Raw genomic sequence first — 144179 nt, forward strand, 5'->3', positions numbered from 1 at the left:
ACATCGACGCCTATACACACTGGATGGTCTATAAAAAGCTTGCAGGGAGGAGTAAAACAGAATTACCATGCCTGTTCTGCGTCGGGGCTTGCTTCAGTGGAAACTGTGATGTCGTGTGATAGTCTACAATGCTAGGTGTCCAACAGAACATGATCGGTGGTGGCGGCGCGGTACCTCTTAAAGAGAGTACTCGTGAAAAATGATCGGTTATAAGGCGAAATTCCATATTTCAAATACATTTCAAATGTGTAATACAGTTCGATAGGCAATGAGAACTTTCTGACTACACTTGCTTGTGTTTCATTGCTATATAATCTAGGAGTAGATTACATTTAGTATATTAGTGTTTGAAACCATCACAGCAATATAAAAGGCGCTTATAAACTTTATTACTAGTATACCATTGTTTGATGTCATTATTCAAAGTGACGTCAGAAGGAACATATAGAGCTTCTTTTCCTACAGGAAATCCTTTCTGATCGAACTATCACTGGCGAACGCGGTGGCTCCGTTGAGAGCGTCCACCTCTGGCGAGCAAGGTCCCTGGTTCGATCCCAGCTCGCGCCAAATGAACTTTATGGAGGAGAAACACCGTGTGCGTGGATTTTCTCGAGGTTCTCACTTTCTTCATTCCACCATTTCATTCATTTCTAATCACCACCGTCTCCTTTAGCCTAGCCGGCATAACCGTGAGACTGGTGGATTTTTGAACCGCCAGTGATCGTTGTCTAAATTACTGGTTTCCAAAGTGGGCGCTTCGAACCCTCATGCGATGTGAAAAGTTAAGCGAAACAAACTCAGAATACTTCGACATAAATAAACTGTTTGATGTGATTCGACGCAAAGTGTTAGCCTTGAGTTTACACAGGGTGTCATCAGGTAAAACTGGCTGGTAACCTAAAGCTTAAAAAGCAAAATTGGTCAACGGCAAAAAAAAATCCTAAAACAATTTTACTTGCAATGAGAGTTGTATAACAATTTTTTCTTATCGAAAATAAATCGTAATTAAAGTCAATCCAAACGTAACTTTTAATTAACAAAAAATAATTTCTGTATATACACAATTCACAAGAAATTAGTACAAATTTTGTTCACTACATACAAAATAACGTTGTTTGAACAGGTTTTACTATCTGTGCATATTGTCCAGTCTTTACACATACTTTGGTGTTTCTGAAGGATCAATGTGCCCACTCTGTTTTAAAAAATATATTTTCATTTAACTCCATGTATCAGTTTCATATAATACAGCGCAACCACAAACCAGCTGGTACAATGTAAAGCTGAAAAACAAGGTAAATTGACGATTGTTAAACTTCATGCTAATGTGCACCTTGAGGTTTTATGCTTATAGATATCTGTAAAAGGAGGTATATATATCTTAATCAGCAAATACAGATCATTTCAGGTTCATGGTAACGAATTCGATCGCTATGTTAAGCCTCTCTATTTCAAGTATGCTCCTGTCATTGCTGCTGTCGATGTGTGTGTGTTTTTTTTTTTTTTTTCGTACGTTCCTCGAAAGAGGAGGGACAAGTTGGTATGGCCGAGATATTTCAATTGTTGGATCCAGACAAGTTGCCACAATGAATTATTTCACGGACTTCGCAGTGTTCTGTCTTGTTAGCAATTCTAAGTAGCCCACGATCTTCACTCATCAAGACCAAACGACTGAACGACAAATTGACAACGCAGCTGAGATCAGTCACTTCTTTCTCCTAAGCAAAGTGACGGTTTCCTCCGTAAGATAGCGGCGCGGGTGGGGCCGAAGTATGTTTCACATATTTTCGGAGGACACACTTGAAATACTAAGGCTCTAGCAACACAGCTGAAGACATTCGAGAAGTTATTGCGGATTGTTCGAAAGTGCTATGTTGACTTACAGAAAGGATGGATGTTGTTAATAGTCATATGACTCCGATTATTACAGAAGGGAGGGACGTTGACTTAGTGGTATAGCGCTTACCTCTGGTACTTGGGGTCCCTGGTTCGATCCCAAGCCAAGTAAGTTTGTGGTGGACAACGACGTATCCGTGGGTTTTCTCTGAGTACTCTCGTTTCCTCCCACTTTTTCATTTCACCAATTCTCCCATCACCATTCACTTGCTTCAATCCTTGTCTCCCTTAGCCTAAAGGAGATGAACGTGGGACGCTAAACTCAACGTTTTCAGTTTTCAAAGACTCCAGTAATTACGTCCTTTTGGAAGAGGTACATTTGTGCCCTTTCCGACTTCGGTTTATAGGGGCTTAGTTATAGCCAAATAAACAATGTATGATAAAAGGTTTCCGCATGTCAAAGAAAGAGATCAACGCTGTGTTGAATCGCAACAAACTGGGTATTCCTACTGTTGCAGGCCCTCCAATATTACATATGTAAATATCGAAGGACGAGCGTACCTCGATGTGGTGCAAAAAGTAACGTGAGAACCTACTGACTCAAAAATCAAGGGCAGTACAACGTTCCGTAAATCGAATAATAGCTCAATATATACAGGGAATAAAGAAGCATAAGTGTATGCCTCTACGAGGATGCGTTTCCGATGCGTTACCCCCCGCAGCGAACGCGGTCTAGGTGGTAACTCGGTAATTTTACTTTCGCCAGTGTTATAAATCATACTGTGAGCCAGTCAGGGTTTTCAGACCTTACTGCTATACCCTTATTCTTATTCATGCTAATCACGAGAAATAAGCCTATTGTGCTTCATAGTTTTTTTTTCTGTGATTAGCTAATTTTTCGGAATTTCCTTGTATTTTTGAGATTTTTTTTAAACACACACATATTTTATAATATCAGAAATGAAATGAAATCTTTAAGTTTTACGTCCCACGGTTATGCCGCTTAGACTAAAGGAGACGGTGATTATGAGAGATGAGTGAAATGGTGGAATGAAGAAAGTGGGAGGAAACGGGAGAACCCCGAGAAAACCCACGAGCACGGTGTTTGTCCACCACAAAGTTCACTTGGCGGGGGCTGGGATCGAACCCGGGACCCCAAGCACCAGAGGTGAACGCTCTACCACTGAGCCACCGCGCCCCCTTTATAATATCAGAGTTCCAATACTCTGTACAAAGCATCTTCTAAGCAGGTGTTTCTTGCTAAAATCCCCTTGCCTGGCAACACGTCTTTCCTCTTTTTCTCCCCTTCTTTTAGACATCTTTTACTGATTCCGAAACAGCAGGCGGTCTATTGTTCCCAAACGCACCAAATACGCTCGAGCCGACGTTTTCTGTGCGTTTTATTGCCTTCACGTTTGCAGTGCATTGTGATTAACCATTCACATTTAAATATATGGTCAGCGTATTCCAAGCGTACGCATGAGCCATAAAAACGCGTTGCGAACGCATCGAATAGCTGTGCACTTAGGCTCGGGTTCATAGATGCTCCGTTCCTGACATATCAGAAGAAGAAGACGAACAGCCGAAAGTTGTATAAATTCCATTTTGCAGGAGAGAATGGAAGTTTGTAGTGTCCTTGGAAGAGAATGGATGTATCTGTCTCAACGTGTTGGATCTGTCGGATATCTGTCTATGCTTTCGGTGGTTCCACAGGTCATTTTGACGAGGTACGTGAATGTGCGAAAAGTTTTCCACGCAGCTTTGTGGTTGTTGATGGTTACCACTATAATGTGAAACTCATGCTACGCTAAATTAACAGAGATTAATGCAGTTTATTACCAGACGATCATTTTCGAGCCAGTATACCACAATGATATTCCATCACTGTATGATAGTGACACGACTCGCATTGCCATTCACCAACTGCCCAGCCATACGGTGAAGTAAACGGTGATGTACACGTAGCGAGTGGCATACACCGTTAAGCGAAAATTAATGCAATCCGTTTTTACAGAAATTCCGGTGAAATCCACTGATGCATCCCGAATGGATTTTGTTTGGTTTCTGTTGTTTAATCGAGCGTTGGAGTGTCACGGACATTGCATAGTTTTTCAAGAGGATTGGAATAGACTGGATCGAACTGTGCTTCAATGCAGTTTCCTTCAGTGGAAACTGAGATGAGGGATGATAATCAACAAACATGGTTTGCACATCGAACACAACCGCAGGCGTTGTCACGTATTTCTTAATCTCGTAAGAGTATCGAATTCGTCACCACATTCCTGAAACGACCGTCTGGTTGAATTGGCTTTCAATTTAGTATTAATACCATCACTTAATTTAATCATTAAGTTAAGTTTAAGAGTGTTAGCAATATCTCTTTCAATGGGATGGCATTTCTAGTAGTGCACAAACATTAGGCCTAGTGCTTATTACAGGAGGTAAATAATAATAAGCGATTATATTTATTTATTTTTGAGTTTTATGTGGCTCTATTCTTCCCACTAGGCTAAGGGAAGATAATGAGAAATGATTGATGAAAATGAAATGAACAGATCGTACACAAAACCAGGGGCGGATCCAGGGGGCGATGCCCCCCAGAAGGGGAAACTCTCTTATTTTATATATAAATAAAACCCATCCCAGAGTTTGGAGCCCTTAAAAGTAACTCTAAGTAGCAGTACTACAACCTACCGGCCTCCCCAGAAGCCCGTCCTGGATCCACCCCTGCACAAAGCTCATGCCTTGAGTGGGACTTGAACCAGCAACACAAATCTTACAGCTGGCAACATGATAACTTGATAGCGATGCTACTTGTTCTGAGTTCAGCCAGGATATCTTGAAGTTTATGAAAATTTTTAGCGTTCCGAATTAAGCCTACGAAGCATGCCTTATATAATGGGATGCCAAATTACCAAAAATAAATGCGAGTGACACTTTTAAATTCGAACCACGATTATGTTTATGACTATAAAGGTATCTATATGGTTCTATTCTTATGACTATCGAGGTATCTATATGGTTCTTAAGTGTTCGACAGTTATGATACCATGCAGTGCGCACTCAGATTTTTTGTCTATAACAAAATAACTTAAAACTTTTATTAGATTATTTAATAATACTTTATATAGACTATCTGGGTTACTCTGATTTTTATCTAAATATATTCCTCATTATCTTAAAATTATTCACTAAAATTCAAGTAGTGGGAACTGTAGAGTTGGGATTGTTCAGATTAAGAATATGCGGACCACTTTGTAAAACTATTTCACATCAATTTTCTTATTTTAAATAACACCCTAATACGTTCTAGAGTGGTTTTTCTTCCTTGGCGCATGCACAAATAATCGTGTATAAATCTTTAATATACGTGCAAACTGATGTGCCATGAAAAGTTTTATTTATAATCAAAACGCAGGAATACGTGTGTTAGAGTGAGGTAGAGTAGAGCAGACTAGAATAGGATTGGTTAGTAGAGCATAGTAGGCTGAATTAGGTCAGTAGGATAAATCAGATTAGTAGTGTAGGATAGGTTGGGTTAGGTTGGATAGGTTAGGTCAGTGGAGTAGGTTATATTAGATTATTGCTTCTATGTTCTACACTGTGTATTTGCAAGTACGTTAATATGGTTTTCGCAGTGATACGAGTGCCTTTGTAATGGTGTCAAGTTACAGTGTTTCCACATTCTGAAAAATCAGGGAATGTCAGGGAAATGAAAACATGTCAGGGAAAGTCAAGGAAATAATGCATTTTGCGTAGAATGCCATGGAAAGTCAGGGAACGTAAATGTGCAAGTGTAACATTCTTTTTTTCAATGTAACATTGTTTCCTCTCTATCAGTTGTACAGATTGACATATGAAGAGGAGCACAATGATACAGCATTCCCATGATGATAGTGATGTAGTGTCAGGGCCGGCGCTAGCAGTTTTGCCGCCCTGGGCAGTACTTTCATATGCCGCCTCTTTAATCCGCAAACCTTATTTTGACAGATGTTCAGGTGTCACGAAAAAGTAGTTCAGATGCCCCATTTAAAAACACGTATGAAACGGAAAAGTAAACAAAAAATTGAACTACCTCTCTCGAATGCTTACGTAATATTTAAATGACTCCATACATGACAATATTCAGTATGCTCGATTTCGCTGTATATCTGTAGTGATGGATAGAGTTATATCTGTGATATACAGCACCGCATACAGAATTTTTTTTTTTTTTAATGTGCTTTAGTCACGACTAAGAATTTTAATTTTTAAGCTTATTTTATATTAAAAGATGTTTCCAATAGAGTATGGAGCATGAGAATAATATAGTGAATCATATATTACGGCAAAACTAAGTGATTAGCCTAAGCCTTATGATGTACTAAAAAACAATAGAGATACATAAAGTAACATACCTTAATTGAAAGATTTTTTTCTTGCTTTGGTATGAGCAAATTCCTTTATAACATTCGCGTAGTCCAATGCTTCATCCAATTTGTGTTCTATTGATATTATCGCTATACCACTCAAGGGTGTTTCAGACGTGGAAGAAGTAGATAATTTTTAATAAACTTAAAGTTTCGAAAAACTTCTTCATCCACTTGTCACTGTTACCGGTAAGGTTAACAAAATCCTAAATGCAACACTGACATTGGGAGCAAAGTCATGTTCCTTAATTAAAGTTTCTTTGGTGAACTTTTAGGCTTAATTATAGCGGATAACATTTTCAGTTTATCTTTCAAATCACTGGGGTTAATATCTTTCGATTCTTCGTGTGTTAAAATGCCGCCAAGTTTACTGTCTCTTCAGACAAAAGTTCAGGTAGCATATCTTTATGATTACTTATATCGTAAAGAAAATCGAAATACTCGCTGTGATGTTTAAGTTACTCAAACCTTTCTCTTAAAGCTAACACAATCATGTCTAGAACTTTGTAATAACAATCGATCTTCTATCTCGCTTATGGATCTTCAATAGCTTCATCCTCTGCCTTGTACTGAAACTATATCTTTCGACTTCGAGCTTTTACTGTATTACCGATCTGTGGGTCATCCATATCTGATGCTGATGCCAACTTCATCATATCAACTAAGTAAGACTGAAACTTTGCATCATTTCTGCTCCTTTCGAAGTATTAAGATATATCAAGAATCCTGACTACATCCAACACACGAGAATCAATACTTTGGAGACTCGAGTGAGCAAAGTAAAGTAAAGTTAAGCAGCTGGTTTGCTATGCACAGAGTATCGTGGGCGACCATTCTATCTGTTCTATTGTCATTACTTATTTGAAGCAAGGCATCATAACCCCCCTTCCCCTATTTATATCTAAATGGAGTCAAAGCATCAATTCCGCTTTCCCACTTTGTGGTGCTTAAAGGTCTTCAAGTAAGACTGCTAATATGTTTCTCTAGTATGGCCCAATGTTGAAGCCGATGCAGAAAGAAGTCAAACGTTTTTAACTATACAAAAAAATAAGAAGAAGAAGAAGAAGAAGAAAAGAAAGAAAGAAATGGAACGGCGTACTGAAATGCTGTGGTTGCATCTTTATCGACAAGGTTTAGTGAATGACTACTGCAAGGAACATAGAGGGCTTGGGAATTTATTTCTAAGATTCTCTTCTGAATACCTGACTGTTTGCCTTTCATATTGGAACCATAGTCATATCCTTGACCCCTTATGACTTCGATAGGAATATTCATTTCCTTTACCTGTTTATTTATTATTTCTGTCAGTCCTAGACTAGGGTTGTCTGTTTCTGCTACGAAACCAAGAAAGTGTTCGCAAATTTTTACAAGGCATTCTCCATTACTGTATGCAATTTGTACAAAACGAACGATTATTGTCATTTGCTCTGTACCAGAAACATCTGGCGTGCAGTCTAGTATTATACTATAATATTTTGCAGCTCTAAAAAAAGACAGTATTTACTTTTTATTTGTTCACTAAGAATCTGAATAATTTCATTTTGGACATGTTTTTCTAAGTAATGGTGGTATTTATTTTGTCCTCCCATGGCTCTCAATTAGAAATGTACCTTTTGCATACTTGGAATGGAGCGTTAGAACGGCGTCCACTGCTGAATAGAAAAGACACCTTGATAATCTTACCCATCCTAGCTGAAAATCTTATCTATGCCGCTGCAAGGGAAATGAACGAGGTGCTTGTGGCAAGTAGTTTAATTGAAAATGAGGGAAAATACTCTGAATTGTCTGAGTGGTGTGTATTTTCCTGAATGTGAGTGAAGTATTTTCTTTTTCAATTTTTGCCGCCCATTAGACTTGCCGCCCTGGGCGGTGGCACGGCTCGACTCCCCCTCGCGCCGGCCCTGTGCAGTGTTGCTTTTTCGTGCTGAGGGAGTGAGGTACCTTGTGTATTTGTGTGAGAGACAGAGACGGGGGATAATTAATCATGTAAAATCAGAAATCGAAGTATGACTTGTCATCTTTATGGACATCGGTTTTAAGACAGGAAAACAACTGAAAGCATCAGGTAAAGATAAACTAGCTTTCAGGCTTGACTGTCGAAACTTTTTGCTAGGCACAATCAAGAAGATTGTGGAAAGAAGCCCTCTGAAGTACAAACTGGTACGTGTTCTTTCAGCTTTGTACTCCAGGCTAGAAAAGAACAATCCAAAACTTGTTCAGATTAGGATGAAACGCACCCTACAAACTGCACAAGCATAACAGAATATCTGATTCTGTAGCTGAGAAAGCAAAGTGTCAATGTATGTCTTTCTGTACTGAAACTCGAGGGTTTCATGACTTCAAAGAATACGAAGAGAAAATGGGCAGCATCAGGTTAGATGACTTCTTTGCAAAGGAAATGTCTAAGAAACCAGAATATTCTGATTTGTTGAGTGTTCTGAAAATGTTTAATTTTATCCCGCTGCAATGTCTCAGTGTAAGGCTGGTTCTTAGGCTAGTTTTAGACGGAAGCATTTTTCGTAGCATTTCTCGTAGCAAAAATCGTATCATCGATATCCTACCGTGTAAAGTAGCAAATGCTATAGCATTTCCCATGCCATGGCATATCCTATGGCATTTCTTGTCGATAGAACCTGCTCTATTTCGTAGCATTTTCCACAGCATTTCTGCTCCGATTGCAGCGCCGTGGTGTGTTAAAAGGAAGCGAAAGATTTTGTGTCAATATCCATGCTCTTTGTTTTGTGTGGAAAATTGAATTGTAGTAAAAAAAATTAGGGAGTAGGGATACTCTTATTATTTTGATTAAAAAAAATATGAGGAACATCCTTATTTGTACAAAGTTAAAAGCGTACAGTTTCACTATACGGATCCACACAGAAATTCATTAAAAGAAAAACTTTCTCGTTTCATTTATTGTACCTTCAGCAATCATTTCTGAGGTGTGCTCTTGCATTCTCCGGTGCAGGTTCACTTTAACAGCTGGCAACGTATAGTTTTACTATACGGATCCATAGTATAAGTAGTAGTAGTAGGAGGAGGAGTAAGTAGTAGTAGTAATAGTAGTAGTAATAGTAAGAGTAATAGTAGTAGAAGTATTAGTAGGAGGAGGAGGAGGAGGAGGAATAAGTAGTAGTAAGAGTAGAAGTAGGAATACTTAGTAATAGTAACAGTAGCAGTAGGTGCAGTAATAGTAAGAGTAGTAGTAGTAGTAGGAATAGAAGTAGACGTAGGAAGGGTAGTAGTAGTAGTTGGAATAGCAGCAGCAGCAGCAGTAGTAGTAGTAGTGGGAACGGGTTGGAAGCCCCGAAGGGGTTGGTTGGGTTCTGATCTCGATACAAAATGGGGAAATTACAGACTTGCCAAAATTTTATGGCAGCTTATTGAGGATTACGTGCATTTCAGATGTAAGTGCACACCATATTTCCATTACTTATACGCTACTCTATTAAAATATTAGAAATTTCTGTAAATTTTAAAATCTATGGATCTGTATAGTAAAACTGCACCGTTAAAAGTCCTTTGTATCATAATAAGCATATGCGAAAAAGGGCTTTAGAAGAAATAGTGACTGAAATATCTGTTTTTAGTTTTGGAGCCATAATTGCGCTCTTCTCCAGTGATTTGTTTGCTACGTCACGACAAAATGCTACCGTGTAAAAGCACAATATACTTTTGATGCCATAGAATATTATACGAGATTTTTGGCAGCACATCTGCTACGAGAAATGCTGCGATAAATGCTTTCGTCTAAAACTAGCCTTAGTCAATAAGACACTTTTCGTAGAAAACCAAATCGAAGATTCTCTGGTAGCAGAGAGGCGGGTACATGATGCAGTTATGCACTATGTAAGTGTAGAATCTGTTCCTGTAGATCGAAGAATGCTTTTCTCAGTTCGTTCAGTTCGGAGATGCTATAATGAATCCCTTAAACAGAAACGAATCAAAAGTGCAGAGGAAAGCAAAATCAAAGGTGAGAAAAGAAAACTAAGTGCTAAAGTTAAGAAATTGTAAACAAACAAGAAACAAATTGAATTATGTCACAACAAGACAGTGGCGTAGCACACTTTTGCGGGCCCCCCGCAAAGTATAGAGAAGGGGCCCTAGTTGTAAAGCCGACAGAAGTAAGGTTGAAGCTCTACTTCTTTAAATCTTTCTTCATCGCAAGACTTCGGGGCCCCGTATACCTCGGTCCCCCCCGCACTGCGGGGGTTCCGGGGGCAGCTGCTACGCCACTGCAACAAGAACAAGACGCTCTCGTAGAACAAATTCAAGAACTGACAGCAAAACAAAATTCTGTTTAAAAATGTAAATGTGAGGATTAATATGTCTCAGGGTTGGCAATATTAGAACTGATACTGGGCAACGGTAGCTCAGTCGTAGAGCATTCATTCCTGGTTCATGGAGTTCTTGGTTCGATCCCAGCTCGCGTCAGGTGAACTTTGTCCTGGACAAATACCGTGTGCGTGGATTTTCTTGGAATTCTCCCATTTTTTTCATTTTACCATTTCATTCATTTCTCATTACCATTTCCTTTACCCTACACGACATAACCCTGGAACGTAAAACTTGAAAGATTTCATTTCAGCACTTATAGCAATAAGCCTCAGGGAGAGTTGGCAATATATTCTTGACTGCATGTTATATTGTTTTTTATTATTTTTTCAAGCAATAAAGTCAAACTTGCAGTGTCAATGTATGTGGTGCTGTATGATACATATATTATGCAATGTGCGAATTAGATAATTTATATTGGGAGGGGATAAACTTAGGCCAACAGGATGTAGAGTCTGAAGGTTCAATATTTCAAAATGAGACAATAAGCCTTACCCCCCACAAATATGATATGACAGGCCCGCAACCAGAGGGGGGTCTGGCCCCCCTAAACTTTTAGTGTCCCCTTCAGAACTCAATACAAAATGCCATTATTAATACAAAAACAATTTGTAGGAGAATTTTTTTTATGACGGCCCCCCCAAACCTCTGTGGCTGGTTTCGGGCCTGATATGACATCTGTAATAAATAAGACATTTATTAACTCAATACATCTACAGACAATAACAACTGTATGTATATATATCGTCTGACATGCACACACCCCACCTAACCTTTCTGAACGTGTTTAAATGTTGTACTCACTCTTGTGGCCGTAGCTCTCTAAGATGTATTTACTTAATAATTCGGCCCATTTACTTCCCTAACAGTTTACGCCGACGAAACGCAATATTTGCGCTAGTTCGCGGTAATCGACATACCAATTATACTGGCTTTTTGATTTTTTGTCTTGCTTTAATGTACGCAAAGTTTGTGGAGATGTGCCTCTAGAAATAGCTATTTACTAATTCTTTTTTAAACAAAGTAAAAAATCATCACAGATAACACTTCGAATTGCCTGAGCAAAATGATTGTGATGTACGGGCTCATTCCATATCGGTGTCCGTAAAATTTATGTATCGCAAGCAACGCAAAAATCGCGGATAATCACTATAATTACTGTGCCAATTACCACAAATTAAATACTACTTTTGAGTTGCGTAGCCGCAAATCACTAGAGAATGAGAACTATGTGCTAACAAAGAATACACTGCAAAATGAAATATAACAAATATTAAAACAAGATAATACTCAATACAAATGTAGAAGATGAATATGGCATGCCCGAACGTCGCCCAGTATGGTGGAAAAGATATTTGTTTACTTCTTCTTGGCCAAATGCTAAAATCATTTATAAATCCATATGTGACTTGGTTACGGTCAATTAGTACATTCAAATTCACGAACAACTGAAGGGTACGAGGATACGGTTGTAACTAACTGTAGTCATAATAATATAATTCAACTAAACAACGGTAAAAATTAGTGGGGAAATTAGAAATGACCAAAACTGAATAGTTTACATCGCTAATTTCGAAATACAGCTAGCAGATTAAACTCACAAGAAATGACAAAAATTACTGAAATTTGGCGTTATGCTAGCATAGTTTGGAGGGAAAAGTGGGCATCCCCGCTGGGGATACTTCAATTGATTTCTTTGGGAAGGGGACAAAATGTGATTGAGTGGGAAAATCCCCCTCAACCACCCGGTAATTCGCACCCTGCTTATATGATACATTTTGTGATGATAATAATTACTCATGTTGAACATAACAAATATGTAAATGGTAAATAAAGGAGTGTAATGCACGGGTATGGGAATGGAGGAGACCGTTAAAAAAGTGTACGTTAGAACCTACCCCATATCTTCCCATTTATATTCAAGAATTTATTAAAATGGGAAAACAAGTATTTGTGTCAGGGTAAACAAGAATTTGTGTCAGGGAAAACAAGAATTTGTCAGGGAAAACACGAATTTGTGTCAGGGAAAACAAGAATTTGTCAGGGAAATCGATCTTTACTTTTATGAGGGAACCCTGCACTAGTAACGTTGCACTTGTAATAGTAACGTACAGCTTTCCTACACTTTGCAGAAATACTCCACCAGCGGAAATTAGTATCTAGTACAGTTATGTCTCATATAAAGTCAGTCTTTTTTTTTTTTTTTTTTTTTTTTACAAATTTTCCAAAAGGTGGTCCTCATATTCTTAATCTCCACTAAGGGAATTTCTAAACATAAATAAATACTATTTGTAAATGAGAAGTTGATGCATGTTATTGGAGATCCTTACGCTATTCAAGAAATATTTTATTGTTTACCTAAAATTATATATTCTTACCCCAGAGCAAGAAAAACCAACTAATCACACAGAAAGATCGAAGTTCGAGACATGTCCACATGATGGCCAACGGTCTCATAAGAGCGAATGCTTGCGAAACCACTTGATAACCTATTGTCACCAACCATGGAAGTATAAGTAATGGCCATTTCTGCAAACAGATATGCATAATCAGCACTTTAATCATTTTTGAAATACAGTGTGTTCCGGGAATACACCGATAAAACTCACATACATGTTCAGGACCTTAATAGAAAAAAGAAGTTTGTCTGCAACTTTGGTCTGAAACACCTAATTGCGGAATTGAACGTAGGATGACTACACTGAATAAAATAACCGACAAACTTCACATACGTATTCAGGACATCAATACGAGATAACAGTGTATCTACGACGCTGTTCAGGAACACCTAATTACATTGATGATGCAAATTTAAGATAACCACCCTACGACCATTTCCATTAATTGCCTTAAGTTGGTCGCATCTCAGTAATTAGATATTTTCGACCAAAATCACAGAGACACTTTTTTTTCTTGTATTGAGATCCTGAACACATATGTGAAGCAATTATGTCAATTTATACACCCGGTGTTCAGGAAATTATATTTCACATGTGTGTTCTTAATTTTTTCCTTCAAAAACTTTTTTCATATTACTTAGGAACCCCTTTTTTCGTACATCAGGGGCCGACTAAATATTGACTTACGTGATCGCAACGCATCTTTGCTACCATTTTGCGACGAAGCCGATTGAATATCGTTCTTCCGAATCTTTCCGATCACAGTGCCTCCCAAAATTTTTCTCTTTGTTTACGAGGTGTTTGCGATTTTTTGCATATCAATTTGTCTGCATGTTATCAAACTGTAGACAGTTATTTGGACATGCACCAAAAAAAACTAAATCTAGAATTTATTATTATTTAATAATAAAGTATTAAATGAAGTATAATATTTAAATTAATATTATTTAAATCGAGAAAATTAACGTAAAATACTTTTATGATGTGCCCTCATATTCATAATCTCCACGATCTATGGAACATAATGTACACTTTTGAAGTTCTTCATTGCATAATGCATCAGTTTTAGTTGTTTACTTGCTCTCTGGAAACAAATACTACAAAACAGATAGCATGTTCATTCAGAAATTTGGTTTTAAAATTCGGATTCAAGACTTTCAATATGATAAATTTAGTTTCAAAATCGCAACATCTTACGACTGACCTCATTACACAAATTCCGAAAAAAAAAGTACATTTAACGTTGTTTGTTGGAAATTGATCGCACAGATGCGTTGCGATTACGCAAGTCAATATTTAATTAGCCCCCAGGTCACTCTATTGTTTATATACTTAGGTACTGTATATGCAAAAAGAAAATACGCTGTTAGCTTTAAGAAAAAAAGATGTCCAGCTTTTAACTGTTGAAATTATGGTCACCCAAGGCATACTTGATAGTTTTTGATATTTTGTTCTCATTTAAGAAATTTACTAAAATTCAGAATACTGGTGGGAAGCTTAATCCCTATAGCAGCACAGACAGTAGGCCCAAGAAGGAGACGGTAGAATACCCAATTGACAGCGTTGCTTCTATTAATTGGTCGTTTTGCTGAACATTTACAAAAAAAAAAAAAAAAAAAAAAAATGCCAACGTTGGCCCTACTTTGTAATTGGTTGCTTTGACAAGCATTTGCCAACAAATTCAATTACAAACATTGGCTCTATGTTATAATTGGCTGCTTTGCCGAGCATTTACTAAGAAACCTAATTGTCAACGTTGCCTCTACATTTTATTTGACTGTTTTGCCGAGCATTTGCCAACAAACTCAACTGACAATGTTGGCATTACGTTATAATTCATTGCACTGTCGAACGTTTGTCAACAAACTCAAATGCCAAGTTTGTTGGTTCCGTGATATAATTAATTGCTTTGCCGAGCATATGCTAACAAACTCAAATGCCAACGTTGGCTCTGTGTTGTAATTTGCTGCTTTGCCGAGCATTTGTCAACAAATTTAATTGCGAACGTTGGCTCTTTTTGTAATTGGCTGCTTTGCTGAGCATTTGTCAACAAACTCAATTACCAACAATGGCCCTACGTTATAATTGGTTACTTTGCCGAGCATTTGCCAACAAATTCAATTGCCAATGTTGTCCCTACGTATTAATTTGGAGCTTTGCCGAGTATCTGCCAACGTTGGCCCTACACTGTAATTTGCTGCTTTGCCAAACATTTGCCAACGAATTCAAACGTTGGGTCACCGTATTCTTCAACTTTTTATTTTTGCAATTACCAATTACTAACCATTACTCTTTATAGGGATTACTCAACTGTGCTGCTAGGAAGGAAGATCCTTAAAATTTTAATTATAACAAAATATTTTTTTAAAAAAAGTTTAAAAGCATAAATACCGAATAGACAGCAAACAAAAGCATCACTGAGAAATAACACAGACGTGCAGCATCCAACAGCCCAGTTTGCTCAGGGCTTATAGCTGTAAATAAATCAGAACAAAAGCCAGTTACTATTAAGGAAAAAACGTAATATGAGCTCTACTTGAAATATTATATTTTTTAAAAAATAAGTTCAATAATGTGTCTAATAGTGATATTTTCAGAAAAAAAATATTATTATCTATTTGGTCTAGGAATTAATTCGTGCGGTTGGTACGCACACATTGAAGCTGTAGTACAAACACTAAATACATAAATACCTTAAGAAAAATATTGTCCATCGCTAGCCACCACTTTCGCCCATCTGTCAGGCAATGTATGGATTCCGTGGCGAAAGAAGTCCTCATCCTTGGAAGCGATCCAGTCAGAGACCCATGTTTCGATATCTTCTGAAGAAGTAAACCGCTGTCCAATCAAATCGTTGTTCATGCAATCGAACAAGTAGTAGTCCGAAGGAGCAACGTCTGGTGAATACGGCGGGTGGGGTAAAACTTCCCATCCGACATTTTCTAAATAGGTTTTGACCGGTTTTGCGACATGTGGGCGAGCGTTATCATGTTGAACAATAAGTTTATCATGTCTGTTCTCCCATTCTGGTCGTGTTCTGGCCAGAGCTTGCTTCAAACGCATTAATTGTCGTCGATAACGTTCTCCATTCATAGTTTCACCCGGTTGCAGCAGCTCATAGTACACCACACCTTTCATATCCCACCATATGCACAGCATAACCTTTGCACAGTGAATATCTCGTTTTGGTTGTGATGGACCTGGTTCACCTGGTTTCACCCAGGCCTTTTTTCGTTTAGGGTTCTCGTAATGGATCCACTTCTCATCACCCGTAATAATTCGATGCAGAAACCCCTTTCTGCTCTGTCGTTGAAGCAGCAATTCGCAAATGGTTTTTCGTCTTTCAACGTCTCTCTCTTTCAATTCATATGGAACCCAATGTGACATCTTTTGAATCATTCCCATGGCTTTCAAGCGTTTGGAGACTGTTGTTTGATCAACGCCTAATGCTGCTGCAAGTTGTTCCTGCGTTTGACACGAATCCTGCTCGAGTAATGCTGTCAATTCTTCGTCTTGAAATTTGTTTGGCTGTCCAGCTCGCTCTTGGTCTGCCAAGCCGAAATCACCACTTCTAAACCGTGCAAACCACTTCTGACACGTTCGCTCAGCTAGAGCATGGTCACCATACACTTCCACCAAAATACGATGACTTTCAGTCGCAGTTTTCTGCATGTTAAAGTAATGCAGCAGGACACCCCGCAAAAACACTTTATCAGGCACAAATTGCGCCATGTTCACTTAACTACAAACTGGTTTTGTTGACGCTTTAATCCACTGCCCTATACTACGAACGATACGCGATGACAGGGGTTTGCAACACATGTGTGGATACACGGAACTGTGGGACGCTCCGTTCGTTGCGCCATCTCTTGTCCACCCGCACGAATTAATTCCTAGACCAAATATATTAAGTTAAACGTACTCGTATTTTCGTGTGTGTTTCACCTCTATACTAATCCACACCGTTGGCTTGATACATTGAAGGTAACAGTAGTAAGAAAGCAACCCTACTACTATTTAGAATTAAAATCCATTACGTTGTCTAGACATACTTTTAGATAACTTTTAGAAAGAGAGCCAGGCCCGTATCCACGGGGGGCAAGAGGGGGCCGGCCCCCTCCTAAATTTTGGCTGCCCACCATAACATTTCACGGTAGGCTTGCAAATGAATTATAATATGGTGATGAAGTATAACATGATTGGGTCGGCCCCCCCCTAACTTCTACCGGCCCCCCCTAAATTTTTGGACTGGCTACGGGCCTGAAGAGAGCGTAGGGTATTTAAAATTAGATACAGAAATATATATATATATATATATATATAAAGTTGAAGTCACAGCGTTTCTAGACATACTTTAAGGTAATATTAGAAAAGAGACAAAAGATTATTTAGAATTAGAATTAGAATCAACAGCGTTCTAACTAACAACTAGACATACTTTTAGGTAACTTCAGGAAAGGACTTGTAGGTTTTTAGAATTAGATGTAGAAATATATAGGTAAGTGTAGGGAAGAGACCGCAGGCTATATGGAATTGGATAATATATAAAGTTGAAATCACACCATTATGAAATAAAATGAGGGCAACCAATACAGGAGATAGAGAAAAAATAAAAAGTTGCATGCTTTTATCATTTCGTTATTTGATTTAATAATGATGATAATAATTTGATCACCTTTCTGAAATGAAACATCGTACATTTTGAAAAGCGATAAACCAAAAAATAAAAAAAATAAATAAAAATAAAAAATAAGAACGTCAGAAAGGGACAGGAATATGTCAACATTTCCATCTTCTTGTAATAATGCAATGTTCGATATAGTCCTGATTATGGACTGGAAACATCATGAGTGCATCATATTACACAAAATATTACATTTGTTCTTGGTAAGACAAGAGACATATTTGAAACCTACATAAATGCTAATCTTCACCTCTAGCACTGTATATACTCTAAATAAATTTGTATCTCTAGTTCTTACTTTTTCTTAGGTAACTCCTGGTGTTCTCAGGGAGACGCTCTATATATTCATGGAATCTCCCACGCTGATTTTTGTCCATCATTGAAAAGAATTCTAACAAACCTTCAAACTGGAAATATAAGAGAAAATCAAGAACCATGTTTTTAAAACAAATCCACATTTAAGGCCAACTCCTTGATTATTGAACAAAGATAAGTATAGTTAGTTTGCTACACTGATTTGAACTGTACAGCACATTTTGCAGATCGGAGGGAAAGCAATGAAACAAAGTTGAACTAAGTGCACTCTATCATACACAAAAAGAAATCTTGAAACGTAAACCACTGCTAAGGAAGTACATTGCTTGTCCACAATCAACATCAGATACGGAATAAGTGTCAATACAAGTTTCTGTCATTGCTTTGTTTCAGTATCCCACTAATATTCTGTGAGCCATCCACAAGGAACAAATACAACACATCTTTGATTGGACGTTATTACTTCTGATTAGCGCCTCTGTACGTCAATCGCTACATACATGAATAGCACTCCCGCAGGGGCTGATCCAGGGGGACGATCGGGGCAATTGGCCCCTCCAGAAGAGGAAACCCCATATATCCCATATATCCCTTCCCCTCCCCATGTTGCGGGGTACGGCATCGGAAGTATCATCGTTCATCTCAGCAACCCCGAAAACTGAATTTGATACTGATATATGATCATTTCGATCATATATATATCCCCTCCACCTCCCCCAAGCTGTAGGGTTGAATTTGGATTTAAATAGCATCGGAAGTGTCACTGTTCATATCAGCGACCACAAAAACTATAGATTTGACACTAATATTGGTGATTTACGATCATTTTTTAAATGTCTCTCCCTTAAGTTACACCGTCGAAGTGATATGGCAAAAACATCTCAGATTCGAATTTCATCTGGGTTGAAAATTTAATCGAGATCGGTCGAGTGGTTCAAGAGTTATTACGTTTTATTCATATATATATATATATATATATATATATATATATATATATAGGGTGCGGCACGTAAAACTGGCCCGTCGTAATATTCTGATATATTGTGTGTTTGGCAACACTTAAATAATTTACCTTCCCACCAAGAGATGGCGTGTCAAGGTCGGGTCGACTTACGTGACCTGCAGCAGTCACGTGCAGCCGCAGCCAGTGAAACTTGTCGAAACCAGTTGTGAAAAAGGCCTCGTTGTATTTTGCCGTATTCGATACCCGAGCGTGTTGCCATTGTTGAAGGCTTCATTCTCACTGGATCTTTTGTGAAAACAAAGAATTTGTTTCGGGAGAAATTGGTCGACAGAAAATCCACCAGGTACCCTTGCATGATGAGAAGATTGGTGTTTGGTGTGCCATTTCCGCCACACGTGTTATTGGGCCCATATTCTTTGAGACGACAGTGAACAGTGACGTGTATATGGGAATCCTGGAGAACTTTTATACACACTTGACCGAAGAGGAGCGTCAGTTATGTTACTTTCAGCAGGACGGTGCAACATGCCACACATCAGCTGCATCATTGTCCCTTGTGCATGAGATGTTTACACCAGAGAGGACAATCAGCAAAGGCTTGTGGCCTCCTCGGTCACCAGACTTGTCCGCGTGTGACTTTTACTTATGGGGACTGTTAAAGGGAAGAGTATACGAAACAAATCCACACACAATTGAAGAACCGGGTTCGATTCCCGGCGGGAGCTCATGTGGTTCGGATTCCACGTTAATCAGTAGGTCCACGTCTCATATAGCCTCGCTGCTGAACGGGACGTTAAACTCAAAATCAACTCAACAATTGAAGAACTCAAGACCAGGATCCAGGATGTCACCAATAGCATTAAAACACAAGAACTAACAAGGGTATATATGAATCTCCTCAATCGTGCTCACATGTGTGTTGAAGTGGGCGGAGGACACTTTCAGCACCTGCTGTGAAGGCTGCTGTGAAGGTGAGTAGTCATATTCAATACATTACATTTCATTTTATGTGTTCACTTTACGGGCCGGTTTTACGTGCCGCACCCTGTATATATATATATATATATATATATATATATATATATATATATATATATATATATATATATATATATATATATATATATATATAAAGAGTTATTAAGTTTTATTCATTTCATATATTTGCATTTCATAAAATCGCATGGGGCGGCAAATCGCCTAAGGCCGGCCCGGTGTATTCCTCAGACAGAAGAAGTAGAAGGAAAATTAAGAGAGAATGGAAGAAATCACGAAGAGAATTAAAAAAAAAAAAACGTGGATGATTTTGAATAGTAGAGAAATGAGATGAAAGTTAGTAGTAAGCAAATGTGGATAAGAAAGAAATGAGAGATAGACCAATTGATGCTGACAACACTGGTAGATGATAAGAAATATGTGGTTGAACTACCATAAGAGAATGCAAACGTAAGTCTGCATTTCATAAAAATTATTTAACACCTAACCCTTAATTCTAATCTAGCAGTGCAACGTTATACAATAGAGGATCCAGAGGATAATTTTAAGGATGGAAATATAGATATGTAGCATTTCAAGGATTGAATTATTCCATACCTGCAGAATATTTGAAAAGTGAAAATCCTTAATTTCTTCTCCATTGAATTCCGTTAATGAGGTAGGAGCGTAATTATTCTAGTTGTGTGGGTTTTGGCGGATAGTTTATTTGTGAAATTAAATTTGGATTTTTTTTTCATATTCATATGAGTGTCAGGGTTTTCAGACAGGGAAGTTTTATTTGTTCAAGTTTAGTATCCCCTTTTAACACAGATACTGTACAAAACACAGGTCTGCAGTAGCCAGTGTATAGCGTTCACTGTTTATCAGAAATTGAACCCCGCGACTACGTGCACTAAAGCCTCTCTCGTTAGCTACTAGATTTAAGGGGAAAAACAAGGGCTGATAAGGTTCATTTTAACCATGATACAGGCAATATTTTCTAAGAGAGAAAAATAACGATCTGATTCTTACTGTCTGCTGGGGTAAATATCAAACCTCAAATCCCTTTTGTGGAAAATACAGGTAACCAGCGGCGCAAATCTGTCTTCAACATTGCGGGGGAACGGGTAACACTATTCCCATAATCTTTTCTTTTTTCTTTCTTTTTCTTAAGAGATTCTCAAAATATTTATGAAGTAGAAAACCAATGTTGTGGAGGATGAGGAGAGCAGAGTTGTCTTCAACATTGAGAGGCGGGAAGATTTGAGGTTTATTCTGGGGGGAGATGAGACTCATATTACGATAGATGAATCTGATTTTTGAGGTGAACCTGTTGTCAGGCGATGTAGATGAAGTAGAGGTACATATCAGAATTACAAATCAGTGTCGTGAACACATTCTGAAATCTGAAATTCATGTATATTTATAATTGGTATGTTTCTACTTAGGTGTCCACAATGATCCACAATAAAATTTTTGCACATTTGTTTTATAATAATAAAAATAATGACTTCCTCAAAACTATGAAGAAAGTAAGTAAATTATGTATGACGCAACAATACCCTTATTTGAGCAAAATGATGATAATCTCAATAGCATTATAGGAATCATTACAGGAATTAAACATAGTTGAAAATAGACTAACAATAATAAATGGCAATGAAATATACCCTATTAAAGAATACGATTCCTTTTTTAAGAATGAAACAAACTAAGAGACATCAATTTCATCTCACGTTCCTTTGTGGCTGTCGGACACAAATCATTACAAATTTCAAATCGGATTATTGGGGTAAAAGTCCCTCCAGTTCCAAGATTGAGGGAGACATGTCCCTATTATCCCGCTGGGATTTTCGCCAATGCAGGTAACTAAATCGTCCTCATTGTCAAGCCAAAAAGAATTCTTGACATTCATTTCTACATGAACAGACGCTCAGGTATGTGTAATGATGCTCAAAATTTGTGAAATAAAATTCGAATAAACCAAAATTCATAAATAATTGTCCATAGTAGATTAATATATCTCTTCCTTCGAAAATAGGTTCGAAGGATAGAAATTTCTGAAATTTCATTTTATTTGATTATTGCATATCAATTCGTTTCTAAGCTGCGATTTTTAGAAACGCTTTTCGGGTCTAAATTAAGCACTTCTGAACACATGTTACTTACGGCTTCCTTAATATTATTATCATTTTGAACCAAGAAACTAATCATTAAATAAGTTACCGTAATATCTGAATTTGTGCAACGCACCTCTGTCAAGGCTTTACTGAAGAATGTACCAGAATCAGTATTTCACTTACATTATATAGCTCATGAACTTCGTTTACTCTTATGAAAACAATAATTCATGATTTTTTTTTCTTCCCATTGTTGAGTATTTGATCAGACATTTTCAGGACCGAGACCAGATGAGATTAGATCCATTTCAAGTCTTTCAAGGATACAGGTGAGTGTAATCGACCAAAAATACTTAAGCAAACTGAATATAAACATATAGTAAGCTATTTTACATGACTTTGTCCGTAGTAGGAATCAATCCCGAACCATGCGTAAAGAAAGCATGAACGTTAGCTTCGTGGAAATAAACAGAATAACCTTTTACATGTTGAGTTCTAAGCTACAAACTATGATTGGTCCAAATTTGCTTATAATTTCCATAACATGTTCAGATTGTCCTTTCTAAATGCTTTCTAATTATTTTCGCTGAAATCTACAATAGACCTATAATGTAGAAGTGAAGACTTACTATGCCTGCAAATCCTATTGTCTTTACCAAGACTTCTGCATTCTTGTTGAGAAAGCTAACGATTTTAATGGTAAACAAAACTGTCATCTTTCAGAATCTGCAAAAAAGAAGTAAGTTGCATTAGCAAATTTATATGCTTTTGCTTTCCAAGTAACTATCTTATTAAGGAAAATCATCCAGCTGAATCCCAACTTGGGCACTAACTCGACATTAAATCTAAAATGAAATGAAATCTTTTAGTTTTACGTCCCATGATTATACCGGCTAGGCCAAAGGTGATGGTGATGACAAGAAATGAATGAAATGGTGGAATGAAGAAAGTGGGAGGAAACGGGAGAACCCCCGAGGAAACCTATGCACACGGGGTTTGTTCACCACAAAGTTCACTTGGCGCGAGTTGGGATCGAACGAGGGACCGCATGCACCAGAGGTGAACGCTCTACCGCTGCAGCCCCTACTTGACATTAAAAAATGCAAAAAGAGAAAGAGGCAGCAACCGCAAGTGTGGAAAATGGACAGCTTAAAATACAAGTCGACGGTACTTTGCAGCTACCTCGTATCTGAGAAACAAAACACAAATTTACAGAAGAAAAAAGTTTGAAAAAGTTGGAGATTAGTTAAAAGTCGCTGGCTTCCAACGTTTTCGAAGGTGCTTTCTCTTCTCCTGTAAAGTTGTTTTTTCGAGATACGAGGAAGCTGCAAAGTACCGTTGAAGTGTGAAATGCGTATACTTATCGCTCTGTAGAATATGTGACAGCGCTCCAAGAGCCTTACAGAAAATCTAGATATCAGTAGAGCATGCTCCCACCATAGATGTCTAAATATTCTGCAACACAACGAAGGATATAGAGAGAAAACAGCAAAGGCGGATCCAGTGGGGAGCGATTGCAAGAAGAGGAAATTTTCTTATTTTATATACTGTATAAATAAAACCCCTCCCAGAGTTTGGAGCTCTTAAAAGTAGCTCTAAATAGTAGTATTACAACCCACCGTCCCCCAGAAGTGAGTCCTGGATTCGCCCCTGGACAGCTTGTATGTTTATAATGTTTTAGGCTATATAATAACTCTGAGTTAGTTATATTATAATTATAGAAATATTTCAAAAATAATTCATATATACCCTACCAAGTGTTCAAATAATAACACAAGAAGTCGAATTTCTTTGAACTACTGTAGTTTTCGTAGATTTTCTGCATTTAACATTATTTTTTTAATCTTCTTTACAAACGAAATTACATACATCTACTATAGATACGTAGCTTCCTCTCATACTATACAGTATACATAGAACTATCCAAAAAGAACAAGTTTCTACAAGATTGTCCACACACACACACACACACACACACACACATACATACATACACACACACACACAAAGGATATCGTAAGATACAGACCATAGGAAATGATATCATAAGATACGAACCATTATCCTTAATAACATATATTTCTACAAGTTATCTTTACATGTTCTTCTGCGGTTGGCAATTCATGTCAGCGATACGTTGCAAAAACTCATTAATTGTAGTTGGAGGAGAAGGTAATGTGCAAGACATCGTGCAATAATGCACTAGATATGCTCAATCCGCGAGAGATTAGTTGAATGCGCCTTGTCAAGGAAGCAGTGGAGCATTGTCTCTATCGAGAAAGTGTAGGAGACCAATGCAGTCGCAAGTTAACATTGGAAAGTGTCTTCTTATAAAAGGATCATAACTGAGCCCATCTTATCGACTGGCCAAAGATCTATCAACGCGTATCAGGATCTAGTGGTCATTGAATCAAATCCAATGGCACTCCATACTACAAGGCAGTGCCAAACCAGTATGGCGATGAAGAATTCAGTGTAGTCCAGCCAATTGCTACGATACTATCACAGCCATAAGCAATCATCATAATGCTGCAGAGGGGATGCATATTCATCCAAGAAATATACACAGTATGTAGTGTTATTCGGCTATTTGTGCACGATGGTCTCGGTACCATTGCAGCCGCACACGCGTATGCTATGTAGTCAAAGGGAACCTTAGCAATAGGTTACCACAGTTCGAAAAAGATCACTAATTGCAGTGCAACAACTCGAGTAAGTGCACCAGTATTTCAGAGGTAGCTCTCCGATCCGCCATAGCTATGAATACAAAAACTATGTCCTCTATGTCCGTGGTATGACACTACCTATGTCCTTCTCTATTGTCTTGCTGGAGTCATCTACTCCATATCTATATAATTGCATTCCGTGCAAACCGATGTCACGGAAGGATATTTCGGAATCGTGATATGCCATATTTCCTCCACAAACAAAGGCGGACACATGCTGGATCTGTTACCGCATTTGACGAAGCATTGTTCAACCTTCAAAACATGACATCAGTTGTCCACTAATGAACGGTGCCTCTTTCTCCTACCAGAGATGTGCGTCTACGCGTAAAAATCGATAGTTTACTTTTATGTGTCAACTATGCGTAGACAATGTAAACAACGTAGACTATGTAGAATATGTCAACAACACGTAATTTAATATGGCATCGTGGACAATAAAGGAGCTTTATTTTGTCGTTACCTTGCGAAATTGCGTACAAAATAAAATGCCTAGACCAGCGAATAGTAACTTTCGAATACTTAGATTCGTCTTGATGAAGGAAAATGAAAAATATTATGCATTTTGTAAAATATGCAAGAAAAAATTGGCAAATACAGCATATTCAAGATTGAAAGCTCACAGGTGAGAATTAGTTTTGTAAATCTCATTATAAAAGCAGTGCTCGAAGTGGAAAATCTAAGGAAGTGGTATGTGCAGAGCAGAGTAAACATACAGATTAGATAATTCCCTCTACATTTTTATATGTTACTCGTTTCCCTAATCTTTCGATGCACGCATATTTGCGGATCCCAAACGTTTCAGATATCCTCTGATCTGATTGGTCGACACAGATACGATATCACAAGACATGATCTACATATAGCACAAAGTAAACGGCAAATGGTGTCGGTTCTGGTAGCTGAGTGGGGTAGCGCGATATGCTAGTGAGGGAAATATTTTTGGCGTGGGTTCAAATCCTGCCTACGGACAGTTTTTTTACTACTTTTTTAAAATTTTTATAACACTTCTTTCGTTAAAATAAAATTAAAAATAATATTCCAAAAGTGATTCAACGATCATTTTTTAAACATTTTCATTAAACTTCTTTCATTAAAATAAGTTTGCCCTTGTACTATATAGATCCACAGCAAATGTAGTAGTAGTACGTTGCCCTTGTACTATATAGATCCACAGCTAATGTAGTAGTAGTAGTAGTAGTAGGAACGGGTTAGAAGCCCCGCAGGGGTTGTTTGGGTTCTGTTCTCGACATCAAATTGGTAAGAATGCTGAAACGTTTGGGATCGGCAAAAATGCTCGCTGCACCGAAGCGAAACAACTGAATGAGGAAATATGAACAAACGAGCACCGAAATTGTTCCTTACATTTGATAGTGGTTGTCTACATAGTCTACACGGGAAAAGGTGTCATGTAGATTACGTATAAATTACAGTAGACAATCGCGTAGACGTAAAATTATAGTTTACGGCACATCACTGTCTCCTACTGAGGTTTCTGCTTCCAGAGGGATTGATGTGTCGTGAAACTTCACTGCTAATCATTTTACTGTCCATCTATTCTCTACACATTATATAAATGTCGGGTCAATCCGATGACTCCTTTTTTCTTATTGCATGTTTAATATCCAACATTGTATAATCATCCCGGTCTTTCTAATAGATGAACTTGATATAGTAAACGATAAGAATTCGTCACAACTATTTTAGCATTTTAAGAAGTGTAAAATAACGTTACGATATATATTTTTTGTTTCTCCATATTATGTTCCACTAAGAGTCTAACATTGCATATTACCAGGTCCTTCATACACAGAAAAAATAGTTATTAAAAGGTTCGGGCAACCTTAGCAAACTTTCTGTCTCCAGTTCTTAAAGTAAATAATGTTATGCTTTAGTTATTACTAAAATAATATTACTCGTATTAGTGAAGTATGAACAAAATAATAAGGTATTTTCAGAAAATTTCTTCCGAATGAAACTTACACATGAAAAGTACACTTCCCGTTTGTGGATTTTTTCAAGAGAAATTATTCATACCAGATATGGAAGTCATTTATGAAATATGAACAGCATCGCTTCAGAATCCTTCGGTACTTCCGCAACATTTTTTATAGAGTTGGTGAGTACTTCAAATTATATACCCCTGGTCAAACTCCCTCTATAAAAACTATTGCGAAAGTACCTCAGGATTGTGAAACTTAGATATTTGGATAGGGGACATACTAGTTCCTAAGTGAAGTCTTGACCCGACAACGGTAAGTTCCATAGTTTTGGAACTATGGGCCTTTAAATTTCAATTTTTTATGATTTCGGCAGCCTATAACTCCGAAAGGAAGCATTTGTGCACCCAGGTTGATCTATACTTTTTGCCTTATCTTTGTGTCAGGAATCACCTCCCAAACTTGTCGGTGTTGTTTTGAAACACCCTCTATAATAATTCATATAAGTTATGACGTGATTCAATAATGCATTTTCCCTGTAATAAACTCCTCTAAAAACGTCTAGGTGTGTCTCGAAAGCCAAGTAGTAAAGCTTATTGATATTATTACAATTACAAATATCTATATGTAAGTGGGCCGCGGTGGCTCAGTGGTACAGCGTTCACCTCTGGTGCTTGGGGTCCCGGGTTCGATCCCAGCCCCCGCCAAGTGAACATTGTGGTAGACAAACACCGTGTGAGTGTGTTTTCTCGGGCTACTCCCGTTTCCTCCAACTTTCTTCATTCCACCATTTCATTCATTACTCATCACCGTCTCCTTTAGCCTAACCGGCATACGCGTGGGACGTAAAACTCAAAGATTTTATCTATATCCAAAACTGTGGGAGTTATTTTTCTATTTAGATATGCTCATCTCGGGTATGTAAGTAGAAACAAAAGAAGAAAAATGGAGGCCTTGAAAGTAAAACGTAAACAAATTCACCAGTGTTCAGAAGATGTCTATAATGCACTGATCTGAGTAGGTTGGTGGGTCGTATTGGGTTATGATGCATGATGGGTTACAGTGGGTCACGTCATGCTGACCCACGGCCCACCCGATTTCTGAAAATTACCAGTTCTGGATTTTTTTTCAGGGAAATGGCATTTGTCGCACTATAGAGCTCCTATTGAAATATTGATGTATGAAATATAAACAAAATCGTAAGAATCATTTTTGAGAAAATCGCAATTATGTATTTTCACCAGTCATTAAACTACATTTACTAGTGGGGAAGAGGTTGGAAGAAAATTCAAAGAAAAAAAGGAGCAGAGATTCTTGTAAAATCTTAAGCTTAAAATTTGGTACGGACATGTTGAATGGTATGCCCTCTAAGTAAGTAAATACATTTACATCGAGACAAAGAAAAACTAATGTTTTGTCATTTAGAGAGCCATGAATTCAATTTATTTTACGATTACTATACTTTCTTTTCTTCTATCGTCCCTCGAAAGTAAAAACGATTAAACGCATTTGTACAAAATATTGTAAGTTCGATTCTAGGTCCCACCAAATGTGCTTTGTGGTGGACAGATATCATGTGCTAAGGTTTTCTTAGGGCTCTACACTTTCTTCCCAATTTTCTGTAGCTTGAGCGAATAATCGTGAGACATTCAAGATCTCAGGAAAGAAAAATGTTTATAACATTGTGTTGTACCGCTCGGCGGTGTCCTTACGTTCATTCTGAAAACTAAAAAAAAGGAAACTATGACAGGCATGACTCACTGGCCCCCATACAGTAACTTAAGCTACGTTGCCAATATGCAAGAATCTTGTAGCTGTTATTAAAAAAAATCTTGCAACCCTTTAATATTTCTCCATATAAACATAGTTTTAAAGAAATATGCAACAATTTTTCATCTTCCAAGGATTCAAACCATGTGCAACTTTCTGGGTGGTCTTGCTTGCTACTTGCTATCGCTCTCCCATTGACATAAAGAAAAACAGTTTCGCCGCTTTCGAAACGACGGATTGTTTTGGACGGGGAAGCGCGCCAAAAATACATGTTTTTAATGAGGAGATCCACTATTTATCCAATAGTACATGGATGGAGGTAGGCTATCCTTCTTGCCTTGAGAAAGTTGTGACTGTGTAAGCAGTAAATAGAAAGATGGGGTTGCAAGATTTTTTAAATGACACCTACAAGATTTTTGCAGTATGACAACCTAGCTTTAGGCACTGTGCAATGGTGTTGCGGATTTTGTCTAGCCCAGAATCGACAGTTTTGTTTATTGACATAACCTCGGAGGTAGAAGTGAGCTTCGTCGGACGTGGTAAGGTGTTGCACAAAGTCATCATCTATGCTGATTAGTATTATCAGCACCTTGGTCGAACAATTTATGCACCACTTATTGCTTGTATACGGTAGATACAGTTGTAAGTCCGTTTTAAGTGTTCGCTAACAGTGACAGTGAAATATGCACTTTACGACACAATTCCCGAGTTGATTTCTTTGGACTTTGGTCCATGTCATTGAACACAGGTTGAACGTTTATTACACTACACGACGATCGAGGTCTCCCAGGCCACTGTTCTTTGTTCATATTTGCTGTCTTACGAAAGTTGTGAACAGCAGGCAGTATGACCTTTGGAGATGGTGCTACCCGTTTCTTAAAATGTTGTTTGAAACCCAGTTATGCTGTGATGATGGAGCTTCCAACACTGAAGAACGTCTCCATGACGTATGAAATTTTAACGGAGCGGCTGTCCACATCCAGGAATGTCGTTTCAGCTTTTGCTTGGGAGGGGGGGGGGGAGGAAAGACCCCTTGATATAAGTAAAATTTCGCATTTTTCACTGATTTCCTACTATTTTATTGACAAAAACTATACAAATCTCAAACTCAGGGGGGGGAATTGCCCCTCCCTGCCCCCCTAAATAACGCCTCTGTCCACATCACGATGATTCTGTAGAACAATGAAAGAAACATGTATCAGTAACTCCCATGCTTATATTTCCTGTTAACTTATACACGCATGACTGTTATTTCTCGTAGTATTCAAAATATAAATATGGCCCACATTGTACACACTGCAATATTAGTGCGAACACAGCAATATAATTTCTTGCTTGTAAACCTCATCTAAGAAAACGTTTAAAACTTTTTTCTGACATATATATATATTGACTACACGAAATAAAAAAAAATGTTCCTTGTTTCTCATGACTATTCGAAAAACAAGTCTAGAGAGGGGAAAATGTTATTCGTTGCAGAGATGAAAATTTTCTTCTCTAGGGAAGATAGATTTTTGTCAACGGGAAATCCCTGGCATCCTCGTCAATTCACAAGTACTGGTTGAGACTGGTTCTTGTTTTGACCACACTGAAAAATTCCTTGCTTTGTTTCCTTTTTTCTGTTCACGTTAAACTTATGACTAGAAATAAAACAGATTTGCTTACCTTTCCGCCCCCTTACTGAAAATATGACCCCCTCAGGCGCTGAGCCTCCTCAAAATTAATATCAATAACCACTTAAATTTTTTAAATATCCATAGTGCTCTTGGGATATAACTAATTATTTATTCAACAATGAGTGAATATAACAAAGATTAATACTGTTGTGTCGAAATTATTATTATATGTAGTGTGGAACATTCAAAAACACTGCAAAGTTCTGCTTATGCATGTATAGGTAGAGCAATTAAAGTCCGGAATCGTTTTCTTCTACTACCAACTTTTATTACAAAATCCTCTTTTCTATAAATTGTATTTTTCTAAAATCACTATGATGTAAAATCCTCTAATACTTGGGTAAAATATGGTATCCGAAGGCCCGAGCAACCTAGGAAAGGGCCTCCATAAAGCTCTGAGCAATCTAGGTGTAGTGGGTTTAGGATCCCCAATTGCTCCACGCAAGCAGAGGGAGGGTTGAAAGTCACAAAGCTCCATGCAAGCTAGATGACTGAGGTTAGATGTCCCCACGGAGCTCCGAGCAAGCTAAGTGGATAGGAAAGAAGGCCTAGAGCTCCGAGGAAGCTAAAGGTTGTGGGTTAGGTTTCTCTCAAAGCTCCAGGCAAGCTGATAGAGTGGAGGTGACTAGCCGAAGACTAGTGGTGGGCACAAAAACCGGTTTTTCGGTTTTCTTCAAAACCGGTTATCGGTTTTCTCCAAAACCGGTTATCGGTTTTCTTCAAAACCGATTCCGGTTTTTCTCAAAATTTGTTCTATTTCTGACCAGAATAGTGTTTCCGGAAACCGAATCCATTTCCACAGAAATAGTCTTATGTGTTTCCGAAAAGTTTTCACCGAACCGGTTTTGGAGAAAACCGAAACCGGTTTCGGTTAAAAACCGAACCAGTTTTGGAGAAAACCGAAATGTCGGTTTTTCGGATTTCGGTTTATATAAACCGGTTTTCTGTTTTTATAAAAACCGGTTTTGCCCATCCCTACCGAAGACTGAATTATTGCTGTGATCCTTCTGGTTTTATAAATGCTCCAATGTGGCGGTGGCGCTGGTACATAAGCACGTGTAGTTCTGTGTTAACAGAGCCATGTGCGGGATTGGCGTTTAACGAGAAAATGTATCCAAAATTGAATATATACTATTCGATAAGTGACAACGAGTCAACTAAAATGCGAATTCTCTTGGGTGATTTTTGAGAAAATCCAGAAAAAAAATGTTTATGGCTTTAAAAAGTGTCATTTGTTGCTTCGAATCTCATGAAGTTGATGGTTTCTATTCTCCTGAAGTAGGTAATTGAAGTAATAGATTTATTTATAGTTATTTTCCCTAACAATGGCCCACGCAGTCCAAACATTGACACATAATACCTTAATAGTAAGACGCGCACAGTGTTTGTAAACTTTTATAAAATACTATTAACTTAGAGCGTAAAAAAAATTAAAAGATTAAATATACGTTGATTGGTGGATCTCATTCAGCCGAACAAAAGAATATGAGTGCACGAGGAAAAATGTCATTTACAGGGTTATTATAAATTATTGAAGCGATTTCACAAATTCACTGTAGCTCTAGTAATTGAGATATTGTTACAAAACTCAGCAGTAACGTAGAAAAACTCTAAAAAGTTTGTTTGTTGCAGGTGTACTTCAGATTTCTCTCATGAGAGCGCAGCAGTGAGCAGTGAGGCAAGATCGCGACAAGCGCCGAGAAAGCATTTCATATCATGGTCTCCACGCTCTCCTGACCTAAGCCCATGCGAGTTTTTGGGGTGAGGTTATGTGAAAGATTCAGTGTTCACACCTCCTCTATCAGCAAACCTGCCAGAACTGCGAACTTGCATGAACAATGCTTTTAAACTCATTGATAGTGACATGCTGCGCCGATTGTGGGAAGAACTTGATTTTCGGCTTGATGTCTGTCGAATCACTAAGGGGGCACATATCGAACATTTGTAATTCTTAACAAAAACTTTTTGAGTTTTTTTGTGTGTATGAAAAAAATTATCGCAACATATATAGAATACAATTATTATAGAGCGGTGAAATCGCTCCAGTCATTTATAATAACCCTGTATTGGCTGGATAAATCAGGTATATACGGACTCCGTGAGAATTGTGCGTAATTCCCTGTTTATACGTTGCAAGTGTACCACACCATTTTGGAAAGGGAGCGGACATCCTGCTGATGCCGTATTCATATACACATACTCTTCTTCCATAGTCCTGTTGGTACAAAGGGCGTATGGAACACCCTCATTCCGTCGTTTTCCTCATTTTCTCCAACATCTGTTCTGTAACCCATGGTTTCTTAGCTGTTTTTTGTTCGCGATAACCCACTACTTCTGCAGTCTGCTGTATCAGAGTTTAATATGGTCCCATTGACTGTTACTACCTGCACCTATCTTTCCTCGTTTGAGAATTTTTCTTCGAATTGCTCAACGAAAAGATTTCTTACTTTCTCGTTTTTCAACTTTTCAGTACTCAACCACTTCGACCAGCACATAGTTATAATAAGAGATAATGTCGGTCCCGGGGAGGGTCGTATCATTCTTCAAGCTATTCCGATACCTATCCTGAATCATAACAGAGTCAACCATCCTATCTGATATCTGCGGCCCCTATTGAGGATATCCAGGTATATCTTCTTTTCTTGTAGTGATTGAACCAAGTGAATTCTGTCTACAGAAATTGACATGTCCCTCTCCCCCTTCATTTCTTTCGCCTAAACCAAATTTGCTTACGACACTTATTTTTCTATTTTTTTCTACAACTGAATTGAAATCTCCCATTAGAATTACGCATTCACCTCTCTTCTCCCTGTCTATAATTTCTTATATTTTCTCTTAATTTTCTTCTACTTCTTCAGTTGTATGCAAAGTCATCGGTGCTTATGTCTGTATCACCAATGGAGCATTCGTATTTCCTTTATGTCTTAATAGCATAACTCTATCAACAAATCCTACTTTCAGTACCTTCTCTTTTAAGTGCATACCAAGTCATAATCTTACACCATTGTGACCGCTCTTTTCATTACTTGAGCTAAATATTCTATCTACATCCCTCGCTCTTCAACATCTTCCCATATAACTTTACAAACTCCTACCAAATCTAGATAGCTTTGCTTCATTTCTTCTTTAAGATTTTCTGATTTCTCTCCCTTGTAACATAATACGTACGTTCAATGTACCTATCCTAAGGCTTTCGTTCTTGCTTGTCTTTCTTTCCCTGCCTTCCGGAGATACGAATTGAAAGATATTTTACTTCCGGAATTATGATGTGCAATAGACCACTATATATATATATATATATATATAGGGAAATATAATGGTGGTATATATCCCAAACATTAAAATCACTCCCACTGTATCCCAAACATTAAAATCACTCTTATCACGCCTGGGAGACTATTCCATGCAAGAAACAAATTCCATGTTTCTTCATTTGGGCACAGGAAATTTCCAAATTATGTTCTTAATTTTTTTTTCAAGTTCCACATTTTCTTAACACTTCATGTTTCTTCTGCCATTTTGTGTTTGGTATGGTTTGAAAGCATTGAATGCATAGTATACAATAAAAGATTAAAAAAAATCCATCAGTTTTTGTTCTGTATTTATAATACCTTGAAATTGACACTTCATTACTTCGCTGCAAAGGAAACTCTGTGAGGAAAATCTTGCTCACACAAATTCAAAGTTTTTCTTTTGTTTAAAATGTTTTTATATTTTATATCTATTTCTATTAAGAGTGAGCGCAATCCTCTTATTTTCCAACAGAACATAGTTATTGTAGTTTCTTTTATTTACACTCCATTTCTAGGCAGAGACAACACATCTTTCCTCCATTTTATTGTTTGTTTAAACAAGTCACGTAACGACCCGTACCTTTAGTTCGGTCTTACTTGTTAGCTCTAGACTTCATTTGTCTCGATTCATTCTTTTTTTTTTTTTTTTGGCCTTTTCTAATTGCGCGCAAGATTGTTCGGCGTGTGAGGGAATCGATCCGTGGACACAAGACATTAAGACTACCTTACTATCGAAAACTCTACGAGAGACGATGACCAGAGCAGAGAAACTGATTTATTTGTTCAGAGAGATAAGCACATTACTCTGGCTTCGTTGGTCTTCAAATTTACTCTTAATTTCGCCAATAAGTTATTATTAAAGTCTGTTCCATGCAACCTGACAGGAAACTCCCCTATCTCCAACCACTTACCAGTGCAGAAGGGAAAACTAGTAGTTGACCTTCACAGGGAGGGAAGCTTTTCTAATAAACAGAATTGTGGAAACTCTAAATTCGTAAGTCAATTCGCTCGCACCTGATGTTGAGAAAGCACTCCTGTTCCTTTTGGCTATCAATCCGGAGTAACAATTACTGTTTTTACTTTTTGTCTTGTAGAAAATTACTGCATATTATTTGTATACTAAAGTTCACCCTACTGTAAAACATTTTATTGTCTTAACAAATATCAAAAGCATTAAAATCAATAAGAGCTCAATCTGCCCAATTTTGTATGAATGTGGAAGTTCCCTAAAACGAATATAAGAACGGAAACTGTGGGGTTTCGAAAATAAAATGTTGATAAAAACATTTGGAGCAAAAAAGGCATACATTCAGGTAAATTAAAACGGTATACAAGCTTCTATTACGCAATAACTACAGCTCATTGACAATTATAGAAATAGTAAAGTTAATACGTATATTTTTCTAAGATAAGCATAACAAGCTACTTGTATGGGAAATACGCACCGAATTCTATTCAAAAAGCCTATGAGGAGCTGGGTGAAAGAGAAGGCTTCCGGACAATGTAAAGCAGGATCTTTGAAGAATGGTTGATAACAAACATGATACATTGACTTGTCTCAGGTTAAAATCTAATGGAAGTGTTTGTTTCTGCTACGATGAGCCTTTGAGCTCTATAAGCTAAAGATTTCGTTATTTTTGTATAATTGAACGAAATCGTATTTATCGTTGTCCTCTCTTTATTATACAATAATCCACTCTTGTTACAACATTTAACTACCCTGCACGTCTGGGGCCGCGGTGACTCAATGGTAACGCTTTCACCTATGATGCATGGGGTCCCTGGTTCCATCCCAGCTCGCGCCAAATGAACTTTGTAGTAGACAAACGCCATGTGCCTGGGTTTCTTCGGAGATGTTCCGTTTCCTCCCACTTTCTTCATTCCACAATTTCTTTCATTTCTCATCATCACCGTCTTCTTTAGCGTAGCGGCATAACCATGGAACGTAAAACTCAGAGATTTCATTTTATATTCTGCACGCCATAACTGTGTCTCTCTACAACTTAATTTCTGCAAATAATCAGGCCTATTCCTATTAATGGAGACCGATAATATTTTTAAGACAATAAAAAGTAATTTTCCCCTCTTCTGCTTGAGAGGCTCAGCATATATATCAGGTTTAGCATTTCAGGTTCTATTCTTATTATCTAAATGCTCTGATAATTTACTCACATATATTGTACTTGGTTTTTAATTTTACACCGTGTACGTGGATTTTCTCGGAGTTCTCCCGTTTCCTCCCACTTTCTTCATTGCACCATTTCATTCATTTCTCACCATCACCGTCTCCTTTGGCCTAGCCACCATAACCGCGGGACGAAAAACTTATAAAGATTTCATTTTCGGTTTTCGATTCCATACTATCATGAATTTATTGTATCAATAAAAAGTACAAATTCAATTACCAACCCTGCCATTCCGACATTATGTCACAAGCCCGACTGCCAAAAAGAAGGAAAATAAACAATAGAACTGTTCAATACGTGTTACTCACTTATGCAGGCAAATGTAATTGTTTTAAAATAAGTAGTGTTATTATTGTCATTTATTATTTAGACATTATTTAGATACACTCTATACCTTTGTGTGCGGGGGCTGATGGTGAAAGACGGAACACCAACATTCACCTGTACTTGAGCGAAAACTTCTTTTTCCTATCAGCTTACGTGAAACAGATTAATGCTTTAACGCTACATGCAAAATTCATAAAGCATTGAAAGAGTGGCACAAATGATCAAACTTAAAACTCTAGTCAAAAGAATGATTTTATTCAAGGTGTCACTTCACCTTCCTATCTAGAAGAAGACCGGGATTCGATTCCCGGCGGGAGCTAGTGTGGTTCGGATTCCACATTAATCAGTAGATCCCATTTCATATAGCCTTGCTGTTGAAAGGGATGTTAAACTCAAAATCAACTCATCTAGAAGAAGGGTGAAACAAAATTCATTACTGCTACCAGCTAACAAATATTTATACACCATTTCTTGTTGTAAAAATAGTAGTTCTATATGTCAACCCATAAACGTAATAGTATTATTACGTTCATGTGTATACGTAACAAGCATCTGACATAAAGTATATCTCTTCCGTTCCTCTCAATAGCTTCGACTATGTGGCTCTTTGTTTCCTTCTTTTGTAATAATAATAATAATAATAATAATAATAATAATAATAATAATAATAATAATAATAATAATAATAATAATAATAATAATAATAATAATACTGTTTTCGTCACAAACTTGCGACTTTAAGATCTACAGTGTAGTACATTGTTTATGACAACACACTAGACATTGTTTATAAAAAGACCGAAAAACTTTATTCACTAACTTAACGTCCACGGTTTGAACTGCAAGAAACGATAATATTTCTTCGTGATAATATGAACATCACGGTGAAATTTTTTTTTTTTACACAATTTTCTTTTTTCATACGACTGGATAATTTAAAAATCTATTGTAAAGAAAATAAAACATGCCTTCAGCGGAAATCGATCTGAGGACCCCATGAACTTGAGCCCACATTGTCACAGATTATGACATTTTTATATATAAAAAAGTTAACTGACTCACCGAACGTGTCTCAGTAACTTAATTGAACTACTTATTACTAATTTTACTTGCTTTACTCGGTTATCGTGCTTTTTCCAATTACCTAGAACGACAGGGACACGAACACAGAAACTACGAGGACAGTTAAAATCACAAAGGCTCTCCCATCGGGAATCGAACCCGGGACGCCGTACACCAAAAGCGGACGTGCTAGCCACTAGACCAACGGAGATGGCTGCCATCAAGCCCTGCTTACAAGGAAAGCGATACATTGTGTGATTTGTCGAAACAATCAAAGCAATTTACATCGTATTGTATTTTTTCCTTGTTTCATTTTTATTAGTTCACTCTTCGTGTTTTTCGTACATTGCATGAAAAAAAGAAATACATTTTTCGCTACGATGTCAAGGTATACTCTTTTAACTGATTAGCAAATACAAAGCTATGGCGAAATTCTATGGGGTAATGTGTAGTATTTGATTTTCATAGTAGCAAGGGACAAGATACTATCCCGCAGAAAACATGCATATAATTGTTTGCATATAGTACTGTACTGTATGTTCAATAAAATAAATAATGTAATAAGAAGAAAAATAAACAACTATAATAAATAGTGTACAGAATTATCTTTGTACCCATCCGTGTTAATCGAGTTTTTGCTTATCCGAGATATCCGGTGCACATTAGTTCGAATAAGCGGGATTCTACTGTAAATATATTTTTCCATCCGCCTTTGCTAGGTGGAGCCTGTTCAACTGGATGATGCATGACCAACAACTTAATGGAGTACTATTTCTGGGGTTTTTGACCCTCTGTCCGCAATTTCTTCATTTAAGTGTTCTCCCAATTTTTATGTAGAGATTTGAAAAATTAAAAAAAAGAAAACCTTGGTATCTAGAACGCTTCTCTCTGGTGCGAAGGTTCCTTGGTTCGATCCGTGGTCACACAAATTTGTGATGGACAACATGGTGTCCTTGGGTTTTTCCATTTTCGTGCATTCTCATTTCATAAATTCTTTTATAGTAATTTATTTTTATTAATCTTCCATCTTTAGCCACAAATTATTGTATAATTGGGATATAAGATTACAAATTTCAATTCATTACAAGAAAAAGTCTGTCCTCCTTCCCCCTTGAGACCAATTCGATCTTAACGCAAACCACCCTAATCGTTTTTCTACAGAGAGGCATAAAGAACTCCGAAACATATTTTAGGATACCTTATAATGGGTTCACTCGAGAGACGATTCTATCAAATAGAAAATTTATAGATAAAATACGAACTGAAACATTTTTGGTGGCGGAACGAAAGTGTGAATATATGTAATTATTGTCAGTGCACAACATATTGAAATGAATTTTGAGTTATAGTGAATGTATTGTATGTAAGTTGGTTCGTGTTTTATGCACTGTAGTTTTTGTTATATCTACACTGTGTTTTTACTGAGCCCTCCTGAAATCAATCTGCAAGTATTATAGGGAGCTAGCTTTAATGCGAGGCTGAGGAATTCAGAGTTGATTGGCAGGTTCCCCACCCCGTCGCCAAGAAACGGTCACTCGACGGTCCTGGGCAGGGTTGCCAGTGCGTTGTCAAAAAATTCAGCTAATACTCACTTAATTCAAAGAGTTTATGCAATTATGCAATCCCTATCGACTATCTCTGTATACGTGGACACACGCAAATTAGGCTGTGATAACAAATGCTTCAGTTTTTTCACTTCGCTTCTTCGTCGCACTGCACTATGGCCTTCTTGATTACTCCTCTAGCTTTGCTGTGTATAGTTTGCCCTCTCTTTCGCTGTGAAGCCATTGTCAAATGAATATTAAGCAACAAAACCGCAACTACAACAGCACACAACAAATAACCAACTCACACTCTCTTCAGAATGACATTCAAGTGACTAATTTTTAACCCTGGCAACGCTGACATATAGAAGGAGGAAAGAGAGTATTGCAAGAGTCAGGCAGAAAAATTGTTGAAATTCTTCCCCCTTTACCTCAGCCCCGCTGGTAAACAAGCTAGCTCCCTATAATAGTAATGGAGGTCCTCATTTAGTTCGTGCTCTGGTTAAATAAAGATAAAGCCCTAACGTAACTGAAAATGTAAGAAATGTGTCAAATTCGGTAGAACCGTCTGCTCGAGTAATACCCTTGTAATTACCAGATTTAATATAACTTTTGAAAATGTAATCAATTGTTAAAACAGTATATCTCTAATAGCATGCTTGGAATTTCCATAGTGACTCGAAACTGTGTACATGTAATGCTTTATGTCAACTGTTGAGAAAACATGGGTCTAGGTGAGTTCACGATTCATAAAAATTTAAATAATGTTTTAGCATATGCATTGCTGTACGAAGACCTCTACGTTAAGAATAATTATTTCAAAAGAAAAGGTATTGAATACTTTTAAAATGTCACGCTGTTCAGTAGAATTTTCGTTGTCCTACCATGCGCACTTTAAGTGTTGATACAGCACTGCCACGCCGAAAAGCCATAATATATGTAGCTTTACTATGAACTATTTGTGAAAAATCCGTAAATTTATTAAAATACCGGAGCAGATTTACTGTACGGATCCACATATTTGTAAAAATTATGGAACATATTTGTAATAATATTTTAATAGATCAGTGTGTATGATTTAAATATTCACATGTTCTTACCTGTAAGACACATATTTACGTAAAAGTACACTAATAAAAGTTTTAACTTATTAACCACGGATTCGCCCATAATGTAACTAGCTACCGCAGTATACAAAGTGAAGTGAAGTGAAGTACCTGAACTCAGTGTGCTAACTCATGAAGCACAACTAGAAGTGTCCGAGAGTTAAGGAATCCTTATAATTGTGTAATTTAGGTAAGTAATGTGTTATGTTACTTCGGAACACAAATACGCGAAATTTTGGGCGTCGAGGTTTTGGCCACGCAAGGTTGTTGCCCGCAAGATTTTGGGTGACGATGTTTCGACCGCAAGATTTCGTCTTTATCCTTACCTAAATAGGAAATTTACCTAAAATTAGAAGGTAGGAGATACCAGCAGTAATAATTTCCTTCTAAGGGATTACTTTAGATCGGTGAAACGTAACCCCGATTAGAGGCTGAAACCGCCTTCTCTCAGTTTTATTTTTTATGACTTTAAAACATTTCACACTTCAATTTCAACTATTGCTTCAAAGTCCCATTATACACAGTAGTACTCTACGAAACTGACTTTAAGTTTGACATCTTTCAAATTTTGTCGGCCTTTACAATGATTACTTTCCATACCTCTACAAAAACAAACCCTCCGGGTAATTAGAGCTGATATCAACCGCCAACATTATAGGCAAAATATTGTTAGATGTTCTATCTTACGGTAGTAATTGAAACTTTACCTTTACAGCTTATAGTTTTACCGACAGAGGACTGTGCAACTCTTTTCATATTTTGTGCAAAGTTACCCCTGAAATGCAAAGTAACCCCGTCTTACGGTAGTCGTTTCCTGAGAATATCCCTAAGAATAGTAAACTGTGCATCACAGAACATTCAGCTGGAAGCATTTTTGCCGATCCCAAACGTTTCAGTATTCGCGCGCTACCCTAGCCAGCTGTTTTAAGTTGGTCATGTAAAATGTACAGAAAAATTTGGGCATCTTTAATTTGCGCATTTGACGTCGAGAAAAGAACCCAACGAACACCTGCGTGGCTTCTAACCCGTTCCTACTACTACTACTATTATTACTACTTTTACTACTACTACTATTACTTTTACTACTATTTTCACTACTACTACTATTTATACTATAAATCCGTATAGTAAAATTGCACGCTTATTTTAATGAAAAAAATGTTATGAAAATTTAAAAAAAAAACTTTCCTTGATTCGGGTTTGAACTTACACTAAAAGGACTTTCATTACTAGCCCACTCGATAAATCACTTTTGAGTATTATTTTCAACCTTATTTTAATGAAAAAAAGTGTTATGAAAAATAAAAAATAAAATTTGAAATTAAAAAAAATAAAAACTCTCCTTGGACCGGGTTTGAACCCACGCCAAAACTGATTTCCATTATTAGCACGATTACTAGCATCTTTTTTTTTTTAAAGAAAAAATCAATAAATGTATTTTTCCCTAACCAAAGGTTCGGTACTTTTGAACACACCTCATATATATGAGAGTAAGATGAACTCAACTTATCTCCCCATAATGATCTCTTCTCCCTCAAACTGTCTTAGTACTCTGGCTATGAGCATGTGGTGAGTACATGTTTTTATTATTTTCATATGCGTTAGATCCGTACTGTAAAAATTAATAAAGTAGTTTGCTTGGTATTTTATGCGCTACAAGATAAGTTGCTACGGCTTCAGTTGCGTAATCTTATTTCATGTTTATGGTTAGTTTATTTTAATTTGCAGTTTTCTCTCTTCAAATAGACGCCATCTACACTTTACTAGAAGAAGCAGGGAAGTTGTGTTGGGAGTATTGTGATACCCATGTAACTGAAATAGTGAAACTCATAATCATCTTAGGATACGTACGTACTCTATTTAATCTTGTTTGTTTACCTCAGTCATAACCAATTCATAATTTAGTTACAGTCCAGGATAAAATAAGGAACATACTTGCGGCTATTTTCTGTATTCCTTGCTCCAAACTGAGGATAGTTTTAACAAAACTCAACAAACGCAGTTTTTTTTTTCAAAATGTATTCTTTTTAACGGATTATGTTACTATAATATGAGCCTCACACAATGTCTAACAGAAAATACCACGAAACTGAATATTCGCAGTCGTAAACGGCGCCTAAATATAGCCAATGTTCACAAAATTCGGCACCTCCATTTTTCAAAATTCAACAGTTATCTCCATTTTTCAAGATTCCCCCCCCCCCCCCCGAATACGTTGGCATAACTTATTGCCTCTGACACGGTTTTTGACCTTATTGGAAAAGAACTAAGAAAACACGAAACAATCACTCTGCCCTCAGAATATTATGACATTTTGGGAAAGTTTGGGGAGATTAAAGTTTGGGGTAAAGACTGGTGTATTTACGATATTAAATCAATCTCTAAATGTTTAATAAAACTTTAATTAGCTTTTAAGATATCTAAGGCAAGAGTACTGTATTATGTAAGAAGATCTGAGTCCAGAGCAGAATGCTTTTTCCAAAATATTTGCTTTGGTTCACTGATATATGTTGAGTTGCTTAGACCTGGAAACAAAAGTGTTTTAATAATGCTTGAAGCACCTCAACTTCCATCACTTAATCATGTAAGTAAAAATAAAGATAATGACGTGAAAAAATTGATGTCTTATTTTGACAGTGATTCAGAGGAAAGTAAAGAGTTTTATTCAAAAATTGTACAAGGGAATGCTAGTGGTACTGAAGACAAAATTTTGTATTATGAAGAACCTTTACATTAAAGAAGACAATGTTCCTGTATTGTTTTCACACAGCATTAAAAATTCTAACATTGTATTGTGTATTATTGCTTTAGTTGTCATTTGAATGTATGACTATAAGCTTCTTAATAGGTTTAAGATGCGAGAAACAGGTTTTGTTACTGTGGAAACTTCTGTTCATGCGTTAGCTTAAAAGAAAACTGTAAATTCACTAATACATTTTTAATTTCTTATTCTGATATTATAAAGGTTACCAAGAAAAATCTGTCTTTTTTTGTAGAGGTCTGTATTCAATTGGCCGTCACACCGTGAGTTGAATGCGAATGGAGATAAGACGTAGGTCAGTTGTTGGTGTGGGTATATCCAACATATTGTCTGGTTGTGGCAGTACATCGTGAACTTGCGTAAGGACAGAGTAAACATGGGACCTCTAGAGAGCGTCATAAGGGCGTGTATGCTGTACGAGTTCAAATTGGTTTCAAACGCTGCTGTACCGGAGCGGAAGATATGCCAGGCCTTTGATGAGGGTGTCGTTACTACGCCGACAGTGCAGGATGGTGCCAAAACACTCGAAGACGCACCACATGCCGGAAGACCAACACATGTACAAAATGAAGATCTTCAGGCAGCAATTGAGGGGAACAGCTGCCAGGCATGTGAGGAATGTGAGTTGAGAAACCATTCGGCAGCACCTCCATCAACTTGGGAAGCACTACAAGTTGAGAAGATGGGTCTCGCATGATTTTAATCTGGACCAGAAGGCAACGCGAAAAGACACCTGTGTTTCTTTGCGTCTCGTCTGAGGAAGGAGCCATTTCTGGACAGGGTGTTGAGATGTGATGAGAAATGGGTCCTGTACGAAACTCCACGGCGCCGTCATCATTGGTTAGCATCCCATGAATCATTTCCAGAACAGCCGAAACCAGCACTGCACCAGAAGAATGTCCTCCTGTGTGTTTGATGGACTGCTCGTGGCATCGTGCATCGGCAACTGCTACTAGCTGGTCAGAGCATCAAATACAACTTTGCACTGTCAACAGTTGAGCCATGTTTAAGAAAAACACAAAAATCTGGAGCCAGCACTTGTGAATCGCAAAGGGGTCTTCCTGTTACAGGACAACGCTAAGCCCCACGTGGTTAGGATGACCATTCTACTCCTTGGATGGGGAAAACTATTGCATTCGTCATACTTCCCGGACATTGCTCCCTCCGATTATCACCCATTCCATTTCTTGGACAATCACCTTAGAGGACACCAGTTCAAATCCCTAGAAGAGGTGCAAAATGCACTTGATACCTTCTTCGCTTCACGGCCCACCAAGTTCTACCGAGATGGAATCCATTACCTTCAGAACATTGGCATAATGTCGTCGATGCTGATGGGGACTATTTTTGATCTTTCAGGTACTTCTTAGGTGACATATCGATGTTCGAAGATGGCGGGTGAAAAAGCTTTGGTGACAGAACTTTCTTGGTTACCTTTATATATACAATGTGTAATATACTTAAGAACCCACTGAATTTAAATGCTTAAAATGTATGTATATTTATAACACCTAGTTTAATAAAATAAAGAAGAAACGTGCATGAAAAAGTGGATATGTTAAGTTTTGTAAAAAATTGTAACTTTTTCCCCTCAATAACGGCCGTTAGTAATTAACTTCAATTATTCCTTCATCAATCCCTACCTATATGGGTGACCAGTCTTCAATTTTTGAAACATTTTGAATCAACGATATTGAACACAACTTAATAAAACCTCTTCTGTAAATTTTGTAAGTGACGTTTGTTGAGTTTTGTTCAAACCGTCCTCAATTCCTCACGGAGGCGACGGTTCGGTGGATGTACGTTATGCATACATTTTTAAATCTTCGTTCTATTCTTCATGTGCTGGTTCTTGTTTCATACATCTAGGTTAATTTGAGCCTGTCCTACGAACATTTGAGAAGTAATTGTATGAAATATGCATTTTAAAAATTGACCTGATATCAATGACCTTACCTTGTAGAAGTGACTTGGTAACCGAAATTTAAAAATATAATAATTTATAAGTCAGATTAAGCTTCAGATACAGGCCTATTATGATGTCCACCTATTCTCTTCCTGTTACGGATGAAGTTGGGAAAGAATAGTACATTTTCATGGACCTGAAGAAACACACTCGTGAGTCACCATTTCGCAATCACTGATTTAACTTATTTCATAGTGTATTTTTATTCGAGGGTTTTGCGGTATCGGAGGGGAGTTTTATTAGGGATGGCCAACATTTTCCAGAATCGGAAATTTCACTTTCTGGATTTCGAACTTCGGAATTTTCTAATTTCCGGTATTTTTCCGAAATCCGGATTTTTCCTAATTCTGGAATTTTTCCGATTTTCTTTTCGGATTTCGGAATTAAAAATTCCGGTCCGGAATTTGCCATCTCTAGTTTTCATTTTAGTTATATCTTCTCCCAACTTCTATTAATTTTTCGTTTCCCATTTTAAAAAAATACATAATTCCTACAGTACAAATAGTGATATTGTTCATTAAAGAAATGAAGTAAAGGAAAGGGAAGAATAAAACAGGCTCATAGTTAAAAATAATTGTTATTGCCTGGTGTAATATGTTTGTCCCGGGTTCGATTCCCGGCCAGTGTTTCCCCAATTTCCGGCGTCCACTCAGTGTAGTGAGGCAAATTGGGGAGTCACGTAAATACAAGACGTGACGGCCCCTTGGTCTAGAAAGCTTCTGGTATTCCTGTTAGAGACAGGGCAACGCAGCGTGGTGACGACATGCTCGTCGCTAGGTTGGACATAGTTCAGCTAATCGCTAACAGATGGCGTTAGTGTGGCTCAGGCCCACAAAAAAGGCTGTTGCACCAAGTGCTTTTGGTTTTTGTTAATATGTTTGTACATGCAGCGCTGACATTCTTTTCTTTGTAGACGAGGTGGTAGTACCTTTTCATACAGGCGAAATATCTTGTTACAATCTCGAAAATTTAAGTAAATTCAAGTATGTAACAAGGAACAGAGTAGAGACTTGCACGGGCTGAATTTTTCGGCCCGAGCCCAATCCAGCCCGAACGTACCTAGGCCCGGCCCAGCCCGGGCCCGAAAAGTTTTGGAGATTTTCGGCCCGAGCCCGGCCCGGCCCGATAAATTTTTCGAAATTCTTGGCCCAAGCCCGGCCGGGGCCCGATAAATATTTTTAAAAATTAGATCGAGCCCGAATCTTTCTCAAAATTTAGTACTAAATTTGACCTAACCCTCAGAAACATTTCCTAAACTTTGGTTCACAACCTGATGCTTGCCTTCCGAATGGTACCATTGCCTCCTAGAACTTTGCCTGTCATCGAGAGAACAAAAACTGCATTCCCTGTAACAAAAATCTAACTTAATTGATTTTTAGCATAAAGTGAAGATGGTAATATTGTTTAGCGACAGACAAAACATTCCCACCCCTTCTTGTTATATTTTGAGTTCAGTGAAGGTCAGGGTCAGAGCTCAATTTACCGCATAATGCCTGCAATCCTCTATAGTGAAAGTGGAGCCGCTAAGCAACACAAACTGTAAATAGCTATTGCATTCTTTGTAACATTTTTCACGGACACACTTCTTCAACGTTTCGCTTTATTCCAATTATCGTTTAACGAAAGTCAATAATTATTAAAGAATTGCAATTGATCGGCCCCAGCCCGGGCCGACCTGAAGAGAAATCAGTGTCGGCCAGCCCAAGCCCGGCCCGGCTCAAAGAAATAACAGTGTCGGCCCGCCCAAGCCCGGCCCGGCCCAAAGAAATAACATAGTCGGCCCGCCCAAGCCCAGCCCGCGGGCCGGGCCGGGCTTCGGGCCTCGTGTCAGGCCCGGCCCGTGCAGGTCTCTAGAACAGAGTAACGTGTACACACCGTGAAAGAGTTTCGTTTGTATAGTGTGATAATTTATTATTAAAAGTGGAAGTGCTGGTAGATTTTTTACCGTTTCCTGTTTTAGTTGAGAGAATAGAATGAACCTAACATATATATGACATAAATTCTCGCTATCTGTTACTGTTTTTCACTCTATAACAACGAAACCTATTCTTAGAAAACTAAATCGACTCCATAAAATCATTTCTTTCTATCTACTACTGTATTTAGTCCTCAGTAATCAACGTTAAAACAGGAAGTTGTTGATTTTCTGCCATTTCCGGTTTTAATAGAGAGGTTAGAGTTTGAAGAAATCTTATATATTCTTGGCACGCTGAATCGAGTACAGAAAACAGCTTTTCGCTGTTACCGTTTTCACTCTATAATGATCAACGTTAAAACCGGAAGTCGTTTATTTATACCACTTCCGGTTTCAGTAAAGATATTAGAGAAGATATTTAATATATTTTGGGGACGTTTATTTGATTGCAGAAAGTCATTTCTTGTTGGTTTTTATTCTAAGACGATCAACGTTACAACCGGGTGGTTGGTGAGTACTTCTTTGCCCGTAGTCAAACGCCCTCTATAAAAATTGTTACCTGATTACCTTAGGATTCTGAAACATGTATTTTTGGATAGTGCTCATATTAGTTCCCAAGTAAAATCTTGACCCGACTACGGTAAGTCCCACAGTTTTAGAGCTAGGGACCTTTAAAATTCTTTTTTTTTTTTTTTCATGTTTTCGGAAGCCTATAACTCCGAAAAGAAGCATTTGTGCACCCAGGTTGGTCTATATTTTGTCTTATCTTGGTATCAGGAATCACCTCCCAAACGTTGTCAGTGTTGTTTTGAAACACTCTGTATAATTATCATGAAAGCCATGCGCAAAAAATGGTAGAAGATTCTTATACCTTTCTGATATTACAGTATGTTGCTAACTTTTTTTATCTTCAATGTTTATTTTTAGAGGCTTTATTATTAAATTTATAACTCTTGTTTTCAGATTGGAGGATGCTGTGAAATTGTGACTATGTTACCAAGCCACAAAAGAGAGTTCTACCGTTTGGTATACACTTTCCCAAGAAACACGAGAAGTTATATCCTAAAAGGTGTGTAACTGAACAGTTTCATGTAAACAGTAAATACAGTAACGGAGAATCTCATTAAATTTATCACTGTATATCCTTTCAAGTGCACCATAAACCGACTGAGTGACTGCGATTGATATTGGTCACTTATCAGTGAAAAATTAAGGAATGAGTTGTATGGAGAAATATATAAATCTCTGCCGTGACGCACAAACCACTGTGTCCCTCGGGATTCGTGTAAAATTGATTCAGATACAAAGTTCTCCGCGGCCCAATGTGTATTGTACTAATTTTGTCCGCCCATGCCGGTAATTTGCATATTTATGGGCCTTAATATAACCAGAATTCAATCGTATACTGCTCTAACCAAGGATGTTCTGCCCATATGTATCGTAATCCTATTAAATCGATGAAGCCAAGAAACAGCCGAGCATCGCCACGTCTGATTGGCTACTCTCGTTTCCGCCATCGTCTGATTGGCTACTTTCGTTTCCGCCATGATTGTTGGCTCAAAACATTGCTATCTATTGGGCGGAGTGGGCAGAGTAGGGGTGGCAAAAGTGTGACGTAAGGGCAGATCCTCTATTTTATAAGATCCTTGGCTCTAACGCTCGGACACAAAATTGCTTTTTGTTTCCTTCGATGTAACTGGATATGAATGTAGGCATATGCAAAACAAATTGGATGAAGTACTGCTTCTCTGACACATATTTCCCACCCCGCCTCAATCTTGAATCGGCCTATTGGATTCAATTTTCGGTTTTTCAAACGGGAATAAGTGCAAGTGACACATCAAATTCGTGTACAATTTTCTCGGAAATTCACTGTTGTAGTGAATTTTACCGTAACTTGTACCGTTTCGAAGGTATTGCATGTTAAATCCCTACAGGCACTTCGCAAATAGACATTGCAGAATAATATCAGTTATGCTTACGTTTTTGATGTTGACAAATCAAAACAACTTTTAACTGGAAAAACTGTAAACAATTTTTTTTACAACATTGGTGTCATAATGTTATTACATTTCTGTGAGTGATTGTTATTACTTGCGTGTTATACTAGGCCCTATAAGAAGGAAGTACTGTATTAAGGTCCAAATTCCTAATGTAAATCCAGATACGACCAGATTTGGGTGAAGACATATCATTTCCGTATTGACGTTTGTGTCTCTATATATGTACGTTCAGATATTTCGTCAACGAAAAATCACGTATAAGATTACATATACACGCGGGACGCTGTACAACTTTCTATTTAGTTCAATATTCGTGAAGAGCCTGACATTTAACATGCAATACTTTGTAAACGGTACAAACCATGGGATTCATTAGCGGGAGTGTTGGGGGACGCGTCCCCCCAGATTATAGTGAAGTGTATTTAAAGAAAATATACTACTTTGTATATATAACTCTTATCGGAAAGAGGATTTTGATTTTGATTCATCCGAACCTCCCAGATTTAAAAAGCTAACGACGCCAGTGTACAAACTACGGTAAAACTCACTACACCAATGAATTTTCGAAAATAAAATAACATGAATTTGAATTTTCATTTGCATCTATTCTTATTTGAAAAATCGAAAGTTGAATCCAATATAGCGGATCCAAGATGGCGACCGGGATAGGTAATATGTGTTAGAGAAGCAGTACTTGATCCTATTTGTTTTGCATATGTCCACATTCATGTCTAGTTACATCTAAAGAAACTAAAAGCAATTTTTCGTCCGAGCGTAATAATAGTGTATGATTGAATTCCGGATATATGAAGGCTCATTAATATGCGAATTACCTGTATGGGATTGAATTCCGGATATATGAAGGCTCATTAATATGCAAATTACCTATATGGGCCGCTAAAAATTAGTACAATACGCATTGGACCGCGGAGAACTTTGCATTTGAATCAATTTTACACAGAATCTAGAGGGAATGTACTTGCCAAATGTACCTTGTTACTGCAGTCCTCTACAAACAACTGTTATATTTCTACGTCCCCCCTTCTCACTGTCAGATGTTGCAATAATAGCCATTTAATACTTTGTCACCCTTGAGGAAATATCTCTTTTTCTCATACAGGGTACGCGCGTTTCAACTAGGGATGGGCAAAACCGGTTTTTATAAAAAACAGAAACCGGAAAACCGACATTTCGGTTTTAACCGAAACCGGTGTCGGTTTTCTGCAAACCAGTTTGGTTTTTCACCTAAACCGGTTCGGTTTTTCACCGAAACTGGTTTTGGTGAAAACCTCTGGAAAACACATAAAAGTATTTCTGTGGAAACGAATTCGGTTTCCGGAGAACAACGAAACACTATTCTGTTCAGAAATAGAACAAATTTTGAAAGAAAAAACGAACCGGTTTTGAAGAAAAACGAAACCGGATCCGGTGAAGAACCGAACCGATTTTGGAGAAAACCGATAACCGGTTTCGGTGAAAGCCGAACCGGTTTTGAAGAAAGACGAAACCAGTTTTTTTTAATTTTCAAAAACCGGTTTCGGTTTTTCTAAAAAGAAACCGTAAAACCAGTTTTTGTGCCGACCACTAGTTTCAACCATGGGCTGGTTCAACATTTTTAAAATATTGTTATTCAGTGGTTACAACTTAGTGCGTTACTACCAGCAGCGTATGTAGGTGAAAGAAGGATAAAGGAAAGTGAAAGAAGGATAAACTTTGTGACCATCCCTACGCTAAACCCGAGCTGCTGGCAGGCTGTGAACAGTGTGCTAGATGAAATGGTGGAAGCCGTCTCATTTGGCTAAATAAACTGGGTAACTGGCAAACTCATTAGCTAAACAGTCAAACTGGCCAGCTCATTTGGCTAAACATCCACTGGTGGACCATTTTTTTTTTCTGGGAGCACAAGCATGTCTGGTCGGGGAGGGCACAAGCGCATGGTCCTCTTTGCAGTGTTTTGAAGGTGGACTTTGTGCCTCCTTTACGGGTCTTTGGGGGCTTTCAGATCCAGGTCTGGAACCGGTTCCTAAGGTCCGGTTCTGGAAAAGGGTTTACGGATCCAGGTCTGGAACCGGGTTTTCGGATCCATGGCCGGAACCGGTTCCGCTGGAACCGGAACTTTGTGGCCATCCCTAGTATACTATCGACGATTCTAATCCGATATTGACCAAATTTGGCATGATAGTATATCTGGTGTAGCTTAGTACTTACATAAAATATTATAGGGAACAGATAATTAGTTCTTAAGTTATTGACCACTAAATTTGGGTTTGGGTTTAGTGAAATGAAGAAATTAACTAAATCACGTTTGGTAAAATCCATGGTATGGTGGTAAAGATTGATGAGCTTTGTACACATTTGAGCATTGTATAAAATACTATGGTGTACAGAAATTTAGTTCTGGCCGTCGAAGTTCAATTTGAACTCAGTGGGCCTTAAGCAGAGTCGTTTTGATGTATGATTAGCGTCACACTAAAGACCTGACTACTGCAGGTAACTTATGTTAGTCGAACTCTTTAGTATGGCACTAATCAGGGCTCTGCATAAGGACCAGTGAAACATAAATTTTACTAAAAACGATTGATGGAACTCATGTGATCCTGACCAAATTTGACTTCGAGGTAGATCTTCATGAGTGCATATGAAATAAGTTGTGCAGGTCTTTGGTCCCGGAACTATTTGCCATCGAAATTAAGATTTGGTGGCCAATATCTCAAGAACTAAATGCCTCCACGGCATTTCACGTGCATATTAAGCTTTGTAAGTTCTATCAACATTTTATATTTGATCAACGGAAACCTTTAGTTTCCGAGTAATTGGTTTACAAATTTTGGGCTTGGACTTAACAAGCCCATTACGGGAAATAAGTACAATATATATTTATGTTCAAGACATCTAAAAAAATCAATGATGAAGGACGATTTTTTCCCGCTATAGGGAAATTTAGTAGGTTTAATTTAAGAAATATCTATCTTGTTTCCAGGTATGCTCCCGCACAAAAGTAAATTCTTATGGGTGTTGTTTTCTTCGTCCATGGACTCTTTCATTTCCACAACTTGCCTCTACTTGGGCTATCTAACTGTAAGTATGCTATTTTCATATGACAACACTTATACTTGGTTAAGATTTCCCTTGAAATGAAATCTTTGAGTTTTATGTCCCACGGTTATGCCAGTTAGGCTAAAGGAGACGGTGATGATGAGGAATGAATGAAATGGTGGAATGAAGAAAGTGGGAGGAAACGGGAGAACACCGAGAAAACCCACGCACACGGTGTTTGCCCACCACAAAGTTCACTTGGCCGGGGCTGGGATCGAACCCGGGACCACAAACACCAGAGGTGAACGCTCTACCACTGAGCTCTACCGCGGCCCAAGATTTCCCTTGAGAGTCATAGAAAGATAAAAACGTTTTGCAGTAGTAAGCTGGCAGATATAATAATGATTGGCACTATAGCTTGACATTAAGTTCAGGCCTTGTCAGAGTCACTTTAAGAGTCTTCATCCCGGCGAAATTAAAATACCGCTACTTTTACAGTAATTATGTGATATCTTCAAATAGATAAAAGATAATCGAAATGTGGAACAAGAGCACCCTAGACAATATTATTTTACATGAGAAACCGTTATCACGACTCACTTATCTGCTTTCGATTTCGAGCCATTTTGAAAATCGGCATTCTTTTTTGCGTTTCTAAACAGCTGAAAACGGAAAGCCACTAGGTGACTTGTGATAACGGTATCTCACGCAAAATAATATTGTCTAGGGCGCTCTTGTTCCATATTTCAATTATATTTTATCTATTTGAAGATATCACATAATTACTGTAAAATTAGCGGTATTTTAATTTCGCCGGGATGAAGACTCTTAAGCCTTTGAATACTACGGTGTGGAAAGGAACAGGAACTGCTGCGGCATTTTACCCTAGTTTGTTGGGAATAGGACAACTTTACTTCAGACTGGCGGTTGTATGTATGACCACAGAAGAAAAATAAAGATTCCGCTATGGTAGAACTGACAATCTTCTCCTGTGAAAATATCAAGAAACAAATTATGCCATCTTGTGCATCTCCCTGTGTTAAAATTTTACGAAGATAGAACCTTCCTAATCGCATCTTAAAGGACGGACCAATTACAAATCTAACGAACAATCTAAGGAAGAGTGATGTCTACGATACTAAAGTCTGTTTCAGGCAACCTGATAGTAAACTCCCCTACCTCCCACTACTTACCACTGCAGAAGGGGAAAGCGAGTTGTTAACCTTCACAGGGAGGGAAGCTTTTCTAATAAACAGAATCGTGTAAACTCTAAATTCATACGTCAATTCGCTCGCACCTGATGTTGAGAAAGCACTGCTGTTCCTTTTGGCTATCAACCCCGAGTGGAAGGCGGAAATCCAACATTCACCTGCATTTGAGCGTGGTGGGAGGAAAACCTTTTTCCTATCAGATTGTGTGAAACAGATTATAGTAGAAAAATTTCTCGAGTCCTGTGAGTCGACACGTTTAAAGATAAGCAAGTCATTATACAATAAACCCCAATAATAAATCTGGTTTTAATGTTATATAACACACTCTTTGTGGACCTTTTGTGACGCGGAAGGATTCTGATATCTTCTAGATGAAATTGAGAGGAAAATCAGGACATATAAATTTTGTACATACATAAATTTAAAGATGAAATGAGAAAAGCTTTCCGAGAATCGAGGCGAGACGAGAAAGAATTCTTCCAGAACCGAGATGAGCTGAGAATTCGTCAAAAAGTTACGAAACAAGACGAGGAAACTTTATTACTCGCCTCGTGGGTAACATTACCAAAAGAGAAATGGTTTAGGCTAGGGACAAGGAATGTAAAATGTCTGTATAAAGCGGGCAACATGAGAAACTAAGTGAAGAATACGGAAACAGCGTAGATATTTCACTGAAGAATTTAAATGAACTTTAAGTCATAAATATAGTAGGACAGTTCTCGATTCTCTGCGGAGAAACCAACGTTAATAACTTAGGAATGGGAACTCTTTGTTAAGAACACTAACTTACTTGCACTTCTTAAGATCGGATTGATAACAATTCTGAAAAGCTGAAATGCACTGAAATGCAAAACAAGTTATAGCTACCCACTAAACAAATGAGATGGTGGTAGGAAAGCACTTGTAAAAGAAATTATCTGTGTACTGCTGTTGCGTTTCATGCACAATAAGTAATATCGTTTGCTTTTAGAGAAGGAAAACGATTGATGTTTGATGCAGAATAAGTTATATGCCAAATGTCATTCATACCGAGACAGAAATCTGGCAACCATGCATCGCGTCGAATTATTATGGCAGTTTCATGTGATAACAGAGGCAGCATTTTGTGCAAGAGTGAGGCAAATTCTGTAAGTACGATGGAAGGGTATGCTCATGGAATTTCAGTTGCAGAAGGAAACAAGGATTCCAGAAAACGACAGTGGAGGGAAACATATCGTGAAAGAAGAAAGAAAAGCCAGGTATAGTGACCCATTTGCATTAGTTAGTTTCTTTGAATGTTCAGGATCCGCTTGTAGGTATTTGGTCAACAATACGTCAACGTTTTTTAAGTGCTCTCAGCTAGCTAAAATTTACGTTATAAAATTTAAACAGATGCTATTCGAAAATGACAGTAAGAGCGACCAAGACAATTTTATTTTGGGAGACACACAGGCCGGTAGCCAGCCCAAATATTTAAGGGGGAGGTGGCTGATGTTAGGGGGTCCCGACGGATACGGGCCTGGAGACACAAACACTCAGGCTGCAGCGAGAAGAGAACGAGTTTATCTATTGAATTCCGAATGCAGACTTCTTCCGTCAACGCGCTTCGAGTCTATCGTCAGGTATTCGAAGCATTTGTGAAACCAATTGGCAAGACAATAATAACTGGTGTAATGAAACGTAGTTTTTGGACAGGGCAGGGCAAGGGAAACAAGAGGAGGTAGGGACCGGATAAAGGACAGGAAACTTTGTAAGACAAATAACGTACGAGAATTTATAGGCAGACTAAACGTCAGGGTGAGCCATTACTGTCCTGGCAAAAGTGTTTACCTGTAGGCCTACTTGCCTTTCAAATTAAAGAGCATCCGAAATCTTCACAGTACGTATAATGATGATTTGAATAAAGATGGCATATTTGCCAAAGATTATAATGTTAGTTTTAATAATCCTAGAGTTGATGTGTGCACTATCTGTGAAAGTCTGCGTCAACGTATACCAACTGCTCTAAACGAACAAGGAGTTATGAAAGCAACTTTCTCTTCACAAACACGGAATTACAGCATTTTATGCCATAATCAGAAGCAAAAATGAAGACTCACAAACACTTGTCATTGTTTTCGATATGCAGCGAGTACAGATTCTATTATGATCGTCAGCGAGTACAGGGTATTATGATCGTCAGCTAGGCGTGTATAATCTCGGTATTAGTGATAACACAAAGAGGTACAACTACCCATACTCATAGACGGAAAACCAGTCAGCGCAAGGTGTGAATCAGGTTGCAAGTGGAACTTATCATTATCTCAGCAAACATTGTGTCCATGCAAGAAACACTTCCAATAGGCAGGTATGTTCTCCTGGAAAGCGATCAAGCAGCGGATAGAACAAAAATAATGTCATGACATCTATAGTTCAGAATTAGTTTTGCAATGCTAGTGAACATATTGACTCAGTCACTATGTATGCTCTTCCCTGTGCATGGACACAGCTTCCATCCTTGCGACAAGTTATTTGGGCGAATTGTGAAGGACATACATTCTCGGGAAACGATTCTTCACCCAGAACAATACCATGCTATTTTCAGAAAAAAAAAAAAGCATGTCGACTGTCTGTTCATTTATCCGAAAGTCAGGACAATTCATGACTAGAAGTCCAGGTAATTGCAACATTGCAAACTCTTGCATGGAATGCAAACAGCAAAACTTATTAACTTCAGCAAAGAGCAAGTATATAATAGAAGTGCAATACGGGTATCAATGAACCATATTAATTCACTGATTATGGCACTCATGTCTCGCTACTGAGGAGCAGATGTCATCATCAGCGTAACCTTCCACCAGCAATGAAATCAGTCGAGCCTATAGCAGAGCTGAAGCTATGAGATATTCATAATCTGTTTGCAAAGAGTGATCTCGCTCTAGATGATGACCCAACTCTTCTGTTCTACGTAGAAGGAACTACACGCTGCTACGGATGAGACTGGACTCATGAAAATTGCGAATGCTATGATCTTGAGAAGTGCAATTACATCCATTCGAAATACAAAACAAAAATAGTTTTCAAAACATGAAAGTCTGCTATCCTTGTATCGGATATCTGTTCTGCTGGCTTTCTCAAAAACCCATAGGTTACTTTTTTTCTTTTCACATTACTGTAAAACTGGAGCTAATCACTTCATTTTATATATATTACTTTTTGCTCAAAATGTGTAATACTCAAATATTTTTATTTGGCATATAGTTTGCTTAGTGCTGTGTTCAAAACAAGTCATATCCAACATTTCGTGCAGAATACGTTATATCAACTTTTTCACTTTGATTTTCCTCCAGCAGGATTGTGCCTGTAGTCACATATTTTATCAACATTTGTTATGCACTAACCTTTATCAATAATAACTTTGCATTATTGAAATATTAATTTAATGTCCCACGATTATGTTTATTAGACTAAAGAAGACGGATGGTTGCTGGCAGTGTTATTGTAAATTTAACACGTGTTATGCATTAGATCAGCGGAAAGGGCTAACTTTGCATATTTGTGTAGGGTTAGTAAAATATATTACATGCCTGCTGTGGTACTTCCCGAGTAGGTAGAAGTGCACTTTCTGGTTTATTTTTATGTAGATATGTTGACGATTTAATATCGCTGGTAGTGAGGATTGGAAAGTACCTATAAGTAACTTTAAATTTAATTTTAAAATTACTAAAGGAGGGGGTAACTTAGTACATTGTTGGTTGCCAACATGTTACCACCACAATGATAAGGGATCTCTGCATATGCTACAAACTTAATATTTCTTACCTTTTTCTCCTTTATTTCACAGCAATTTTCCATATTTATTTATATTTGGCTATTACTGGTTGGTCTCCAAGTTATAATGTTACCACTGGCAACACTTGAATTTTTCTACATATTAGCAAAGAGTCGTGATTGGGGTTCTATGGACCTTGTTGGGTTTCAAGTGGTTATTTGGTGTAAGTAATCAGTTTATAAAAATATACGTAATACATATAATAATACTGTTCAGTTAGCGTTCCTACGTATTCGAACAGTTATACATGTGGTGAGCGTGTATCAGAAACGATTTGGAGTTGTGCAGCACATAAATGTTAATGCTGATCTAACAATGCGAAGCAATTAGGGAGTTGCTTGGATTAAGAAGAGGAGAACTCCACTCTAAAAAGGCAATAGTTTGTTGATGATATATCATAAAAAATTTAGGACTCACATGTCCTTGATTTCATTTTCGTTCTTTCCAAGTTTAACAAGAACTTTATTTAATGATTATCTGTTGGTCTTAAGTTCTGATTACGATACACAAGAACATGCAGTAATAATAATAAACATCACTGATGAAGAACCACACGCGTTGATATGATACACTATTATTGCTACGTGATACACTATGATTGATGTGTTAAGGCTGATTGCATAACTTCCGGTGAGAACGAAAATCCTAAGTTCTTGAAGTTGAACTTTAGGTCTAAGCAGTGTGGTTGATATGACGTACTCATACCGAAAGGTAGTGAAACATTACCGAGTTGTATTATCAAAGGTGTTTTACGATAAGGATTAGAGAGGTACAATGGTTCAGTGCTGGAGCGCCTACCTCTGGTTCCTGAGGTTCCTGGTTCGGTCCCCGGTCAAATAAGTTTGTGATGGACATCGTGTGTGATTTTTCTCGGGGTACTCCCTGGCTCAGTGGTAGAGCGCTTAGCTCTGGTTCGTCGGGTTCCTGATTCGATCCACTGCCAAGTAAGTTTGTGATGGACAACATTGTGTCTGTTGGTTCTCTCAGTTTTTTTCGTTTCTTCCCACATTCTCATTCCACCAATTCTAGTATCATCATCATTCACTTTCCTAAATCATCTGTCTCCCTTAGACTAACGGGAATACAGTAATCATAGGACTATAAACTGAAAGAAAGACAGAAAAGACGACAAGTATTCACCCACGATACAGGAAAAGTCTGTAAGTTCCTGAAGATATTTTTCACAATGTATGTAGAGTCAACTTATTTAGTGGATCAACTCTATTTGTTCAAGCCTTCTGCCATGACTCTTACCAATCTGCTAAACTGCTCCAAATGGGAATTGTTATAAGTTGAAGAAATAAAAACATATACGTAGAAGAATCAAGGAGTGTGCCTCACCCGCTCTCCTGCTGGAAGTGCTGCAGATATAACTCACCAAACCACACTGTAACATCATCTGATTTCGCTGCGTCGAACAAGATCGTTCCCCTTGCAGCAAATATAAACCTAAACAAGAAGTTCTGTCCATAATGCAAAGTAGTTGGACATTGCACGCCGCGAGCAACTGTACCCTCTGCATATTCCAAACTAAGCACAGTTCCCTTCCAAGGATGATAACTAAAGAAAATTTAGCATCATTATTTCAAAGTTACAATGGCCCTTTAAAGGACCAAAAGTACGCAAGCTACCGTCAAAGGAACAGAAATCAAATACTCACAATGGCCCTTCAGTGGAACACAGCCCCTTAGACTCGAATTCACCACAGAACATAGAAAGAACGACTTTCGAATAAGGGACAGGAACTATGCTAGAGGAGCAGAAAATCAAGTCAACCACACAAGTGTACGGTCATCAACTCTGCACAAACCATAGTCTTCATGACAATAAGCCAAAAAGATTAAGATCAAGGCATCCAACAACTGAAGTTAATCGTCCAACAATCCATCGAAGAAATGAAAGGAATTTTTACTAAGGCGTTCAAATAAGTTTTGCACAGATGGGTATAATATTTTTATTACTTGCAATTTGATGATGAAATTTTAGGTGAACATACTTTGTTCCTTTATTTCAAAATGGTAATAATTGTTGTTTCCTATTGTTCATAGGTAAACGACATTGAATACTGAAGTAGACATCAGGATTCGACAACCTGTTCAAAACCGGTTATGAATCAGCCAGATTAATTCATAGGCACTTGCTTCCAGTTTATGGGGATCATACATTAGATCAAGCCAGTATCCAACATTGGATACAGCGGTTTAAAAAACTAAACTTTCCTTATGAAGCCAGATAATTTTGGCCTCCTTTTTCTGGGGTCAGTGCGGTGTCGTTTTCATAGACTTCTTGGAACATGGCTCCACGATTAACAAGAAACGTTATTGTTTTCACTGGATAGGATACGACATGTTCTCTAGGTCATGAGAACGGAGCTGCAGGGCAAGGTCATCAAACTTTGTCGTGACAATGCCAAGCCTCACACAGCCATGATAACACAGCAAAAAATCATGAAAATGGGATGGAAAGTATCATTCTTCAGCCTCCCTAAGGTTCGGACTTGGCTTCTTCGGATTTATTTCTGTATTGGTTGCCTAAAGTTACACCTCCGAGGAAAAACATTCGAATGGTATAAGTCAGGACCTGAATTTTACTAAAGTGCATTCAAAGCATGGAAAGAACCTTGGGCGAGATGCGTCCAAGCAGATGGAGGCTACATTGAGTAACATGGTCTCGTTGCCAAAGGATTAAAGTATAATCACGTAAAATTTCACTATCATATTGCTTGGGAGACCCGGGTTCGATTCCCGGCGGGAACTCCTGTGGTTCGGATTCCACGTTAATCAGTAGGTCCACGTCTCATATAGCCTCGCTGCTGAAAGGGACGCTAAACTAAAATCAACTCAACTCAACTATCATATTGCAATTACTAACAATATTATAACCATCTATGTAGAACTTATTGAACGACCGTTGTACTTGGGTCTCATCTATACTTAACATTATCTCGCCTAAACAAGACAGAAGTATCCTCCGCAAAGTTATTTCTACTGTTTCTTGAAGATTCTTTGGTTGAAGCTAATTATCATTAACAGCAGAAATGGTAATTTTTTCATGTCTGACAAGTATCAGCATAAAACAAGCTTGTTCCTCGTCTCTGGAGGTATGCGGCGACATCCAAACAAAACAAACAGCAACTTAAGAGGAAAGCAGGCCGGTAGCCAACCCAAAAATGTAGCGGGGCCCGGCTGAAGTTAGGGGGGGGGGGCGATCGAACCATATTATAGTTCATCACCATGTTATAGTTCATTTGCAACACTATCGTGGAAATTTTAGGGGGAACTAGCAAAAATTTAGGGGGCCGGCCCCCTAGACTCCCCTTGGATACGGGCCTGGAAGAAAGACGAAGATATAGATAGCAGTAGAAGATAAAATGTATAATATATGAAGTACACCAACATCTAATGTCACTTTCATAGTTTTACCTGTTTAACACTCCTTCTTACCATTAAACTTTCTACTATTTTTCAATGGGAAAAGTAGCAAATTCCTGCTATACTGCCGTTTTACCCTGAATTGGGTACTTAATTAATATTATGTTAATGGTATAGTGTGGTACGTGCTGTTTTCAATTGGATACTCGATCCGTGTAAAATAAGAATTACTTTCACAATGAATTCTGTTATAAACTATAATTCACATCTAATTTTCGTAAAGTAAAATATACAAAGAATGTAACAATGTAACATACAAGGTTCAGTCAAAACGTTAGTTACAGTGCTTGAAAAAAAAAAGGCAGGACAACTTTTACAATACTTTTATTTGTACAAAAGTTCTCATACAAAAGCTACTTTTCGACGTAATCATATCCTTTATTTAAAAATTTGTCAAGGCATCGCACAAGCTTTTCCATGTCTTCTGCAAAGAATTCCCGACCAACGTTCGTTAACCATTGTTGGGTTGCAACTTTTACCGCGCCATCCGACTGATATCGCTTAGGAAGCTCTTCTTTCATGGAGTCAAAACGTGGAAATAATGTGCAGGTTCAGTTCATTCACGCAAACAACAATATCAGCATTTGTCGAAGTTGATTGTCTTGCCTTACCATAAGCGTTGACAATGTTTATACACCCGTTCGCAAACATGTTACACCATTTTGCGATAACTTCACACGAAATTGCATTTTCACCATACACTTCGTGCACCTACCAATAAATTTTTGTGCAGTTACCCCTTGTTGTCCACAAAAAACGAATCACTACACACACACTTTTAATTTGAACTCCATCTGCAGCTGCTGAAACATGTTCTCAACTGATTGGAAAGCAAACTGCAACGGCTGCGTCACAGCCACTGCGTCACGAGCTGTACATAAACGTCTGCAATGTTACTACCAAGTTTCAATAAAATATCCTTGTACCAAGCTGTTTTACTTAGAAGTGCAACTAAATTTTTTGCCTGACCCACATAGAATATGATCTACTGCACTAAAGCCTGTGACAAACATCTTGGCATTTCAGCTAAACGAATAAAAGGCAAGCTCTGATGCGACGTTGCCGAGTAGTGAAGAAGGGTGTGGCTATGGCTAAGCAAACGAACTACAGCGCGATCAGGTGGCAGGGGATAGACGTGGACGTGTACAAAGTAAACGTGGCAATATCGCTGGCCTCTCATTTGCTAGCAGCATTTAAAGGGAACTTGGAGCGCCGCCTTCAAATGCCAAGATGTTTGCCACGCTGTTTAATTTCATAGATCATAAGCATAATCCCTTGGAACTCTTCCGTTAGAGGATAACACAAGCTAAACAATTTTCTATTTAATAAATATGTGTAGAGTAATATGGAAGGAGACGATTAGTTGAGTTTACTTAAACTTCTGTTATAAGAAAATGTAATATTATTGTAATTCGGAGCCTGAATTAACCTAATTTAACTTATTATCTAATATAGACTATTCTACAACTAAACATAACCTACCCTACTACATATATGTTCAGTTTCTTCAGTAGTTATACGTGCAGAAAATTGTAATTAGTTGGTCTTAGTTATATCTAATTATAGTGCAAAAGATGGTAATTACTTAGGTTTACTTATTTTTAACATAAATACGACCAATATTTGACAAATATGCGTGCAGAAAATTGTAATTATTTGGGTTTGATTATTTACAACATGAATACAACCAATAGGTAGATAAATATGCGTGCAAAAGATTTTAATTACTATGTTTTTATTATGTACTTTTAACGTAAATATAACCAACATTTTGATAAATAAGCGTGCACAAGATTGTAATTACAGTGGAATCCCGATTATCCGAGTTTCGATTTACCGAGGTTCCGTATTACCTGAGCTTAATCCAAACAACCAAACAAACATAAACATCTTTTAAAAACAAATCTATAACTAATCTGGTAACAACGATAAAAATCTGCAGGGTTTTGTTTCAGTAACAAAACACTTAATGAAGCTGGCGTAAAGATAACCTCGTACGACGTTATCACATTTAAGCGAGCGAACTTGAATTGTTGCACGTCTTGAATTTCAGTTTTCGTGTCAGTGTTGCCACAGTCCTAGCTCTGGAGTGGGCTGAAAAATAGTACCAAATTGAAACAAAAAGGGCTAAACTCATGATTTTATACCAGTGTAATGCATGGTTCTATAACACGAAACTAAAAGAGATAAATTTCTAGAACACTAATTCCCTCCCCCTCCTTTCCAAGAGTCCAAATCAAGAAAGTGTTCTTTTTAAATTATTTTTTAAAATCCAAATAGGAAGATTCCGAACAATGTGGAAGTAGATGAAACTTTTCTCGCACGTAGGAAGTTTAACAGAGGCCGCAAATTAAAAGGGAAAACAGTTATCATCTTCGGTATGTATTGTAAGGAAACCAAACACGCCTCTATTTCAAAGTGAACAATGAATCAAAATGGTGTTATGGCCATATACGAAAATATATAAAACGAGGAACAAATCAATCATCTCCGAGTTCGTGTGTAAACAGTAAGTTGTAATAAAATATTAAAATATAAATTATTGCACCTTAGTCCCGATTATTTCACGACCGAAGGAGGATAATAGACTGTAAGAAGAATATTATGCTTCTTTTTCTTTTTAAGATTTTTCCACCACACTGCTTCTTCCTCGTCTCCTTCATGTGCCCATCTAGCGTCATTTGTTTCCGGGCAAATTTCGAATAACGAGTTTTCCACACAAACTTCGTAGCCTTATGCTGCGGTGTAATGTCATAGAATGAATATTCAACAGCATTTTTTAGAGTCCAACACAAAGTATGAGTAACGTGAGATGTACGAAAAGTCTTACTGATACTTTTAAAAGTGTGACAAGTATTTGTTAAATGGTGCTGAATTGGATAGAATTGTACCAACTTTTTCATGAAAGGGGCTGAAAATGCCAGTGTGGTACCAACGGGCCGATGAATGACAAAAAGGGCTGAATTTGGTACAATTGTACCAAGTGGCAACACTGTTTCGTGTCACAGTCACAAGAGGTGTATTTTGTCTAACAACAAAGCAGATTAAGCAGCAGTGGGTGCTTTTTCGAGTTCTCGTAACTGTTTGTAGGAATCATTTGAAAAAGAAAACTTGTTGTTTTATCACTAGAAGATAAACTTACAGCTATTAAACGATTAGATCGTGTAAAAGTATTGAAACGATGGCAAGTCATTTAGGCCTTGGTACTGTGTAAAATTGTCTATGTATCCATCCGTATCAACCGATTTTGTGCTTATCCGAGTTAGGCCCGGTCCACATTAGCTCGGATAATCGAAACTCTACTGTAACTGCATGTAATTACTTTCAACTAAATATAACCAATAGGTAAGAGAAATATACGTGCACAATATTGTAAATACATAGTTGGTTTTGAGTATTTTCAACATAACCAACATGTTGATAAATGTGCATGCAGAAGATTGTAATTAGTTGGGATTGAATATTTTTCGATATAAATACAATCAGCATACGTTGCTTTCCCTGTTTTATATAATAAAATATATACATCCAGTTTTTCCCGTTTCCTCCAGTACTGGGGCTATATAAAGCAGAACCTGCTGCTTGAAATGAGATACGAACCACGATTCAAGTTTGCATCTGAGTCAAGCATTCACACTGGGAGTCAAATCCGAATGCAGAAAATCTTCGTGTTAACCATTCGAATACGAAAGGGTGCAATAGTATTTTTTATAAATAATTTTCTTTTATATTAAAGTGACAGATAACTCGTAAATATAACTTGATTTAAACAAAAATGAAATAAAATTATTACTTTATTCCAGTACTATACTGTTTTTCTTGGATAATGGTGTTTCGCTTCCTGTACACGAACACTTGATGAAGAGGAGAAAATTATAAGTTTTTGGTTACACGCCGTGTTTCTGGCATCCTAATAAAACTTACTTGTTTTTTTTGTTATTTATAAAGTGTGCTTTAGCATTTGTACTTCTAAAAAAATAGTAAATAAATGCTATTGTGTCTAAAATGTAAAGACATTTTATTTTAACTTCAAATGAATGGAAAAATAAATCCTTAAAGATTTATTATAATGGTGGAATTATTTTGAAATTTCACAAGCTATGATTCGTGTTATCATTTTAATGCACCACTCGCGCGGTGTTAGGTATCAACAACCCTCGCGTGGGGTCACAGTGACGCCACTTTATATTAGGCGTATTTTTTGTGTACGAAAAATGTTGCAGTAAACAACTAATTGTTGGCCTTGAAGAAGACAATACAACAGACAGCTAGTAGGGTGGCCGGGTCAGAATTGCCAAAAGAGACTGTGGTCGGTGGAAGAGATGTCAAAAGAATGCGGCGGATGAGGAAGAATTTGGCACTGCAACTCATGAAAACTACAACATGTGGGGATGCATTATTGTGCAACATGAGGACACAATTATTGCTGGATGCTGGCAGAAAGTTTGCGGTGCATTTCATAAAGTTCGACGTTGTAATGATCCGCAGTGATCAAGAGAGATATACCCCACCGTTGACCACTACACCCGCAACAACACATTCTACGGGTGGAATTTTAGACTTGGTTTGTTGGATTAGAATTTAAAGTCTGTTTCAGCACCGAGGCTATATGAGATGTGGAATCCACAGTTTAAGGTAAATTCGAACCACCGTCAATGCGTTCAAATTGTTTACGGCTTTCCCACCAGGAATCACGCCGGGACTCTGTGCGCCTTAGCCACTAGACCAGTGGAGAGGGTGGGTGGTTTTGGAAATCATTCTAAACGTTGATCAAGATCCAATCACTCTCCTGAACGATTACTATTTCATAGCAGATCTGAGTATATTAGAAGCACCAATCGGAAACAGGGAACCTTGTTAATTATTCCATATACTCAGAGAGAAATTCACAACTCCAGAAGCGATCATTGTTGATCGGTGTCAACTCATTTGCAGACTCACGTTTGCACTCACTCACTCACGAATAGCTGCACTCTACCACTAAGACCTTTCACTCCTTAATATAACAAGCCCAAAGAACAATAATTACGTCCTAAGTTTAGTTTTGGAGGAATTTCTCCCTTAGCCCACATTCAGAGTGCCTTTTCCTTACTTCCCACATATGGATCAACCATACCCTAGATTGACAAACGGCAATCGTCATAATAATACTAAAATAAACTTGTATTGTCGCTGCTGATCGTCAGAATATTATAATAGTTTTAATTATTTACAGTATCACGGATGAAAGTAGACGATCTGGGTTAGTAGAGAGCTTGGGGAAAAGAAGGGGAGGACTACCGCTCGTGTATTCTTCTATGATGAATAATACGCACATTACTCACAATCCGGACTATGACTACGCACAAAGCTAGGGCCCACCATCCCTCGCCCTCATTTCTGAGAAGAGAATATTGTTATAATACTGAGACAAGGTTTACAAGGTATACTCGGAGATGTGATGCAAGGTATACTCGGAGTTATGAATTTAAAAAATACAATAACTATTTTTTACGGTTTAGTACAATTTATATTACAGAAAATAAATCATGGAATCGATTAACTATGATTTATTTATAAGACAAAAAGAAATTAAAAAATCACAAGATTTTCGTCATTTTTGGTAAACTTTAACTGCGATGCGTGAACGGAAGATGTTAACCGATTTCATTTTTTTTCTTAATTTTTCTAATCAGTACCAAAGGCAACTTTTCCGCTCTATAGCGACTTAAAAAAATAAAAAGTTCTTTTCGGCCCACCCTAATATATAAGCTAATTGAGTTATTGAAGCAGGAGCCTAGCTTCAATGGCCATGCTTTTAGCAGGTCATGCTGCAAGACACCAGAAATATAAGTGGAAACAAACATTCGATTACGTACTTTGAAATGTAGACTGAGTAGTAAACAGATTTAACTAACCCAATACTTAGATAATGTTGCTCATTGTGTAAATATGGAAGACAAATAGCATCTTGTATAGATGTTATGTACTTCTTGTAGTTACTGTGCTTTTTTTGTTGTATGAATAAAAACAAATCAAATTGTATCTATGATTGTATTTGCAAGCCTACCAACATAAAATTCGTAAGGCGAAACGGAAATATGCACATCAAGATTTCCCGTTCCGCCTTACATTAAGATGAAAAGTGATAACAGGTTCTACATGCAAATTTCATTGCTAGAGGTCATAAGGCAAAACGGGAAAAGGCGAACAGTGCAGGAATCGTGAGTCTAGAATCTCCGTATTTATCTACTCTACCTGTAGTTATTTTAAAACGGCACTTCTTCACTTTAGGGACGTTTTCTCATCTCCCTCATTTTTGTTTCTTTGCACAAGCATTGTATTTCATTGCATAACATTGCATATTCCACCTTAATGTGTCCGTTTGTAAAAGGTTATGTTACACTCATAAATACAACTTTTACACGTTATCAATTGCACGAGGCACTAAACAACAGAACAAAGGTGTACGCTAGGGTAACCAGCATACGCAATATATTCGCATCCCTTTTTAACGGAATTTTTCTATCTTTTGGGAATGTCGTTCTATGTCCAGAGAGAGCTACAAACCAGAACGCTAAATGCTCTTAAAGAACAAATCAAGATAAGTATAGTGCAATTTTTACATCTAACAGGGTATAATTTCCAGTGTAAAACTATTGATTTTTACAGTGTTTGAAGCAAGGACCAATTCTTCTACAAGAAGTTCAATCATTAAAAAAATTGATACTCAAGAAACAATCCTGGGTCCTGTTAAATGTTACAAGTTAATATAAACATTAACATTGGAATATTGTTAAACAAATATTTGGTTATCTTGGAAAGCTAGAAACTTCTCTACTGGCATAAATAACGAAATAGAAACGACTAGACTTACACCTAGGTGAATTGTAAAATTATGTCATTTTTCTGAATGTCCTGTTTTTCTTTTCTTTTTTTCTATTTCTATCTGGTCACTTTACTGCAGGCTTTCTGAACCTATTTCATACGACGACACCCCTTTCAACACATCCTCTTGCTAGCGACCACCATAATTAATAGAATATATCAGGCTTTTGTTTCGGCACTTGAGTTTTAACGAAACTCAAGGTGAATGCATCTCAGGCACTACGCTCACATAGCCCGTCTTAACTTATTATATTATCATTATTACGAGGGCCCGTCAACAAAGAATGAGAGTTTTTTTCAATGCACACAGCGAAGAAACATTGCTCAACCAAGGTTGAATGATAAAATGTATCAGCCTTGATTGTTGGACAAAAATAGAAGTTCAGTCGCGCATAAGTCTGTGCTAAAGTACGAGCAAACTATACCTGTGCGCCAGTCATCTACAAACGAACTGGAATAGGTGCCTTCATCTCAACAACGCATGCCCTGACATGTGTAACGTTATTGTTTGACCCGCAGAAACATTGAAAGTTTCCACTATCCTCCATACTACCCAGACTTAGTTCCTTGTGACTTTTTTCTTTTCCTCTATCTGAAAAAGGAGCTAACAAGATAAGCTATCCAACTTCTCGGCGAGTATTGCATTGAAACTTGTACAAGTGAAAGAACATATTGAAAGATGGAAATATGCTTTCTCTTATGATTCGCAACGTCGTCGAACCGTAAGTAGAATGATCGTTCCCCCATAACCCCTGGAAGTTATGTACTCAGGTCATACATGCCACAATGTGATACACTGGAACCTGTTTTCTCACGAAGACAAATATTGCTAACTCAAGATGATATCTGTCGGTGGTGGTTGGGATGTCTAGTACATTATTGATGCGAACCGATGTCAAATGGAACACGATATGATACACCGATAGTAAGTTCCAAACGAACACCTTTATCCGGTGGAGAAAAGAGACACGCTGAAACCACAACGCAAAAATGGCTTTCTATGGTTATTATTATTATTATTATTATTATTAGTAGTAGTAGTAGTAGTAGTAGTATGATTAGTATTATTAATATGAGTAGTATGATGAGTAAAAATAATAATAATAAGACAACAAATAGGTTATATTGTTAGGGTTATTAAGTAACGAAGGACTTCGGCCCGTCTTGAGTGTCCTCTAGCACTGATACAAAGGTTGTAAAATCCACAAACAACCATACGCCAACCGGATTCGAAGTCGGGACCCTTGAGTCACTGGCTTGACGCCTCAACCAACACGAACATGATGTCGGCAATAATGACGAAGAAGACGACAAAGAAATAATAATAATAATAATAATAATAATAATAATAATAATAATAATAATAATAATAATAATAATAATAATAATAATAATAATAATAATAATAATCCTATCCCAGTGGTTCTTAACCTAATTCCGATCACGACAACCATATTATCACATCCTCTTGCCAGCGACCCCCTTATAATTTCTGGCTTGTAGTAATTTGCCGGATATTTAATATACCTATTGCGGAGATATCACTATACATTCATCTATTTCTACAGTATAATAGTAGAATCCATTTCTTGTATATAGTGGATACAGTAACTTCCGTAAAAGCGAATGGATTAAAACCAAATTTGGTCTGTTCATTCGTATTACATATATCGAATCCGATCCGCCATACTGTTTCAAAATGGAGACCGTTTGTAAATTTTAAAGCTTCATAACTCCCTCAATTTTGGGTCATATGATAAAATAAATAAATAAATAAAATAAAGTGCATTTGCATTCTTCTGGTATTTCAATAGGCAGTTCTCATTAGTTTCATATCGTACCTCTTTCATTTAAATTGATTTTTAGCCAACTCTACACCTGTTGAAAATGTTTAGTAGACCAATTTTTTGTTGTTCTTGACAGCATGTATACAGATAAAAATTGTCTATCAGAACAAAATTCAAAATAATAATTTAAAAAATATTTTCCGGTATTAGATTCTAATTATATTTATCTCTTTCGCTTATCTTCGCGACCCCCAGGTTGAGAAACCTTATCCTATACTATTTCTTCTTCTTGCAGACCTCGTGTTCGTGTGGATTGGGGCGTCAAACTAGCGAATCAAGGGTCTCGACTTCAAATCCCGGCTGGGGTATTGTTGTCTGTGGATTCTAAAACCTTTATAGCCGTGCTACAGGACACCCAAGACGGGCAGAAGTCTTTCGTTACTGAACGGGCCCAACAATACATTTGTCTTATTATTATTATTATTATTATTATTATTATTATTATTATTATTATTATTATTACTCATCATACTGCTCATATTAATAATATTAATCATACTACTACTACTACTACTACTACTACTACTACTACTAATAATAATAATAATAATAATAATAATAATAATAATAATAATAATAATAATAATAATAATAATAATAATAATAATAATAACCATAGAAAGCAATTTTTGCGTTGTGGTTTCAACGTGTCCCTTTTCTCCACCGGGTAAACGTGTTCATTTGGAACCAGTGTTGCCAAAAAGATGACACAAAAAGTCGCTAAATAGGAGATGTAATGATTCCAATTTCTGGTAAAAAGTCGCTAAAAACTATTCAAATTATAGTCTTATCGACGCTACAGAAACGTAACTGAATGAATTATATGTAACTAACAGTGATAAGTCATTTGCATTAAAGTACTTTAACAACAATTTTGTTTTCAGCAATATATATAACTTTATCATCAATTTCACTTCAATGAAATCAAAACTGAATTTACAAACACGCACAAAAGTATAAGTCTACAAGATTTAAAAACCTTATATCCACTTCCCTTTTACTTGCACTTCTACACACATTTAGCTTACTATCGGTAATGTATTGTTTGTTCTAAACGGAAGCTTTCAAATTAAGGAGCATGCATTGAATATTGGAACTGGTCTCTATTATAGGGCAAAGGGTGATAGGAATCAAAGTGGGATTCTGGAGATTTGGCTACATGCTAGTACTTGTCCAGCTTTTGACGCTTGTGCTGATTCAAGTAATCGAAAGAAAAACAAACAAACATAGGCCATATATATCTAAACTTCTTCGAGCTAAGAAGAATAAGTTATTCGCAACATAAAAGTCACTAGATTTTTTCAGTATGTCGCCAAATCACTACTTAAAATTCACCGAAAAAGTCGCTAATCGGAAAAGTTATTTTTTGTCGCTATTTCTGGAAGTGAAATCCCCTAGATTTAGCTACTTTTCCTCTAAATTGACAACACTGTTTGGAACTTACTATCGGTGTATCGTATCGTGTTCCACTTGACATCGGTTCGCATCAATGACGTACTAGAGATCCCAATCACCTCTTGAGTTAGCAATATTTGTCTTCGTGAAAAAACAGGTTCCAGTGTATCACATTGTGTCATGTATGACCTGAGTACATAACTTTCAGGGGCTATGGTGGAACGATCATTCTACTTCCGGTTCGACGGCGTTGCGAATCTTAAGAATAAGCATATTTCCATCTTTCAATATGTCCTTCCACTTGTGTAAGTTTCAATGCGATACTCGTCGAGGAGTTGAATAGCTTTCCTTGTAAGAGGGAGCTGTTTGGTTTTTCGAAGGCCGTTGTAAAGAATGCTGAGACTGTTTCGCAGAATGTGTCAAATGATAGTTTTCAGCACTTGTTCCAGGACTAGCAAGCGCGTTGGGCAAAGTACATTCAGCTCAACGAAGACTGCTTTGAAAAAGGCCAAACCAATGTGGACCCAGCTCAGTATATTCCATGAGTAATAATAATAATAATAATAATAATAATAATAATAATAATAATAATAATAATAATAATAATAATAATAATAATAATAATAATAATAATAATAATAATAATAACCTCAGTCTTTTTTGATTAGCTCTCGCATATGAAAATGAAAGTAACTTGCAAAATGCATCAGGTGAGTATATAACATTTATTATTTCTAACAACATGGTAATAGCAGCATATTTATACATCCTAGTAGCTAATATACTTCACTTCTTCTTCAGTAACTTCAAGTAATACATCAAGACAACCATCCAGAGTACAGATACAATAACTAAATGAAAAAAAGAAATGTATGTATTACATTATCTCAGCTTTTAAAAATATTTTAGGACTATCATAAACAAACAATGAGGTAAGCAGATTTCTTTTGAGATAGAGTGATCTCGGAGCAACGATAAGTTTTACAGGGAGTCAGTAGTGTACTAATTCACTTGTATATGATATCGCAGAAAGTGATCAGAATTTTAGAAATTCTACTTGGGTTAAGAGCCTAACTTACTAAAGATAATACAAAATTTACCATTTTTCTTTTGCTTGTTTATCCATAAGTGAAAGGAGATAATGAAATGCAACTTACCACAATCATAGATAATGTTATTCTACAACAGAAAATATGAACCTGAAGAATTTTCAGTGTTGACAGAATAATGTTTCCACCAAAATCTAAGTTAAGGCAGCGACTAGAGGAACGAACTCAACTGCATTTCATTACGTATCATATTGTTTTGGTATCCTGTGAACTACTTTTTAAATAACATTGTTATTTAATTTTAATAATTGTATGTTAAAACTATTTTGTTTATTACAAACTAAATACAACTATTATGTAAAAAGTAGTTCACAGGATACCAAAACAACATGATAAGTAATCGAATGCAGTTGAGCTCGTTCCTCTAGTCGCTGCCTTAACTTAGATTTTGGGGGAATGGTTATTCTGGCAACACTGGTATTTCAGGTTCATATTTTCTTTATAGAATAACATTATCTATGATTGTGGTAAGTTGCATTTCATTATCTCCTTTCACTTATGGATAAACAAGCAAAAGAAAAACGGTAAATTTTGTATTATTTTTAGAAGTCAGGCTCTTAATGCGGGGTGCAAATATTGATTGATGCACTACACAATTCAAACGATTTTTTTTCAGCTCATTAGTTGTTTTATCAAAAGTTAGCAAGAACACTTACCAGTGTACATTTGAAATTGAGTGACGTAGAGTATTATTTTCATTCAGTACTAATTAATTTAAATTTTGAATTAATCATATTACAGATGTCTCTGTTATCACGTAATTAACCAGAATTTCAACAGCTTTTTTCTACATTTTCACATACTTTGTTCGTTTGGACTCAGCATAACTTTTTTGACATACTAAAATGTTTACCAGAAATCTTATTTTGGAAAGTGATTCATTCAAATAGTTCACGAAAGTTAGGCTTTTGCTAAATCTAGACTTATAGGATGTAAGTATTCATTTTAATCAGAAATTTCTCATGGATGAGATTATTTGGACACAAAATGGCGGACCCACCATCAATCATTGCTCTATAATAGGATTATCAGATGTTTCAGAGAGAAAGAGAAAAAATGAAGACTTTAGTGATATCCAAAATTTACATACATAAATAGTAGAATGATTTTAATAGACTTGGGCATTTTTTATTTTTTAAAAAGCATAATACAAGAAAGTGGAAATCTCTTTAATTGTATTTTAATGAAGACTATATATCTTAGACCTACATTCTTTTCTTGTAAGTTCAAAAACCTCCTTGTAGGACATATCGAAATTCACAATCACTTGAAGTTCTGTTTTTCTTTTAACAGCAGCTTATTTTCCTGATATCAGTTCATTTCAGTGGCGTATTTACGATTTTGTTTCGGGGAGGGGTATTTGCTAACTTTAATCCTGGAAATGTGAAAATTCTGCAAGATATTTAATTTGCTTCACTATTGGAAATATCCTCTCGTCTATGGGTTACTCGCAGCGGGGGGAGGGGTTGAAGGGTAAATTGTCCCCCGTGAATTTTCGAAGAGGTGTCAATAATTCAAAATACGTGTCAAAATATATTAGGTTTGCTGACTGATACACTATAGTGTTTAATATACACTATAGTATTTATAATAATTACTATAATTTAATTATTGCACTTAATGAAATTATGTAATGTTCGACCTTTCGTTTTTGTTTTGTTTTATATGACGTATTAGCTGGAATTAGGAAAAATTCAGGAAAGCGAAGAAAATTTCACAACCTAATAAGGTAAGTATTTTATTTAATGCGCCATTACAGAGTGGCTTTAAGAATCTATCTACTTAAATATATGTTATATTGTATTGTTACAGATTAATTAAGTTTTATTAATATTATCTATAACAACATTTGAAATCTGTGCAAAATAAAACAAATTTACGCATTATCAAACTACCATTGAAATTCATAGCAAACATTAGACACAAATAACAGAGGAATGCAATGACATCCCATATTATGTCACTAGGTGCTGAACTGTTGTAGTGATGAAGAATGAATATCTCGCCCAATTAGTCGCCGCCAGTGAGGACGGTAGATTGCAGAAAGGGGTTCCCCCTGATGACATAGTCTGCTCCTCAACTAACCTCCAGACCCTCCATTGTAATGTAGGTCAAATAATATAAAACTTATTTTTTTCATACAAAAAACTCCTCTGAACAAATTGTTATATATATATATATATATATATATAAAAGCTTGTGTGTGCACTGGTCGCCGCGACACCGGCAGACGCAGATGCCACATTCTTCGTGCTGTATACAGGACCAGTCTTTCGTCAAAGAAGATTACACCCCCCCCCCCCCTTCTTCGTTCGATGCGTCGTGGACACTCTCAGCACTATTACAACCCTAGACATATAGCGTGCAGTCAAAGATTGTTGCAGTATAGAGACACTGAAAGTATGTGGTGACAGCGAGATTATAAGGCGACTATCTCCCGCATTAAAACCTGTGACTAACAAATCGGGAGATACTCGCCTCAACCCTCATATAAAGTTGAATTTTAGAGAAATTGTTATAATACAGAAGTAATTCTGACTATTTTGGAAGTTACAGGGTAGGATCTGATGCTGGGCTTTTTCTCCTGTGCCGATAAACTTTTGACACAATGATTTAGTTAGCTTTCGCATGAAAAATCCACTTCCGAAACTGAATGGCACCACTTTTCAACATTGTATGTATAGTGTTTGACATTTTTACATTCAGCTCTATACGGGCATGATTGTTTCAATTTAACTCCACAGACAGAAAAACTTACTCCAGATGCCGGTTATGATGAATATTAACTCGATGGCGTTCCATTCTTCTGAGGACGCTATGATGTAAATCATATAGACGCAAGCCACCAACAGGGTTACCACTGCAAAGCCTACCTCAATCAACCATAGAAGTACCAAATAAGGATTTTGCTATTCGAACAAAAGAAAAGCTAAGTGAGAAACAGTGATTATGTTAAACAATATATGATAATTTATTTATTAGATTGTGTACATATATTTAACTGAACTGTTACATCTTATCTTAAAAGAGTTGATATACGTTAGTGCTCGGAAGTATCTTACCCGATACATTCGATTTTACCGGCTTGAATACGAACTCAGGATCGTTTGATCGTTTGGTTCGTATTCCCGTTTGGATCGTTCTGCCTGTATGAACCGTTTGGCTTGTATTTCCATTTGGACCGTTCTGCCTGCCTGACTCGTAGGGCTCGTTTGGACCGTTTGACTCGTTTAGCCCATTAAAATCGATATACCCTTTGAATCCATTAGAACCGAGATCTGTCAAAACTTACTGTTAGACGTAACATTGAAAATCAAAAGAACTTTTCTTTCTCCTCCGGAAGTACGTTATTTTTTAACGAATACTGTTCCAGAGTACAAAAGCACCTTAATGAGTAGCAGACCTGCGGCATTATATGCGTATCATTCTGAATTGGTTTCAGGTAGAGCCTAAAACCTCGAATAAATATCCTGATTAGGCTTGCATACAAATCCAAATTTTAGGCTTTTCTCGAAAGGTGTCCTAAAAGTGATGTTTCTTCCTGGAAAATGCACTTGTTTCTGTCTGCAGACCTCTATCCAGGCCCGTATCCAGAGGGGTCTAGGAGGGAGGGCCCCCTAAAATTTTCACAGTAGATTTACAAATGAACAATAACATGATGATGAACTATAATATGGTTAGATCGGCTCTCCTCTAACTTCGGCCGAGCACCCCTACATTTTTGGACTGGCTACCGACCTGCCTCTATCCCGTCACGAAATTGTGGCTTATCTCGCCTCGTGGGTAACTTTATTTTTGTTTTGTTTTGAATCCTTTAACGAGAAGGTTCTGCCTCACCTAGCCTAGATGGTGGAAAGAAGCGTTAAACCTAAAGTAATAATTTTAAGTTTCGGGACCAGGGATGAACTGGCTCGCCGGACAATCGGACAGTGTGACTTTCCTTTATATGGCTACCCCACAAAATCTATACTTAATAATTAGAATGAAATGAATACATTTTTCTGAAATATTTACATTATTTTTCTGCTATGTAATTCGTGTATATCGTGAACCTTTGATGGTAATAACATTTCAAGGCGGGTTAAGGTTTCAGAATAGGAATGGGCACGAGTCGAGTTTCGAATCTAATCAAGGGTAATTTTCTCGAGGCTAGTCATTGTTTTGAGGTCGAGTTTCGAGTCGAGTCGAGTTTTATAAATGGCTCGCTCGTTCAGCTCGTTTTAACTCGTTTTGAAATCATGACCTGATTAGACTAGAAAGCGAAAGCCATGAGAAATGTAAACAGTAATATAGAATACTTTATGTGTCGTGTTCTTCACGACAGGAGATACTACTCCCATCTCGTCTCGTCTCGATAACGAGATAATGTGTTTTTACAAAGAGAGAGCCTCAAACGTCGCGACCTACAGTAAATACCTAAGTACTTATGTTGGTGCTCACGACGGGTCATGAGCACCAACATAAGTACTTAGGTATTTACTGCAGGTTCTTAACATCAAGGTCGAGACCTGCAAGGTAAGCTGTTAAGCTCAAGGAGAAGCCCAACCCGGGTAGTGATGTCAACCGATTCAACTGAGCGAACAGCTCGAGCCGGCTCGGTTGGGATGAACCACAGACTCGAGCCAGCTCAGTTGAAAGGAGTTAATCGGTTCGGTTCGACTCGGCTCAACTGAGCCCATGGCTCGAACCGACTCGGTTGGGGTGAGCCATCAACTCGATTCGGTTCGGATCAGGTGAGCCATCGGCTCGAGCCGATTTGGTTGGGTCAGCTGTTATCTCGGCTCACTTCTCGGTTCGGCTCGATAGTGAATGAGCTGTGAGCCGAGTCGCTTGAGCTCACCCCAACAACCCTAAACCCGGGAAGAGCAGTTTTGAACCTGTTTGGCCGGGTCCATATAAGTTTTAACAACTTATGGCTCGAGTTACTCCTCCTCTGGAACTCAAACCAAGAACCTCTTGAACGATATCCTTGCCTCCTGGAAACTTGTCCATGGCCGAGATCGGTAGTCAACTAGTTTTTAGCATTCAGATACAAACTGCCTATCTTTCATGTTTATACACAAATAATAATAATAATAATAATTGTAGTAGTATCATTGATAATAATTATATTGTTTATGTAGGATACTTGAAGCTACACACATGATTTGGCAGGTTTTGGCTCGACTCAACTCGAAACTAGACCCGAATTCGAGTCGAGCTGGGGGAAATTTTTCGAACCGAGTTGTCGAGTCGAGCTGAAAGATGCCTGTTTCGAGTCAAGTCGAGTTTCAACGAAAAGTCGCTCGAACTCGCTCGTGCCCATTCCTATTTAAGAAATATTTTAACATACAAGAGATTACTATACAGAGGTACTATATATTATTTATTTGTTTTCGGAAGGCTATATTTTCAAACTATTAAACGTACAAACATTAGAGAAATATGAAAATAACCGCAAACTTACTAACAAGGAGAAGGCAGACTTTGGTAAGTGAACTTCGGGGCCATTTTTTGCGAGGAAGTATTGCACATATATTACAAACTGGGAGAGTGCAATGCCCAAAAATAACCGAGAAAAACCTGAAAGTTTTATGCTCGCTGCATATATCGTAAGACGCATAAACTTACCAAGTGACGGTGTGGCAGAGTGAGAAGAACCTGAGACTCAAGTGCAAAGGGCCCAGGGTTCGATTCCCGTTCGAGTCAAACTTCTATTTCCGTTTTTTGCTTAAACCAATAAAGTAGCCATTTGTAACTATAAGGAAAATATTAATACACCGTATGTTTATAATGTATTAAAACAAGAGTAATTTTCAAATCACTTGTAAAATCTTTCAATGTTCCATTTTAACTACCAAGAAAATATAATCTATTCCGTATATATACTGATATCACGAGTTATATTATGGTTACGACAGTCATTGTGTAATAAATGTTCTTGACGCTTCGTGTCTACATCTGTTGACAGTGTGCGAATTACAAAGGAGTTGAGGGGGAAATCCCCTTTACTAATACTGGATGTTGCTATAACCAAAGGAGATTTTCCCCTCATTCCACTTGTAATTCGCACACTGTCAACGGATGTAGACACGAAGCTTCAAAAAACATTTTTACACAACGACTGCGGTAACAATAATATTTACGGAAGAGATTAAATTTTGTTCCTAGTTAACATGGAACATTGAAAGATCTTACAAGTGATTGAAAATTTCTATTGTTTTAATACATTATGAATATATGGTGAATTAATATTTTACTTATAGTTACAAATGACTACTTTATTTTTTGAAGCAAAAAACGAAACTAAAAGTTTTGACTCGAACAGGAATCGAACCCGGGACCCTTTGCAGTTGAGTTTCAGGTTCTTCTCACTCTGCCACGCCGTCACTTAGCAAGCTTGCACGTCTTACGATAAATGCGGCGAGCAGAAAACTTTAAGACGATTTTTCTCGGCAATTTTTGGCCATTGCACCCTCCCAGTTTGTAATATTAACTCTTTAAATGTGCACTACCACCTCGCAAAAAATGGCCCCGAAGTTCACTTACCAAAGTCTGCCTTCTCCTTGTAAGTTTTCTGCACCCTCTACAGGTACAGGAAATGTTCTATAGGTGCCTCTTTGGTCACACGACATACATACGTCCACACGATACTTGACCTCGCTCCACAGCATCGTCCTGTCAAAGGTCAGCACTGCAGGATTGACGCGTTCCCTGAGCTCGACTAATGATTATAGTAGTGGGGGTATATGGGGATGCACAAATATCTCGCTTATTTGTACGTGTACTACTTGTGAAAATATAGCTTTTTGAAAACGAATGAATCATTTATAGTAACCCTGTATTATCAATACTTAATACGTACCACAACAGAGCCCCATAAAAGTAACAATGAAAGCGAAATATTATAGACAGAATCCACTATTCCAGATTCTACTTCCGGATTCATTACTGAAAATATAAAAATGAGACCTGTATTAGAGTTATGGTATTCTAACCTGGATAGTTACGTGGAAACAAGTCAAAGAATACGAATTGTTTAATGGTTATGAAATGCTTTGAGAAGAAGGAGGTGAATGACATTATTTTCGTCAAGCATGGATTTGGATGAATTGATGAGAAATTATAGAATATATCTTATACAAGAGGGCTCTCAATTCAGCCTTTCTGCTCTCATTTTTCCCAGGATACTTTGCGGTCGGTGATGTCACGTGGAGGTATCGCCAAGGATGTTATAAAATAAAGTATCTGTCCATATCACAAAATCGTGAAGCCATACGTATCCTATGATTGGTGATTTTCTTACCTGTGAAAGGTTATTTCGGGTAAGTTCTTCCTACTCCTATTTGTACACCCATGCGTGCAGCACGTAACCATTGTACAATATAAATCTGAAGCAAAGATTTGAATAAAAATAAACGACAGACACACTACATATCTATATATGGAGATCGCAATGTTTTGAGCCAACATATTTGGCTGTCATTCAGTGACCTAATTGGATAAAGATACATATGAGCAGATCCTCTATTTTTATAACATATCCTTGGGTATCGCGAGGTATCGTTCAAGAGAACAAGTGAAATACTATATACACAATTACACTAGTTGGTATACTGTTTCAAGATGGCCAAAATTTCCTCCACATGACGTCACGGACAGGGAGTCAGTCAGAACGCTAAACACAAACTGAGGCTACCTATTTGATTTCTCGGATTCGTGCAACGATTAAAAAGAATGTGCAATGATACTGCTATGCAATGATAGGAACAAGTAACGCTGAACTTTGTAGAGTTCTATTTATTTATACAACATACGCATTCACTAATAGTAAATGTAGTAATTAATAATATAAGTGAAGTAAGTGACCACTTTTAGATGCTTACAATGTTAGAACGGCAGGCAGCCATGATAATTCTCCAGTGTAGGTAAATCTATAAAGCATACATAAAGACGAGGGTACGGATGTCCAGTGCTTAGGATACATGATTGTCCCATAGAAGCAGACAAGTTCGCATCCGTTATGGTGCCGATAATATACTATGGACGTCACTGTACGGTATGTCATGGGCATCGCTTCCGTTATGGTGCCGATAATATACTATGGACGTCACTGTACGGTATGTCATGGGCATCGCATCCGTTATGGTGTCGATAATATACTATGGACGTCACTGTACTGTATGTCATGGGCATCGCATCCGTTATGGTGCCGATAATATACTATGCACGTCACTGTACAGTATGTTATGGGCATCGCATCCGTTATGGTGCCGATCATATACTATGGACGTTACTGTGCGGTGTCACGGGCATGTTCATCATTCTTTGGTCCGGTCACATCGAGAAAAGTGTTAGAGTTAAGGCTTATATTGGATTCCCTAGCTGTATGTCTCTCGACTCGGAAGGGAAAGAGTTTACTATATTCGACAATTTTCTTTCTTTTAGACCGTTATCTAATAAACAGATCCGTAGTATAACATTTTCGTTTCGAAAAGAAGTCCAGAGTGGATAGTTCACTAGGGGATGTCTTTTTCTCTGGAACTGATCTAATGATTTTGTTCATATTTCACAAGTAAATATTTCTTTAATAGCCCTACAATATGGTCATTCAGCTCTGTTGGAAAAGTATAAAAAAGAAGTTTATTGGTGACGTAAGTTATTTTCTTCGAGAAAGATGATGATCGCCATTGGAATGAAAAGAATCTGACGTCATGCCTATGAGATGGTCGTGCGCATTGTGCGAAACCATTTAAACAATCTTAGTCTATGCAGTGAAGATTTCTTAAAACACACTTAAGTAATGATCTTACAATGAAATTTGGTTGTTAACAACGTTGCTCTTATATATAAACGTTGCTTATTTTCTTTATTTTTTTTAAACTAGGAAACAATTAACTAGTCCATACCTTCTCTCATGTAGCTCTGAGTGACGGGTGGAAGCTGGTCCAAATATGTCTGAAAATCTTGACGTTGTGATTCGTTCGACAGAGAGAGTGATTGGAAAATACCATACAACTGAAAGATTTTGCAAGAAGAATATTTTTAAAAAACTAGTAGTAGTAATTTTTCATGTACTAGCCTGGTAGGAAAATTACATATTTGAAAAGAAACTATTTGATGTAAACATGAACACTGCGGCCATGCAAATCTCTTCACTGTCTCAATCGAATACGTAGGTATTCCATCGTATTTCTTCTAATAAGTGACAAAAGGACGCAGTGGCGGCTCTGAAGGGGTACTTACTTTGTTAAAATTTACCATTTTATCTCTAGAAAGGAAGAGAATTCGTATACGCTTTATTACAAGCTATAGTACATATTTTAAGTTTTCTTCCCTTGGTTGAAACAATAAAATACTATCGTTTTACTTACTTGACTTCCTTCAATATCCACCTCTGTTAACAACATAAATGTAAACTACGCTTTGCAAATTGGTGTTCAAAAACTCGCTTAAATCCATAAGAGTAATATTATTGTTTGCAGTCATGCGATGTGCAGTGCTCTTGGGTTAAATAATGTTTCTGTTTAGATTTTTCTGTTTCCTTCCGCTTTTTGTCAGATTTTTCATCATATCAATTACTTCATTATTACTTTTTGAACTTGTGAAAATGTTGTTCGCCCCACAAGACATAAAAATTACACATTTTATTGAATTTATTTCATGCAACATTTAGTAAGAACTTAGAATAACAAGAATTTTAGAAATGATCAAAAAAAATGTACCAAAAGATTGCGATATTTACCAGTAATTAGTTTGTGGATCAGGGGCCACGCGATTTTTGAACTGCCCCTAAATCGAGTTTTCGTTTTTTTTTTTTTTTTAACGGAATAAACATATCGTACTAAATAAAGTGATAGTCTGGGTTTGGTTACACTATTCTCCAGATATAGTTCTCCAGATCCAGTAGTTCTCCAGATATAAGGCCTAAAAGAAAAATTTTGATTGAAATATATTGGACCTTTAGATGCATTTTTGGATCAGGGGCCACAAAATTTTTGAATGGCCCCTAAATCGAGTTTTCGATTTATTTTATTTTATTTTATTTTATTTTATTTTATTTTATTTTTTTTTTTTTGACGGAATAAGTATATCGTTCAATGTTAACTGATAGTTTGGGTTTGCTATACTATATGTAGTTCTCCAGATATAAATCGTACAAGAACATTTTTGATTGAAACATATTGGATCTTTTGATCCAAAAATGTATCTACAGATAAAAAAAAATATATTTGTGTAATTTATGTTTGAACATAAATTTTATTTTTGTAAATTAGTTATTATATTATCATATGTACTTTTGGTTTGATTTCTTGTGGGAAATCACATCTATTGGATTGTTGTACGCAGTGTTGAATTCAGGCATGTTCGAGCGGGGCTGAGCCCCCTCTAGAATATATATGCGCCCTCTCCTAGAAAATCCCGTGGCTCAGCGGTTAGCGTACGCGCCTTTGGCGTGGGAGAGCCGGGTTCGATTCCCGGTGGGAGCTCATGTGGTTCGGATTCCACGTTAATCAGTAGGTCCACGTCTCATATAGCCTCGCTGCTGAAAGGGACGCTAAACTAAAAAAATCAATCAATCAATCTCCTAGAAAATCTATATAGATGCATTGAAATATTTTCTTTTGTCTGTTTATTTTTTCGAAAATAAAAAAAAAGAGTTTTAAAAGAAAAGATTTTTGTTTTTTTAAAAAAAAGAAAATTAGTTTCATCTTTTGCCTAACGTAATTGTTCTAATTAACAAACCGCGTTCTCGTATAAAGTCAAAGTTAAATAACAACTTGAAAATTAGATAGAGACGCACGAAAACGTTTTGCAATGTTGATTAGGGGAAAATGGCAATATGTTGTGTGGAGTGCAGGGGAAGAAAAGAGAAATCTTCGTATTGACCTCATATGTAAATCTCTCTCTTACTACCCCTTTACTTACAGGAATGTTGTATCATCCAAATTTAAAGAAAATCAAAAGATATACTAAATAAAATAATAGAAATTACTAAAATTTAGATAAAAGTAGGTAGAGCTAAGATAAGAAAAATCTTTTATATAATTTCTATAATGTCATTCCTGTGAGTTCCTTATTCTTTTAGGACGGTTTCCGTAGCTTCCTAACTTGGTTTTAGTTGCACTTCTATCTCTCTCTCTCTCTCTCTCTCTCTCTCTCTATATATATATATATATATATATATATATATATATATATATATATATATATATATATATATATATATATATATACATATATTAGTGGTTTGTTGCTGCATATATAAGATGTGTGTATTCGTTTCCAGTATTGTCAGATTGGATCTCAAAATGCATATAGTCTAGAAAACTGAAACAGTTCATTTAACTTATTTTGAACACCAATGGTGCAACTTATCGCACTTAATTAAGTTCACTTTGAATATAAATATATGCACCTATCTTCCATTGCAACTAACTTTGTTGAATCTAATGTGTTCATAATGAAAATAACTATTTTCACACGAGCAGCAACTTCACAGACCAGATCTAACCGCCAACTGCCTTGTTCTTCCCCAGATTTTCGGTTTTGTAAAAGGGGTTTGATGCACAAGAGTCGTGCTTCGCCTCAAAGCTACTGGCTATTCAATAGAGATAACCTTTTCTACTGTCTATCTACCTGATCACCTACTTCTGTAAATGACATACTTTGTGCTTGTTTTAAATCTCTAAGTTCTTCGTTCATCTTTCTGCTTTTCAGCCTAGTCAAGACCATCAATCCTTATTAATCTAATGAATTCACTAATAAAAAAAGGAAAGAATCTCTATTTTATCTAACTTGTTATCTCTATAAAATTATCTCCCCCCTTCAACTTTACAACTTCTCAAGTATTATAACTAAACACATTTCTACATACATTTTACTTTTATATCAATTATGTTTTGGAAAGCATTTGGGACAAAATAAATTCATTACACGAAAATTTGACTAATCTTTAAGTAATCACACACTCGGTTATACGCTAGGATGTGAATAACAGTGCGTAACCTGCACACTTCTTGCCAAGCACGTAGGATGTTAAAACATTTATGTAAAGATATGATCAACGTGGTTAAGCACTCACACAAGGACGGCAAAATTATGTGATTGTACTGCGCCTTTGCCTGTAATCCTAGCATATAATATGGCTACTACGCTGGTTGCCAAATTTATGTGGAGTGCAGGGGAAGGAAAGAGAAATCTCCGTATTGACCTTATATGTAAATCTCTCTCTTACTACCCCTTTACTTACAGGAATGTTGTATCATCCAAATTTAAAGAAAATCAAAAGATATGCCAAATAAAATAATAGAAATTACTAAAATTTAGATAAAAGTCGGTAGAGCTAACAAGGGAACCTTCCGAAAATGATAGTTGCAGTGAAAGATGTGACCTATACCAATTGAAAGACCTGTAACGGAGATGCTCATTCCCAAAGAATTAGCTGCCCATAGCAATAGGTTCAAGAAATATAAGGGGTGGAAGTTCGGGAAACAGCAAGGTTGGACAAGGGGGGGAAATACAAATTCCGCAAAAAAAGGGGGCACGGCAAAATACAATGCTGACAAGTGATGTATAGAAAGAGACTTGCCACAATAGGGAACAAATGAAGGCCACCAGTGGGGTTAACAGTGTTGCCAGCTGCAATGAAAAGTACATGCTTTGCAAAGAGCACTATATGAAGTGAGTGCAATATTCAGTGTCAACCTGTCTTGTAGAACATAAGATATGTAGTGGTAACAAAAGAAAATAGAAAAACAGAAGTACGAAAAATACGGAAAAGACGAAGTTGGCCATAATGCGCCACATTTGATCACGAGCTGTGCATATTAGGATGAACAAAACAAGAAGCACCAACTATGCAATAATCCGACGTACCTAGAGTCGAAAAGAAAAACCAGTTCCAAAGTTGGCAGCACTGGCCATGAAAATCCAGACAATTCTAATATAGTTAGGCCACTCGCTTCACAAAAAGAAAATTCCGGCAACAGGCATTAGCTTTCGCATCATTTGTACATGCTCGTCAACATTGTACGTGCAATTGTTCGATGAGACAATGGTCCAAACAGAAGATACATTTGCAGTGAGCACAGCGGAATCCTGCCAATCCACCACATATGGTACAATGATCGCCTGTGAATGTCTCGAAACAGTACTCTAGAGGCGTTGGAACCTTTGGTGGTCTTTCTACCACATATCCACACCTGTAGAAAGCAAACATAATCAAAGGCTTGATCTGCTGTGTGCTGCTGTCTGCGGTACTATTACCGCCTATATGATATATCCAGAGTCCCACCTAACTCTGCGACTGAAATAGTTTCAAAGTGAAAAAAATGTGACACATCCAGTTGTGCAGGATCCCAGGGGCCAACTTCAAAATTTCAAATAGCACCATCTGTCGAATTATATTTCTTTCGATAAATCTTGGAATATGCAACAACGCATATCAGAAATATTTACTATATGGGATTTCAAAATGGCCGCCAAAAATATGTGCTCAGTGACAAGAACAACGTGCATTTTTGGCGGCCATTTTGAAACCAATGCTTCATATAGTAAATGCTTCTTATAGGCGGTGTTGCATCTATCCAGAGAAATGTCATCCGCCCCCTGTTCCCATTTGAAATGTTGCGGTTGACCCCTCGAGCATTATGATGGGGGCCCTGGGGGACTTGCTTCTTACAAAGTTTTCTTGACCCTCGACATGATTACATTCCTGTGCAATTGGGTTTGCAACATCTCTTTTCGCATCGCACCAATTTGAGATCACAATGTTCGATGCCATGTTAAGACACAACATATATGTGTGGCGGCCATTTTGAAAACCATGCTTCATAGAGCAAATGTTTCCTATAGGTGTTGTTGCACATTCCATGATCTATCGAAAGAGGTACCACTCGGTCCCTGTTGCCATTTGAAAGTTTGAAAATGGCTCCTGGGGCCCTATGGTGGGTATCCTGGGGGCACTTGCTTCTCACAGAGTTATCACCCCCTGACATTGGTACACTCCTGCACAACTGGATCCATCATATTTTTGTTCGTTTCGCAAATCTTTCAGGTCACAAAGTTTGGTGGGACACCCTGTATATTCCCACATACGACCCAACCATAACATAATGTTCACTACTTCTATTATCGGTTGTTGGCTCCACCCAACCATTTCATGTTCCCCGACTTGACATTGCCTCAATTACTCTAGCATTGATGCATTCCGAGTGATGCCTGTTGCCGGAATTTTCTTTTTGTGAAGCGAGTGGCCTAACTATATTAGAATTGTCTGGGTGTTCATGGTCAGTGTTGCCAACTTTGGAACTCGTTTTTCTTGTAGACTCTAGGTACGTCGGCTTCCTGCATAGGTGCTTCTTGTTTTGTTCATTCTAATATGCACAGCTCGTGATCAAATGTGGCGCATTATGGCCAACACCGTCTTTTCCGTATTTTTCGTGCTTCTGTTTCTTTCTATTTTGTTTTCTTAGATGGTACCATTGATTATACACGTCATATCTTATGTTCTACATGACAGGTTGACACTGAATATTACACTCACTTCATATAGTGCTCTTTGAAAAACATGTACTTTTCATTGCAGTTGGCAACACCGTTAACCCACTGGTGGCCTTCATTTGTTCCCTATTGTGGCAAGTCTCTTTCTATAAATCACTTGTCAGCATTGTATTTTGCCGTGCCCCCCCTTTTTTTTTTGCGGAATTTGCACTTTTCTCCCTTGTCCAACCTTGTTGTTTCCCGAACTTCCACTCCTTATATTTCTTGAACCTATTGCTATGGGCAGCTAACTTTTTGGGAATGCTCATCTCTTTTACAGCTCTTTCAATTGGCATAGGTCACATCTTTCACTGCAACTATCATTTTCGGAAGGTTCCCTTGTAAGATAAAAAAAAAATCTTTTATATAATTTCTATAATGTCATTCCTGTAAGTGTGAGCTCCTTATTTAAAGTCCTGTAGCCCCTTTCGGACTTTCTTTGATATGTGGACTTACGCAGTTGGTTATTGCAAACGACCTGACAACAACAAGTAGTGAGTTTTGTTGAGACAGATTCCTGTGCTATATTACAATTTAGAAGACAGCACCCCTTAAATTTTTGTTGCCCCCCTTGTACAAAAGTCTGAATTCAACACTGGTTGTACGTAGTATAGCATTCCTATGTTTCGTGACTGGAAGTCACCATCATTGCCAAAAGGAAAAGAAAATACAGTAGCTTTTCAAACACAAAACTCAAAAACCTGATTGGTGTGTTTGTAAAACAGCAAGGGAATTATTGACCACTAATTTGTTTTTGAGGAACAAGCTGTCACTGCAACTTTGTACTTGAGTATCTTGGGACGCCTATAAGAGAAGGATTCTTAAGAATCCGATCCTTGCAGTTGGTAGGGGAAAGGAGGGTAAGTTGACGAGGTGTTTAAGATAACGATTTGTCAATTTTAGAGTCCTGAAGTGATATGGCAACACAGCCTTCATGCAGTTCAGCCTTCATGATTTCTGTTTTTTCGAAACAATGTAGTATATTAATTACATCAATAGTTCAATGTAACTTAGAAGTAACTTGATGACAGATTTGTCTCTTTTGCAATAAAAAATGGCTTTTTCGCGTAAGATGACGAATTAAATATGCGGACAAGATGGCGAATTCGTCATCTCGCCCGAACTGCGTGAGCCTAACAAGGGAGCAATTTGGAAGAATAGTTTATGACTATGTTGAGACTATGAAGATTCCTCACCGATTCAACCAAGAAAAGAAGAAGGCCGGCAAGGACTTCATCAAGACCTTTATGGATAAATTTCATTACTCTCTGCGAAAAGCGGAACCTTCATCTGCAGGAAGGCTAGCTGCTTTCAACAAAACAAATGTTGAATCGTTCCTTAATGTCTATAAAGATGTTTTAAATTAGAATCACATTGAATCTCATCAGATTTTTAACATGGATGAAACGAGCTATTCAACTGTACCCACGAAAACCCCAAACCTATTAAGTTCAAAAGGAAATCGAAGAGTAATTAAAGTTTCTTCTGCTGAAAGAGGTGTGAATGTAAGTGTGGCTTGTTGTTTTAGTGCTGTTGGCAACTACGTCCCACCATTCTTTATTTTCCCCAAGGTCCGTATGCAGGAACACTTTTTGAACAATGCTCCTCCTGGCTCTGCTGGTATCTGCAATGAGTCCCATCCCATCCCATATTACCTTACAGGCAGTTAACGTGTGCAGAGAAAATCATATTAGCCTCTTAGGATTTCCTCCGCACATAAGCCACCGGATGAAGCCTTTGGATGTTGCCTTGTATGGTCTATTGAAAACTGCATATAGCCGTGCTTTGATGACTACTTGATGACTCATCCAGGTGAGAGAATCAGCATAAAGAATGTTGCTGCCATTCAATGTGGCATATAGTAGGGTGGCCACGATCAGTCACGCAGTAAAGGGTTTCATTGCTACAGGATTAGTGCCATTAAATTTTCAGATTTTCAGTAATTCTGATTCGAGCCATCATTGACAACCGAAAACCAATATGTTCCTGAAGTTACAGCGACCGCAGCAACTGAAATAAATGCCACGGAACATTCAACAACTATAATGTCTAAAGTAGTAAGGGGGTGACCTGATCTAACTTTGGACTTTGACCCCGACCTTTGTGACGTCATAGGTCAAAGGTCAATGACCTTGGCCCGGGGCCTATGACCTAGGGGTACCTATGACCACCCCTTCTAAATTTTGGCAGGGGTACCCTTGCCCACCCCCTAAATTTTGGCAGGGGTACATAGGACCACCCCCCTTAAATTTTGGAAATTGCCAAATCTAAAAATTGGGTGTGGTAGCCTAGGACCATAGTATGTACCTCTATCAGTATTGGGGGTCTATGTCGTTCCCTTTCATGGATAAAAAATTGCAAAAATTGAAATTTCGGAGGTTTTTGACCTAATTTATCGCCTTTGATGAGGTACTATTATCCTATATGGTTATATGGGCGTATACAGGAGTTTATTACCTTTCATAAGACATGGGTATATTAATGCACCCCTTGAAAAATTTGGGAGGGATACTTTGACCCACCCCTTTAATTTTGGAAATTGCCCAATTTAAACATTTGGTATAATAGTACAGAACCCTAGTATGTATCACTATAATTTTGGGTGGTCCACCTCGTTCCGTTTCATGGGTACAAAATTGCCAAATTTTAGTACAACCACGTGTTTGGTTTTTGGCCCATCTTATCCCCGTTGACGAGGTTCTATTACCTTATATGGTTATATCGGCGTATACAGGTGTCCATTCCCTATCATAAGACATGGGTATGAAATGAAATGAAATATTTGAGTTTTACGTCCCACGGTTATGCCGGTTAGGCTAAAGGAGACGGTGATAATGAGAGATGAGTGAAATGGTGGAATGAAGAAAGTGGGAGGAAACGGGAGAACCCCGAGAAAACCCACGAGCACGGTGTTTGTCCACCACAAAGTTCACTTGGCGGGGGCTGGGATCGAACCCGGGACCCCAAGCACCAGAGGTGAACGCTCTACCACTGAGCCACCGCGCCCCCCTAAGACATGGGTATATTCGTGCACACCTTTAAAAATTTGGGAGGGGTTCCTTGGCCCACCCCTTAAATTTTAGAAATTGCCAAATTTAAACATTTGGTATTATAGTATATGGCCCTAATATGATTATGATAAATTTGGATGGTTCACATCGTTACCTTCTCGGGATAACAAATTGCCCAAATATAAACGTAAGCAATACGTAGTACCACGTGGTTGGTTTTGACCTAAGTTATCCCCTTTGATGAGGTCCTATTACCTTATATGTTTATATGGGCGTATACAGGAGTCTATTACCTTTCATAAGACATGAGTATATTAATGCACCCTGGAGGGGCACTTTAGCCCACCATTTAAATTTTGGAAATTGTCAAATTTATACATTTGGTGTAATAGTATAGGACCCTAATATAGATCACTATAAGTTTCGATGGTCCAGCTCGTTCCCTTTTAGGCGTACGAAATTGCCAAAATATAAACGTAAGCAATACGTTGTACCACGTGTTTTGTTTTTGACCTAAGTTATCCCCTTTGATGAGGTCTTATGATTACAGGGGTCCATTTCCTATCATATTGATGCACCCTTTTTAAAATTTGGCAGAGGGGTCCCCCCTTCAATTTAAGCATAGTACAGGACCTCAATATGTATCATGAAAAATTTCGGTGGTCCTTTCATGCGTACAAAATAGTAGAACCACGTGTTCGGTTATTGACTCAATTTATCCTCTTTGATAAGGTTATAAGGTATGGACGGGTATCCCCTTTCAATTTGGTAGGACCCTTAGGGTGTCAAATGCTAGTACGGTCACGTGATCGATGATTTGTTTTGATGCGCGACGGGTCCCTGGTCAATGTTCTCTAGGAATTAGGTGGAAACTTTGAAAGGAAAGATTCATGGCATTTAAAACTTTTTTCAACTTTCAAACTAAAAAAAATCAAACCAAAGTTTTCAAAACAAAAATTGAAACGAAAACTTTTAAACAAAAATCTTAAAAATTAAAAAAATTTCAAAACAAAAATTTGAAACGAAAAGTTTTGAAAAATTTTCAAACAAAAAATTTTGAAACAAAAAAAATGAAACAAAAAATTTACAAACAAAAATTTCAAACGAAAAATTTTCAAACAAAAATTTTGAAACGAATATGGTAAAAGTGAAACGTGGTTCGCTTGTAATGTGTGTCAGAATTGGGCCAATGCTGCTTGTACTGAATTGTCTGTAACAGAAGCAAAATTCAAAGCATACATCTGTGACTTTTGTGCTTGAAATCACATTGCGCTTGTGTTCATATTCTTCTATTCATGTTATTATTTGTTTATTCTGCAAAATACTGCGTTTGAAATACAATAACCAGTCCAGTTCTGTTCTCGCTTTTTGTCTCGTCATCTTACCCACCTATGAAAGTTGTAGAAGGCCAAAGTCCTTCTCCTTCATCTGCATATCAAAATGCAGATGAGGGGCACATTTACATATCATTATGTAAATAGATTAATTTGTGATAAAATTAATTGCTTGAAAATTAGTATGCATATTGAATATTATCCTATTATTATGATTAAAATGTTTAAACACCGAGCGTAGTATTAATACAATATTGTATTATGTTGTATTTATTCATGTATGTTATTTCCTTTATAGGCTAATGATATTTAAGTTTATTGCGTGCATCTCATTGCTGGGACATTGTATTATATATAGTATACATGGGGATGAAGGAAGAGAGTTATCATGTTACTCTACATTGGATTAATTAACGAAGAAATAAGCATATTCTATGGATTCATGCATTTAAGTTAGAACTTTGGAAGATGGAGCTACGCTGACAGAGAATTTTTTTTCTCGCGACTCTTCGTCGCCTGGAATACTGTATGTGAGGTCCTTCACAACTCACAGTTGCAGGAAAGCACCAAATGAGTGACAGAATAAGACTCATTATACACAGGAAGGATCCTACTCACTTCCTTTAGTGAAGCAACGCTGAATTGGAAACAGTGATTACAGACGCTCAACTTCTATTGTTGAAAATGTTGTAAAAATTTTAGCGTCAACATGTGAGTTTTTGAATTTGTATAGGTGTGATTTTGTGAGCAGCGAGCTCGAAGCGTCTCTTCCGCCCCCCTTTCACCCATGGCCAGTATCGTCAGCGGACGGGCCTAGAATTTTTACCCAGGATGCACAGCAGTTTTGAAATGTTTACTTTATTTTGATTCATTTTTCTATGGTAAATATTAATATTAACGTATTACGCTCACTCGTTCTTGGAAATACCGTTCTAAATTCATGACTATTTTTGTCAACGTGTATCCCTTTTCGTGCAAGACATTTGGCTCTTGTAACTGTCAAAATTAATAATAACTAAAGATGTTTTCCTCTCTCTCTCTCCTACAAACATGGATGCCGATTAGTAGCAGACAGTTTGAAAGGCAGCCGCAGGAAAATAGGCTTATTTCAAGTACTGTGAGAGATGACAGTTTATGACAGTTATATAAATGTATTCTATGTATATTTTACTTTTATTCTGTATATCATATCATGTATTTCTCTTATTCGTAGTATTAGTTACAAGTGAAAATAATTATGTTGTTGCAAAAATTCCATAGACTTCTGTTGTGAGCAGAAGCTTCAAATGTTACCGCCATTTGAAGTTATGGCAGCACCTGTCAAAGGATTGCTGGGAGTATGTGCATCCAGAAGCAGGTTTCCGAGTTGGTATTTGCGGAAGACCTCCCAGTAGAATCGCCAGAGGCATAAAAACCTTTGTTGAAAGACTCGAAAAGGAGCGAGTCCTTCCTTTTCTTGGTTTTGGTGCGATTAATATACTTGTTCGGTGAGTGAACAAGGGAAGTTGATTCTTAGCTCTAGAAGAGAAAACGTCGTATGACTTCGGAAGGAAGTCATCTATACTTCCTTAAGTCTCGGGCAGTTTTGACCCAGGAAAACGTGTGAGCATCGGTCTCCCAGGGATTTCCTGTTGAACATACATGAACCGACATGTATCGGGAAACCGTGTGTGTGGTGAACTTTGCTTTTACTCAGTGCCTTCTATTGTGACATACATCAAAGCATTAAACAGTGCTAACTTTTGAAAAGTGGTAAAACTCAGTAATACATATTGACGACGATTTACCATGAAAAGTTACTTTTAACATAATTTTTTTTGACACAGTGCTATTTGTAACTCGTATGAAGCAGAACTAAGTAGAATTTTTTTTAAAAACCCCATCTTAGCACAGGGGTACATTTACAACTTCCATTATGGAAGGGGAAACGTAAATATATAATATCTCTAGTTTAGATATTATAGACCTGTCACGCCATTTAAGGCAGTGCCTCCTTGGACTTTTGAACAAGGATCCAAGCAATAGGTAAATTGCTTGTTTTACGGACATATAATATGTCCACTTCAAGATAATTCGTTATCCAGCTTATCAAATTGAAAGAACATTGCAGCTTCTCCAGTGGAATGGAAATGTACAACGACGTGGTGACTTTAAGCCAGAACTGTGTGTGTGTGAGTGATATATCCGCTACAGGAACAGTGCGCCGAACATATTAAATATTTGATCAGTTTAAAAATTTTTTTTTATAGTCGTGAAAGTGTGCATCAATATAAATTTTGTGTTATTGCATTCCTCCTCTCTGAGACTGTCAGAGACTTTGAACTCACAAAATGAGGAGCTAAAAAGTTGTAATTTAAATTCAAAGCATTTTCTGAGATCAAACAGATCTCTAAAAATTAAGTTTAACACATCCTCTTTTATTTTTTTATATATAGTGAAAAGAAAATTTTGGTATATATATATATATATATATATATATATATATATATATATATATATATATATTTCATAGTGTGTGGTGAGTAGTGCACTACCGAAGGAAAGTTCAAAGTTAATGTGTAAATGGAGTGTTAACGTATTATCAGCACTCATCCTATGTTCTACAAACACGGAAATAAACCGCCATCTTTACCCAGTATTTCCATTGGTCTGTTCTTGCTGCAGGGTGAGTACCTGTTACTAATTCAAAATGTTTTGTTTTCAGGAGTGTGAGACAAGGAAGCATTTTCCCTAGTTGTTTGTATAACTGACCAGCTCTCTGAATGGGACCCAGAGAGTATTATGCCCATAGAACCAATGCTTACAGTCATGAGTATAGTGAGTTTTAAAACAGGCTGCTACCTGTTAGTTTAAAGTAGAGATTTTTTTTAAACCTATTTGTTATTTGCATAAACTCACTATAGTAGCTTCTAGGCCATGACTGTCATACAGAGTACCTTGAGATCTGTTGTTCTGGTTAACTAAATTTCATATGCTCTACCGAATTTATATGTGACAGTGGCGGCTTCTACAGGAGATCACCGTTCACTCCAAGCAGGGAATTATGTATGCAGATGCCTGTAATTTGCATATTAGGTAAATGGTTGCTCAGCACACGAACAAGGAAGTTTATTGTGAGGTGCAGGTAGCCAGAGCCGAAACTAAGGATACCAAGAAACACCAACACAAATAAAATTAATAAAATAAGGTGGAGTGGCTGGGAATATTCAAATACCAGGTAACCATTTACCTAATATGCAAATTACAGGCATCTGCATACATAATTCCCTGCTTGGAGTGAACGGTGATCTCCTGTAGAAGCCGCCACTGCCACATATAAATTCGGTAGAGCATATGAAATTTAGTTAACCAGAACAACAGATCTCAAGGTACTCTGTATGACAGTCATGGCCTTGGAAGCTACTATAATGAGTTTATGCAAATAACAAATAGGTTTTAAAAAAACTCTACTTTAAACTAACAGGTATCAGCCTGTTTTAAAACTCACTATACTCATGACTGTAAGCATTGGTTCTATGGGCATAATACTCTCTGGGCCCCATTCAGAGAGCTGGTCAGTTATACAAACAACTAGGGAAAATGCTTCCTTGTCTCACACTCCTGAAAACAAAACATTTTGAATTAGTAACAGGTACTCACCCTGCAGCAAGAACAGACCAATGGAAATACTGGGTAAAGATGGCGGTTTATTTCCGTGTTTGTAGAACATAGGATGAGTGCTGATAATACGTTAACACTCCATTTACACATTAACTTTGAACTTTCCTTCGGTAGTGCACTACTCACCACACACTATGAAATATATATATATATATATATATATATATATATATATATATATATATATATATATATATATATATATATACACCAAAATTTTCTTTTCACTATATATAAAAAAAATAAAAGAGGATGTGTTAAACTTAATTTTTAGAGATCTGTTTGATCTCAGAAAATGCTTTGAATTTAAATTACAACTTTTTAGCTCCTCATTTTGTGAGTTCAAAGTCTCTGACAGTCTCAGAGAGGAAGAATGCAATAACACAAAATTTATATTGATGCACACTTTCACGACTATAAAAAAAAATTTTTTAAACTGATCAAATATTTAATATGTTTGGCGCACTGTTCCTGTAGCGGATATATCACTCACACACACACAGTTCTGGCTTAAAGTCACCACGTCGTTGTACATTTCCATTCCACTGGAGAAGCTGCAATGTTCTTTCAATTTGATAAGCTGGATAACGAATTATCTTGAAGTGGACATATTATATGTCCGTAAAACAAGCAATTTACCTATTGCTTTTATCCTTGTTCAAAAGTCCAAGGAGGCACTGCCTTAAATGGCGTGACAGGCCTATAATATCTAAACTAGAGATATTATATATTTACGTTTCCCCTTCCATACTGGAAGTTGTAAATGTACCCCTGTGCTAAGATGGGGTTTTAAAAAAAAAAAATTCTACTTAGTTCTGCTTCATACGAGTTACAGATAGCACTGTGTCAAAAAAAATTATGTTAAAAGTAACTTTTCATGGTAAATCGTCGTCAATATGTATTACTGAGTTTTACCACTTTTCAAAAGTTAGCACTGTTTAATGCTTTGATGTATGTCACAATAGAAGGCACTGAGTAAAAGCAAAGTTCACCACACACACGGTTTCCCGATACATGTCGGTTCATGTATGTTCAACAGGAAATCCCTGGGAGACCGATGCTCACACGTTTTCCTGGGTCAAAACTGCCCGAGACTTAAGGAAGTATAGATGACTTCCTTCCAAAGTCATACGACGTTTTCTCTTCTAGAGCTAAGAATCAACTTCCCTTGTTCACTCACCGAACAAGTATATTAATCGCACCAAAACCAAGAAAAGGAAGGACTCGCTCCTTTTCGAGTCTTTCAACAAAGGTTTTTATGCCTCTGGCGATTCTACTGGGAGGTCTTCCGCAAATACCAACTCGGAAACCTGCTTCTGGATGCACATACTCCCAGCAATCCTTTGACAGGTGCTGCCATAACTTCAAATGGCGGTAACATTTGAAGCTTCTGCTCACAACAGAAGTCTATGGAATTTTTGCAACAACATAATTATTTTCACTTGTAACTAATACTACGAATAAGAGAAATACATGATATGATATACAGAATAAAAGTAAAATATACATAGAATACATTTATATAACTGTCATAAACTGTCATCTCTCACAGTACTTGAAATAAGCCTATTTTCCTGCGGCTGCCTTTCAAACTGTCTGCTACTAATCGGCATCCATGTTTGTAGGAGAGAGAGAGAGGAAAACATCTTTAGTTATTATTAATTTTGACAGTTACAAGAGCCAAATGTCTTGCACGAAAAGGGATACACGTTGACAAAATTAGTCATGAATTTAGAACGGTATTTCCAAGAACGAGTGAGCGTAATACGTTAATATTAATATTTACCATAGAAAAATGAATCAAAATAAAGTAAACATTTCAAAACTGCTGTGCATCCTGGGTAAAAATTCTAGGCCCGTCCGCTGACGATACTGGCCATGGGTGAAAGGGGGGCGGAAGAGACGCTTCGAGCTCGCTGCTCACAAAATCACACCTATACAAATTCAAAAACTCACATGTTGACGCTAAAATTTTTACAACATTTTCAACAATAGAAGTTGAGCGTCTGTAATCACTGTTTCCAATTCAGCGTTGCTTCACTAAAGGAAGTGAGTAGGATCCTTCCTGTGTATAATGAGTCTTATTCTGTCACTCATTTGGTGCTTTCCTGCAACTGTGAGTTGTGAAGGACCTCACATACAGCATTCCAGGCGACGAAGAGTCGCGAGAAAAAAATTCTCTGTCAGCGTAGCTCCGTCTTCCAAAGTTCTAACTTAAATGCATGAATCCATAGAATATGCTTATTTCTTCGTTAATTAATCCAATGTAGAGTAATATGATAACTCTCTTCCTTCATCCCCATGTATACTATATATAATACAATGTCCCAGCAATGAGATGCACGCAATAAACTTAAATATCATTAGCCTATAAAGGAAATAACATACATGAATAAATACAACATAATACAATATTGTATTAATACTACGCTCGGTGTTTAAACATTTTAATCATAATAATAGGATAATATTCAATATGCATACTAATTTTCAAGCAATTAATTTTATCACAAATTAATCTATTTACATAATGATATGTAAATGTGCCCCTCATCTGCATTTTGATATGCAGATGAAGGAGAAGGAGTTCGGCCTTCTACAAAGTCACCTTACCCGCATAGGAGGGTAAGATGACGAAAGTGATATGGGGTCAATAAAAGTGAAATATCATCGTAACTTTTGAATTTAAAACCATAAAACAATTAACAGAGTAAAACGAAAGTGTAATAATTGCCGTGAACATAAAATCGAAACATTTCATCAACACAAGGCTGACAAAACATGCATAGAAGCTTACTATCGGTGCCGGTGCTGTGTCATCAGTTATAGCTCAGAATACGAAATAAATAAATGCAACTAAATGGGGATGGAACTGATGCACAACACGGTACTTAACTGTAAAATCGTGGTTGAATTTAAATAAAATTCAAATGTTTCTAATTTAGAAAATGACTAGTTGGGGGAAAAGGTGAGAGAAAGAGAAAGATTATGACTAAAAGATAAAAGGATGAGCACTAGCCTGATAGTTCCAATAAAGCTGGTGTCGTCCTAGTCATCTGGTATGATGAATATTCTCCCCTGGAAGAGCCTGGATAGCTAGAGACAGTCAACATCTGGATCTCTATCCTGTTGATCTGCAAGGGGCGTCGATAATGCGTCTTTGCGATGTTGTCCTTCTACACCTTCATTCTACTACTCTGGTGACAAACTTAAAGGTGTCTGCGGCGATAAACCGTCAGAATGGTACTCTTTGACTTGTGGAGTCGGTGGTCCTCCAATGGTGGGATCCGCTTCTCTCCGATGATCCTGCACCTGTCCCAATCGTGTATTGAATACCCCTTGTTGTTCTGTTCCTCGTAGTTTTGATCAATTCAAGAATGATGACCTAATCGGGAAGTATCAGGCTGTGCTTGAAGGTATGCGGAAAGGAAAGAAGGAAGCTAGTCGAGTTTATTTAACAAATCTGCATTTACAACATGTGTCTGAGAATGTACACTTCTAAACAAAGTTTTCTTTCAAAGCTTTCAAAAGTTCATGCTTCTTTATATCCAATACACAGTTACTTCATTTCCAATAGACAGATACTTCACAGTCAACTTACCCTCCCTTCCCCTACTTGTTATTTTGTATCTTTCTGCATGGTAATGTACCGACTCACTGGCAGTAGCTGATCTGCACTTCTTTCTCGAAAGCAAGTGCGCGTTCTTCTTCATCTGTCTTACTACCCACATCAAATCCCTCTCTTTTATCTTATATTTAAAAAAAAAATTAAATTATCCTTTAAAGAACTCCTCTTCGCATACATCCAAAGGGCTGTAACATCAAGTTTTCAGGGCAAACCAGAAGCAAATCTACAGAGGTTATTCCAGTGCATGTTAGATCTTGCCAGTGACTGCATCGCTGCATAATACATGCACTTTAAACAGAAATGTAATATCCTAGTTTTTCTTTTTTTTTTTTCGTTTTATTTGATATTCTTAATCTCAGTATTTAACCGTCGGAATATCCTATATTGTTTTTAGTTTCAAGATTTTTTTCATAACAATTAGAAATTATATTTATTGTATATTCATACGGGTCAAACAAGTAAAGCAGTCATGCTAATTCCCTGCCTCTCCATTACCCACCCCCAAATTTCTGTTCTCTTTCTAAAAGCAGTACTTATTCAAATTACTACATTTTTTATACAAAAATTAGCACTTTTTGGGTAAATACGTAATCTTCCGTTGGATCACTTCAAAATTTTGTTTTTAATTATATGTTTTCTTTCCTATTTCCGGGAGAAAAATGAAGTCAAGTTGAGATTTCAAGTATTCTAATCAGCCTTCCTCAAAGGGTACGACGTAATGAAACACTAATTATCATAATACATTGAGTGCTCACTAAATTGCGCCCACCAACCTGATAGTTGAAGATTTCCATGGGGATCTGACACCATATATTCCTGATGACATCCCACCATGAACCCACAGATGTCGGTGCGAAATTCATGACACGAAGAGCTCATCCCACAGCATCCCATAAATGTTCTATAGGATTAAGATCCGGTGATATAGGGGAGATTTCATATGCTACAGATCCGTGGAATGTTCCTTAAGCCAAGCAAGTACAGTCATGTGTTGGTGGCACTGTGCATTGTCGTCCTGGAAAATGCAATCTTCGTGTGGGTAGAAGTGTTGTATTGTAGGGTCTATCTGCTGGTATCCAATGGATGTCTTACTGTAGTCCATGCATAACAACGGTCCCAGTCCATGCCACCAGAAACATCCTCAAACTATACAGCCATCCCACCTGCTTGTACAATACTCACCATGCACAAGGGGTCCATAGCTTCATGCTATTGGCGCCATACATGCATATGCCCGTCCGAGAGGAGTAGCACAATATCGGACCAATACATCCTTTTCTAATCAATCATCCACGGTCCAAGTGGCGTGTTCCTGTGCCCAAGCGTGACGAAGTCGGCGGTGATAAAAAAAAAAAAAAGTCGTGTGCTGCGGAACTTCATGTTTCCCAGTGTACACTGTATAGTTGCGTGGGATAGGGTATTGTGTATCCATCATTGTATTGGTCACGTAATCCCTGGACACTAATGGTTCGTTTGGCTGTCACGTGACACTGCCCCACATTTTGAACTTCCGTACGTCCCTGGAGTTCCGTCTCTTGGAAACCGTTAGCCCATTTTCTTTCCACTCCTTCACTACACGGGGACGGGCGCATCCGACAAGTATCGCTGTCTGGGTTATTGACGCATCTATTGCTCGGGTACCCACAATCATGCCCTATTGGAATGTGAATATATCCTGCCCACCTCCTATTATAAGTGTGTAGCCTCAGGTGTGTTCTTTCTCTGTAAAACTACCACTTGAGATGGTTATGTAATCAGCTCGGCAGCTGGCCATATTTTCTGATGTGGAGGAGTGGTTGAAATTCAGTGATCACTCAGTGTATAAATTTTCACTGAGAAAAAAATGTAGGTGGCGTACTTAAAAAGGTAGGTTACATGCATAATTCCTGTAGTTTTTGGACTTAACGTACAGCAGACGTATAACTGAAAACGCACGTTTTATAATACTTTCTATATAAGTGTTCCATCAGTACGTACTTTCCGTCTGAAACAATGTAGGCGGTCAGGATCTCACATATAACATATAGCTGACGAAGGTAACATAGTACATATATGTATGTAATATAAGGAAGACTGTTAGATATTAGACATCCTGCAACGGCATGATGTAACATCTAAGGGCAGTGAGTAACGTATGCTCCATACTGATTTCTGTAATAAGCAAGAGGATTCCGTATATTTGTTTAACATACCGCTGTCCGGAGAACGGATTTTTCTCAGTGAAATTTCGCAGAAACGCCGGGGACCGCGGTGTCTCAGTAGTAGAGCGTTCACCTCTGGTGCCTGGGGTCCCGGGTTCAAACCCTGCTCCCACTAAGTGAACTTTGTGGTGGACAAACACCGTGTGCGTGGGTTTTCTCGGGGTTCTCCCGTTTCCTCCCACTTTCTTCATTCCACCATTTCAATCATTTCTCATAAGCCTAGCCTAGCCGGCATAAACGTGGAACGTAAAACTCAAAGATTTCATTTCTTTTTTCCCCCCAGAATCGCCAGAAAGTTCTGAAATTTGGATTGGTACAACACCCTGCATAGATCCCAACCTCGCCTTTACTTTCTACAAGGACGACGACTTGAAACAGTTGAACGTGGAAAACGTAGTGCGGTTTTGGCCTGCAGATCCACAAATAATATAATCATGAGATTTTGGCACTCATGGATGTTGCCCAAGGCAATGTAACCTTCTTTCCCGAATGAGGTGAACTATCACAATTCTTACATAGTATATCAATGTTTCACGCCCCCCCCCCCCAAAAAAAAATCAAAGAACTTATGATCCATCCTGGTTTTTACACACTCACTCACACACATACATATTACCGACATAAGACCGACATAAATATTACTGAGCAGATGATTATTTAAAAAAAACTCTATAATATAATTTGCAAATATTTGTAATAATATTAAATGCTATGAATTAATGTGTTATACTTACGATTCCAGCAACTGCAATAATCCAAGTTACGACTTCAATATTCTGTACAATTTCAGACACCAGAATCATTATCTATAAAATTATTGAGTCTGTAGAAGGAAAATATAAATAATACTTAGAATGTAAAGTGTAAAAAAATACATTGACATTTTGTAAAATGATTACTTATATCAAATCGAAGAAGATAATTACAATAAACGTGGGTCAAGAATCCATTCGTACAGTGATGCAGGTTATCTATCCACAAAATCTGTACGCGATGGGAGACTTTGAACTGACCGAAAATTAGTTAAAGAATACATAACACGCATCTTATTATTTTATGACATGTGCTTTATAAGTCGAAATAAATTGGGACAAACAGGATGTTTTTAATCACACTGCTGTCGAAAACATAAACCGGTATTTGGACTAAAAGTAGACTTAGTAAAAGCACAAATTCTTTAGTGGTAATTCGACCCCAATGTCACAACAGACAGTAGGCGGAGAATAGCTCAAAAATTTCAAATAGTGGAGATAAAGCAGAGTAACATAGGCCTATGCAAGGGATTCCAAAACTACGGACTAGCATACAAGTTTGAACTCACTCTGATAGAGTAATAATAATAATAATAATAATAATAATAATAATAATAATAATAATAATAATAATAATAATAATAATAATAATAATAATAATAATGACGAAACCTGTATTCCATTAACTTTCATTCTGAGTGTGTGTCATTCTGAGGAAACAAGATTCGATTGCGAGCGTCATTACAGTCGTGGAAAACAAGCAAAAAGGTTTGAGAACCAAATAGGGATGATTGCTTATGCTTTAATTATATTTTTTTCATAGTAAAAATAAGAAACCAAAACAATATTTTCATACGCTTTTATAGTTTAATTAAAATGACAATAATATTATATATCCTTTGATATGATGTACACAGAATTTCCTAAATTGGGGGAATTTCAAGTACTCGATCTTATTTCTTTTTAGGATAAGTGTGATATACGAGGAAACATAGAAAGGTCTTTGGCTTTTTTTAACGTTTACAGCGTGTTATACATTTGCGAAAAGGTGCGTTAGGCTTTTCTTAGAACGGACCTAATGTAACTACCGATTTGTTCCAGCGCACGGCGTTGTTATCAGTTGCCAAAAATGGCCAGGGTGTCCGCCAAGGATCTTATAAAATAGAGGATCTGCCCATACAACAAAATCTTGAAGCCATACGTCACAGTTTCGCCACCCCTACTCCGCCCACTCCGCCCAATAGGATCGCAATGTTTTGAGCCAACAATCATGGTGGAAACGAAAGTAGCCAATCAGACGATGGCAGAAATGAGAGTAGCCAATCAGACGTGCCGATGCTCGGTTGTTTTTGGCTTCATCGGTTTAATAGGATGAAAATACATATGGGCAGATCCTCTATTTATAACATCGTTGGTGTCCACGCCATATAAGCAGAAACATTTTATTTGTTTCCTATCCTGCAGGGAACACACAACCATATAATATCCACAGGGAAATGAATTCCGTGAATGGGAATAAGTGATTAGCAGTGCGATGTGTGCAGTGATGGTGCAAAGAGCTTGAGAATTTACGAGAATGTGTCCAGGATAATGTGTGATCGAGTCGACCTCATTCCTTTATGACTTTGGACAGCGTTACGCGTGTTAAAGAAATGGTAATAGTGGATCCACGTGTTCATCTGAATGACATTTCCAAAGCAAGAAGTCATGTTGGTGGGCTACGTCTAAGCTTCTTAATATTATGTCAACAAGATCAAGCGAATGATTGTCAATGAACTATTTACAGCGAGCGTTGCGTCAAGGAGAGCAACAGTTTTCTACTCTTTGTCATTGGCGACGAAATATGGATACTACATTACACTCTCGAGTCAAGGGCTGCCCAGAATCTACTTTAGACAACACCACTCAACTGTGCAGTTAACTTTTCCTTTCCGTCTATTGCCCAGCACACGAACCATCCAAAAGCTTCGAACGCAAACAGAAGGCCAAGAAGTGAAGAATGTTAAAAGAATAAGTAGATATTTTTTTCTTTCTAAGCATGATTAAAGATTTACAAATACTTCTTTTTTTTTTAATCCGAGATTGTTCCTTCGCAGTTTAGCTTCAGTAACACTATGTAATGTTCTCTGGCAGAAAATGTCTTTAATCATGCTTAGAAAGAAAAAAAAATATCTACTTATTCTTTTAACATTCTTCACTTCTTGGCCTTCTGTTTGCGTTCGAAGCTTTTGGATGGTTCGTGTGCTGGGCAATAGACGGAAAGGAAAAGTTAACTGCACAGTTGAGTGGTGTTGTCTAAAGTAGATTCTGGGCAGCCCTTGACTCGAGAGTGTAATGTAGTATCCATATTTCGTCGCCAATGACAAAGAGTAGAAAACTGTTGCTCTCCTTGAGAAACTGCTATAAGCATCTTTCTCTTTTCTGCATTACAGATCAGTTGGTATTTTTATTTATTATATTACTTGAAAGGTTTCATAGATTCATATCAGTGACAAATATTTTTAACGACACGAAAGTGCACGTGTCTGTGCCAATTTGGAGCTCTTGCATTATTTGTGCGTGCTTCTAGATTCGACTCTCTGTGGGGAAGTCATTAGTAGGGTCGTTGATTTGAAATTTATGGTCCTTTTCCAGCATCCAATTTGGAAAGCCATCGCTCTATATTTAATTTACCAATAATAATAATAATAATAATAATAATAATAATAATAATAATAATAATAATAATAATAATAATAATAATAATAATAATAATAATAAAAATTCTGATATTATAGTCCCGAATTATGGTCTACCAAACGACTTTCAGTGAGTGATGTCTGGTGAACACATCGACCCCTAACGCTATTTTTACTGGATTTCTAGGCCAACCAGATTGCATATAGTTGAGTTTTTTGAGGTCCCCACATTGATCCAAATGCGATTGCTACTGAGTTTCTAGGCCCACCAAAATGGTTTTAGTTGAGTGATGTATAGTCAGCAAATTGACCCCAATGATGTCGTTACTAGATTTCTAAGCAACCAGACGGCTTTCAGTTGAGTAATACGTTTTCACACATTATTACTGGATATCTGATCCTATCACACTTAAAGTGAAATGTGACCATTAAGTGATGTGTGGTAAGTACGTTGACCCCAACGCGTTTACTACTGGGCATTCTAGGCTTACCATATTGCTTTGAGTGATGTATGGTTAGCACATGGATCCCAACTCAAATATAAATGGGATACTAGGTCTATCACATGGCTTTGGCAATTAGAAACGTTGCACTATCAGTGTTTGCTCGCTGCACACTGACGTGCTACTCCTCCTTACATAGTAAGGGCTTTGCCTTAAAATATTACTTCCAACAGGGGGCGCAGTGGCTCAGTGGTAGAGAATTCACTTCCGGTGCTTGGAGTCCCTGGTTCGGTCCCAGCTCGCGCCGTGTGGACTTTGTGATGGACAAATACAGTGCTCGTGGATTTTCTCGGAGTTCTCCCGTTTCCTCCCACTTTCTTCATTCCACAATTTCATTCATTTCTCATCATCACCGTCTTCTTTAGCCTAACCGGCATAAGCGTGGGACGTAAGACTTAAAGATTTCATTTCATTTTTCACTACTTCCAACAACCCTGACCATTGCACCACACTCCTGACGTGTTTCCAACTTTTCAGAATGACAAATGAAATGTTTCAGGTTTAACTTCCCACGTTTATGTCCTTTATGCTCATTGAGACGGATGCTTTAGGTCAGTGAATGATGATGAACTAATTGGTGGAATGAGAATGTGAGACGAAATGGGAGTAATCCGAGAAATCCCACCGACACAATGTTGTTCTCCTCAAATTTAGCCGGCAATCGATCAGAAGTAAGCACTCTACCACTGCGAGCCACTATGTCTCCCCAAAGAAGGAATAGATGGTCTATCAAGATAACTCAATAGTATAAAAATTTTAAGTAATGTTCTTGTTGAATAATAACTTCATTACAATTATCTTTTGTGAACGCACATAGAAAATTGTTTATACATGATATCGTAGATCAACTTTACTGTTCCGAAAATATTTCTCTGTTTACACTGTAGAAGTTACGTTTCTGTTTTATTTTTTTTTCTTTCTTTTGTTCCTCCCTTGCTATAGTGAAATGTATCTATCTATTATACATATTTAAAAAAATCCCCCAATAATCTTTAAAGTCTTCAATCCTATAAGTCATATGGGTATTTCACAATAGTACCATTGCTGTTTCAAAATAGATCAAATACAGGGGCTATTTAAAAACACATGTTTTCACTTTTTCCAGAAAAATTGAACGTGATAACGAAATCACCTTAGTTATTTTCAAAAATATTTGTGTAACGTATATAATGGTCTTTTTAAATGTTTCTAACCTAAGCAGTACTTTCTGTACACTCAAAAGTATAGTTTTTTCGTTTTACAATTACCCCACTTGACTCTAGCCTAGCCGGCATTAGCGTAGGACGTAAAACTCAAAGATTTTATTTTCATTTCTAGACATCACTTCCCTCACACTCTTTTCATATAGGTTATACGTAAGTCTTTTGTCACCACAAATGCAACTGTAGCAACTATCAACTGATAACAATCTTTATGTCAGGTTTTCCTCTCTCCTTTCCTCTATAAGAAACATTACAATTATGAAGATTTCTCAGTAACACCCCGTCACCTGAGAAAATACGGAACGTTGTCCTGGCTTAACATAATACTCTTATCTAAGGGTAGAATGGACTTATAGGAATGTAGCCTTCGTCCCATTCTCACGTAGTACATCAAGCACTTGTTGGTAATAACCGAGCCGCCCTCTCGACTAACAACGAGAAAATAATAATAATACATTTCAAATACATTATTATTATTACTAAAAGTATAATGTTTATGTTAGTTTGTTGAAATTTAGTGTCCCTTTTCAGCTCTGAAGCTATATGAGACAAGGACATACAGTTTAAGGTGGAATCCGAACCACCGTAATGCCTTAGAAGTTCAAGGCTTTTCCACCGAGAACCGAACCAGTGACCCCATAGATCAAGGGCGCGTGCTAGCTCTATAATATGTATGTGTTTCAGTTCTAAGAAAACGTACTATTTAATCATGTTATTAGCTTAAAATAGAAATATAAATCATTGAACAAACCAACGTTTATTTAAAAATAATAACTGTGTTTAACAGTTTCGCCAATTAACTAAACATATTGGCCCTTATGCAGAGTCGTTTTGACATGATTAACGTCATACTGAATGCCCGACTGCTGCAGGAAACATATGTTAGTCTAACTCTTTAGTGTGGCACTAATCTTGCTTCAGAATGACTGCATAAGGCCCATTGACTTTATCAGACACACTGTTGCTTTGTTCAGTGATTGATATTTCTAGTTCAAGTTATTTAGGATGACAAACTAGTATGAACCAATTACTCATGTTGTTAAGTATGGAAAACGTAGTAAGAGCACACCATTGACTAGTTTCCAACTGCCATATTATTTGTTGATACTTTTGAGCCACACACTCTGCCTCAAGCAGAAAAAAAACACACTGTAGAATGTCATTTGTAGTCTGTATTTCCCCCCTATTAAACCGACGATATATATTTAACTTGTTTTCTATATACTAAATACGAAGTATGTTCAAAAAGAAACCAAGCTTTTGAAATAGTACGCCCACCGGTAGGAAGCGCACTGTGACTACTGAGCGCACCTAACGGCAGATTTAGATAAGAAATTGCCCTTTACCGCGTTTTACTATGTCCGTTAGTTGTCGAGCTACAACCGCGGAAGTGAGCACCTGCACAAGCTGTTCCCCGGCTTAATGATAGAGTGACAGTGAAAGGCCTTGAACAACGTGTGTGAAATTTTGCTACAAATTTGGCAATACATTCATTCAGGGCCTCCTCTTTAAGAAAAAGCACTGAGTAATTGGTAAAGATCAAGGTGATGTTGATAATGTGCCTTTTGATTGGAAAGGCATTATCCATCATGAATGTGTATCACGTGGTTAGATGGAAAACAAGCATTTGTATCAGGACATTTTAGCACGGTTGAGGGATGTGCGCAAGAAGAAGGCTGATTAGTGGGAAAACCAGACCTGGATGGTACAGTGTGCCAATGCGCCTACGTGCGTCGCTTCTCATCCGTAGTTATCTGGCAAAACATCAGACTCCCGTTGTCCCATTCATCCTATTCTCCAGCATTTTTTCGTTTCTTGAAGATCACTTTGAAAGGACGTCGTTTCTAAACCATAGAGGAGTTTCAGTGCAATGCGACAAGAGTCCTGTGCACCATCTCAGAAAGTATGTTTCAGGAAGTTTTCCAAAAACAGCAGAAGCATGGGAACGGTGCATTGCCAATAGACGAGAGTATATTGTACTTAAAATGTTGTACAATGAGCAATAAAATGTTATATCGAAAATTCGGTTTTGTTTTTGAACATGTCTCGTATATGCTGAAAAATGATCAGTGCGCAAAAGTGATTAGGCAATTGTTTACGTTTGTAAGAGAGTAATAGAAAATATTTAACACTTACCCACTAATACTTGTTCTATGACAATTTAGAGCCTTAAAATAAATCAATAGACTTTGTATTTTGATTATGAATATTAAATTTAAAATTTAGATACCACTTTTCATATCCATGGATATACAGTATTTACTTACAATTAAATTTTTCTGAACGTAAGAAAAAACTTGTTTTACATTGCCGTTTAACATATGACAATATCTCTAATAGCACTAATTTCAGAAACTAAACTTTTACATGCTGTTTCATTAAGCATAGATTCAAACATTTAGAAATTTGTGATCAATAAACATTGCTTCCAATACTTTTTACGTTACTGACAAGATAAGTAATCCATAAATTAGATTATTTTACTTGAATATAACAGTAATAGTTCCTAAACACATGTTGCAGTGTGGTTTCTATTGCATCAAAAACCCAACATGCGAACTTCAGTTATTATCGATACGGTAACAATACATTTATTAATTGATTATCTTTCATTACTTCTGAGTCTATCAGTAACTTGCACTTCTATTAATTAATCAGTTTTTAAATATATTTTCGGATATACACCACTGTCTTATAAGAGTATGTATAAACGATTTTTTTTCTGTCCTTAAATATATGAAATTAACGTCGTGTTTCAACTCATTATTATCATTATTCTATGCTTCAGAGCGTCTAAAATCAGTAGACCTACAGTAAATTCGCTTGTCACGTACAACAATTGAAAATCGAAGCTATAACGTTAGCATTACTAAAATTTCAGTGTAATTGCATTAAGGATGTGCTATTTTTAAGTAAATAATTTTAAATATTGTTATAATTTTACATATATAGAACAAAACCAGAAATATAAAGAAATGATTCAAATTATTTTGACTTAACAGTTATTTTCTGTATCATTACAGAGTTACGAATAATCTTAGTAATCAAGACAGAACTACAAGTACTACAAATGTAGTAATATTTTTACAACTATTAAACATTTTAAATGTCCTTCTGTTTTAACCAGCAGATACTAAAAAGACCCTTAACGGTATGACTTCTAAGCGTTTATAACTTTGTTCCATGTCTTGCGAAGCTATGATTTTAACATTATTCTAAATTTATGCTAAATGCTTGAGGAAAAAAGCAGCTGAAACACTGAAAATGTCTGAAAGTACACTGCATATGCTTTTACAAATGTATCCCCATTTTCCAACTTCCAGTTACAAATTCCATCAAAGCTAAAAGGGCAGTATCTTGAAATGCAATCCCATTAAAGAAAATATAAAACATTTCAGATCTTGCACTAAATAGTAGAAACAACTTAATCCTTCTGGATCATTAGAGTCGTTAATTTCAAGAATTGAACCTATTTTAGAGGTTGTGAAACACACATGACGATCTTTGGTGAGTATTTCTAACTCTTGCCTTCCTTCCCTGTCAGGCTTTGGCCATTTTGAATCATCTTGCTTCAGAATATCCGAGTTCTCTACAATTCGCTGCAATTCCTTCATCACAGTGGGATGAATAAACATCTCCTTTCTCACCATGGTATCATTTTTATATCTAGAGTTATTGGCATAACGGACTCGACCGTTCGGCCGAAATTCAAACTCGAGGAATTCATGTCCAAATCTCCCTTTGTGTCCAACATAATAACGAACGTAAAATTCATGTCGAAAATTCATACTTTGTTCTTTGAGCTTCTAAAACGTCAAGGACACTTAAATCTTCTAAAAAAAGAATACTTGTTGTTCCAGACTAAGCACGCACAGAAAATAGTTCTTACTGAGGTTGCACAGTTTATACTCTTCTTTCTTCTTCCTTCGACATTACTTAAAATCAAACGTTCGCAGAGCGCTAGTATCGCTTGACAGTTAGAAGATACACAACGGCAATTTCAACTTTTTTTTTTTAAAGAAAGTTATGTTAACAATATCTGGAACAGATATTCTCCTTTTTGTGTAATTGAGAACAGGTAATCAAATTAAATAATTTTCTTCCATTTCCCTGGCTTTAAAGAATTCTCTAAAACACTGAAATCGCACTGTTATTTTTTGGTGCATGCGCAAATTATTACGTAGGGATTGATAATATAGGCCTACCTTCAAACTAATGTACCATGAAAACGATTATTAATGCAAAAAGCAAGCACAAACGTGTACTACGGTAGAAAAAAGTCGTAGGTTAGGTTAGATTAGGTTAATAGGGTAAATTAGGTTAGTGGGGTAGGTTATGCATGTAGGTCTTATGTTAGGTCTTATCTTTTATTTACAAGTAACTTAATGTAATATTCGCACGATAAGTGTTCCTATAGCACTTGTAATGGTTTCACAGTAGTAAGACTATACTTGTGAACATAAATTATAGTTTTTCTATATTGTACAGAATAATCTACCCGCGGAAAATAATATCTAATAGAATCCTCTTTCATATACACTCACTCATTTTAGTCGTTCTACAATACTTGTCACGGTTTGAGACTAGTAACTCAAATATGGTTGGAGACGTATAAACATGAAATAAAACTTTATTACGTTATGGAGAAATACTCCACCGGCGGAAAATATCTAATACAGTTGCTCACTTTAACTGTAAACTTTTTATGAGGAACTATTCTCAATCTTCACACTCTTTTTTTTTTTTTTTTTTTTTTTTTTTGTTTGTATTTAACTAATCATTAAAACAATGGAGAATGATAATTACCTTAAGCGGCACCCATTAAAAACTTAGTTGCTCCATCTTTGATTTGAAACTACATCGCTTAGGTAGTTTGAACGAGGCCACATTCCGTAACAGTTGATGTCAACCCAACGCAGCGTTTTAGTTTACGATAATATCCATACCATTTATAATGGATTTTTTTTTTTTTTTTTTTTTTGCATGTTTTGCGTTCCGTTACGCTCCGTAATTTTTGCGAAGGGCGATTCAGAAATAGGCCCACGGTAGAGCTTCGAAATAGAAATAGAGCTTCGAAACGTAGTATTTGGAGGATGAAGAAGATGATGAAATGGACGAAGAGAGCTACAAACGAAGATATTTTAAAATGAGTTAGGAGATAAGATGACTTTTAGCCAGCATCCTTCGCAGGAACACCAATTAGATTCGACACATCTTGGTAAAAAAAAAATGTGTTTTTCATACTGTCACAGAGGGAAAGATGGAAGGAAAGCGAAAAGAAGGTAGAAAAAGAACGCAACTAATTTATGATTTGAGAAATAGCAGAAAATATTAGAAGTTAAAAGAGGAAGCTGAAGATCGAGAAAAGTGGAAGAAACATTATTTCCAGTCCCAAAACTTCACTACAAAAAAAAAAAAAAAAAAAAAGCCCCAAATCTATCAATGGGCAAAGTACTTAATAATAATAATAATAATAATAATAATAATAATAATAATAATAATAATAATAATAATAATAATAATAATAATAATAATAATAATAATAATAATACATATTTCGCAGCATTTCTAGGTTTTCCCGGTTCCTGGCGCGGGAAAATTTAATACAAAGTAAAAGTAAAACTGACATTGCTTAAAGATGCAATTTTGGCATAGCCGCCCTTAAAGGGGGGAGAGGAGCAGTTCCCCCTGGATTTTCAAAGAGAGTTTTTAATTCCTTGAAACATATTTCAAAACATGTTATTTTGCTACTACATGCTGTATAGTATTTAATGTATTGTACAGGGTGACCCTAAAGTAGTTATGCAGTACCGTACTGATCAGCTCATTGCATCTTATATCATTTCTTGTTGTTTTCCATCAGGTGGACTTAGTTTCTTTATTATTTGTTCTTAATGTATTTTACTTACAAGCTCGGAACAGCCGCAGCAAATAAACCTTGTTATACTTGATCAATGCAAGGGTGCATATGAAATACTGTAGTACTAAGGATAATGCTTCAATGATAATTGCTTTATATGGTATATTGTGTGTATGCGTGTATCAAAGTTTGTGTGTGTATTCACGACTGTGTTTGTGTCAGTTCCCCCCTCCCTTAAAATTGGTGTTTGTCCCTTGGAAAAAGTTCTGCGCGCATTCCTATATTGATGTGATAGCATAATAGCTTTCGCCAGTGCCGTATGTAGGATATTATTTCGGGGGGGGGGGGGTTGCTAACTTTATTCTTGGGAATGTGAAAATTCTGCAGGATAGCTTAAGCCCGGAAGCCCTCCCCCCTTAAATATGCCACTGGCCTTCGCTACCTCACATTTCAGTTTGGGAGCCATAATTGTGTTTTTCTCGAGTAATTTGTTTCTTATCCGCCACGAGACGATGAAATCAAGATGCAACAGTGTAAAAAAGCTCAGTTTTTTTTTTTTATGGTAGCGCAGAAAATCACAGACCTTTATGTCGTCGTGTGTGTCGTACGAAATCGAACAATTAATATTGCGGCTTCCAACAGGCCTTTCGCCGATCCAGACTTAAAATACATAAAAGGAAGAATCTCCAGTAGCTTTGGTGCTGGAAAACAAGTTCGTACGTATATGTTGATGAGACCATAATTTTAGGTAGTAGAAAGTAGGCAAAATACAAAACGCTTAGATAGCAAAATTTATGCGTTAAAATACGATATCTCTCGCCGGCTTATAATGTACTTATTTAGTGAAGTTAATATGGTTTGTTCGAAATCTAAAAGCTTTTTATTATTATTATTTAAGCATGGGTCCATGTAATGCGTAAGTTTACAGAAACTCCCAGAAATTGAATGCGAATAGGGATGCGCACGAGACGAGTCTAGACAGGGCTTTCCTGACAAAATTCGAGTCAAGACACGGCTCTTCCAATAGAGAAATATACATTTTTCGAGTCGAGACATCACTTTTACAGCACATTTTCGAGACGAGACAGCACAAATCTTGTCTCGTGCGCATCCCTAAATGCGAAGTTCTGTCCAAACTGCAAGGACGCTAACCGAATACAGAAAGATAGTTCTATGTAAAATTTTGAAAGAGGGTAAAGCAAAGAAAAGATCTCATTAATCTTTCAGAGTGGGAAATTTTGTTAACATCTTTAAGGAGAAGAAGGAATTCTAAAACCAGATAGAAAGGTATCCACTCTTCCATTTTTTTTATTAAGTTTGTAAATTATACGACATAATTGTCGAAGAAAGTAGGTGTCTTGCTCGTAGTAGGTAGTGTTGGTTGGAGGGCACTTGGCTCAGTGATAGAGTGCTCACCTCTGGTGCTAGGGTTCGTGGTTCCATTCCAGGCCATGTGAGTTTGTGGAGAATAAAATCGTTTTTTTTTTCATTTTTCCTGTATCCTCTCCTATCCTCATTCCACTAATTTCATGGTAATTAATCAACCTTCTCCTTTAAGCATGAAGAGCATAATCTTGGGACATCATTATTATTATTATTATTATTATTATTATTATTATTATTATTATTATTTTAAATTTCATTTCTAAATGTTGCTAGCGACAGTTCTGTTTTTACCTTAGGAGAACATAGCACTAGGTCGAGGAACATGTGATTGGGACGTGTTCCGTCGGCCAAGATTTGACTACATTTTCATAGCATGGGTGCAGTCGTTCTTTCAGAAAAAATGTTCCGGGGGGCACACGTAGAATTTCGGGGGGACAATTCCGGTATTATTTTATTTATTATATTATAGACGTATTATTTTGGTCTCATCCGGGGGGGGGGGCAGTTCCCCCCAAAAACATACCTGGAAGAAACACTGCTTGCAAGTACGCTGATAGTGCTTTCATTTAGTTACACACTTTATGCTCATAATGACAGAAAAATGAGACATTAAATTGAGAAAATCAGCGGGAAAACTTGGGAATAATCACATGCTTTTAATTGAAGAGTTTTCGAAGTCCGTGTTATACGCTGAAATAGCATTTTCAACTTATTTTTGATAATCATTTAGTTTTTAGTAACGCAGGAATTATGTCAAACATGTAGCGTCCGTGAAGAATTGGAAAACTAAATTGTAATCACTGTAATGGTCATTACAAATTGTGCTTTCTTCAAAATTTCACAGTTGCTTTTGCCAGTTTCCTCGCTTGCCACGCTCCCTTGCACAGTTTGGGAGCCAGGGATTTAAATTTTCTAGTTTTTTTTTTTTTTTTTTTTTTTTTTTTTTTTTTTTTAACCATTCCAATATGAATATACTTTTTGAATTTCGATTGTAAAACTGCATGCTCTTACCGATCAAATTATCTAGTCCAAAAAAGTAGCTCGTGAAAAATAAAGACTATTTATTTGAATTTCTGCAAAAGGAATTTAATGCTCGCTCTAGACAAGAAGCACAGACAAAGGATATATCCTTTGTCTGTGCAAGAAGTGTTTTCAATTATTACCTTATGCATGTGAATCTTCTATTGGTAAATAACCTTTGCTTCAGATACCATACTCCATTTATTTATATTTTTATAGAATATTTAAATTTGATATTATTTATAAATTATCTAGAAAATGATTTAGTTCAGTGTAAAATTGCGTGTGTAGATTATTTATTAATGTATTAAATTCACAGCTGATTTGGGTACTGTTTATTTAAGAAGCGACATAATGGTAGTTCCTAAAGTAAGGGTCCTTCAGATCATAGTGTTCAATTTACTGAAATTATCTTATTTCTAATACTTCTTTTATCGATTTTTCAGAAGTATGAATCACAATATGATTTTTCACTTATATTTCTCGTTTTTAAATTGAAATTTATATCCAGAATGTTTGTGAGCAAGTAATTCAAAAACTTCAACTACGATTTAGGAACTATTCTAGGACAGTCCCTCCACTTTTATTTATTTAAAAAAAAATGAAAATTTACTGGCTAGGAAATAATAATTTGCTGGTCTTGTATAGAATGTTGCTTTGTGTAACCTAACATAACGTAACCTAAATATGCGTAACCCAACCTAACCCTTATAAAACTTGTTTCATGTGTGGAGCTTAAGCTTAGAGGTGTCCCTCCAGTTTCAAACCTACAAAAAGCAGTTAAATATTAAAAGGTGTTATAGCACGGCCAACAAGAGGTGGTCTCTGACGTTTCTTACCACATGCGGTGGGACATTGCAGCCCCTACTTTGAAACCAGTGTTACCAACCACGATCACTCTGTTTTATACCATTAATTAAATTGCCACTACAGTTGCACCGAAAAAAACCTTGACACGCGAGTAGTGGCAATGTTACTGCGAGCTGTCAGAGACGTTCTCTTACTGGACGCACTATAGGCTAGGTTAGATTAGTTTAGGTTTGGTTAGGCTAGTTTAGATTATCCGGTAAGAATTTACTTAGACTAGAACAGTGACTAGACCTGGTTCCCATAGAAGCTTCAGTTATCACTTAAATTCTTATAAAAATTTAATAGATTCTTTTCATTACTCTTGTATAATTGTTTAAAACTCAAGGCGGAAATATCACATTCAACGCACCGATTTACCTTGAAGGGCTCTCTTAGATTTTTACCACAATTTATATTAGACAATGTTTCTGAGAGATTAGTCTACACTGTTTCAAGATTCTTCTGTTCCTATTCTGTGATCTCGTTTCTATTACGCTATATTGTATGTTAGTACGATAAAAATCTATTGGTTCAAAATTTAAGGGCCTCTATTTCACAGAAAGTGCAAAACAATAACTGCACATTGTCAGGGATACAAAGTGGATCTAAAAAGGTAGGGGGATGCATGGCATCACGGCGACCCCCATGCCTATCTTTGCCCATTGTAAATTTTTAAGAAGTGAAGGGACGCCATAAATATTTCTTGGAAGTGGGGAAACGACGTCCTCCGGCGTTACCCCTCACTTTTACTCTTGCACATAGTGCAAAACATAATGTAAACTGTTGTAGTAATACTATGAGCAGTGTTCAAAGTGAAAAATAAAGCAGAGATGGTATATTTTATTGCGATTTTGACTCGACATACCGGCTATCTAAATGTTGAATACAGTGAGGGTATGTTGCCTAAAAGATTGCATTTCTAGTTACATAAAGACTGAAAACAATTGGAGAGCTTCTCTGTAGTTACCGGGGAGGGGGACATGAAAAGACTTTGATACCCCGCAAACAACATCCTGAAAAAATACCAAAAAAATATACCCTTATGTTGTATTATAGAGAATTGCACACGAAAATCCTCAAATGGACTGAGGGATATTGCAAACCCCTATATCCGCCCATGCTCAAAACATGACATTTATATGCATTAAGGCAAGAAGAAACCACATATATGAAAAACAATTCAATATGGCACATCAAAATATAAACTAGATGAACTTCGTTGAAGACAATTCATTTTAAAAACAAAAGGTAGGAAAAAGATAACAAAAATGTCGGTGTGGCCAACTTAAACATTATTTCTACGTAAGAAATAAGATCTTTTTACATGCAAAGCTGTTCGTCAATTACTGTGTATAAAAATAAATTTATTAAAGGTATTTAGCATCTACTTTCCAATACCGGTAACGGTATATCTGGATCACTGAAAAACCAGAGGCGGTATGCCTGCATTAGAGAAAAACCAGAGGCGGTATGGCATACCACCGCATACCGTCTCATTTCGACCACTGACTATGAGAGTTTGATTTTAATTGTTTATTTTTTATTTATTTTTTATTTTTTATTTATTTTTATTTTATTTTTTATTATTTTATTTATTTATTTATTTTTATTTTACTTTTTTATTATTTTATAAAATATTTATTTATTTATTTATTTATTATTTTATTTTATTTTATTTTATTTTATTTTATTTTATTTTTTATTTTATTATTTATTTATTTATTTATTTATTATTTTTTATTTTTATTTTATTTTTTATTTTATTATTTATTTATTTATTTATTTTTTATTTTTTATTTTTATTTTATTTATTTATTTATTTATTTATTTGCTGCAGTAAAAAGGACGCTTCGCTGGCAGCCTGCACTGAGGATGAATAGAGAATAGTGCTGAAATGCCAGCCAAGCGACCATGTTCTTTCTGGAATAAAAGAAAGAAAGTGGAGTTATTAATATCGAACTCTCATAGCATTATTACAATAGTATAACATTTGAGCTAACGAAAAAGAGCTCAAAAAGGCGAAAAAGATAGTGTATAACTAAATTACTGAAGTCTTATGTAGAGTTAAAATAGATATTCTGGGAAATACTTGTATTTGAACATAGCTGCAGAATACTTATTTGTATCATATGTTATTAATCTTATATAAGATGAATTTATTCCACACACCGTTGAAGTAAGGTATGGAAGCTTGAGCCGAATCATTCCTCCCCGCCTCATATTTGCCCATTAATAACTTCAATTAGAGTTGTCACCTGTCCCAAATTAGTCCAGACATTCAATTTTTAAGAATTTTTTTAGTGTCTCGAATTACGCCTAAGAGGTGGCGAATTATATGGTAGAACGCCAAATTATGCAAAACACAAGATATGGGACACATTATTTGGCGGTACGCCAAATTACCCAAAACACTTACAAAATATGGGACAGATAGGGGTACGCATTACATGGCGGGACGCCAAATTATCCAAAGCACTTAGAAAATATGAGACAGATAGGGACGCATTTGGCGAGACGCCAATTATCCAAAACACTTACAAAATATGGGACAGATACGGACGCATTATTTGACGGGACGCCAAAGTAACAAAAACACAAAATATGCAACAGGAATCTTTTTAGACATTTCCAATGATCTTTTCTTTGTTTGTACAGGGTCAGTGGTTCGTAACTTCAGTTGAACGAACCCAAAACAAGATGACTGTTAATTTTCTGTTTCATTTGTTTCTGGATTAAATTTTCATTGCAATTTCCATCCATGAATGTAAGAATTTCTTTCTATTATTCATAATAAATTGTTTTATGTAAAATTTGGGTACATGGAGCCACGGGCGTGGTTGCAAGGGGACGTGAGGGAAACATGTCTCAGCCAAAAAAAAGATTCTGTATCATATTTGAGGTTGCCAACTGGTCGGTGTTTTACCAATAGCCCCAATGATATTGCTGGTAGGTTTATATCATAGGCAATTTATGACGGGGTGCCGAAATTTCATTTTCCAGAGGTGGCAATCATTGTCATATCCCATATCAATGTTTGATTTGTTGTACAATGTTAAATATTTGAGTTTAGCGTCTTTTGCAGCAGCGAGGCTATGTGAGAACGTTAAATATTGTTTGGTTTATAATTACAGTATTAAAACTTCAAGTACAGGGTAGCTCAAAAGAAGGTATACACCCCTGCATTGCTCAAGTATAACGTAGTTTATGGGTTTATTTGCTCCGGCTCTTCCGAGCTTCACATCTCACATGTAAGTAAAAACACATTAAGAATAATGATATAAAATGCAATGAGCTGATCAATACGGTGCTGTACCTACTTTTGTATATGTTGATATGCAGGGTCGGATCCAGGATTTTCTGAGGGGGAGTGCACCAAATAACAGCCAGTACATTTGAATTAAATTTGAGTTTTTTAAATGCCTTTAGGTATCTGTGATGTGAATGAGGAATTGCTCTGAAAATGCTGTTTCTGCTGTTGATGAATTCTTTTCCTTCAACCTTCAGAAAATTGACTGAAACTATTAATTTTTGAAAAACTCACGGCCAGCTTCTCACTTAAGGTAGTGTACATTTACGACGAGGGGGGGGGGTGCAAAGGTGCACGTCCGACCCTGCTGATATGCATTTGTATATGCTGATATACAAGTTCATTTACTACACTACTTCTTTGTAATATGCCAATACTTCATCCTTTCAGACTGCAATTTTGCTCGTTTTCATAGCATATTATTTTCTCCCCTTATATCGTAATTCAACATTTTGAATGTCTTTTTCGTAATTCGCGGTAAAAGGGGATATATCTACTAACTCCCCCGGGTTCATTCCTGTTTACTTGTATTTTTATGAATAACAGTGTTTTTCTTCATTACTTGAGTCACAAAAAAATCATTTTATATCTTCTATCAAATTAAAAGAAACTAAACCATAATCAGTAGCTATTTTATACTCAGAGAAAATTGTATATGGCGTACGTAAAAACGTAGGTTACTTGCGTAAATCCTGTAGTTTTTGGACTTAACGTACGATAGTAGGTAACATCGGCATGAAACGCATAAATGAATAAGTATGTTTTATAATACTTCCCGTATAAGTGTTCCATTTATACACACTTTCCGTATGAAAGAAAGAATTATTTATGTATGCGGTCAGCATTTCACATATGTATGGACTCATATAACATATAGCTGACGTAAGTAGCATACGCATGTAATATACGGAAGACTATTAGATATCAGACATCTTGCAGGGGCATGATGTAAAGCGAGAAAAAAAGCAGTATGTATGTAGCACATAGATAACGTATGCTTCGAACAGATTCTCGTAGTAAATATATATTTTTCCGTATATTTGTACAATATACCGCTGTCCGGATAACTGGAATTTTCAGTGTAATAACTGCGTGCGAATCTAAAATGTTGCATGCCCCCTCTGTTATTTAAAAGCTAACGACGCCAGTGTATAGAACCGATGATTTGCATATATTTGAGTAGTGTGTCACGCTTTAGGCTTTACTTTACATGAAGGATAAAGCTGAAAGTGAACCGGCTTATTTTTTTATTAGAAGTTTAATACTGATTTCTTTTCTAGATTTCGTCTTAAAGAGGCAACATTTTGATTGAAATACGATCAGCAGCATGGCGAGAATAATGAGAACTTGGCCAATGAATCCTCATACTGAAGTTCTTGTTATGGGAGCAGTAGGAATGGTAAGTGTTATTGTAACACTAATGCTCTTATTTTGGGTTATAACAGAAGTTCATGTTTTGATTTCTTTGTGTTTTTTATTATCCTTGTGCAACACCAAGGACACTAAACTAGGACCGGTGCAGTTGGGGGAGGGGGATTAAATCCGTTACCCAACACTGGACCATGCCGACGAACTTAGGACAAATGTGAAACAAACTATCCAGAATGGCTGAAGTTAGTAACACAAATGTTACAGTGTGCAACCACCGGCCCGTAAGTATCCAGTGGTTATTTTATAAAAGTGGTTATCTTTTATCTGGCCCGTCTAATACGTTGTTTAAACTGTATTAATTTGATAATCTTTTGCTCGGTTGAAAATTCTTCCTGGATAACTGATGTCCACCTTGAGAATATCCTCCGCGTTGGAACATTCAGTGTTATCACCAACCATTGAGAGACTAGTTTAGAGCATGAAGGGTCAAGTTTCCCACTAAAGTGGTAAATAAATCTATTTGTTCTGTTTTCCTTAGTAAGTAAATAGTTTTGTTGTTATCACAATTTTTGTGTGCCTCTAATGTTAGAGTACGTTGAAAAAGCTTTTTTCCATTGAGTATGGCCTTTCAATTTTTGTGAAATTGTTACACATTGTCTCGTACGGTCAAGGGCGCCGATTTCTCTGTAAATTTGGGGGGCCCATTCAGATGCAGAAGGCAGGGACGTACGCAGGGGGGACCTGGGGGTTCGTACCCTCCCCCCGAAATCCGGACTTTTTTGTAAATTTAGTCTAATTTTAGGGGCAATTTTACAATTTTGAATATAATTTAGCATGAAATCGTGTTTGGATCCCTCCCGAAATAAATTCCTGCGTACGTCTCTGGCAGAAGGCATATATACGAGGATTTTAAGTCAAATTGCATTCAAATTATGTCAAATATTTTATATTCATAAATAAAATGCGTGGCCCACATGAGGTTTGGGGAGCCCGGGCCCCCTCCGCCCCCAGGATCGGCGCCCTTACGTATGGCCCTTGATGTCAGTAAGTCCACAATTTTTTCCAATTTGCACATGCCTGTTTTATACTGTAGTGTGAAATGTTGCCATAGTTTCTCATTGACTACTATCATGTTTTAATGGACATGAGTGATTTAAAAAAAATCGTATACTCACGTGAATTTTGTGATGTTTCAACTGTGAATGTAACTTTAAAACTGATCCAAGAACAAAATAAGACGAAAAGCTAGTCCCATGACCTTGTTGCCAGGAACTAGTGTGTAAATGGAATTTCCAACAAAAATCAAAATACATTACATAAACACTCTCAAAGCAACTATTTTAACAAAAAAAAAAAAAAAATTTCTTTTGTCTCAATAACAAGTGTACACATGTGTTTTTCCCAAACTTCAAAATAACTTTCAGACTAGTATAAAAACTAGCAGTTTAGAACAGTCAGCATCATTTCACCATGGATCATTCAACGATCGATTATCACTTGGCAAGCACCGTTCACCTCTGGATCATCGGGTCGCCTATCTCAGTGGCGTGTTCTAAGCTGACGAATATGGAGGGATTTCACCTATTGTGAGTATGCTTTGTGCGCACTATTTTTGCATGACATGACTTGTTACTGTGCAAAGAGAGCACTGAATCTTGACGAGGACACGAGAGAACGAAAGGACAATCTCCTTGTTAATTCGAATCTCAAATCACTGTACTACTCAAGTCCTATTGTTATTTTATATTATATACAGTATATTTTTTACGTACTTAAATAAATATAGCGTATAATAAAATCACTCTTATACGCTACACGACTTGCTTTTTTAAGCTATAACCCACATCCTGTGAGTTATGCAAGTATTATTCAGTTATGGTATCGTTATAATTTTATAAACCTTACAAAACGTGGCATTTAAGCATCATTTTACTATTAATATGTATTTGAGGGTACCTGGATGTAGCTAAATTTATAATAGCTAAGTGCATTATCTGCAAATTCCAGTATGCTGTAGCTTTGTTATTTTGGATATTACCGTAACTGCTAGCAGTTCCTGATAGTACTATAGTAGTAGCAACATCTATAATATTTTAATTTTGCTCTTTGCATTCGTAAAATGGTGAGAGTAGAGAAATTGTTGAACCGTTTAAAATGAATTTTTGAAGTAATTAGCACTTGGGTAGAACCGGGATTTTATCATTACATTTTGAATACGTATCCTAACAAGGAGGACGATTTTTATAAATTTTCACAAGTACACCGTTTGAAATAAATTTTTAAAAGCGGTTAGCACTTGAATCTGTTGGGTGTTTGTAATTTCATTTCGATTTAAATACGCATCTTAAGAGGTAAGAAAAGGGATTCAAATATATTTTCCAGAAACCTACTCTAACCTGTAAGAAACGGGCATTTCAGTTAGTAAACAATAAATTACAACCAGAATGACGTTGCTGAGACATGAATTTGGGATGTTAGAAGCATTTAGCAAGGATTTTTTTTCGCAACTGAGGAAGGTAACAGTATTAACTGAAACTGTATTGGATCTAATATTGAAAAATGTATTGGATTGAATGAAGCATATTTGGCTAAGTTTATTTTTCTTAATTTAAGAGCAAAACGCAATCTACTAATTTTTAGATTAGGACATGTAAACAAATATAATGGTATATTTTCTTTTTACTTGTAGTTTTTCACGGGTCTTGAAGAAAGAAATATGAATACTTCTGCATATTTATCAGAGATTCAAAATATTCATTTTCCTGTGGAGCTGAGCTGGACAAATCAACTGGTTATCAAGCTAAGTAGGTGGGACGTAGATCCTTTACATACACCGTATGTAACATATTTCATATAACTGCAATCTAGAGGATATTAAAGTTCTTATCACATGATAGGATTGCAAACAGCCAAAAAAATGCACCAGAGTCATGAAAGATGTATTTCTTTACAGTTCACATTTCTTATTAGCACTAAGGCTATATGATACATATGTTTTATTAACAGATTGTGTTCGAAACGCATTTACTTCTACATAGAATCGAATCCGCTGTTCATATCGAGAGTATATATTAATACAGTGGTTCCCAACTGTTTTTAAGTGATGACTCTTTTTTTTTCTGAACGACCACGTTATCACGAGTACATTTACTTGATTTTTTTTACTAATTATAATGTAAATTATAGTAAATAAACTAATTATTTGCTGAACAAAACTATATATTTTCATTAAAATTCGACATGTGTTACAGTTTCGCCAACTCTTTGGCATCATCAGACACTATGTGATACAGTATAACCGTACAATCGTATTTATATATACATACAACAGAAAAGATATCTTAGCTGTTGTATGTATATACGATTGTACGGTTATACTGTATCACATAGTGTCTGATGAAGCCAAAGAGTTAGTTGGTGAAACTGTAACACATGTTGAATTTTAATGAAAATATATAGTTTTGCTCAGCAAATAATTAGTTTATATTTAATTATAACAAAGCAAAGCTTCTACTTATGGAAATTATACTAGTGTAAGACTATAAGTTCCTATATAGTGATTTTAGTCAGTGATTCTATGAGTCAACTAATACTAAAACTTTGTTTGACATCTATAATATAAGACTTGGGAAAATTAGTGATGGCCATGAGAGATCTCAACATATCTCAATTTTTTGTCTCGAATACCGGTACATGCCTTCTGAACAACAATAGTTCATGATAATTTCATGTCAGATGCCAACATTGTTACTGTTACATGATTCATACTATAATATAAAAAACTATAAATCAATAAAGCGATTGTTCGACCACAATAAATAGAATTTATCCATGTTTACAGATACGCAAGTCATTGCGATATTATACTTCAATAAGAAAATCGGTTTGGGTGCTGTCGTGAACATCTCGTGACGCGAATCTATTCTGATAACTTCTAGACAAAATTAAGACCAAAATCAGTATGTTCATTTTTGTACAGAAATTTACAAAACGAAACGAGAAAAGCTTTTAGGGAAATGTGACGAAGACTAGAAAGTATTCTTCGAGAATCGAGACGATACAAGACTTTTACAAAAAAAAAAAAAATACGAGACGAGACAGTCTCATTTCTTGTCTCGTGACGTCAGCAGCACTACTCGCTACTGATGTAGATGCCTAATGACTCAAATGATATTATAATTAATGAAAAATTCTTTGTACCTAGGTATAGAAATTATGTGATAAAGTTGTTTTTCTTTCCAGTTCTCTCTGCAGCAGTATTGATACGATCGGGTACTGTTCATATGCACATTATTTCCTATGTGATGCTTCTTTGGAGTGTTTTCTTTGTAAGTGTTGTAAGTTAATGTTGTATTTGACAAATAATATTGAAAACTTCGAACATTTTCATTCAATGTTTATACAGTGCGTTCAAAAAGTCGCACCATAGTGGATTATGGCAAACAGGTGCACAGAAACACCCCACTACAGCAAATATTGCAAATTATTTATCTTAACTTGAAGACGTCAACCCTCCTACATAATTTTGCGAACAATAGAAGTAAAGATTGGTGATCAATAAACTGTATGTATCTTATATGTGATACCGTCATTCAGCACTTTAATAGTTTTAGGTCATTCCTGATATAGCTCAACGAATACTGTTTTTAATGAATGGTGTTATATCCTACACGTGCTCCATATTTGCAAACAAGACCACGTGTTATTTTACAATAACTACTAAGAGCAAGCAGACAACAGGCATTATCACCACCAACAGCACATGAGATCGAAGAGGAACACTGTCGTCGCGAGCGCCAACAAAGAGGATATAAAAGACGCCATAGGACTCAACTTCCCTCTCTTAGTTTGCCTGGAGCTCTGAGAGATTAACCCAACCCAAGCATATTAGCTTGCCTGAAGCTTTGAGGTTCCTTGCCCACCTAGCTTGCTTGAAGCTCTATGGGATCTAACCCCTCTGTTTGCTTGCTTGCCTGAAGCACTGAGACATCCTAACCGCAATAACTTAGCTTGTCTGGAGTTCTGTTGTTCCCTAATTACACTTCTTAGCTTGCCTGGAGTTCTCGAGTATTTTTTCCTTAATTGCCTTGTCTTTGGGATCACCTGTTTTCCAAAAAATTACATAGTGCACTTTGTGTTAGTCTTCGGACCTCAATTATAGTGATTATTGTTATATTTATATATAATAGGATTTTTAAAATAAACTGTTGTGGGAGGAAGTCCTAAACACCATGTATCGTGGATTGTCGATTATGGGACAGATTCCTCTGAATGATCTAAGCTACCATCAAATCCTTAATTACTCAACCTACTTGCTTAGCAAGGTATTTCTACAGTTATGTTTCACGTGTTGTCTATACTTGTCACTTGCATGAAACAGACATTCAACCGAAAAACCTTAACGTTGCTCCATTCTTAACGTTGTAACACACATTTGTATTACTCGATACTCAACAGAACTATGACAGTCATTTTGCACAACAACTGGTTGCATTGTAACGCAAACGCATTGATACGCATTGTGGAGTATATGTCTCTATTAAGTTGAAAGTTAAAGCCTAGCTTCGTTCCTGCTTATGTGTGTCGGACATTTACATAAGAGAACATACATATATTCAAAGAGAAAAGTGAATGTTTCAATCCTTTTCTCACAGTAACACGTATCTACATACACTGCGGAGCGACTATTTGAACGTACTGTTTTAATCATTAATTTTACCTTTCAGATCAGCATGAAATATGGCAACGGAACAAGTACTCCGTTTTCAATTGAAGCCCATTTGTTGATAATTTAGGACCTTATTTTTCTTCCCTGATCTTTTCCTTTTCATTTTATCTTCTATAATACGGACCATTAATTTTTAATCTTCTTTATAATTCCTTCTTAACTTTCTCCATCCCTTACCTTCTTTCACATTCGTAATAAGAGAATGTATTGTCAAATAAAATCTTAAGCATGTTATCTTACTCTTTCTAACCATTTGTAGTGTGGGGGCGCGGTGACTCAGTGGTAGAGCGTTCACCTCGTGTGCTTGGGTCCCTGGTTCGATTCCAGCTCGCGCCGTGTGGACTTTGTGTTGGACAAACACAATACTCGTGGGTTTTCTCGGGGTTCTCCCGTTTCCTCTCACTTTCTTCATTCCACCATTTCTCTCATCTCTCATCACCGTCTCCTTTAGCCTAACCAGCATAACCGTGGGACGTAAAACTCAAAGATTTCATTTCATTTTTTCCTTCTAACCATTTGTACTGTGAAGATTGCATCATGTTCAGTATCATCTTGTAGAATGTTCGAAATGTTCAGACCTCAAAACGTGTACGACTGACCAACTAGTTTAGACAGTTTCTTATTATTTGTTTTGCTATTCTTTTATGGTTTGATATCTTGTGTTTTATTTTTATTCTTAGTGCTCTTTATTTATTTATTGTATGTTTTATTGAGTTTTTATTTTCTTTGCACTGATTTATAGTGATTCGAAGAAATAACATACGAGTTGAGATCTCCATTAAATTCCCAGTCAATCAAACAATCAAGTAACCATCTCTAGTGTTATTTCTATCTCTCCAATATCTCTTAACACTCCAATATTTTTCATACTCCACATAGTTATTTATTTTTTGTTCTTCTTCATAACGACGTTTCGAACATTTTCAATCATTTTCGGGAGAGGCAAAAGCTCAAAGGCACGATTTTTACCACTAAAACGTTAGAAGGGGTACAGGTATTACCCATATTAACTCTAAGCTTATATTTCCAAATGGGAAAGGGTAGTGTAACTCCAAATATAGATTACAATTTTAACGGATTCTTCTAAAAAAAAAAAAAGCAACATAAATATCATTTTTTAAAGAATATATCTTTATCCGGTTTACAGATACAGTGGACTTTCGATTATCCGGATCGCGACTATCTTGCCTAGTTAAAAAATAAATAAAAATCTCAGTAATAAAATTAGAAATAATCCGCCGAGTCATTTTGACGTATGATTAGCGTCATACTAAAGGCCTGACTACTGAAAGAAACATATATTAGTCAAACTCTTTAATATGGCACTAATCACGCGTCTAAATGGCTCTGCATAAGACCCAATGTTCGAACAATCTACTTGAATTTAAACTTGGCAAAGGAAAGAAGCAGCAAGGACGTTTTCAAAAAAATAGACTGTTTTTCTTCTTTTTTCTTAGGCCTATCTTTTCATAATTTTGTGCTTTTTTATGATTAACAATAAAATAAATTTAAATAATTTGTTTTAGAATTAGGCCTACGTTTTAAGTAATTGTTTTATTTGCTTTAAAATTGTAATTTGTAGTCATTATTATTATAACTATTTACGCATTTACAAGTAGTTTTGTACACTAGGGTGGAGCGCAAAAATAAAATTTTCGAGTATCGAAAAGTTGCGTATTCGCGTGCTAATCAATGGGAAAATAACGAAAATAATCACACTTTGGATCTTCAGTTCGCACAAACGACCTAAAGTGTGAAAAAATATCAAAAACACCAAAATTTATCTTTACGCAAGAAATATATAGATTACCTTTTTTTTTCATTTCTATAGCGTCTAAGTACTTTATTTTAGTTGCATGATATCATGTTTGTTATTAATTCGTTAATGTAGGTGATCTTATACATTTTATTTTCATAAAGATTTTGCAGTTCTTCGTCCATTTCTCAACTTTTTTTTTTTTTTTTTTTTCATGAAACGGCCCAGAACTCACCACGAGGAGATAGCTGCAATTCGAGTTCCACCTACATCCTACCCAACTGTCCTATCAATTAAGGTGTTCTAAATTATGTTGATTTAGTCAAGGAAGTTGTCTTAAAATTAGATTTTTAAAATCAAATTTTGGCATTGTCACTATTGAGAATAAAGTTGCTCGCTCTAGTGTAGCCGTCTCTGTCCATGTCCGCATACTTTTCCTGCAGATTCTATGACAAGTTTGACACATCTTTCAACTTCCTGAGTATGGCATGGAAAATTTAAGACGTCAAACTCATGAGCAGATTTGTCATGCATAAGTGATAAAATAGTTTCTGTTGTCAAGCTTTCGAGCACTGTAGGGAGCGACAGCTTACAATTTCTCCGATCTATCAGCTCACTATAATCTGTGGCATCAAAATTTATTGAAGGTGCCATAGAAGTTCTAACAGAGCAATTCAGACAGGCAGTGCTCCAGGTGTAGCTATAAGAGGTCCTGGACCTCTCAGTTTGCAGATGGCTGACATGTGCAAACCGGGTCTTAAAGGGCCTTTCAAGCTACAAGAACTTGTAGCTGTCATAAAAAAATCTTGAAACCCTACCATATTTCACCATGTAAACATAGCCTTGAAAGGAACACACAACATTCTTTTCCATCTTGCAAGGAGTTGAACCATATGCGACTTTCTGGGACGTCTTGCTTGCTACCTGCTATCGCCCTCCCGCTGACATAAAGGAAAAACCAGTTTCGCCGCTTCCGAAACAACGGATGCTTTTGGACAGGGAGGGACAGTGCGCCAAAATACACGTTTTTAATGAGGAGGTTCACTATTTGTCCACTAGAGTGCAGTGGTGCATGGGTGGAGATATCTTTCTTGCTTTCAGGAAGTTGTAACATCTAAACAGTAAATAGAAAGATCGGGTTACAAGTCTTTTTTTTTATGACAGTTACAAGATCCATGTAAAATGGAAACCTACAATTAGGTTGTACGTTTCTCAAGTCCTACAAACGAACTCAAAGTGCTTGTAAACTATATTATAAATACATATGCTCCTGTCTAGTTCGACACAAAGATATTAGTCAGTGAAATATGGACCTAAACATATTTTGAAGGTAGTTCAAACAACGACACATTTGCCAAACAACATTAAAAGAATAATCGATCCTGTGATTGAGAGAAACGCGTTCTTCTGTCATATAGAGAACATATTGTTGTGTATGACAAAGGATGAGAGACAACACATGCGAGAGTTGGGTTACAGGAGAGCTCTGGAGGCAAGGAATTAAGATTCGAAGGGGAAATCTGTTAGAATTTTTATAGTTTCTTCAATAAATTTTGATGCCACGGACTACAGTGAGCTGATAGATCGGAGAAAATGTAAGTTGTCGCTCCCTCCAGTACTCGAAAGTAGGGATGCGCACAAGACAAGATTTGTAGCTGTCTCGTCTCGAAAATGTGTTGTAAAAATTATATCTCGACTCGAAAAATGTATATTTCTCTATTAGAACAGCTGTGTCTCGACTCGAATTTTGTCAGGAACATCCTGTCTCGACTCATCTCGTACTCATCCCTGCTCGAAAGCTTGGGCTCGAAAGCTCGAAAGCTCGAAACTATTTTATCACTTATGTATGACAAATCTGCTTATGAGTTTGACGTCTTAAATTTTCCATGCCATACTCAGGAAGTTGAAAGTGGTGTCGAACTTGTCATAGAATCTGCAGAAAAAGTGTGCAGACATGAACAGAGATGGCTACACTACAGCGAGCAACTTTATTCTCAATAGTGACAATGCCAAAATTTGATTTTAAAAATCTGAATTTAAGACAACATCCTTGACTAAATCAACATAATTTAGAACACCTTACTTGATAGGACAGTTGGGTAGGGTGTGAGTGGAACTCGAATTGCAGCCACCTCCTCGTGGTGAGTTCTGGGCCGTTTCATGAAAAAAGTTGAGAAATGGACGAAGTGCAAAAATCATTATGAAAATAAAATGTATAAGATCACCCACATTAACAAATTAATAACAAACAACATGACCTCAAACAACTAAAATAAAATACTTAGACGCTATAGAAATGAAGAAAAAAAAAATAATTTGTATATTTCTTGCGTAAAGATAAATTTTGGTGTTTTTTGTCATTTTTTTCGAACTTTAGGTCGTTTGCGCGAATTGAAGATCCAAAGTATGATTTTTTTTCGTTATTTTTCCATTAATTAGCATGCAAATACACAACTTTTGAGCCGTATTAGAATTCGATACTCGAAATTTTGAATTTTTTCGCTCCACCCTATTGTACACTCCTAAATTCATGATTTTATTTGTATAATAGATAAAAGCAGCTAATTGGTCCTCTGAAAAATGTGTTGAAAGTTTTAGTTTAGATAAAAGATAGACAGTCATAATTATTATAATGTAATATGCATGGCAAAATCATGCAACTTGTTCCCCTAAGACATTAACACGTTATGTGTCTGCTAGGAAAGTAGTCGTGTTCTGTGAAATTCAACCGAAAGTGAGTCGATTATAAAGAGACTACTTTGTAGCATTTTCCGATTTAACTTCAGTTGTACCAGGATAGTTAAACAATGTCACAAACATGAATTCACTGTTGCTTCACCATATGTAGCCTGACCGCCCCGAACTGTGCATAGGCGACTAAGCTACACGAACTGAAACTCCCCCTCCACAATGAAGGTAATATCAGTGAGGTTGCGGAGAATTAAGACATAGACGGCGTCTGTAAAGCACCGATACAGCATTCTATAGCCACTCGGTTCACTATATCCGAACTAACCATTCATCATACCCTTCACAAAAAGTAGCATCTCAAGTTGGTCCACAAGGCGAATATTGTTGTGCTGAAAGCCAGCTATGCCATGCAAGGAAAAACCAACTGCAGAAAGCTGTACCAGAGGTTCTTGAGGGAGATCAACGAGTTTTTATTCACTATAGATGAAGTGTGTCCATATCTGATCAGTTAAGAATATGAAAAGGTTCGAGGAATTCCATTCGCTCGTCAATGCACTGAAAGTTATCCACGAAGTTCCGTAAATGTGGCTGCGTTTTATTACAGGGGAAAATTAAAGCCACGTTCGTTGCCTACAATATGAAATCAATCTTGCGTATTATCAGAAACATGTTTACTGAATATTTACAACAATAAAATCTCCTCACTGTGTTCTGGACCATAACCCGTAGAACTGAATCTGGACTAGGGGAGCAGTCACACAGCCAAATCATCACCGGCGTTCTACAAATAGTTGGAATGCTAGGAACCCTTGCATACATCCTAGTGAACAGTTCTGATGCCAACCGAATGAACTATTGTGTGTTTCGACTTCTGAAACTCTACCCTTCTTCTCGCAAGATGCCTCTAGAAAACGTTCCAAATGAAATGGCATATCCCTTGTATTTACATCTAAAGGAAGTCTTCTTCAGTAGGAATTGTGCTGTCAAGTAATCGTCAGGAGTGGCTGGTTGCCACATAGAAAAAAGTGGTTGAAGAGTGGAATGTTATAAGTGAGTAAACATCTCAAAGTTGTCTATATAGAAGCATATCAGTTTCTGTACGGTGTATTGTCACCAATGTTCACTATAACTAACTCTATAGTTTATGAAACCCGAAGATTCAGTGTCGCAATCACAAAAGCTCCCCATTGACTTATATTCTTAGCAATTGGACCCATTGTTCAAAATTTCTATGTAAAATTCGATCCTCATAAACTTTCGTGGTTTTGAAATATAAGCGGTAAAAGAAACGTAAAGTAAACGCACAAAAGCTTTGTTAAGTTCAGTTTCAATATTTAACCCTTTCCCCTCGAATGCGGCGAGAACCCCAACATTCGAGATTTTCCTTTCCGCTCGTATGTCGGGGCTACCCCGCAATAACTTTGACGCTTTAATTACTCGCATGTCGATCGAGCCCCGCTTGTATGATTTAGTTGACAACTTCCGCCATCTTTTTCTGCCGTCTATTCAACTCCTTACTCGGCTGTTCCTGCCACAGTTTTCAACAAATGAAAAGCGATATACAAATGTAAACAAACACCAAAGATGGCTGCGTTTGTGAGAGACGAAGATACAGGGGTGTAGCCAGCAGGTTTGTGTAGGGGGGGCCCGTCGTTTTTGAGGGGGGGCAACTACAATGTACAAAGCCAAAAAAATGTGTTGCTGCTAGTCTGCAAAACTAAAAACACTATTTTAGCTTCTTCTTCTTCTTCTTTTTCTTCTTCTTCTTCTTCTTCATCTTCTTCTTCTTCTTATTATTATTATTATTATTATGCATAAATTATATTCAATATAGTTTTTATTATGCTTAATCAAGAACTACTGCCCGGGACCAAACGTTATACTTTTTATGCATAACTATAAAGGTAACCAAGAAAGTTCTGTCCCTTTTCGTGGAAGTCTGTGTTCAATTGGATCTCACATCGTGAGTTGAATGCAAGTGGAGATAAGACGAACGTCAGTTGTTGTTGTGGGTATATCCAACATAGTACCTGGTTGTGGCAATTCAGACACACCGTGAACTTGCGTAAAGACAGAGGGAACATGGGACTTCCACAGAGCGTCATAGGAACATGTATGCTGAACGAGTTCAAGTAGAGGTCAAACGCCGCTGTAGAGGGACAGAAGATATGCCAGGCCTTTGGTCAGGGTGTCGTGATGACGCGGACATTGCAGCGATGGTTTAACAAGTTTAAGGACGATGACGAAACACCCGAAAACACCACGTGCCAGAAGACCAACACATGTACAAAGAGGAACTGGGACTACAATTCAGTGTGTGGAGAAACCATTCAGCCGCACATCCATCAACTTGTGAAGCACTACAAGTTGGGTCGATGGGTCTCTCATAATTTGACTCCGGGCCAGAAGGCAACGCGGCAGTCGCCTGTGTTTATTTACTGTTTCGGAGCCATTTCTGGACAGGGTGTTGACATGTGATAAAAAGTGGGTTCTATACGAAGCTCCACGGCGTCGTCATCATTGGTTAGTATCCCATGAACCGATTTCAAAACAGCCGAAACCAGCACTGTACCAGAAGAAGGTCCTTCTGTGTGTTTGGTGCATCGTGCATCGGGAACTGCTAGCAGCTGGTCAGAGTATCAATGCAACTGTGTAATGTCAGCAGTTGAGCTGTGCTCAACAAAAACTCAAAACTCTGGAGCCATTACTTCTGAATTGCAAATGGGTCCTCGTTTACGGGACAACGCTAAGTCCCACGTGGCTAGAATGACTCAGGACACCATTTTTCGCCTTGGATGGGAAACAATATTGCAACCACTATATTCCCCGGGTATTGCACCGTCCGATTATCATCTGTTCCATTCTTTGGACAGTCACATTAGAGGACGTCAGTTCAAACCCCTAGTAAAAGTCCAAAATGCACCTGATACTTTCTTCGTTTCACGGCCCACCACGTTCTACCGCGATGGATTCCATGGCCTTCCAGAACGTTGGCAGAAGGTCGTCGATGCTGATGGGGACAATTTTTCATCTTCCAGGTTAGGTGGCATATCGATGTTCGAAGGTGGTGGGTGTAAAAGCAACAAAACTTTTCTTGGTTACCTTCATATTTAAATTTAAGACCTTGTATACAGAACCTATTTACACAAGATTGATTTTCTTTGAAATTTCACTTAATTTCTTTACTGTTTCCTGACAAATATATTTATTTATTATTCGTGACTAAAAAAAACATAATTACTTTATTACACTGGGTAGAAATAAAAGAGATAGCGAATGAAATACAAATTGAATAAAAGCATTGTTTCTCACCAAATTTTCTATCCTCTATGTCTTTTAAAACACTTGTTAAAGCATATAAAAATATACTGTACTTACAAATCAGTTTAGTACCTTTGATTTATGGCTGTATTTGTAGTACCTTCTTAAAACGTTTTGTCTTCAAACTATCAAATATAAATCGCAGTAAATTGTGTAATCTGCTGTCACAAAAAGTATCCTATTTTTCGATCAGTATAAGGAAGAGATACTATACTATTTTTCGATCGGTATGGAAAAACAATATTTCTCCATACTATTTTCCCATAAATTATTAATTGTCAATAAACTTTGTTACTTTTAAATGAAAGAAGCGAGATAATTTTACTATGATGTTTTAAAAGTTGGTAATTTGGGGGGGCCAGGGAACCATTTGGGGGGGCCCGGCCCCGATGGGCCCCCCCTTGGCTACACCCCTGCGAAGATATACAAGGTGTTTTGGAAGCTGCAGGTACCGATTTCAGTGATAGTGGTAGCAAATATTTAGATAATGATAGTTTGAGTGAAGAAAGTAGTGGTGATAAATCTTCCGATTCCAATGAAAATGATGACCAAGTGACAGGTGATGTGTTGACAAGGGACAATTGGGCTCCCTATGGAAATACTGATGCAGATTTTCCAAAAATACTCTTCACAGCAAATTCCGGGTATAAACCACCAGTTGTTGGAAGGCCAACTACAGAAATTGAATTTTTCTAATTATTTTTAGTGATACTTTGCTTGAGGAAATTACAAATGTAACAAACAGTTATGCTAAGTCTAAGATACAAATGCCACTACAAAAAATGTCCGTTTGGTCCACTTGGCATGACATGACAGTTCCTGAACTGAAGGCATTTTTGGGTGTAATACTAAATATGGCATTAAATCCTAAACCAAACATACAAGATTACTTTTCAGAGGAATGGTTGGACAAATGTTCATTTTATAAGGACATTTTCAACCGCGATAGGTTTTTCAAATGTTTTGGATGCTTCACTTGTGCCCCCCATCACCTCAGATGTAACAATATATTCGTGCAAGGGGTTCAAAGATTTAAAAAAAAAAATGTGTAAAATCTTGACAACAAACTTAGGGAATTTTTTGTGCTAGGACAAAATGTAAGCATTGATGAAATTACAGTGGGGTTCAAAAGGAGAATAGTTTTTAAGTGCTACAACCCACAGAAGCCAACCAAATGGGGGTTACGAGTATTGGTATTGGCCACCTCAAGTACTGGGTATATCTCAAAATAAATCCGAGCTGTACAGCTTACTGTATCAAAACAAATTCGAGGGGAAAGGGTTAAAGACATACGTCAGTTAATTGTAAATACACATTATATCTAATACTAACGACAAAGTTCAAAATGATCGAATTTGTGTAATTATATAAATTGTGTTTTTTTTTTTTTCCTTTCTTTTGTTTAGTATGAAACTCCGCTTTTACTTCTTCCGTGGCTGTACGTTACTGTTCTAAAAGAACTCATTACTAGAATAGTGACGACCCTGACAGGAGTCTTCTTCTGTCTATGGACGGGGCTTATAACGCCGGTTTTCTTCGAATTTTTGGCTGTGCAACTCGTACAACTGGGTATGTATATCTAGTTTCAACTTTATATTTATTTGTAGCCACGTTCTTTGTTCTTTTCTCTTTCATTAATTTATTTTTTAGTTTTTATTGTTAAATTTAGTTTTATTGTGTATGTATACATACGAGGGTAAATTAAAAATTGTGCTCAATTTTAACATAACTCTTGTCCACACTGTCCTCGTTCTTTTTATTGTTATACTGTTGTGGTCACGCTATGAACGTTTGATCCTAATTCCTCCGTTTATCTTCCTTTTGTTGCAAATAGATCATGGCCGCTCCATTAGAAGTTTGCACCAAAGAGGAACAACGAGCAGTGATCCGGTTTTTGAGGTCTAAATGTGTATCAGAAACAATAACTAATTTCCAGACAATGTGCCACTTCATCATTAGTCATTGGTCTGTCTAACAGAACCATGTCACATGAACGCTCAATGTTCTCATCATTTGTGGCCATAGATGGTAGTCAGGCAACTTCCTCTGGCGTAATACTTGTGCCACCATTTTTGAATTTTCAATCCATTCGTAGACACTCTGTTGTGGCAAGACACTGTTCCCGTATTCTTCCGAAAGTCTTTGATGGATTGTGGCCCCTGATACATCTCGTTGTTCCTTTTTGGCGCAGACGTCTAATGGAGTGGCCTTCTGCAATAAAAGGAAATCAAACAGAGGAAATACAATCAAACTTTCATAGCATGACCACAACAACATAACAATAAAAGGAAATCAAACTGAGGAATTACAATCAAACTTTCATAGCATGACCACAACAACATAACAAGAAAAGGAAATCAAACAGAGGAATTACAATCAAACTTTCATAGCATGACCACAACAACATAACAATAAAGGGAAATCAAACAGAGGAATTACAATCAAACTTTCATAGCATGACCACAACAACATAACAATAAAAGGAAATCAAACAGAGGAATTACAATCAAACTTTTATAGCATGACCACAACAACATAACAATAAAAGGAAATCAAACAGAGGAATTACAATCAAACTTTCATAGCATGACCACAACAACATAACAATAAAAGGAAATCAAACAGAGGAATTACAATCAAACTTTCATAGCATGACCACAACAACATAACAATAAAAGGAAATCAAACAGAGGAATTACAATCAAACTTTCATAGCATGACCACAACAACATAACAATAAAAGGAAATCAAACAGAGGAATTACAATCAAACTTTCATAGCATGACCACAACAACATAACAATAAAAGGAAATCAAACAGAGGAATTACAATCAAACTTTCATAGCATGACCACAACATGACAATAAAAGGAAATCAAACAGAGGAATTACAATCAAACTTTCATAGCATGACCACAACATAACAATAAAAGGAAATCAAACAGAGGAATTACAATCAAACTTTCATAGCATGACCACAACAACATAACAATAAAAGGAAATCAAACAGAGGAATTACAATCAAACTTTCATAGCATGACCACAACAACATAACAATAAAAGGAAATCAAACAGAGTAATTACAATCAAACTTTCATAGCATGACCACAACAACATAACAATAAAAGGAAATCAAACAGGAATTACAATCAAACTTTCATAGCATGACCACAACAACATAACAATAAAAGGAAATCAAACAGAGGAATTACAATCAAACTTTCATAGCATGACCACAACAACATAACAATAAAAGGAAATCAAACAGAGGAATTACAATCAAACTTTCATAACATGACCACAACAACATAACAATAAAAGGAAATCAAACAGAGGAATTACAATCAAACTTTCATAGCATGACCACAACAACATAACAATAAAATAAACTAGAACACAGGTCAGTATCAACAATGTAAGAAGAGTTAGGTCAATATTATTCTTTTATTGTGCAAAAGCAAGGACGAATATCCTAAATAAGTCGCCAACATGGAGGATTAGGTGCAACTTACAACAGACTCTTAAAAATGGCAAATAATATAGATTTTATGCTGATTGCCTCACAAGGTTTAAAAGGGAAATTGTAAATATATTATTTCATGAAAGATGAGCACTGTAATTGGGTATAATACCTGTTGTGTTCTGTTTCAATAAACTTAAATAAATATTGAGGATAATTTTTGACTTACCCTCGCGTTTTCTACAACTATGCTTAAATTTCAACTATTCACATTATCTGCAGTATATTTTCTGTAGTTATAGTTAGATTTCTACTTATTTGTTAAATTATTCCTTTCGTTCGTTCTTACTACAGTGAAACCTCCCTTAACGGACACCTCTCAATAACGGACACCTCTATAATACGGACAGATTTTTTTGTCCCGGCAAAAATATATGTTCTCTTACGGAACAAAACCCTCCCTTTTACGGACACACTCAGATACGGACGCGGACAGTCCTTTTCTACCCCCAAACGTTTCAATAACCTCTTCATAACGGACAGGAATTATTCTTGGTTCTGCGATATTTGACAGTAGACAGAAAAGTCTTTTCCCCACAAGTGTATCTATCATCAAACAGAACTTCAAGCTGAACTTTAACTGCTTCTTTTTTTCTGACCGCAATAAACTGCTTTCTGGTGGAAATCCTAGAAAATCTTCAATAAGCACTAACACTCATGCTGGATTAGTCGTATGGTCAAGAATTCTATACGGATCTTCCCTTCCCTAACAAATTTAGTGCTTTTTCCTCTGGCCCATGCATCTTTCCCGACAATTTCATAGATAACAAAAGAAACATTGTTTATTTTGCGATAACATTTTTCAACGAGCAATGTTTTCTCTCTTACTTTTTTGGAAAACAAAAATTTTTCTTTTGTACAAATTGGTGTCTCAAACAGTTGAACAATTAAAGAAATTTGCCATTAATCGCGGTGAAATAGAAGTTCTCCAATTGATCCAACAGTTGCAAGCAAATTTCAAACAGAAACTAGTGTCCGTAGGATGCACACGGCAGAGAACTGCTGCAGACGTTTCCTCAAGAAATTTTGTGAGTTTCTTCTCCATATTTTCAGTATTTAATAATAATATTTTAAAGCTATTTTTAATTTTAATATAGGTGGTAAGTGAATTAATGAATTTTTTACAGGGTGATGACATGTCCTTAAGAAACTTACCATACACGCATTATCATTTGCAGTATACGAACATATTAATACATTCTCCAATAATAATATTATTTAACAGAAATGAATTTCTCCTTCATCCGTCCCAGTAATTCAAATACGTACTACGCAGAGTATTTACATATTGAATTTTACGTATTTACGTTCATACATAATGCATTTACTGTATATTACTGCATACAATTACCGTTGAGAAAATTAAATTTTTGTAACCTCTCTGTAACGGCACCTCTCAGTAACGGACAAAAATTCCCGTCCCATTGGTGTCCGTTATTCAGAAGTTTCACTGTATTATATTTTTCTTTATTATCTCTCTTTGTGTATTTATGTTCGGTTTTGTATTTTTTCATTCTGTCTCGCATACTTACTATAACTGTATTATGTTTGTATTTTTTTTTATAGTTGTAACTTGCGTGATTTTTTATGATTAATTTTCATTTATTATTTACTTTCTACATGTTTTATTGCCATTACTTTCTACTTTATTAGTTCCTTGCTCTAGTATTAACATAGGATCATGATAGTGTAATTTATAGTCTACTGAACTGGGGTTCGATTTCCGATTTATCATCATGTAAACGTCTAGTACTTTCAAAAATGGTAGAAGACAAACATTCTTGCAAAATATTAGGTTCCGAACCTGTCGTTGAACTAGAGACCTGCACGGGCGGGCCGACTCTATTATTTCTTTGGACCGGGCCGGGCTTGGGCGCGCCGACACTGATTTATCTTCAGGTCGGACCGGGCTGGGGCCGATTAATTGCAATTCTTTAATTATTATTGACATTCGTTAAACGATAATTAGAATTAAGGCAAACGTTGAAGAAGTGTGCCCGTGAAAATGTTACAAAATGAAATTTCGAAAATTTATCGGGCCCGGGCCGGGCTTGGGCCAAGAACTTTAAAAAAACACCGGGCCGGGCCGAAAATCTCCAAAACTTTTCGGGCCCGGGCTGGGCCGGGCCTACGTACTTTTGGGCTGGATTGGGCTCGGGCCGAAAATTTCGGCCCGTGCAGGTCTCTACGTTGAACGTACTTGCTCTCTAAATACTTTGGAAGGGAAATTCTTTACTAAATGTAGTTTTTCTTTAATTTTGTCTATTTTTATATGATATACGAGGGGCGTCCAATAAGTTATCTACCTGGACAGGAAGGAATGCAGATAGGCTCACCTAGTCATCACTGTTTTTCACTGTTCTCCCTATGGAGGTCTATGTACCGTCGCCACTTTGTGGACAGCGGAAAAATTGCAGAGAAAAAAATAATCATTGTCATGGCCTGCAAACCACTGCGAAACAGTTTGTTGTACCTCGTTGGTGGATCTGGATGGACTAATGCTTGCTCTCAGGATCCCAGTGATGGATCCAGGTTTCGTCCCCTGTCACCAGTTGAGCCAGGAATTTGTCCTGGTCCTTCTAAGAGAAGTCCAATAAGTCTTGGGACAGCTGCATTCAGCAAACAGTCTGGTCACGACCACTGCGTTCCTCCGACTGACTTCAAATCAGCGTTGCCAACCTGATCAGAAGATGTTATCGTATGTAGCACTTAAAATTATCGTTTTTGCCGTAAAATTATCGTATATTTTGTTCCAAGTCTAAATATCAAGCTGTGTTATTATTATTATTATTATTATTATTATTATTATTATTATTATTATTATTATTATTATTATTATTATTATTATTATTATTATTATTATTATTATTATTAAGAGGAAATTAATGCGAATGTCAGCAGCTAAAACTCTATTCTTGAATCTCCATAGAAATCAAGATCGAAAAGAATTCTGTGGTTTTCCTTCAACATTTTATATGTTTACTTGTGGAAATTTATCTACATCAAGTAGCTAGTAATTCTCCCTTATTGATCGAGTAGATAACGCGGGTTTCATGTGTATGTGTTCAGTGTATGTTAAATCCCAGTGATCCGATTAACCAATTAAATAGTGATAATAAGCATGAGTAAACAGGTGAATTGGTTCGCATTTGTAATGTTTTGAGTAATTTTGTCACATTTGTTGCGAAATTCATACCTTTTTTCACGCAATAAATGAAATTTCTTTCGAATTTCAAATGTCCCCAGAACTATCTTTGTATTTTACCTAAAGCTATTAAATTATCGTATACTTTCCTATTATCGTACATCAGCTATCGTACATCGTACGGAGGTCAAAATTATCGTATTATTCGATAATTATCATACATGTTGGCAACGCTGCATCAAATTGTGCAGCTGGGTTTCCCACAGTGGCCTTGGTGTATGTGTGTCAGGCTCCGTCCCTCTGTTCATGTCTAAGTAGATAACCCATTGGACGCCCCTCGTAGGTAACAATTACTCCATTTTTTGAGTTCCTCGACCAAGTAAGTTTGTGATGGTGAGCACCGTGTCTGAAGGTTTTCTCGAGGTACTCTCTTTTCCTGCCATATCCTCATTTCACCAATGGGGGCGCGGTGGCTCAGTGGTAGAGCGTTCACCTCTGGTGCTTGGGGTCCCGGGTTCGATCCCAGCCCCCGCCAAGTGAACTTTGTGGTGGACAAACACCGTGCTCGTGGGTTTTCTCGGGGTTCTCCCGTTTCCTCCCACTTTCTTCATTCCACCATTTCACTCATCTCTCATCATCACCGTCTCCTTTAGCCTAACCGGCATAACCGTGGGACGTAAAACTCAAAGTTTTCATTTCATTTCACCAATTCTTTCATCATCATTCACTTGCCTTCATCATATGTCTCCCTTAGCCTAATGGGCATAATAATGGAACGTTAAACTGAAAGATTTCTAACATGAAACATTTCCAAATTATTTGGTTTCCGATGAGATCTCATGTGGTCCGGAATCCATGTTCCCACATAGCACAAGTACGTCCACGGGATGTCCGAGACTGAGCCCGCAACGGACGACGGGACATCCCGGGATTATCCGAATGTGCTCCCGGGACATCCACAGGATATCCGCGGGAGATCCAGATGTCCGCTAATATTCCGGGATACGGGATATTCAACGGGACAACGAAGGGATGTCTATTGGTTTTCCCTCGGACCTCCTGTCCCATCTGGGGCGTCCCGTACACATCCTACATGGGAATCCTTCAGGACGTCCATGCGATGTCTTCTCATTGTCCCGATAATCCAGGGAACCGAATGGGATGATTGGGATCAAAATGGGACATCCCAGGGACGTAGTGTGCTATGTGGGTTAAGCTGTAGGTCCGCGACTCAAGTAGCCTCACTGCTAAACGGAACGCTAAACTCTAATCGACCAACCAAAAATTACTCAAACTGTGACTATGAAAACGCTTTCTTTCTCTCACTACAGGTTTGTTTTTAAAAAAATCTTAATTAGAATCAAGGCAAGAATTAATTTTTTTCAACACCATTCATATGTTATTTCATTTTTTTCTACTTGAAAACTGATATAAAATTTATTTGCTATGTAGTCAGCATTTTTTGTTGAATTATCTTACAAATGGAGTGATTGTAACAACCAAAAACAGGGAAAGGTTCACCTTCATTTTTATTTATTTATTTTTTTTTTTTCAATTTGACACGTGAGTTATGCCACAAAAATGGATTTGCCGAGAAATATAATCATAATTAAAAATTGATGTTGATTACATTAAACTTCATTTCGTTCAAATTAACTGAAGGTTAAGCGCAGTGGCCTATTTAGGGGGAGGGCTTCCGGGCTTAAGCCCCCCCGAAATCTTACTATAGTAAAGTATATGAAATATCTTGCAGAATTTTCACATTTTCAGGCAAAGCCCCCTTCCGAAAGTTAGCAAAGCCCTCCCCGTAACAAAATCGTAAATACGCCACTGGTTAAGCGTAATATTTTGTAATTTTGTAAAAATTGTAGGTTTCAGAAAATGGCCCATGAATCAGCGCTTTCAACGGGATTTCATTGAGAACTTCAAAAACAAAAGTAGCCTAGTGGTTAGAGCGTTGGACTCGTGTCCGCGTGATCCTGGATTCGATTTCCGGCCGGTGCTTACCAATTTTGGGCGTCCAGCCAGAGTCGTGAGGCAAACTGGGGAATCACGTGAATGAAAGACGTGACGGCCACTAGGTTTACAAAGTGACGCAGCGCACTTCGCCAGTCTCTGACAGATGGCGTTGGAGCAGCTCAGATCCTCAAATGAGCTATTACGCCTAGTGGGTTTGGCCAAAACAAGTGGAATAAATCTATTGTTTAAATACTTCCTGTGAAATCTAATTATCATAAATTTAACTTTATTTATTTGTTTGTTTGTTAATCTTCTTTACTTACAGTGATAGCCTTTGAGAGAAATTACATCGAAAAAGTTACAATTTTATCATTAGAATCGAATGTCCCAATACTTCCCTTAAGAGCTGCTACTACTTAACTTATTAAGAGTAATTCAATTTTCACGTACTTGTAAATATTTCTTGCAGTCATAACCAGTTACTTATGGTGCAGTGTGTACCTCCTGTATTTCGAGATGAAGTATTTTGAAGCGTTTGACGACAATGATCACGACAAGTGCCTTCAATACAGTATGAATACGCGAAGAGGTCGATGCAAATCCCTTGGAGGCAGTCGACTTCAAGTGACCAAACGTTTAATGACCAAGCATCCTGATCTGAAAGAAGAACCTGAAGATGACATGAAAGAGAAATCACCCAGCGAAGAAAAATGGGAAAGCTGGCTGCAACGAGCGGAGACATTTATATCGCCGTGTCAGAGTCTTTCCGACAGTCAAAGTCCCGTGGAGAAAAAACCTTCTCGCTGTCACAGCTGGAGTGAAGGATTGGACATATGGCAAATGGCTCCTCATAAGAGTCTATTTCAATGTAAAAGTGCAGAAAATTTACGAACTTTAGCCTTGTATCGCAGTCAGTCGTTCGAATTCCTAAGTCCAACAAGTCCTAGAAGTACGATAAGTCCCACGGAAATTGATTTTCGTGGTCTTGGTCTCAAACCAGCAGACGTCGTTGCTCGGCTCTTGGATGTGGAAAAACCTCACAAAAATAAGATCCCAGATGAAAAGAAAGACGATGAGAAAACCGGTGCCGAAAGGGATAATTTTGGAGGAAGGGAAGAGGACACTGAGTGCTTATTATATTCCTCAACTTCATTCTGTTCTGCTCATGAAAGTGAACCGGGCACACGAAGAGCAAGCTTTATTGAACAATCTAAAGACTTGTTTTGTGACATAATAAAGGCTTTGGACAAATTAATTATGGATTCAAGAAATCGTGACGAAGAAAGTGACCTTAATGTACAGACAGGAATTAACACTAATAGGACAGACAATAACACAGCCGACAAAAACCAATCACAAAATCGAGCAAAACGAGTTAAACCAAGGCTGCTTGTAAGTCCTTTGTTTAAGGAGGATGACTTGGATATGTCAGACATTTATTTATTTGAAGAAGCAACTTCTGGAGAACAATCACCGCAGGTAATAATCATCCGTCCACTTGATTTTCACTTTCATCCAAATGCTCCGGCCACAAAAGATGTCCGTGATCATAATCCTGAGACCATGCCCTCCACCTCTAGTGCTCCTCACACGTCTTCAGTTCGGGCGTCCGCGAAACAAGAACAGAAAGTTGATGTAATTATAAACCATGACAAAAGACAGTGTAAACCTAGCTCAACGATTCCAAAATGTACCGAACCTAGCCAACAGTTTGATACTAGAGCAAGTCACTCAGGTAAAATAAAAGATCCAAAGAATACAAAAACTCGATCTCACCCTGATAGTATGTCCCCAATTGGTTCGAACAAATCATTGAACATTTACAGATCTAAACCAAGCCCTGCCAATGTAAAGAATTTATCAACTCAGAAATGTTCTTCAGACAACAGGGATTCTGTATCAACAAAACAATCTTTCCATTCAGCAAGATCACCAAATAAAAGTAAGCAGGTGTGCTGTCTCAGTGTGTCGGAGGTAGATATTGACAAGAAGGACGGGAACAAACCAAAGTCCTCTAAAAATGGCATGAATAAATCCCACAACGGGAAGAACGATGTTCCTCACTTGTCCAATTACAAGAAACATCAACATGGCACGAATAATGTTTTGTCAAGTAGTACTAGCAATACAGAAAACTCTTGACTACATGTGAGAATTATAAACTGTATTAGAAATCTGTTTGCCTGTTGTTACAGACAACACATTCGAAATGTAGATAAAATTAAAATGATTCATAATTGTTTTTGTATAATAAAATGAGAGGTTGAAACATTATTAAAAATACTGTCTAGAAGTGTTAGTCTTTGAACGAAAATAATAACGCTACTGCTAAAAGACTGTAAATTTTGATTTCAATTTTCAAACTTACATAAACTAGAAACATAACTAGACTTGTGAGGTTGTTAATGAATTCAACAACTTTTTTTTAATTTAAAATATTATTATTATTAAAAATCAAAATGAAGATATGTTATATAAATTACTTGTCCAAATATTTTGCTGTAAATGTGTCGATTTTGTGCAAATTTTTTCCTTGTGTAAATTTAATGTAAATAATAGATTTGTGTAAATTGTGTAAATTTGTGTAAATAATCACGAAAGAATAGAAGCAAATTCAAATTAATGGTTTTGATTTTTATTTATTTAACAATCTCCAGATACAGCTCAGAGGCCATTTTATACTGGATATCTAACAACAATAATAACAATAGAAATGATTTGGGAAGGTATCAGCCAGATCCTGTTTAGTAGGTACCATTCCGGCATTTGCCTGGTGGGACTAAGGAAATCCCTGGAAAAGCCCAGTCTGGATGGTCGGCAGCTAGGCTCGAACATACGACCTCCTGACTGCGAAGCGAACGCTCTACCACTTGAGCTACTTTGCTATTAAGTCTAGTTCATATAATTTATTAACAATATAATTTATAAAATTACCCTACCCACAGGTCTGGTGTTAGCACATGCGTCTTTGATGCACATGGTCCCAGGTTCTGTTCGCGGTGGAAGAGTTTTGGAATTTTGAACTGCATTACAGTTGCTTGGACTTCACCTGAAACTATCAGTCCACGTATGATTTACACTCGGTGCTGAAAAGGGACGCTACACTTCAACAAACAAACAAACAAACACATACAACTGAACAAAATGGCATACTTCAAAGTAGTATATCATCCGTTGTCTATAATACTTGGCAGTTTATATTTTTTATTATTATTATTATTATTATTATTGTACAGATTGTTTATTTATCTATGTACTGTGCAGACATGGAGTGGGTCGTGGGTCAACAGCATGTGACCCACTGTGACCCACCACCCACCATGACCCACTGCGACCCACCACCCACCATTACCCACTGCGACCTACCGACTCAGTATGATCTACCGACCCTCTCTGCTTACTGCATTGTAGACAGTATCTTCTGAAGACTGGTAAATTTGTGTCCGTTTTACTTTCAAGACCTTCATTTCCCTTCCTTTTCCATTTGTTTCTGTCTACTTACCTGAGGTGAGTATATCTAACCAAGTGAAAAAAAGAACTTCAGGCACTTTTGGATATTGATATTTTTAATTGTAATAATAGCAATAGGACTTATACTACTACTTGGCTTTCGAGGCCTGTGAGTTTTTAGAGGAGCTAACTACTGGAAAAAATACATTTTTGAATCACTGTAATATATAAATTATTATATAAAAAATTGAAAGTAACTATGTGTGCTGATCATCACGGTCAAATTGCAAAGTCAAATGAAATTACTTTTGGTATATAGTTAGGCCTTAA

At 37.0% G+C, this 144179-nt stretch overlaps 4 protein-coding genes and 1 pseudogene across 9 annotated transcripts; 2 read left to right on the top strand and 3 right to left on the bottom strand.

The window, feature by feature from the left end:
* Nucleotides 1-1005: 1005 nt before the first annotated feature.
* On the bottom strand, nt 1006-39770 carry LOC145663791 (uncharacterized). 2 transcript variants are annotated; one of them, XM_081729882.1, is made up of 6 exons: nt 39659-39770; nt 22664-22760; nt 17959-18067; nt 15368-15450; nt 12956-13106; nt 1006-1283 (listed from the first exon to the last, which is right to left on the bottom strand). In XM_081729882.1, the coding sequence occupies exons 2-6, from the start codon at nt 22748-22750 to the stop codon at nt 1216-1218; spliced, it is 498 nt and encodes a 165-aa protein (XP_081586008.1). In that variant the 5' UTR covers nt 22751-22760; nt 39659-39770; the 3' UTR covers nt 1006-1215. The 2 variants fall into 2 exon arrangements, with proteins under 2 accessions (XP_081586008.1, XP_081586007.1); XM_081729881.1 differs by lacking the exon at nt 39659-39770 and adding an exon at nt 30136-30245.
* Nucleotides 39148-63783, top strand: LOC145663790 (uncharacterized). Of its 3 annotated transcripts, none has more exons than XM_081729879.1 (6): nt 39148-39292; nt 41411-41511; nt 47270-47375; nt 51290-51387; nt 56359-56509; nt 63581-63783. In XM_081729879.1, the coding sequence occupies exons 1-6, from the start codon at nt 39283-39285 to the stop codon at nt 63634-63636; spliced, it is 522 nt and encodes a 173-aa protein (XP_081586005.1). In that variant the 5' UTR covers nt 39148-39282; the 3' UTR covers nt 63637-63783. The 3 variants fall into 3 exon arrangements, with proteins under 3 accessions (XP_081586005.1, XP_081586006.1, XP_081586003.1); XM_081729877.1 differs by having other exon boundaries at nt 39215-39292; nt 41393-41511; XM_081729880.1 differs by lacking the exon at nt 56359-56509 and having other exon boundaries at nt 39214-39292; nt 41393-41511.
* A 6809-nt stretch (nt 63784-70592) lies between these two features.
* Nucleotides 70593-106727, bottom strand: LOC145664848 (uncharacterized). Its single transcript, XM_081731863.1, has 6 exons — nt 106624-106727; nt 100087-100175; nt 79884-79992; nt 77840-77925; nt 73754-73904; nt 70593-70737 (listed from the first exon to the last, which is right to left on the bottom strand). Exons 2-6 carry the CDS (start codon nt 100153-100155, stop codon nt 70673-70675), a joined length of 480 nt encoding a protein of 159 aa, XP_081587989.1. The 5' UTR covers nt 100156-100175; nt 106624-106727; the 3' UTR covers nt 70593-70672.
* Nucleotides 106700-108386, bottom strand: LOC145664849 (protein mago nashi homolog pseudogene; annotated as a pseudogene).
* Nucleotides 108387-112901: 4515 nt separating this feature from the next.
* On the top strand, nt 112902-143012 carry LOC145664850 (uncharacterized). 3 transcript variants are annotated; one of them, XM_081731866.1, is made up of 6 exons: nt 112902-112920; nt 118190-118308; nt 120970-121084; nt 122523-122608; nt 133183-133345; nt 140869-143012. In XM_081731866.1, exons 2-6 carry the CDS (start codon nt 118237-118239, stop codon nt 142539-142541), a joined length of 2109 nt encoding a protein of 702 aa, XP_081587992.1. In that variant the 5' UTR covers nt 112902-112920; nt 118190-118236; the 3' UTR covers nt 142542-143012. The 3 variants fall into 3 exon arrangements, with proteins under 3 accessions (XP_081587992.1, XP_081587991.1, XP_081587993.1); XM_081731865.1 differs by lacking the exon at nt 112902-112920 and adding an exon at nt 112943-113122; XM_081731867.1 differs by lacking the exons at nt 112902-112920; nt 118190-118308 and adding an exon at nt 119778-119866.
* The last annotated feature ends 1167 nt before the right edge of the window (nt 143013-144179 follow it).

The sequence above is a fragment of the Thermobia domestica genome, chromosome 11, assembly GCF_964235325.1.
Source record: "Thermobia domestica chromosome 11, izTheDome1.hap1.1, whole genome shotgun sequence".
NCBI classification, from domain to species: Eukaryota; Metazoa; Arthropoda; class Insecta; order Zygentoma; family Lepismatidae; genus Thermobia; species Thermobia domestica.

What these genes read in the sequence shown, in the direction of transcription:
- LOC145664850 (XM_081731866.1), top strand. Translation starts at nt 118,237, where the DNA reads ATGGCGAGAATAATGAGAACTTGGCCAATGAATCCTCATACTGAAGTT. An exon ending in TTATGGGAGCAGTAGGAATG is followed by an intron (nt 118,309 to 120,969) that starts GTAAGTGTTATT and finishes TTTTACTTGTAG; the next exon opens with TTTTTCACGGGTCTTGAAGA. An exon ending in TTCTTTGGAGTGTTTTCTTT is followed by an intron (nt 122,609 to 133,182) that starts GTAAGTGTTGTA and finishes TCTTTTGTTTAG; the next exon opens with TATGAAACTCCGCTTTTACT.
- LOC145663791 (XM_081729882.1), bottom strand. Translation starts at nt 22,750, where the DNA reads ATGACAGTTTTGTTTACCATTAAAATCGTTAGCTTTCTCAACAAGAAT. An exon ending in CAGGAGTTACCTAAGAAAAA is followed by an intron (nt 15,451 to 17,958) that starts GTAAGAACTAGA and finishes ATTTATTTACAG; the next exon opens with CTATAAGCCCTGAGCAAACT. An exon ending in TTGGTTTTTCTTGCTCTGGG is followed by an intron (nt 1,284 to 12,955) that starts GTAAGAATATAT and finishes CTTGTTTTTCAG; the next exon opens with CTTTACATTGTACCAGCTGG.
- LOC145663790 (XM_081729877.1), top strand. An exon ending in TCTACTTGGGCTATCTAACT is followed by an intron (nt 51,388 to 56,358) that starts GTAAGTATGCTA and finishes TTTATTTCACAG; the next exon opens with CAATTTTCCATATTTATTTA. An exon ending in GTTTCAAGTGGTTATTTGGT is followed by an intron (nt 56,510 to 63,580) that starts GTAAGTAATCAG and finishes ACTTTATTCCAG; the next exon opens with TACTATACTGTTTTTCTTGG.
- LOC145664848 (XM_081731863.1), bottom strand. Translation starts at nt 100,155, where the DNA reads ATGATTCTGGTGTCTGAAATTGTACAGAATATTGAAGTCGTAACTTGG. An exon ending in TTTTATGGGGCTCTGTTGTG is followed by an intron (nt 73,905 to 77,839) that starts GTACGTATTAAG and finishes TTGTTCGAATAG; the next exon opens with CAAAATCCTTATTTGGTACT. An exon ending in CATCATAACCGGCATCTGGA is followed by an intron (nt 70,738 to 73,753) that starts GTAAGTTTTTCT and finishes TTTTTCATTTAG; the next exon opens with TTATTGTATCTGTACTCTGG.